Raw genomic sequence first — 144179 nt, 5'->3', positions numbered from 1 at the left:
TATTTCTCACTTCCACTGTATTATCATAAGGGATTTGATTTAGGTCATACCTGAATGGTCTAATAGTTTTCCCCACTTTCTTCAATTTAAGTCTGAATTTGGCAATAAGAAGTTCATGATCTGAGCCACAGTCAGCTCTCGGTCTTGTTTTTGCTGATTGTATAGAGCTTTTCCATCTTTGGCTGCAAAGAATACAATCAATCTGATTTTGGTGTTGACCATATGGTGATGTCCATGTGTAGAGTCTTCTCTTGTGTTGTTGGAAGAGGATGTTTGCTATGACCAGTGCATTCTCTTGGCAAAACTCTATTATCCTTTGTCCTACTTCATTCTGTACTCCAAGGCCAAATTTGCCTGTTACTCCAGGTGTTTCTTGACTTCCTACTTTTGCATTCCCGTCCCCTATAATGAAAAGGACATCTTTTTTGGATGTTATTTCTAAAAGGTCTTGTAGGTCTTCATAGAACCATTCAACTTCAGTTTCTTCATCATTACTGGTTGGGGCATAGACTTGGATTACCATGATATTGAATGGTTTGCCTTGGAAACGAACAGAGATCATTCTGTTGTTTTTGAGATTGCATCCGGAGTAGAAGGCAATGGCACCCCACTCCAGTACTCTTGCCTGGCAAATCCCATGGGTGGAGGAGCCTGGTGGGCTGCAGTCCATGGGGTCGCTAAGAGTCGGACTCGACTGAGCGACTTCCCTTTCACTTTTCACTTTCATGCATTGGAGAAGCAAATGGCAACCCACTCCAGTGTTCTTGCCTTGAGAATCCCAGGGACGGGGGAGCCTGGCGGGCTGCCGTCTATGGGGTCACACAGAGTCGGACATGACTGAAGTGACTTAGCAGCAGCAGCAACTGCATTCTGGACTCTTTTGTTGACCATGATGGCTACTTCATTTCTTCTAAGGGATTCCTGCCCACAGTAAGATATAATGGTCATCTGAGTTAAATTCACCCATTCCAGTCCATTTTAGTTCGTTGATTCCTAGAATGTCAACGTTCACTCTTGGCATCTCCTGTTTGACCACTTTCAATTTGCCTTGATTTGTGAACCTGACATTCCTGGTTCCTATGCAATATTGCTCTTTATATCATTGGACCTTGCTTCCATCACTGGTCACATCCACAGCTGGGTATTCTTTTTGCTTTGGCTCCATCCCTGCATTCTTTCTGGAGTTATTTCTCCACTGATCTCCAGTAGCATATTGGGCACCTATCGATCTGGGGAGTTCCCCTTTCAGTATCCTACCATTTTACCTTTTCATACTGTTCATGGGGTTCTCAAGGCAAGAATACTGAAGTGGTTTGCCATTCCCTTCTCCAGTGGACCACATTCTGTCAGACCGCTCCACCATAACCCTCCCGTCTTGGGTGGCTCTACATGGTATGTCTTAGTTTAATTGAGTTAGACAAGGCTGTGGTTTTAAGGGCTTAAGCTATCATTGTGTTAAGTGTGTTAGTCACTCAGTCATGCCCAACTCTTTGCAACCCCATGGACTGTAGCCCACCAGGCTCCTGTGTCCCTGAGATTTTCCAGGCAAGGATACTGGAGTGGGTTGCCATTTCCTTCTCAAGGGAATCTTCCCAAAGCAGGGATAGAACCCAGGTCTCCTATATGGCAGGCAGATTCTTTACCAACTGAGCTACAAGGAAAGCCCCTATCTCCACATGATTGTGTTAAACCTATGAATAATTAAGGGGGAAATTATATTTTTCTGTATTAATTCTTCACATCCAGAAATATAGTGTCTTCCCATTTATTCAAATGTGTTATACTGTCACCAAAATTAAATATTATCTTTATATGAATCCCATGTTTAAATTTAGGCTACTGTGAGTAGAATCTTTATATTTTTATCAAATGCAAATATGCTCATATTACCCCCTGCATTATCATTGAAAACATTCTGATATATTTTCTTATCGTTTTGTAGTCTTTTATTTGGTAATATATATTTATGTAGCTTTGGTTATTTCCAGTTTACCATTTTTATGAATAATGCTATGATAATATATTTTCTTTTTACTTCTAACAGTTTATTCATCTTAATATCTGTGACTGTTCTTTTCATTAGTGACCTATGACCTTTCTTTTCTCAATTTTTGTTCTGTGTTCTCTTTGTCTGAATTTAATATTATCAAACTTACTTTAAATTTCCTTGCATTTACCTGACAATCTTTGCCCTTTCTTTTATTTTAGCATTTATTCAAGTTTTTATATATAAATAGTAGCTATTGGAACATGTTGATTGAAAAATATAATAATGAATAACAAAATAAAATGCAATAAAAATGCACAGATCTATGTCAGTGCTGAGAAGAACAATTCAAGAAGTCTATCAAGATTTCTGGAATTGACGTGTTTGCCTATTTGGGAACTTCTCTCAGCATGTGACATAATTTCCATTTATAGAATTGAACATTGAAACTGCTAGCCAAAATTTTAGCATAGATTGTCCTCAAAGGTAAGATGTATTTGATGAACAAGTGCATTAGTTTAATCTGATTGAAATGGCAAACTGTATATTTATGATACTGTAGACAGGCAAGTATAGTTGATAACTTAAAAATCCAAATCATGTTATATGGAGTTCCAAGATTTCCCTCCTTTGATGTGACCTCAGTGGACTACAGTGAAGTTTGGTGACTCTATAGTAGCCAAAGCCAATCCCTCCTCATTTCCCCTCTATCCATGAGGGATGAGAGCAGACTACTAGGCCCCGTTGATCTTTTTGTTTTTTTTCAATTGAGCTGCCACTTTCTTGTGCCCTCAGGTTTCCCTGAGGAAAAATGTCAACAGCTTACTGACATTGTCCAGACTTTTGACCATCATGAGTTCTGTTATCTCTTCTTACCACCCAAGCTAAGGAATACTTCCCCTTTGGGTTTCCTTGTACCATTTCTCTTCTACTATTCAGGTCGTTCATTCTTCAGGTTCCCTTTCAGGCTCTTCTTTGTTATCTGTCAACTCTGAAATACTCAGCACTCTCCTCCTCTATCTACACTCTTAAGAGGATTTCAGGTACACCCATGACATCACATACACTTATACATAGATGACTCACAAATGAGAATAAAGAAAGGCAGGGGGAGATTAGTTCAGCAACATTTTTATAGTATCTTACAATGACATTCATTAAACAATCACATTGTGCCAGGCATGGAGCTAAGAGCCTTCCTGGCATCATCTTATTAAATCCTCATAAAAATTCTATAAGATGACATATTATGCTATACTACACAATGGCATCACCAACTCAATGGACATGAGTCTGAGCAAGCTCTGGGAGATGGTAAAGGACAGGGAACTCTGGAGTGCTGTAGTCCACGGGGTTGCAAAGAGTCGGACATGACTAGTGAATGAACAACAACACTATACTTCTCTTTTTCTCTGTTGCCCTTCCATTTATACTAGATCACAATTCCTTCTCAAATAGATTGTTTCAGCAATTCTCCCCACCAATTACATTACCAATTTGAATCCAATGGATTCTTTCTAATACTGGTATTAGAATACCAGATTCTTTCTAATACCAGTTTCTCTAATCTTGAGAGAAGAATCCTCTTTGCACACATCCTTCCTCCTGGCACCTCATATCTCTGCCTTTTCTCAGCAAAGCTCTTCCAAAGAGTATTTCCATTTGCTGTTTCCAATTCATTTCCCTTTTTCACTTGAACCCACACCAGTCAGGTTTTTACCCCCATTATTTTCCTGAAACTACTCTTTTCAAGATCAGGGATTAAATTAAAGCTGCTAAATCCAATGGTCAATTATTAGCTCTCATCTTATTTGAACTATAATTACTAGTGTATGAAGCTCATGGGCTTCCCTGGTGGCTCAGCAGTAAAGAATCCCCCTGCAATTCAGGAGCCACAGGAGATATGTGTTCGATCCCTGCTTGGGGAAGATCCCCTGGAAGAGGGCATGGCAGCCCACTCCAGCATTCTTATCTGGAGAATCCCATGGACAGAGGAGCTTGGCCGGCTACAGTCCATGGGGTTGCAAAGAGTCAGACATGGCTGAAGTGACTTAGCATGCACGCATACGAAGCTCATCCCTCTCTCCGTGCTTCACTTCCTTGGCTTCACTTTCAGTAGTTATCTTGTTAACTTATTATCTCCTTGGCTTCTCCTCAATCCCGTTTGCTGACTACTTTTCCTTTTCATGAACTCTAAAGGTGGTAGTAGCTAAGGGTCCAGTTCAGTTCTTGGATATCTTTCTCTTTCCACATTTGCTCATTAAGTTGATGTATTAGTTTGTTAGAGCTGCTGCCACAAAGTGTCACAGACTAGGTGACTTAAACTACAGAAATTTGTTGTCTCACAATCCTGGAGGTTAGAAATCCACCCTGTCAACAGGGTTGGTTCTTCCTAAGGGCTCTGAGGGCAAGATCTGTTCCAGGTCTCTCTCCTGGACTTGTAGATGGTACCTTCATGTTTACATGGTGTTCTCCACGTGCGTGCATATCTCTGTGTGTGTTCAAATTTCTCCTTTTTCTAAGGACAGCAGTCCTAATGGAATAGAGTCACCCTAACGACTTCATTTTAAATTAATTATCTCTGTAAATGCCCTATCTTCAAATAGGGTTACATTCTTAAGTACTGGAGGTTAGGATTTTAACATAAGAATTTGGTGGGGAGGGGACAGAATTCACCTGTTGCTTTCAATAAATAATTTGACTTTTAGTACCATCCTAGATTATGTCTCCACTCTGTCCCTGCCATGCATTCCATCTGCCTATTCTATCCTCTTGAATATCTAATAGACATCTCAGGTTTAATATGACTATATCAATCACTGTTCTCTATACCCCACTCTCTGATGAAAATGCCCTCTCCTCCCTAGCCTTCTCCACTTGTTCACTTTTCTCTCTTGATAGTCAACATCAAATCCCACAGCAAACACTGTCTGTCCCATAGTCAGAATGTATCCAGAGTCTGACCACTTCCTACTATATCTCCTGCTCCCACCCTTATCCAAGTCACCATCTGCTTCCATCTCAATGACTGAAGAGAGCCTCTTCATAGGTCTGTCCACTTCATCCCTCGCTCTCTGTGGTGGAGTCTAATCAACAAAGCCAAAGTTATTTATTTAGACATAAGTCGGATGATATCAGTTTCCTGGTTTCACGTCTCTGCTGCCTTCCCTTATAAGGGCCGACTATTTGCTCCATGATATTGGACCCCAGCTGCCCTTCTGACCTTATAACCTTATTTTATTCCCCCTACTTGCTCTCCTCCAGCTACACAGATATTTTTTTGTTCCTCAAACAGGCAAGCTCTCACATTAAGACCTTTGTACTAGTCCTTGCCTCTGCCTGGAATGTTTTTCTCCCATTTGACAGCATAGTTTGGTCTGATATCTCCCTCAAATCTTTGGTCAAATACCACATTCACAGTAAGACCTTTCCTGGTCTCCGTGTTTACAATTTCAAACCCTCTTCCACCTCCCTAGCACTTTCTATATCCTGCCCTGCTTTTTTTCCCCACCGCATGTACCATCATCTGATGAACAATATAATTTATTTTTATTGTCAGTTTCTATCTACAAAAACATCACTAAGTCCCTTTGCCTAGAGATTTATAGGTACAAATGTGCTTGATTTGAAGAAACCTAACTGGACTCACTTTTTCTTCAACCAACAGTCATTGCATATGTTGTTTTCTGTGCCAGACGTTGTGCTGAACAGTAGGGACACGAGGATGAGAACATCAAGAGCTTTATCCTTGTCCTTGAGGGAATCATAGTCTAATCAGGGAGAAAGGAGTCTTAGTTTTCCCAGAGGGAGTGACACATGGTGGTGTAAGTGGCAAATACCACTGCTCTGAAAAGGCTGTTCATAACAAACCAGGAGATGATCAGTCCACCAAGTCAAACCCAAATGTGCCCTTCCCTAAGGCTCCTCTGACTTTGGGATTTTTCTGTATCTATAAAAATAACAAATGTTCATCTTCACAACATCTCTGATTTATATGCTTGTGAAGTCATAACTATGATTATTTATGCAAATGAAATTAATTGCAAACTTCATCAGAGTCTTTATTTAGTGTTTGGGAGACTAGGCCTCTGAACTACTGAAAATGGGGCTCCTCATTTTCAGTAGAATTCACGTCTAATTTCAAATGCAAGAAGAGAGCTGCTATCTGAAGGAATCCTGCTGTGAGATTTTTTTTTTTCCTGAGCAAAGTCTTATTTCAAAGTGAATAATCTCTCCCAATGTAGCTTCTTTGTGTGGTTTGGGGAAAAAAAATCGGGTGCATGAACTTTTAATACATGGGATTTTGAATTTGTACATGGCATGTTTGAAGAATCCCTGGACTGAACCTTTGCCCGAGTATTGCAACTTACAGTTTTTTTTTTTTCCCCACTTGTATCTCAGTCTTCCCCTTTACTAAACAAAGAACTGCACTCCTTGTTTCCGAAGGATGTTTGCCATTCATAGAAACTGTGATTCTATTAGTCTTTGGTATCCTTGCTTTTTCCAAATACTTGATCGACCTCTGCCTACATCCTTGGTTAACAGTGAATTCTCACTGCATCCTGTGAATATAGAACCTAATTTCTTCCTTGTGGAAGCTACATACATTATGTCAAAGTACAGCCAAATTTTACTTCTATTTCTCTTATTTGTTACCTATTGCATGAGATTTTAGAATTTCTCCTTATGAACGGGACTTTGTTTCCCTTGCTATTATTTTTTAGAGTATTCATCAGGGATATAAAGGAATGGTAATATACAATTTTCTATATTTAATGCATTTGTTTCTTCCCGCATAAAACCCATGGGAAGTACGTAGCATTTGGTAAAAGTGATTTACCAAATCACTTTTCTGGGTGTTTAATTCTATTCCATTGATTTGTATGTCTGTTCTTCTGCCCATACCATGCTGTTTTGAGTACTATAGCTTAGAGAGGATTTTTTAAAATCCAGTTATAAATTTTTTAGAGAGGATTTTTTATAGGCACTTACTTATGCCCTAAACACATTATTTACAAACATTAACCCACTTTAATCCTCATTTATCCCCATGAGGAAACCAAAGCACCAAGGATTTAAGCAGTTTGTCCAAAGTCATGGAACTTTTAATGGGTAAAGCTAACACTGACTTAGGTAGTCTAGTTGGGATTGCTTTTACCCCATACAGTCAAGCAAGGAAGGTGCCTAAGTTCCCCAGCTACTCCACTGGGGAGCCTGGATTTCTATCTTTCCTTTACCTAAGTATCTGCCAATCTTCATAACTGAGTGTGTTCACGCCTACATGTTGCCAGACTCCAAAAACACTATACGTTTGTTCTTCTGTGTAACCAAATGTCATGATCTTTCTGCATTTTTCAGTTCATGATAGGAAGTTATATTCTATTTTTTAATCTGTTTATTTGAAGTAACATCAGTTTATAATATTATGCAAGCCATAGTACTCAAAACAGCATGGTATGGGCAGAAAAACAGACATACAGATCAATAGAATAGAGTTAAACACCTAGAAATAAACCCTCACATACATATTGACAATTAATATAAAACAAAGGAGCAAAGAACATACAATGGAGAAAGGATAGTATCTTCAATAAATGGTGTTGGGAAAAATGGAAAACCACACGCAAAAGAATGAAGCTAGACCATTATCTTACACCATTTACAAAAATCTAAATGGGTTAAAGGGTTGAATGTAGGACCTGAAACCATAAAACTCCTAGAAGAAAACATAGGATATGCACTCTTTGACATTGGTCTTAGCAAGATTTTCCTTCTATGTCTTCTCAGGGAGGAAAACAAAAGCAAAATAGACAAATGGGACTACATCAAATTAAGAAGCTTCTGTACAGCAACGGAACAAAATGAAAAGACAGCCTACCAAACAGGAGATTATATTTGCAAATGATCTATCTGATAAGGGGTTAATATCCAAAAAATACAAAGAACTCATACAACACAACGAAATAAAAAACAACTCGACTGAAAAATGAGTAAAGTATTTAAATGTCTTATTTGGAAAAATAATAATAGACGTGTTTTTTCCAAATAAGACATAGAAATGGCCAACCAGCACATGAAAAGATGTTTAATACTACTGTTAGGGAAATACAAATCAATTCTGTTTCTTAATGATAGCCTTGTGAGTTGATATTGTGTTGGTTAATGTTTTGTTAGAATTCTGCTAGTTCTGAAGGACTTTTAGTTTACCTTAGTTTTCTCATCCATAAAATAATGAGGTGGAACAAAATCCATTGGTAAACTGGGGGCTTCCCTGGTGACTCAGAGGTAAAGAATCTGCCTGCCAATGGAGGAGATGTAAGAGATGCGGGTTTGATCCCTGGGTCAGGGAGATCCCCTGGAGGAGGAAACGGCAACCCACTTCAGTATTCTTGTCTGAAAAATCCCATGGATAGAGGAACCTGGTGGGCTACAGTCCACAGGGTTGCAAGGAGTCAGACACGACTGAAGGACTGAGCATGTAATAAACTGTGAGTGTCTTTAGGAAACCTTTGAGTTTCTAGATAATACTTCTTTGTAGGTAAATAGGTATCCACCATTGGCGAAATTGATGGCAGATGTATACCATGAAATACTATACTATCATCACAAGAAATGAACTAAATGTATTATATATGGAAAAATGGATGGATATTACCCAGTATTAAAATGAAAATAGCAATAATGTCTGATTATAATAGTAATATCATTTATGTAGATAAAACACACAAATATAAAATATCAGATCATATATTTACAAATACATATCTAAGGATATATATAAAAATATTGAAGTGATGTGTTACCTAATGCAAGTTCCTGTGCCTGACCCACAGTGAAGCCAAACAAACCAAAACATTGGAGTTCGGAGCAGGGAAAGGTTTTTTGCAGGGCCATGCAAAGAGAATGGAGGCTTGTGTTCAAAAACCCTGAATTCTCCCATGTTTTGGGGGGAGAGGTTTTGAAAGGCCAGATTTGTGGTGAAAGCTTCAGGATGTGTGAATTGCTTCTGATTGATTGGTGGTGAGGTAACAGGGGGATGCTCCAGGAAACTTGTGATCAGCCTGAAGTTATCATCCTCCACCTGGCTGGAGGCCTTAGTTCAGGCAGATCAACTCAGAGATATTATTACATATATTCCTTGGAAAGGAAACAAGATGCTGCCCCAAGGCAGCACTATTGTTTGTTGATTCCTCCTTTGTTTCTGCATTCTTTCCCTTCCCTGATTCAGGTCAGTTGCTCAGTCATGTCTGACTCTTTGCGAACCCATGAAATGTGTCACACCAGGCTTCCCTGTCCATCAGCAACTCCCTGATGAGTTTGGGAGTTTGAGGAGCTTGCTCAAACTCACTGTCAATTGAGTCAGTGATGCTACCCAACCATCCAATCGTCTGTCATCCCCTTCTCCTCCCGCCTTCAATCTTTCCCAGCATCAGGGTCTTTTTCAAGGAGTTAGTTCTTCGCATCTGGTGGCCAAAGTATTGGAGTTTCAGCTTCAGCATCAGTCCTTCCAATGAATATTCAGGACTGATTTCCTTCAGGATAGACTGCTTAGATCTCCTTGTAGTCCAAGGGACTCTCAAGAGTCTTCTCCAACATCACAGTTCAAAAGCATCAATTCTTCAGTGCTCAGCTGTCTTTATAGTCCAACTATCACATCCATACATGACCACTGGAAAAACTATAGCTTTGACTAGGCAGACCTTTGTTGGCAAAGTAATGTCTCTGCTTTTTAACATGCTGTCTATGTTGGTCATTACTTTCCTTCCAAGGAGCAAGTGTCTTTTAATTTCATGGTTGCAGTCACCATCTTCAGTGACTTTGGAGCCCCCCAAAATAAAGTCCGCCACTGTTTCCACTGTTTTCTCATCTAATTGCCATGAAGTGATGGGACCAGATGCCATGATCTTTGTTTTCTGAATGTTGAGTTTTAAGCCAACTTTTTCACTCTCTTCTTTCACTTTCATCAAGAGGCTCTTATAGTTCTTCGCTTTCTGCCATAAGGGTGATGTCATCTGCATATCTGAGATTATTGATATTTCACCCAGCAATCTTGATTCCAGCTTGTGCTTCATCCAGTCCAGCATTTCTCTTGATGTACTCTGCATATAAGTTAAAAAAGCAGGGTGACAAAATACAGCCTTGACGTACTCCTTTCCCAATTTGGAACCAGTCTGTTGTTCCATGTCCAGTTCTAAATGTTGTTTCTTGACCTGCATACAGATTTCTCAGGAGGCAGGTCAGGTGGTCAGGTATTCCCATCTCTTCCAGAATTTTCCACAGTTTGTTGTGATCCACATAGTCAAAGGCTTTGGCATAGTCAACAAAGCAGAAGATGTTATTCTTGCTTTTTCAATGATCCAACGGATATTGTCAGTTTGATCTCTGGTTCCTCTGCCTTTTCTAAAACCAGCTTGAACGTCTGGAATTTCACGGTTCATGTGCTGTTGAAGCCTGGCTTGGAGAAGTTTGAGCATTACTTTGCTAGTGTGTGAGATGAGTGTAATTGTGCAATAGTTTGAACATTCTTTGGTATTGCCTTTCTTTGTGATTGGAATGAAAACTGACCTTTTCCAGTCCTGTGGCCACTGCTGAGTTTTCCAAATTTGCTGGCATATTGAGTGCAGCACTTTCACAGCATCATCTTTCAGGATTTGAAATAGCTCCACTGGAATTCCATCACCTCCACTAGCTTTGTTCATAGTGATGCTTTCTAAGGCCCACTTGACTTCACATTCCAGGATGTCTGGCTCTAGCTCAGTGTGTGATCACACCATTGTGATTATCTGGATCGTGAAGAGCTTTTTTGCATAGTTCTTCTGTGCATTCCTGCCACTTGTTCTTAATATCTTCTGCTTCTGTTAGGTCCATACCATTTCTGTCCTTTATCGAGCCCATCTTTGCATGAAATATTCCCTTGGTATCTCTAATTTTCTTGAAGAAATCTCTAGTCTTTCCCATTCTATTGTTTTCCTCTATTTCTTTGCATTGATCGCTGAGGAAGGCTTTCTTATCTCTCCTCTCTATTCTTTTGAACTCTGCATTCAAATGGGTATACCTTTCCTCTTCTCCTTTGCCTTTAGCTTCTCTTCTTTTCACAGCTATTTTTAAGGCCTCCTCAGAAAATCATTTTGCCTGTTTGTATTTCTTTTTCTTGCAGATGGTCTTGATCCCTGCCTCCTGTACAATGTCAGGAACCTCCGTCCATAGTTCTTCAGGCACTCTGTCTATCAGATCTAGTCCCTTAAATCTATTTCCCACTTCCAGTATATAATCATAAGGAACTTGATTTAGGTCATAGCTGAATGGTCTAGTGGTTTTCCCTACTTTCTTCAATTTAAGTCTGAATTTGGTAATAAGGATTTCATGATCTGAGCCAAAGTCAGCTCTCGGTCTTGTTTTTGCTGATTGTACAGAGCTTCTCCATCTTTGCCTGCAAAGAATATCATCAATTTGATTTCGGTGTTGACCATCTGGTGATGTCCATGTGTAGAGTCTTCTCTTGTGTTGTTGGAAGAGGGTGTTTGCTATGATCAGTGCATTCTCTTGGCAAAACTCTATTAGCCTTTGCCCTGCTTCATTCTATACTCCCTGATTAGCAACTGTTTGAATCTGCCCTGCGGACCCAAGGAATGTCTAGGAAGCTGAATGAAGCCTATTTCCTACAAAAAGTAATTGGGAATACAGATAGGATGTGTACCTAAGAGGGCCACAAGTGTCCTCCTCAGTTTCAAGGTTATTCTAGAAAGATAAACTAGTATTATGAATTTTGCTCATGACTGAAAATGCATGATTGTGAAATACAGATGACTTTTGCAGGGTGCTGAGGATATGTTGGAAATGACCACTTGTGTGGCTTCTTTGGAGCTTCTTTTTCCTCACCTGAAATGAGGAAGATGAACAAAATCATCCTGAGGAACTTTCTGACTCTAATGCTCTTTGGTTAGTCATATCTAGGAAAGTCAGAAAAGGGAGCTATTACTTTGCTATATTCCAAGGGAGTGATTATATGAAAGTGGCACTTGTTTTGGAATAATTTATGTTAGAAATGCACTCAGTTTGTACAATTCTATTAAAAGCTGCTAATGGAATTATTATTCTGATAATAAGCTGTTATTAGTTTTCAATATTAATGATATTCATTGCAACACAAGATTAATCCAGTACTAAAATTTAAGCTCTCACTTTGAATATAAGGGCCATTTTCAATGTGATAAGAATGCAATGATTAAGAATAACATTGTAAGAAAAGATGTCTTTTTAGAATGGAAGAAAATGTGCTTGTGTGTTTTTTTCACAACACTGCAGAAAAATAATTTTGCTCTGTCCTTGTAATCAGGAACTTTTAATAAGCAATCTTAACTTGCTCAATGAACTAGAATCTGAGCTTTTGTAATCAGTTCCTTGGTTAAACCAGCTGAATTATAATTGATTACTTCTATAACTTGTTTAAATTTTGTTGTTGTCTTTATTCATCACCGATTTATCATTTGCAGTCTAAGTACTGAGTTTGAAGTGTGATGTTCTTTTATTAAAATACTAATTTCTTACTTTTGTTAAAGACTCAAATGTTTTCTGGCACATCATATTTGTCCCTTCACTGTTGAACATGGCTGCTCTGGCAGTTCTTGGCAAGCCTGCTAAACCACATGTGACCTGTATTGAAGTGCTTTTCATGGAATGTATCATTCATTAATACCATTATCATTAGGGTGAGTTTGGTGAGGGTGGGGGAGTTAAAGAGAGTTGGTGGTATTTTACAGGCTGTACCATTGCTTCATCATCAGTTTGATTAGGATGTGAACATTTCATTTATTTTGGTACCTCAACAATTATATGTTAAGGTTTATAAATATCCATTGTGCTTTCAAAAAAACTGTACTAATAATACCAATTAACTACATTTCATAATTTTAATACAAATAGATTTCAAATATGTTATCTCATTGAATTACAAATACATTAGCTCACTGAATCTTCATAAGAGCCCTACAAATTGCTTGCTTTGCATTACAGCTGTAGACAGTAAGTCTCAGAACCAAGACTGCACTAGTAGAAAATGGCAGTCTCAGCTTGCTTAATACAAGACACACCTTTCATACCACATTGCCCCCACATGGGCAGAGGGCAGTGGTGAGTTTTAGGACTGTCCATTGATTAATCTCTTTCTTCTTGGTAATAAAATCAACTGACTCAAGACTTTTCTAAATAGGTTAACTTTGCATTTAGTGCTCTCTTTAAAAATATTCACAAGGTTATTTAACTTTTTAATGTTGCATGGCATTTTAGCTTCATAAAAATGGCTTCAATCTCATGTAATGACTCCTAAGCCAGTTCATAGACTAATTACCAATCATGGATGTTCTCTCTGAGCTACGGTCTTTCTAGTATGATGAATGCTCATCTCTACTAGGTTGAATGGATTCTAAATGAAGCGATTAATTTAAAAAATCAATTAGTATGTAGGGCAAATACTGTACTCACAACAACCTCTAGTTTAGAGTAGCCCCCCTTGTATAGAGGTGGTTGTGTGACAATCGAGGTGAACAGGGAGGAACCCAAGCCAAGGGAACAACCCCTAGAGCACGCTAACTGTTCTTTCTCTGGAGGCGGGCAGGGGGCAATTGGGAAGGGATTTTCTCAGAGCTAACAACTTTCTCTTCCCTTGCCCACTGAGGAATGACCGCCCTTGACTTGTTCGCTCAGTTGGCCAATGATCAGATTCTGTGAAGGAACATGTATTATACTGAGTACCTCCCTGTCTTGTTCTCCAATTGTAAGTTAGAGAATCAGAAAGTAAAAGATCCTCACTGGATATATACTAATCTCTGTATAGAAACTTGCCCAAAACTCTGAACTTAAGGTCTGTCAGCCTCAGGATATTTTGGAAATGAACAAGATGTCAAAGTCAATTACATGGAGATAATTAACTTGGGCTTATTTTCTTCTGATCTTAACTCATTAGTTTTGCAAGCTAATTGATAGCTGTAGTTAAATTAACTAGATTTCTCTAGTGGAACTAGTGAACCTTCTGATAGTGGACTTGGTTGATACAGTTCAGGGGTGGGTAACATCCTTGTTTTTCATGTTTAAAGACACCACAACTTCTGGTTTGTCCTTTTTTCATGCTTACTGATGATTGAGTCTATTTATGTGTGTTTTCATCCTCAAAATTACCCCAGCATGGGTGATAAATTATATAGTTATCCTATTTATTGTTTTTCTTTTACTGACTATAACTTGAAATAGACATGGGTACCCTGACCTTCCAGGTAGGCTATAATTATTTATATATACCCTATTTTCTGAGATCCTCAAGCAGTGGTGCTGACCAGAAAGAGATGTATATGTGCACTCAGCTTTATTATAAATGATTATTGGAATAGTTTGCTAGGGCTTCTCTTACAAAGGACCACAGTCTGGATGGCTTAACCAAAATTTATTGTGTTGCATTTCTGGAGGACAGAAGTGTGAAATCAAGGTGTGTCAGCAGGGTTGGTTCCTGCTGAGGGCCGTGAGTGAAGGATCTGCTCCAGGCCTCTCTCCTTGGCTTGCAGGTATGTTCACATGCTCTTCTTCCTGTCTGTGCACATGGTGTGCTCTCTGTATACATTCTCCTTGTCTCCATTTTAACCCTTATTTTATGGTCACCAATCATATTTTAACTTTTTACCTTTGTAAAGACCAAATAAAGTCTTTATGTCTCCAAATAAGGTCACAATCTGAAGTACTGGGGATTAAGATTTCAGTATGTGAACTGGTGGGACAATTGAAACCATAGCAATTATTATTTATAAAATATGTACCTGAAAATAGTTGATAAGGATCACTCCATTTAAATAAAGAAACATACTTATATATAGGTTCTATCTCAGGCTGATTTTACAGTTGAGGGACCTATGGCTCAATGAGGTTACTTACCCAAAAACATATAGCTACTAAGTTGGGGCACCTGAGGATAAACTCAGAGCTTTGAGCTTTAGTCATTGTGCTCTGCTGCTCCTGTCACTCACAGAGGCTGCTCTGTGATGGTGCAATGCTGGGGCTTGGGAAAGAATTTAGACTCCCCAATCTTTCCCTTATTCAGTTCAGTTCAGTTGCTCAGTCATGTCCGACTCTTTGCAATCCCATGGACTACAGCACACCAGGCTTCCCCGTCCATCACCAACTCCCAGGGTTTACCCAAACTCATGTCCACTGAGTCAGTGATGTCATCCAACCATCTCATCCTCTGTCATCCCCTTCCCCTCCTGCTCTCAATCTTTCCCAGCATCAGGGTCTTTTCCAATGAGTCAGCTCTTCACATCAGGTGGCCAAAGTTTCAGCTTCAACATCAGTCCTTCCAGTGAATATTCAGGACTGATTTCCTTTAGGATGGACTGGTTAGATCTCCTTGCAGTCCAAGGGACTCTCAAGAGTCTTCTTCAACACCACAATTCAAAAGCATCAATTCTTTGGCACTCAGCTTTCTTTATAGTCCAACTCTCACATCCATACATGACTACTGAAAAAACCACAGCCTTGACTAGACAGACCTTTGTTGGCAAAGTAATGTCTCTGCTTTTTAATATGCTATCTAGGTTGGTCATATCTTTCCTTCCAAGGAATAAGTGTCTTTCAATTTCATGGCTACAGTAACCATCTGCAGTGATTTTGGAGCCCAAAAAATCTGCAGTGATTTTGGAGCCCACTGTTTCCCCATCTATTTGTCATGAAGTGATGGGACCAGATGACATGATCTTAGTTTTCTGAATGTTGAGTTTTAAGCCAACTTTTTCACTCTCTTCTTTTATTTTCATCAAGAGGCTCTATAATTCTTCTGTACTTTCTATCATAAGGGTGGTGTCATCTGCATATCTGAGGTTGTTGATATTTCTCCCAGCAATCTTGATTCCAGCTTGTGCTTCATCCAGTCCAGCATTTCTCATGATGCACTCTGCATATAAGTTAAATAAGCAGGATGACAACATACAGCCTTGATGTACTCCTTTTCCTATTTGGAACCACTCTGTTGTTTCATGTCCAATTTTAACTGTTGCTTCCTGACCTACATACACATTTCTCAAGAGGCAGGTCAGGTGGTCTGGTATTCCCACCTCTTGAAGAATTTTCCACAGTTTGTTGTGATCCACACAGTCAAAGGCTTTGGCATAGTCAGTAAAGCAGAAATAGATGTTTTTTTCTGGAATTCTCTTGCCTTTTCCATGATCCAGCGGATGTTGGCAATTTGATCTCTGGTTCCTCTGCCTTTTCTAAAACCAGCTTGAACATCTGGAAGTTCACGGTTCATGTATTATTGAATTGGGAATGTTATGAAAAGGGGTTGAGGGAGAGGTCACACTGATTTAAATGTCCAGTAATGTTTAAGGGGAGAGTGGGCGGAAAGATTGAGGGCAGGATGAGATGGTTGGGTGGTTGGATGGCATCTCTGACTCAATGGACATGAATTTGAGTAAACTCTGGGAGATGGTGAAGGACAGGGAAGCCTGGCATGCTGCAGTCCATGGGGTCACAAAGAGTTGGACATGACTTTGCAGCTTAACAACAACAGAAGGAAACTGGGCTCCTGGAAGTTGGGAGGTGAATGGTAAAGAGAAAAGAATCCCTTGCATGATTAAATGACACAGAAAGCGGGCTATATATATGTGCACAGGTGTTTCCAGAATCTACTCCTTACTGTTGCTGCCTCCTTGTTTCCCTAGCAGCAATATTTCATATAGACTCTATACTATAAAGTGAGTAGGAGATTTAGGGACCAGAAGTCTTATTTTTGGCTTATGGAGTCAGGGTGAGAGTGAAGGGGAAGGACAGGATCAGACTAATATGTGTCATCAATGGTGTGGCCTTCCAATAGGACCCATAATACATAGTCACTTGTGAGGCCACTCGACAATGATTGAATCTGTCACTTTAATTTCTGTGTGGAATATGGCTGGGTAGAAATATGCGGTAATTGAAAATCACTTTCCCTTGTGATTTCGGGGAGTTCTATTCCTGTTTTCAGGGCACTATAAGGGAGCTGTTTTTTTTTTTTTTTTAATATGTATTTGCTTCATAATGCCTCTTATTCCTCTGGAAATAAGTCTCTTTTCTAGCACTGAGAGATGCTGTTCAGTAGAATGGTGAACATTCTTTCTTTGGGCTGGCAGACCTTAGCAATACAGTCAAGAAAGAGCTACTTGAAATATGGAAATTGTTCAGGTTTCACACTGACCATAGGACCTGAGGAAGATTTACAGGGTTCTAGCTGAGAGACAGATAATGTGACATCTGTCCCCATGTTGCCACAGTGCTCTCTGACTTAGGCGGCACTGATTTTCCTCTGCCTTTCCATTTGCCATGCAGACTTCATCAATTGGATGAGCGTGTATGCTGCTGCTGCTAAGTCACTTCAGTCGTGTCCGACTCTGTGTGACCCCAGAGATGGCAGCCCACCAGGCTCCCCCGTCCCTGGGATTCTCCAGGCAAGAACACTGGAGTGGGTTGCCATTTCCTTCTCCAGTGCATGAAAGTGAAAAGTGAAAGTGAAGTCGCTCAGTCGTGTCCGACTCTTAGCGACCCCATGGACTGTAGCCTACCAGGCTCCTCCGTCCATAGATAAAACTAGCCAAATGAACATTGCTGTTGTGACCTTTTGACCTTTGGCCTTTTGATTTTTCAGCTTTATTTCTCCTTGATAGGCAGAGCAGGCTGACATCATTAAATGAAGTCTGAGAAAACATGTTTACACAGTCTTTCATAAAACTCTGTTTCAGTCCTAAGGGGAAAAACATACAGAGAATTCAGTCTTTTCCAGAAAGATATTACGGATCAGATAGGTGCTAAAAAAAAGTGATAAAGTTCACAGTCATCTGAGCATACAGCTGGTCTCCGAAGGCTCTTGAGAGGAAAGTGCCTTTAACAACTATTTGTAAACAATAAGATGAAACGCTCACATTTGAATACATCTTTACAGGTTTTGCATCATTTTCATTTTTACTGTTCAGTTAATGCCTTTAACAGCTATGTGAGGCTGGCAGAGTGGATGTCATTATTTGGGTGCTTAGGGATGAGACATATTGGAACATTAGCATCATTGGGTGGTAAGGAAGTAGAGGAAGGTGTTATGAGTCGAGATATAGTCTGGGGAGAGTATGACCAATTCAGTTGCAGAGTTGCCCACAGGGCATGGCTTCCTTGGGCTTTTGTCAACATCTGAGCCTAGCAAGTTCCAGGAGTTGGTGATGGACAGGGAAGCCTGATGTGCTGCCATCCATGGGGTTGCAAAGAGTCAGACATGACTGAGCGACTGAACTGAACTGAGCCTAACACTGTTGCTTTTTATGGGAGCCCTATCTGGTGAATAAACCATTGGAGTGGGGGGATTTTAAGTGTTAATAAGAATCCAGTAGGAAGGAATATGGTCCTGACTTATCAGCAGTGGGCCTTAGAGAAGTACTGGGAAGAGGATTAGTGGAGGAGGGATGCTCAGCATTCAGTAGAGCAGCCAAATTCAGAGGACCAGCATCACAGTTTATTGCTTGGCAGAGAAAATGAGACAGAGTTCTGCTTGTAATGACTGAGGCATACAGATGTGAAGGCTCATCCCTGGCACACTGAGCCCTGAATTGACGAGATCACTTTCCAGGTTCCACCAGTGAACAGGCTTGAGGCTGTCACCACACATTGGCTTGGCTTAGATTGGACCAGGGATTAATGTAGGATTAAACCTGTAGGTAAGGTTCAATTGTAACTCTGCTTGAAAGGGATTGTGGAAAGCAAATAGCAGGAATTTGAGGCAGGAATTAACAACCACCATTCTTCCCATTGGAGAAGGAAATGGCAACCTACCAGTATTCTTGCCTGGAGAATTCCATGGACAGAGGAGCCTGGCAGGCTCTAGTCCATGGGGTTGCGAAGAGTTGGACATGACTTAGAGACTAAACCACCACTATTCTTCCCATTGTATGGAAACCCAAGCATGCCAGAGTTACGATCAGAGAACAGCGCGTAAGACAGGCCAAGCACACATTTTTGGTTTCTCCTGTTCTTTCTTCTATCTATATGCTATGGGAAGGCCTAAGGAAAAGCAGAGAGGCTTTACTGGTATTTTACATATTGTGGTGTTGGAGAATACTCTTGAGAGTCCCTTGGACTGCAAGGAGATCCAACCGGTCCATTCTGAAGGAGATCAGCCCTGGGATTTCTTTGGAAGGAATGATGCTAAAGCTGAAACTCCAGTACTTTGGCCATCTCATGCGAAGAGTTGACTCATTGGAAAAGACTCTGATGCTGGGAGGGATTGGGGGCAGGAGGAGAAGGGGATGACAGAGGATGAGATGGCTGGATGGCATCACTGACTCAATGGACGTGAGTCTGAGTGAACTCCGGGAGTTGGTGATGGACAGGGAGGCCTGGTGTGCTGTGATTCATGGGGTTGCAAAGAGTTGGACACGACTGAGCGACTGAACTGAACTGAACTGAACTGATAGTTCCAGCATTAGGACAGCAGGCTCAGTGGTGAGGTAGAAGATTGGAAGTGAAAGAGAAGAAAAGTAGGCTGTGCCACAGAAAGAGAGGACAACCGTGGGAAGCTGGGAGACCTGGGAAGCTTGGTATATACTTAAAAATCCTTGCAGCAATTGCTTGTTTCAGTAAAATCTGATATATTTATCTGTTTTAGATTTTCTAGGAGTTTCCCTTAGCTTAGCACCTTGCTACTAAGATAGATGGCATAACAATACCTTTGTTTTCTATATTCACTTATTCATTGTATATATTAGATCATTGTTATACATTTATTGTATACATAGAAATTATTTGGACAAATTAGAGAAGATCAAATATACACTCATCTAAATTCTCATAAGATAAGGTGAACTAAAGTGTCTACAGAAGAGGGAATCAGGCCATGAGGATAAGCCCTGGGAGTGTGCCCATTGTGCTCTCATGAGTAGAGATGTGCAGTCAGTGTTTTTCCAAATACCTGGAGATGGAAAACGTCGAGATTATTACAAGTGTCTAAAATCCACAGCCAAAGATTCCATGTGCTCAAGAATCAGTGAAGTGATGGACTCCAAGGCATGGAATACCCCTTGTCTGTGCTTCTACAGTGCTTGTTTGGTTCTACTTTACATTGGTTCTTAACATGTCTGCTTCCTTTACTAGAGGAAAAATTTCTCAAAGATAGGGATGAGGTCTTATTTCATTTCCTGTTTTTATAGCATATAGCAGCATTCTGAACATAGTAGAAGCTAAATAGCTTAATGGATTTAAAATTAAGGTAACCTGGAAAATGAAGATATCTATGATAGTACTTTTATTTCAAAGATGGTTCTATTCTAATCTGAAAAGAGTCAAGTATTTAGAATCATATCCCTGGAAAGAAGGAATATAAATGAATATGTGGTATACTAAAAATACAACCAAAGTAGCAGGCAAGAACACCTGGATTCTTGTTCTAACTCCATTGACCATTTACTATATGATTCTGGGTGAGAACCTTCTCCATGAGCCTCTCTTATCCTTGTCTTCAAAATGAGCCCATTTAGTTCATCATTCCTGTGTTCCCTTCCTATTTAACAATCGGAATCCAAAAAGTAAAGCAATGTGGAAAATGCACCAAGATGTTGAGTCTCCCTGTTCTTTGAGTCATATGATAGTGTTTTTCTGATTAGTGAGCCATACAAATTCATTTCAGAGAATAGAGAATTGTAGAAAACAAAGAAAATAAAAATAATCCTACTACCCATGGATAACCACAGTGGGCATTTTGGGGTATTTCCTTGTAGTTGTTACTGTGTTGGGGGCAGGGGCAGAAAGAAGAGGAAGAGGAGGAAAGGGAGGGGGAGGAGAGGGGAGAAGGAGACAAACAAGAATAAAGAAAGACAGATTTACGTTTATGCTTGGTATGCTTTAGTCACTTAGCATTACATTTTGAACATTTTTTATACCATTAAATATTACTAGCAAAGTGATTTTTAGTGGTTGAATTACATTTCATTAATAGGCATCATAATTTATTTCACCAGTTCCCTGTTATAATGTGATGCACTTCTTTTAACATAGATCTTTACAAATCTTAGCCTATTTTCTTATGATAAATTGATAGCATCTGAACATTTTGCCTGTTATATATGTGGCTAAGTTACTCTATAGGAAATTGTGCAGTTTATGCTGCCACCAGGAGCCCATGAGAGGGCCATCTCAATATACTGCCTGCATGGAGTTTATCCTTATGTTTTATAACTTTGAAGTTTTGATAGACGAACCTATCTCATTATTTTAATTTAATTATATTCCCAAAGTACTGATGAGATAGAATATTTTCTATGGTGTTTATTGGATAAGTACACGTTTTCTTGTGACTCGTCTATTTGATCACTTTGCCTGTATTTTGAGGGGTGGGGTGGGAGTTGTTATTTTTCTTTTCTTGATTTGTAAAAGCTTTTTGTCTACTAAAGATACTAACTCTTTATATACAATATTTTATAAATATTGACATTTTATCATTTATCATATTTTATCATTTGCCTTCTTTTTTTGAATGATTTTTGTCATGCATGAGCTTTATATTTTCAGATAGCTAAATCTATTAATCTTTTTCTTTAATTTTTTTTCTTTAGTGTTCTGCTTAGAAATGTCTTTCTTGCACCAAGATTTTATAAAAAAAAAATGTGGCTATTTCTTCTCCTTTGAAGGGGGGATGGTGGGAGGAAGAGAACAGATACCCATGCGTGCTTTGTGATTGTGGGTGTCTAATGTGAATGCATTTTTATTGTGCTTAATCAAATAATTGTTTCCTTTATTGTCTTTGTTTTGTAGACACAGTTGTAAGATGGGAAAATTTATAAGTGTTTCAATAAAATTGTGCAAGCCTAGTGCAAGATTCTAGTTCAGTGTAATCCCTCAGGTATTTTATTTTCTTCACCACTTCTATTTTATCTTATTTTTAATCAATATTTTAAAATATAGAACTTGTGTTGAACTTCTTTAAATCTAATTTTTCTTGTATTTTAAACACAGATCACTTTTTCTTTTACACTGATATTCCAAAACCTATAAACAAGGATTTGGGGGAATTGGGACCAAGCATTGAGCTCTCTATATTAAGTAGACCCTTGATGAGTGTGAGCTTTTTATCATATGAACCTCTTAAAATAATAAATGAACAGGTGAACCTAACCCTCTAGCCTAATCTTTTCTTGCTCCATGGCGCCACCCTGTGGCTTGAACCTGATCAGATTACTCCCCCTTTCCTCTCCCTCTTGTTTTCTTTCCAGTGCTTTTGTGATCCCTACCCAACACATCTCAAATGTCCTACCCTTGGCCTGGTGCTTTGATTTATCTTTCAGAGTCCAGATCATAGTCTGTAAATCCTCTGAGATAAGACTCATGTCTGATTTCCCATAATGCCAAACACATATCATTCCTTTAAAGAAGAAAAGTTTCAGTTCTTTGGATTTTCTCTGAACGTTAAAATATGGCTGCATCTTTAACTCAATATCAGAGATGATAAAGATCTTACTTCTAAGGCCTGGTGTAGTGTTATAGGCCAACGGTTCCTAAGCCACTGCAAGATATAGGTCCCAAATTAATTCCAAAAATTATGATGTCCCAGCTATAACCCAGACCAATATGAATCACTGGGAGTAGAATTCAGGCATCAGTTTTTTTTTTTTTTTTTAAAGAACTCCATACGTGATTCCAGTGTGTAGCCAAGTTAGAAAATCAGCGTTCCAAATACTTTGGAATTGGATGTTGAAGGTAGAAAAACATTCTAGAGAACATGCTTTGTTTCTTGTAGCTTTTGTATACTTTCCTGCTCCATTTATTTGCTTTTAAGACTCTTTGGAGTCCTGGACTAGCCAGCAACTCTGAGTCTTTTTGCTATCTAAAAAGTGAAGATAATGCTTGTTTTTCTTGTTTTATAGCATTCTGAGAATTAAATGAAATGGTGTAGACAAAAGTACTCTGTGAACTTTCAGTCAGTTCAGTTCAGGCACTCAGACTTGTCTGACTCTTTGAGACCCCATGGACTGCAGCAAGGCAGGCTTCTCTGTCCATCACCAACTCCTTTAAAGTACTATAAAAATACTTGCTCTTGCTCTTAGCTGACCCATATTTTGTTTCTGTACCTATTTTCTATCTTTCTTATGAATGAGTTGGCTTCCAAAGAGTGTGGGATTTATTTCCAGAATTATTTAAAACTGTCCTGCTTTTTCAATCAACTTTGTTTTCCTATTCTTCATCTTGAAACGGAGAAGGCAATGGCACCCCACTCCAGTATTCTTGCCTGGAAAATCCTATGGACGGAGGAGCCTGGTAGGCTGCAGTCCATGGGGTCGCTAAGAGTCGGACACGACTGAGCGACTTCACTTTCACTTTTCACTTTCAAGCATTGGAGAAGGAAATGGCAACCCACTCCAGTGTTCTTGCCTGGAGAATCCCAGGGACGGGGGAGCCTGGTGGGCTGCCGTCTATGGGGTCACACAGAGTTGGACATGACTGAAGTGACTTAGCAGCAGTAGCAGCAGCATCTTGAACATCTGTAGCTATGTCTTCTATTTTCTGTCTTCTTAAATGGTAATGATTTGCACTTCAATGGTGATAAGACAACTTTGCAATGATCCATGTATTAGTCAAGAGTTCTCCAGAGAAAGAAAACCAATAGGAGAGGTCAGACCCTGGCCTAAGGAAGCATCACTATGAACAAAGCTAGTGGAGGTGTTGGAATTCCAGTTGAGCTATTTCAAATCCTGAAAGAGGATGCTGTGAAAGTGCTGCACTCAATATGCCAGCAAATGTGGAAAACTCAGCAATGGCCACAGGACTGGAAAAGGTCAGTTTTCATTCCAATCCCAAAGAAATCAATGCCAAAGAATTTTCAAACTGCATCTCATAACACTAGCAAAGTAATGCTCAAAAATCTCCAAGCCAGGCTTCAACAGTACGTGAACTGTGAACTTCCAGATGTTCAAGCTGGATTTAGAAAAGGCAGAGGAACCAGAGATCAAATTGCCAACATCCGTTGGATCATAGAAAAAGCTAGAGAGTTCCAGAAAAACATCAACTTCTGCTTCACTGACTACACCAAAGCCTTTGACTGTGTGGATCACAACAAATTGTGGAAAATTCTTCAAGGGGTGGGAATACCAGACCACCTTACTTGCCTCCTGAGAAATCTGTATCCAGGTCAAAAAGCAACAGAACTGGACATGAAACAACAGACTGGTTCCAAATTGGGAAAGGAGTACTTCAAGGCTGTATATTGTCTCCTTGCTTATTGAACTTATATGCAGAGTACATCATGCAAAATGCCAGGCTGGATGAAACATAAGCTGGAATCAAGATTGCTGGGAGAAATATCAATAACCTCAGATATGCAGATGACACCACCCTTATGGCAGAAAGTGAAGAGGAACTGAAGAGCCTCCTGATGAAAGTGAAAGAGGAGAGTAAAAAAGCTGGCTTAAAACTCAGCATTCATCTGGGTCATGCACGGGGATGACCCAGAGGGATATTGTGGGGAGGGAGGTGGGAGGGGGGGTTCATGTTTGGGATCACATGTTCACCCGTGGTGGATTCATGTCAATGTATGGCAAAACCAATACAGTATTGTAAAGTAAAATAAAGTAAAAAATAAAAATTTAAAAACAAAAACAAACAAACAAAAAAAACACTCAGCATTCAAAAAATGAAGATCATGGCATCTGGTCCCATCACTTCATGGCAAATAAACATGAAACAATGGAAACAGTGACAGACTTTATTTCCATGGGCTCCAAAGTCACTGCAGATGGTGACTGCAGCTATGAAAAAAGACGGTTGCTCCATGGAAGCAACACTATGACCAACCTAGACAGCGTATTAAAAAGCAGAGACATTACTCAGAGGGAGAGGGAGAGGGTGGGATGATGTGGGAGAATTGCATTGTAACATGTATACTATCATGTAAGAATCGAATCGCCAGTCTATGTCCGACGCAGGATACAGCATGCTTGGGGCTGGTGCACGGTGATGACCCAGAGAGATGTTATGGGGAGGGAGGTGGGAGGGGGGGTTCATGTTTGGGAACACATGTACACCCGTGGTGGATTCATGTCAATGTATGGCAAAACCAATACAGTATTGTAAATTAAAATAAAGTAAAAAAAAAAAAAAAGCAGAGACATTACTTTGCCAAAAAAAGTGTGTCTAGTCAAAGCTATGGTTTTTTCTGTGTGTGTGTGTGTGTGTGTGTGTGTGTGTGTGAAGTTGCTCAGTCGTGTCCGACTCTTTGCGACCCTGTGGACTGTAGCCTGCCAGGCTCCTCTGTCCATGGGATTCTCCAGGCAAGAATACTGGAGGGGGCTGCCATTTCCTTCTCCAATGGTTTTTTCTGTAGTCATGTACAAATGTGAGAGTTGAACCATAAAGAAAGCTGAGTGATGAAGAATTGAGGCCTTTGAACTGTGGTGTTGGAGTAGACTCTTGAGAGTCCTTTGGACTGCAAGGAGATCAAAGCAGTCAATCCTAAAGGAAATCAACCCTGAACATTCACTGGAAGGACTGATATTGAAGCTTAACCTCCAATACTTTGGCCACCTGATGCGAAAAACTGACTCATTGGAAAATACCCTGATGCTGGGAAAGATCGAAGGCAGGAGGAGAAGGGGACGACAGAGGATAAGATGGTTGGATGGCATCACCGATTCGATGGACATGAGTTTGAGTAAGCTCCAGGAGTTGGTGATGGACAGGGAGGCCTGGCATGCTACAGTCCAAGGAGTCACAAGAGTCGGACCCAACTGAGTGACTGAACTGAACTGAGACTTTGGAGAGCCAATGGTATGGAGGGTATGATTCTAAAGGCCTATATCCAGCTTGGACACTGTAAGGTAGGCATAGAGAATCCTCTTTCACTTGAGTTTTCTTTTTTTTTTTTTTTTTTCTGTTCAGGCCCTTAATGTATTGGATGAGACCCACCCACACCAGGGAGGATAATCTGCTTTAGTCAGTCTACCAAATCAAATGTTAATCTCATCCAGAAACGCTATCAAAGACACAACCAAAAAAAATGTTTAAATATGTGGGCACCCTATGCTTAGTCAAGATGATATATAAAATTTACCATCACAGTGGGAAATAAAAGAATATTTAGAACCTCTTGCTACAAATTGCAAGCAAAATCTGTTCTAGATAGCGGGTTCATTCATATAACCTCAAAAGAACTTGCAGGGTTTTTTTATAGGTACATTTTTGTCTTTGAGAAAGTGTTGTGATGTCTGATGAGACATGAGATATCATCTTTGTTAAGTTCCCCATCAATTTGTGGCAGATACTTCTTAGAATAATTTCTGCCCAGTGCTGATGACTGAGTCATTGTCAGTTTGATTAGGTATATTTCTTTTGACATAAATGCACTTTGGTGACATTTAAAATGAAATGAACACTATTCTGGGCAAGAGAACCAAGCAATAAATTTCTCGTGCTTTGCAACTCTGAGCCTTTTCAAGGTAGTGTACCTTCAAATTCAAACATATGGGCAGTATAAGTTTATACTCTCCAACAATGCATTTTTCATACTTATTTTTTATTTCATTATTTTTTTGGCTTTCAAAAGAAGCAGAGTTATAGTATAGGGCTCTGTAGTCCTCTGAGCCACATCCACAGTTAAGTATTTCCACTTAGAGTCTTAAGCCAATTTTTTAAAAGCTAAAACTGGTTAAGCTTAAGTTGCCATCTGAGTGCAGTATCCTTTATGGCGTCAGCATGGTAGCTCCAGAAGGCATAGTATAACACTGCGATGATGCTTATAGCAAGATTCCCAAGGGTAAGAGAACAGGGTTAGAAAACAAATTCCATAATGTGTGCTTCACAGGTTGGGTTAAGTTAAAAGTCTCTGTGCCTTGAATTTTTTTTTTTAATCTATAAAAGGTATTACCAGATGTCCCAATCACACTGAATGGTTTTGAAAGAAAAACCAGTCTCTTGAAAAGCTGACCTCATTATATACAATTACATGATTGAGTAGAGCTCTTCGGGCTTTAGAGAGCCTTTCTCCAGATGCCTTTCTATCTTTGCAAGTCAGGGCTTGTAATAATATGAGCAGTTTGAGAGTCAGAAAGGTCATGTGATTAGTTACTGGCACAGCCAGGACCTGGGCCAACATCTGATCAAGACCCTTATTCTTTTCACTATACGTTTTTAGAGGAAAATATGTATGAGTGTATGTGTGAATATCTGTGCATGTCTGAGTATGTAAATATGTATGCATGTAACCATGTGTGTACATATTATAGATTTAGGTGTGTGTGTTCAGGTGCATGTATGTGTAAGTGTGCATGAGTACATGAGTGTTCAATGTACACATGTGTGCATCTTTTTGAAAGTGTGCATGTGCTTGTGGAATGTGTGTATATGGTTGTGTGCAAGAGTATGTGAATATATGCATATTTGTATAAATGTACATATGTGTGTGTTTGTGTGTGTGTGTGTTTTCTAGGAAAAGCTCTGGTGGTCCTGGACAGTTTATTGGATGCTTTCATGTTACTGCATTGATTGCATTTGGCTGAATGTAAGGAAAAACAAAACCAAACTCAAAACCCTCACACAGGTCATGCCACTTAAGGGCTTTATTTCCTCACATAATAAAGAATATGGAGGTAGTTCAGGCATGAGGCCTGGTACAACTGCTCCAGAAGCCATGTTGTTCCTGGTTTTTGTGCTCTGCTGTCCCTAGCAGATGGACATGGGAATGGTTCAGGAGGGAATAAGTTCTTGAATGTCAGGAAATATAGGATACTTGTACAGTTTTCAATCCAAGGTGATGGGTGGAGAGCATATGGGGCTTAGGAGGAACACAGTAAGCATCTGCAAATGAAAAGAGCACTGTGGCTTAGGATGTGGACCTTAGAGTAGGACATAAGCTTGAATCCTGCCTCGCAGTAACTAGCTGGCAAACTTTGGACAAGAGACGTAAGCACTTGTGACACTGATTTCCTAATTTTAAAAAGTAGAGATAATCATAGATGTCTCAGAAGATTGTTCTGGGTATCAAGTGAGGTAATGCATATGAAGCTCCAAGAAGGACATCTGACAGGGAGTAGGGCATTACCTATCACCATGGATTTTCCTATTTTACAAACTTGTGGTTTTAAATGGTTGCTCTGGCTCATGTAAGAAAGGTATAACATTCATTATTTTGCTTCTTAGGCAGTGTATCCTGAAAGCCTTCCATTCTGCTTTTAAAATAGCATAGAGCCACATTGATCTGACTCCAAGGGCAAGATGTATGCCACAGAAAGGTATTTCATGACTCCTCAGGGACAATTAGTTTACTGATTTGTTTAAAGATCCATCCATCAGTTTATAGAGATTTAAATTTCACAAAGGAAACCAACATGCCAATGAGGGCATTCAGGTATCACAATGTATGAAGAAGAGATTAAATGAACAATTTCTTGTTTGCTCTTTGATTCTGATGATGAGAGAAGTCAGGTGCCTTTATTTTCTGATAGCCACCTTCCCAGGCTGGACAGTAACAGTAGTGTGGTGAGCTCACTACTTTAAAAAAGCCCTGCAGAGGCCACAGGGTTGCAACTGCATGGCCAGAGACAGGGCTGGCAAACCACCACCACAGTCCTTTCTTGAGGCCACAATAACAAGTTCCCAGAAATCACAGAATATGGAGCTATGAAATAGACACACTGTGCTTTGTTTCACCTGTATTGGCCATTTTACCTTTCCTACATGCTCAGAGTTGTGTTAAACCAACAACCAGAGGTAGTAATTGTGGAGACTCTGGAAACTCTTCCATAAAGAGAAGTGAAAGTCACTTAATTGTATCTGACTCTTTGCAAACCCATGGACTATAGAGCTCATGGAATTCTCCAGGCCAGAATACTGGAGTGGGTAGCCTATCCCTTCTCCAGTGGATCTTCCTGACCTGGAAATTGACCTGTGGTCTCCTGCTTTGCAGGCAGGTTCTTTACCAACTGAGCTAATGGCCATCATTGATCTTAACTGAAAAAGTAACCTGCATGTTGACAGTGCCTAATCTGTATTTAATCTGGATAATTTGGTTGGTTGCTTGCAGTTTGAAAAGCTCCTTTAAATAGATGTTTTGTTACTATAAAGAAGACTAGATATTAAGTGAATATTGAAAATAAGTACTGGAAATGCATATATCTCTCCTAGTAGCTTTATCATTTAAAAGGATGACAAATATTTACAGTCCACATTGATAGGAATTTCTCAGAATTAAAATGCATAGAACAGAGAACCACTGGAATATAAATTGGTCAGATTATTTATTAGGTAAAATTCAGCTCTATGATGGCAGGGAATGAATCTGCTTTTTCAATACTCTATCCTTGTTGCCTGGCCCAGTGCCTGGCACATGGTACACAGGGTTCAATAAATATGTATTAGCTGCATGAATAAATAACTTAAGCTTGGTGGAGGAAAATGTCAGATCCTACTGTTGTGGTATTTTGATTTCTCTATAAAGAGAAAAATCACATTTATCATCAATAAACACCTGATTAGGTATAGCCATATAAATCTAATTTTTTTTTCCTTTGGATATTCAGTTCTTGACTCCAGTGTCTTGGCAGAGAAGAACTCTGATTAATTTCTCCTCCTTAGATATTCTGCAAGACAATCTAAGGCATTTTTCAATTCATTCTTCTTCTTCACCTCCTATATTTAATGTCACTAAGTTCTCCAATTCCACTTAAGAAATCTCTACTATGTAAAACCGTGTTTCTCTCCCATCTGCCATTGCCTTAGGTCAGGCAGTCATTTCTCACCTAAATATATGTTTTAAAATATACATAAATTAATGAAAAAATTTTAACCAGACTTTCTGCCTTCAGTCTCTCTTCCTTCTAAACTACCATCAATGCAGCAGATAATCATGTTAATATTTGACTAAATTATTTTTAAATAGATGCAGAATTCTACCAGCTAAGACTATATAACATGTTACCATTCAGTTCAGTTCAGTTCAGTCGCTCAGTCGTGTCCGACTCTTTGCGACCTCATGAACCGCAGCACGCCAGGCCCCCCTGTCCATCACCAACTCCCAGAGTTTACCCAAACTCATGTCCATTGAGTCAGTGATGCCATCTAACCATCTCATCCTCTGTCATCCCCTTCTCCTCCTGCCTTCAATCTTTCCCAGCATCAGGGTCTTTTCCAATGAGTCAGCTTTTCACATCAGGTGGCCAAAATATTGGAGTTTCAGCTTCAACATCAGTCCTTCCAATGAACACCCAGGACTGACTTGCTTTAGGATAGACTGGTTGGATCTCCTTGCAGTCCAAGGGACGCTCAAGAGTCTTCTCTAACACCACAGTTCAAAAGCATCAATTCTTCGGTGCTCAGCTTTCTTTATAGTCCAAATCTCACACCCATACATGACTGCTGGAAAAACCATAGCCTTGACTAGATGGACCTTTCTTGACAAAGTAATGTCTCTGCTTCTTAATACGCTGTCTAGGTTGGTCATAACTTTCCTTCCGAGGAGACGCTTACCATTAGTTAAAAGTTTTAAATAAATTGGCTCCAAGTTACCTTTTCAGTGGCAGTTTCTGGCATTTATTTCTAGTCTTTTTTTCCCAGTCTTTGAGCCTTTTCATACTCTTTGCCCCCTTAGGGTCCTAACACATGCTGATTTCTTATTATTGGATTCTTCCTCCTTCAGCTAGCTGATGGTTACTTACTACTAGGTGTTCAACTTAACTAAGCCCTCTATTCTAGATTAGACTCTCCTGTTATAGAATCCTGTAATGTTCTGAACTACTTTGTAACACTCAAAATGCTTCTACTAACTTATTTAGTATCTGTCGTCTTTGCTAAATTGTAAAGGGACCATATTTTTCTTGTTTATCCCTATGTTCCCTGTAAGATATATGGTATTGGCACATAGTGGGTACTCAAAATATATTTGTTGAATGAATGAATGTTAGCTGACATATGACCACATCATTCACTGCCATGACTTGGTGAGTTGTTGAAGTATAGTTGTGATTTTCAATGTTGTGTTTATTTCCACTGTATAGCAAAGTGATTCAGTTATCCATATATATTTACATTTTTAAAATATTCTTTGTGCACCAGCCCCAAGCATCCAGTATCATAACCACCAATTAAAATAAATAAATTTATTTTAAAAAATAAAAATAAAATATTCTTTGCCATTATGGTTTATCACAGAATATTAAATATAGTTCCATGTGCTATATAGTAGGACCTTGTTTTCTATCCATTCTATATATAATAGTTTGCATCCACTAATCCCAAACTCCATTCCATCCCTCCAACCCCACCCGCTTGGCAACCACAAGTTCATTATCTGTGTCTGTGAGTCTGTTTCTGTTTCATAGATAAGCTCATTTGTGTCATATTTTAGATTCCACATATAAGTGATATCATATGGTATTTATCTGTGGTTTTCTGACATACTACACCTAGTATGATAAACTCTAGTTCCATCGATGTTGCCGCAAATGGTATTATTTCATCCTTTTTATGACTGAGTAGTATTTCATTGTATATATGTACCATATCTTCTTTATCCATTCATCTGTCAATAGACATTTAGGTTACTTCCATTTCTTGGCTATCACAAATAGTGCTGCTGTGAACATTGGGGTGCATGTATGTTTTTAAATTTTGAATTATAGTTTTGTCTAGATATATGCTCAGGAATGGGGTTGCTGGATCATATGGCAAATCTATGTTTAGTTTGTTAAGGAACTTCCATACTGTTCTGCATAGTGACTGCACCAATTTACATTCCCACAGTGTAGGAGGGTTCCCTTTTCTCCATTCCTTCTCCAGCATTTGATATTTGTAGATTTTTTGATGATGGCCATTCTGACTGGTGTGAGGTAATCCCTCATTGTAGTGTTGATTTGCATTTCCCTAATTATTAGCAATGTTGAACATCTTTTCATGTGCCTGTTGGCCATGTGTATGTCTTCTTTGGAGAAATGTGTGTTTCGGTTTTTTGCCCATTATTCTATTGGGTTGTATTTTTGTTGTTGTCAAGTTGTATGAACTGTTCATATATTTTGGAGATTAAGCCCTTGTGGCATCATTTGAAAATATTTTGTCCCAGTCTGTAGGTTGTCTTTTCATTTTACCTATGGTTTCCTTTGCTGTGCAAAAGCTTGCAAGTTGATTAGGTACCATTTGTTTATTTTTGCTTTTATTTCTATTGTTTATTTTTGTTTTTATTTGTATTGCCTAGGAAGACTGACCTAAGAACACATTTGTATGATTTGTGTCAGAGAATGTTTTGCCTATGTTCTCTTCTAGGAGTTTCATGGTATCATGTCATATGTTTAAGTTTTTAAGCCATCTTGAGTTTGTATTTGTGTATGGTGTGAGGGTGTCTTCTGACTTCATTGATTTACATGTGGGTGTGGTGACTTTTTAAATACAATATCCACATAAAATCCATATCCAATCTACCTGAAATATTCTCTAATTTTTCACTGAAATATTATGAGTATTTATTCTGCCCTAATCACATGCCAGTAACTGTGCTAGATGATGGAGATATAAAGACAGGTATATAGAGCCTCACATGAAGGAGTACAGGTGTAATTAAGAGACACAGACAACTGAATGAATTGTATAATCATCTGTGATGAACACACTAATAGAATTTACTATAAAACATAGTAGTAGCACAAAAGAAGGATTATGTAATTATGAATACCAGTGGTGGGGTGGCAGTGAAGAAGGAAGTTCAAGGAAGGTGTCACTAAAAAAGTGATGCTTGATTTGATTCTTAAAGGCTCATTAGGTGTTCACTATGTGGATAAGTAGAGGAGCATGTTGTGCCAAAGAAGAAATAGCTCGTGGGATGGTGTCATAGCTTGGTTTTCCTGGGACTCAAACTCTGAGTTGGAGTTTAGTGTGCAGGCTATTTATTAAGGAATACCCTTGGGTTCAGTACTTATGAAAGGAAGGAGAAGAAGCAGGACTGATCAGAGGGAGAAGTCCATGCATGATATAGGTGTTGGAGGATACAAGGACCTCGGAAGCTGAGATGGTTTTACAGCATTGTGACTTGTCCCCTTTTGGCCAAAAAGTCCATGTTTTCTTGCTTTTGCATTGGTCATTAGATGTGAATTGCCCCTGGGAAAGGGTGTGACCTTGGGCAAACAAGGGTGTTACCTAGCTCTCTGCAGCTGAGGCAGTCCTTCAAAGATCTGCCCCTTGAGGGCTGTCCACTGATAGAATTCCCATCAGTTGAGGCAAGAAGTACTTCCTTGAAGAGGGATCTGGGTGTATCATCTATGGTACATCTTATGTAGCAAAAGGGAAATCTTATATACCATCTATATGCCATCTTCAGTTCAGTTCAGTCACTCAGTCGTGTCTAGCTTTTGAGACCCCATGGACTGCAGTATGCCAGGCTTCCCTGCCCATCACCAACTCCCAGAGCTTACTCAAACTCATGTCCATCGAGTTGGTGATGCCATCCAACCATCTCATCCTCTGTCGTTCCCTTCTCCTCCTGCCTTCAATCTTTCCCATCTTTCCCAGCATCAGGATTTTTTCCAGTAAGTCAGCTCTTTGCATCAGGTGGCCAAAGTATTGGAGTTTCAGCTTCAACATCAGTCCTTCCAATGAATATTCAGGACTGATTTCCTTTAGGATGGACTGATTGGATCTCCTTGCAGTCCACGGGACTCTCAAAAGTCTTCTCCAACATCACATTTTCCTTAGATGTATCTAAGGAAGAGTAAAAGAGCATTCCAAGTTTAGAAGCCAGAAAGTAATTGCATTTTTTTCTTATTATGGGGGCATAAGGTGATAATGTTAGACTGATGGCAAAAGATGATGTTGGTGAGATGAGTAGAAGCCAGATACTGATGATAAGTTATGCAGTTTCAACAAGCAGAGAGACAAGCAAATGTAAATTCCTGAAACAAGAATAAAATTTTCATATGTTAGGGAAAGAAAGAAGGTACATTTAGGCAAAGATTAGAGCATTAGAGCAGTGGCAGTGGGGATGGAGGAGAGATAATGGAATCAAGACATGGTAAGCAAGTAGAAACCAAAGAATATGTTGATTAATTGAATGCATATGTTTTGGGAGATTGATGAGGAGAAAGGAGTTCTTGAGAATGATGCATGATTTTTAACTGGAACATTATACAGTGAGTGGTTCTATTAACCAAGATAGGCAAAGGGGAAGAACAGATCTGAATAGGGGGTGAAGGAGGTACTGAGCCTAGGGGTAGGCAGGTAGATTTAAAGTTATCTGTTATAACTTGAGGTTACTCATGGGAGCTGTTCTGTAGGGAGATGGATATGAGGTCTAGAAACATAGTCGATAGAGCTGAAATTGTACCTTTGGGATCTTTAGCACATACATGATAACTGAAGCTATGGTACCATATAAGAAAGAAGATCTGAGGGTTGAGGATTGAAGGGAAGAACCCCAACTCATAGATGATGGTCAAGGAATAAACCTGTTACAACCCAAGAAGAGCTGAAAGTAGATAATGGGACTTAATGAATGAAAGCAAAACAGTTTGTTCTTACAGCTTAACAAACAACATAAACATCAGCATAGTTGTCCAGTTTCCCATGCTTCTGAGTCCCTCAGGGTAATGTGAGAGGCCCAGAGAGATGCTAGGTACATGGTAGGTTCCAATGCACCATAGCTGAGGAAATCACGGCCAAGGACTCATCACATTTTGAATAAGAAGTAAACATTGTAGCAAGCAGTAAACAAGCCAAGCTAGTAACACTTCCTCAGGGAGTGAGCGCTTACACGGTAGTCATGCTGTGGTCGCCTTGACCTACATAGTTGCACATGTGACTAGCCACAGAAACAACTTAGTATCAGGAGACCCATAGCCTTGCAGTTTGGCTGGTGGTGAGCTGCCTCTCCCTGAAGGGATGGATGTGATTTCGTTTGACCCTCACGGACACAAGCAGGTAGGCAGAATATGGATCTATGCCCCATATACAAAGGAGAAAATAGCTCCTTAGAAAGGAAACCTGGCTTTTCCTTCTCCAACATATGAAAAAGCCAGGACTGAAACCCAGGCCTTCTGACTTCTGTATAAACTTTTCTTGGTACTTAACATGATAAGCATGACTCACCATTGGGAATTCAAGGCTCTGCCCAAGTTTGGAGCCCTCTGAAGTGTGTCTGATAGAGATGGGAATGGCCTTGTGAGTGTTTTTTATAATTTGGAATTCAATTCACTCCAGTGCAGTTTCCCAGCAAGTGATATTCCCAAAGCCAACTCAGAATCCTGTGGGGACAATGCTCAAGGTTAACAAGAGGTGAATCCAAAAGGAATGAGCATTCCTATCTTGTATATACTTGCCCTTCCAATTTCCCAGAGCTTCCTCTACTGTGATTTCTGGTAATTGTATTAGAAAATAACACCACACAGTTTCTCACTGAAGGCAATTAACGGTTTAATTAAACTTGAATTCATTAACTTGTGTAGATTTTTACAAAATCACCTTGCTGAAGCCTGCGGAGTGTGCCCTAATGACCCATGAACATATAGTCTTAAAATTCTATGGTGAATTTTATAAACAAACTCTGCAGTAAATGCAGTGGCTGGGCTGAAATATGTCATCTTGTGCTCTTTTAAAAGGTGCTTAATTTTTTTTTAATGGAAAGTGCAATTTAGCTGACAGTCATCTCTTTGCTGCTGCATTGGAATGAAGTAGATTTAAAGGCATGGAGTAGAGTGTACTATAAAAAAGTGGGTCTTTATGCAGAAAGGAATAAAATAGAAAATGTAAGGAACCCACAGGAAACTGAAGATTTGACTGTGAATATTGATGAAGGTGTTTGATTATTGACTCCTTTCATTGTTGTGACAAAGTGTTGGTAACAGTGGACAGTGTGTTAAGCAGGAAAAGTAGTTCAGGTAGAATGGAAATATCTTGATTGAAAAAGAGGTCATAAGGGGATCTATAATGATCAAATGAAGTTACATTGATGTTGGAATTGATATCTGGTTGGCACTAGACGAATGGATGAAGACCCATCCTAAGTCCTGCAAACCAGACTGGTCCACTGATGCAGAATATGGGAAATCTATAAACTAGGCCATAGTAAAAGTATTGGAAAGTAGGTTGAATGTCAGAGAAGTCACATAAGAGAACTCAGGGAGATAAGAGTCAGCATCAGGCTGGTGCCATGGTAGGCAGGTGGAACTGGGTTTGGTTACAAGAAGACAAAAATCCATTAAAAGAGCCAACATTCAAGCTTGCAGGGGCTTGGGGTAGGGGTGGGAGGGCGGAATAATTAAGACTTCATGTTTAGCTGGTTAGCTATTGGATATATGCCGGAAGTAGGAATGGGTTGTGGGTGGGGATGAGTAATCCCATATCTGTGGATGGGAAGAATTCAACTAGATCCAATGTTCAATTCTAAGTCTCTTCTAATATGACCTCTCATTACCTCTTCCTTGATATGTACCTTTTACTGCACCATTTTTCTTGGTTGCCCCCTTACCTCTCCAGCTTCTCCTTCTCTGTCTCCTTTACTGGCTAATCTTGACTCTTGCTTCACTTGTAGATATTAATGGTTCTCAAAGCTCTGTCATAAGCTCTTTCTTGTTCTCTACTTATTCTCTGTGCTAGTCTCACGTTTTCAATTCAATCTATAGAGAGTTGATTCCCTTATATATGTCAGAGAAGGCAATGGCACCCCACTCCAGTATTCTTGCCTGGAAAATCCCATGGACGGAGGAGCCTGGTGGGCTGCAGTCCATGGAGTCGCTGAGGGTCGGACACGACTGAGCAACTTCACTTTCACTTTTCACTTTCATGCATTGGGGAAGGAAATGGCAACCCACTCCAGTGTTCTTGCCTGGAGAATCCCAGGGATGGGGGAGCCTGATGGGCTGCCATCTATGGGGTCGGCCAGAGTCGGACACGACTGAAGTGACTTAGCAGCAGCAGCAGCAACATATATATGTATCTATCTATCTATATCTATATCTATATCTGTATCTATATCTATAGCTGTATCTTCAATTCAAATATGTCTTGAGATTTAACCCAGTGTTTCTCACAGTTGCTTTGAAAACTTGAATAATATGTTTATTCTTTTAAAAGAAAGATAATTTGTACAGATGCCCAAGCACTGAGTTTGATTATTTTTCTTTGTTGAGTTTAATTATTTTTATATTTTTCTTATAAGAATTCTTCAAAGATATAAATCCTATGTGTTTTCCTTATAACTAAATCTAAAATGACATTTCAAGTTAAATATAATAAAAACTATAAAATCACAGCTGAATGTGACAGATAATCTTGTTTTGTTAAAAATAAGTCACTTCCTTCATTGTGGATATGGTGTTGACTGCTAAAGGACAGATTTTTTTGTTTCTAATTCAACATGCCTATGCCTACACTATGTGCTCTGGGATGACTCAATTATGTCACAATACTTCTTTTTTTAAATGAGGGTGAAACTTTAAAAATTATATGTAATAGAATACCATGACATCAGTTGGCCTTCCCTTGGCTTGAATGAACCATTTATTGTTAATTCCATTCCACTAGTTGATTACAAATGCTTATTTATTTTTATAACCTTTTACAGAAAATCTTAACCATCACAGTGAAAACAGAATAAAAAATAATATTAAATAAACGATCCTTGAGAATATGTCTATGGACCCCCACCTTGATATTGAGTACCTCACTTTCAAGTTTCATGGGAAAATTAAAGTCTAAACTAACCTCATCATTTTCTTCTACTTCAATCATGTCCTTACCCTACATAAGCATATCTCATAATTATCTCAGCAGTAGATACCACCTAATTTATCTAGTCATAGAAGTGAGAAAACAGATTCATCCTTGACCCCATCCTTCTCTCTGCCATCTACAGAGAATAAAATATCAGGTTTTGCTGGGCATACCTTCAAAACATCTCTAGAATTTACCTGACTACTGTTGCTCTATTTCATGGCATCAATATAGCTAACCCTATATTCTGTCTGGTTTCCTTGTTTGTAAAAACCTAGATGGTAAATTGGATCTTTAACCAAGTCTTACTCAAAATTGGTAGGCTGGGTGTTTGGGCAATTACTTTTTAGGATTTTTATTGACTAACTCATGGAAAGTACACTGACTTTGTAAGCCAATGAACTTCTTGGTTGATTTGCTACTGTTTTTTAGTTTATGAGCAATTGGCTTTACTCCAATGACTGAGCTACAGAGGAAACTACCATTTATTATCTCAGAGTAATATTTAAGTCACTTATTTCACAGTCGAAAAGGTTTGGGCAAATGAACTTGTTTAAGCAGAAGAGGTTACTCCTGTAATGAAAACAATTATGATCCTAAACCATTAGGTCTTAAGGTACCTAAAGGTTTTCCATTTCATTCTGTATGTTTAGATGCAGTCTGCTTTTATTGGGGGAGATGGGGATGGGTAGAGTGAGAATGGAAGAAGGCTTGAGAGAATGGCTTAGGAAATCCATAATTTGCTCTGAGAAGCTCTATGCTTTTTTACATGTTGTTTACCCACTCTTTCATAGTACCTGGAATATAGAAGATACTCAAATATTTGTTGAATGAATGAATTCTCAACTCATCATTGTCCATATATTACCCCACTGGCCCTGGAATCTAGTGAAAGACAAAATCAGAAAGGAATAGAATGTTAGGGATGGCATAGACTTTCAGGAGCATCTAGTGCAAGAGTTTTTATACTGTGTTCTATGGACTTAATGATATTCTCTTGCTCTCTCTTCAACCAGAGCAGAAACTCCTCAATTGGTTTTACATACTAGGGTTCCTCACAAGATTATTATTATTTTTTTTGGGCGGGGATATTTTTGACTTTAAAAAAACTAAAAGTGGAGCTTTTTCTTTTAAGATCAGTTTGGTCCAAGCCCATCATTTGGCAGATGAGGAAACTGAGGCCTAAATGGAAGAACATATATTTTCAAAGTACATAAACTGGAGTTCAGTTCTAACCTTCCACATCCAAAAAACAGAGGAGGAAGTTGGAAAATTTGTTGCATACATTTCTTTACACTACCTTTGCTGAAAGTTTCAGAGTGATAATAATATCAAATCCTAGAATGGCTGAATTGGAAGAGATGAAGTAATCTAATTCAAAAGTTTTTATACTTTTCTCCACTCCCAAGAGTAAAGAAAATAAAACAAAAATAAAGAAATGGGACCTAATTAAACTTAAAAGCTTTTGCCCAGCAAAGGAAACCATAAACAAGGAGAAAAGACAATCTTCAGGATGGGGAAAAAATATTTGCAAATGAAGCAACTACAAGGGATTAATCTCTAAAATAAACAGATAGTTTATGCAGCTCAATATAAAAAAAATTAACCCAATCAAAAAATGGGTGGAAGACCTAAATAGATATTTCTCCAAAGAAGACACACAGATAGCCAACAAACACATGAAAATATGCTCAATATCACTAATTGTTAGAGAAATGCAAATCAAAACTACAATGAGGTATCACCTCACACCAGCCAGAATGGCTATCATCAAAAAAAAAAAAAAATCTACAACAATAAATTCTGGAGAGGGTGTAGAGAAAAGGAAAACCTCTTACACAGTTGGTGGTGATATAAATTGAAGCACCACTATGGAGAACAGTATGGAGATCCCTTAAAAAACTAAAAATAGAGCTATCATATGACCCAGCAATCCTACTCCTGGGCAAATATCCAGAGAAAACCATAATCTGAAAAGATACATGCACCCCAATGTTCATTGCAGCACTATTTACAATAGCCAGGACATGGAAGCAACCTAAATGTCCATCAACATAGGGATAGATAAAAAGATCAGGTACATATATACATTGGAATATTACTCAACTATAAAAAGGAAAAATTGTGCCATTTGTAGAAACATGGATGGATCTAGAGACTGTCATACAGACTGAAGTAAGTCAGAAAGAGAAGAACAAACATTGTATAATATTACTTATATGTGAAATCTAGAAAAATGATACAGACGAACTTATTTGCAAAGCAGAAATGGAGATACATATATAGAGAACAAAAGTATGGTTACCAAAATGTTAAGAGGGGGTGGGATGAATTGGGAGATTGGAATTGACATATATACACTACTAATATACCATTATGTATAAAATAGGCTTCCCTGGTGGCTCAGTGATAAAGAATCTGCCTCCAAGGCAGAAGACCTGGGTTTGATCCCTGGGTTGGGAAGATCCCCTGGAGAAGGGAATGGCAACCCACTCCAGTATTCTTGCCTGGAGAATTCCATAGACGGAGGAGCCTGGAGGGCAATAGTCTATGGTCGCAAAGAGTCTGGCATGACTGAGTGACTAACACTTTCACTTTCATAAAATAGGTAACTAATGAGAACCGGCTGCATAGCACAGGAATGTCTACTTGGTATTCTGTGGTGACCTAAATGGGAAGGAAACCCAAGAGAGGAGATATATGTATATGTGTAACTGATTTGCCTTGTTGTACACTAAGAAGTACGTCAAGGCTGTATATTGTCACCCTGCTTATTTAACTTCTATGCAGAGTACATCATGAGAAATGCTGGACTGGAAGAAACACAAGCTGGAATCAAGATTGCCGGGAGAAATATCAATAACCTCAGATATGCAGATGACAAAACCGTTATGGCAGAAAGTGAAGAGGAACTAAAGAGCCTCTTGATGAAAGTGAAAGAGGAGAGTGAAAAAGTTGGCTTAAAGCTCAACATTCAGAAAATGAAGATCATGGCATCTGGTCCCATGACTTCATGGGAAATAGATGGGGAAACAGTAGAAACACTGTCAGACTTTATTTTTGGGGGGCTCCAAAATCACTGCAGATGGTGACTGCAGCCATGAAATTAAAAGACGCTAAAAAAAAAAAAAAAAAAAAAGACGCTTACTCCTTGGAAGAAAAGTTATGACCAACCTAGATAGTATATTCAAAAGCAGAGACATTACTTTGCTGACTAAGGTCTGTCTAGTCAAGGCTATGGTTTTTCCAGTGGTCATGTATGGATGTGAGAGTTGGACTGTGAAGAAGGCTGAGTGCCGAAGAATTGATGCGTTTGAACTATGGTGTTGGAGAAGACTCTTGAGAGTCCCTTGGACTGCAAGGAGATCCAACCAATCCATTCTGAAGGAGATCAACCCTGGGATTTCTTTGGAAGGAATGATGCTAAAGCTGAAACTTCAGTACTTTGGCCACCTCATGCGAAGAGTTGACTCATTGGAAAAGACTCTGATGCTGGGAGGGATTGGGGGCAGGAGGGGAAGGGGACGACAGAGGATGAGATGGCTGGATGGCATCACTGACTCGATGGACGTGAGTCTGAGTGAACTCTGGGAGATGGTGATGGACAGGGAGGCCTGGCGTGCTGCAATTCATGGGGCCGCAAAGAGTCCAACACGACTAAGCGACTGAACTGAATAGTAGAAACTGAAACAACATTGTAAAGCAACTATACTGGAATAGAAATTGATAAATAAAACATGTTTTTTACTTTTAGGCAGAAAAAAGTCTTCATTTACATGAAATATTACATAGAAGCCTATTGTTTTAACATTCTTTTGATATTCAAGAAACATTTGTTGAATGCTGTTCTAAGGTCTGCAGATATAGTATTAAAAAGACATGGTCTTTACTTTCATGAAGGTGACATTCTGTGAGTAGAGGAGAAAGCTATTAAATAACTAAACTGATAAACAAAAAGTGTAATCTGACAGAGGAAATCGAGGTAGACTTTAGTAATAAACCAAGTATTGGAAATAAATCAAGAATCAAAGTCAGATACTGTGAAAGTAGTATGTGGTTTCCAAATTATTTTACTACTTCTATATTTCATCATGTTAACAATGAAATACCAGAGATCCAAATTGTATGCTGATAAATGGTGATAAGAACTTCCCTAGTGGATCAGACCTTAAAGAATCTGCCTGCAATGGAGGAAACCTGGGTTCAATCCTTGGGTTGGGAAGATCCCCTGGAGGAGGCCATGGCAACCCACTGCAGTATTCTTGCCTGGAGAATCCCCATGGACAGAGGAGCATAGTGGGCTACAGTCCATAGGGTTGCAAAGAGTCAGAGATTGAAGTGACATAGCATGCAAATGGTGATAAAGAGGAATGTTTGGGTAAAGTACTGGTTTCTTTCTTATGAGGAAAAATAAGCTAATTTTAAAAAGTATACATAGCTTTTTCAGTTAGCTTAAATCTGTAATTACAATTGTGATACGTGATACAAAGGAAACAAAGAAGGTGCCATGATAGAGGATACCTGAGGCTGTGGCTATGGATAAAGGCTGGTGAGGGACAGTACCCCATGTACACTTGTGTGGACTGGCACTATACACAGGTGCTCAGCTGAAAGGGAAAGTGAGAGCTGACACTGAGTTTAAACTCTGCTTGCCAGCTTAGTGCCTTGTGTCAGGTGGCATTTGCTTTGAGTTAGGGTCACCTTTTGCTTCCTCCAAAGGTACTGCCTGTTCTCCAAGGCCTGGGCCTGCAGGGATGAACCCATCCAAGAGGGGACTTTGCTATGATTTATAGAAACAAGCTACATAAGGGAGCTACAGCACTGATTAGGAAAGATCTCTCTGAAGAGGTAGCATTTGAGATTTGACTTAGAAAGATAAGAAGAAGTCCATATGAAGATCTGTACTTGAGGTAGAAGGAACAGCAAGAGTTGTCAGGTTGCTGTTGAGTGGGCATTTGCCTGGTCTATTGAGAAACAGTAAATAGACTAATGTGGCTAGAAGAAGCAATGATGAAATTAGAGAAGTGGTGAAGGGCAGCATTCCAAGCCATTGCATTTTGAGTTGGATGGGATATTATTGGAGGTTTATAATCAGAGCTGCTGTGGTTAAAGTGTTTAACCCCAATGGTGTGCTGCTCAGTGTTTAACAAACCACAATCTAGTTGCTTATTTTTTTGATGTAAATACCCATATCATGGCTGTTTTCACATCACTAAATGTAGAGATGAGAAGACATGGTAACAATTGGCATGGAGTGGTCTGGGCCAGTTGGAGCACCTCAATTTGCAGATGTAAATACTGTGGAGATCAGTATGGTCAGATCAGAGAGGACGTAGCTTCCCAAGATAAGGGGTATAGATGTCATCCCATAGAAAGCCCAGGAATGGCCCAGGAAGCCATTGGTGAATCTTAAGCACAGATAGCATGGCTAAATTTGTGCTTTGCAAAGTCTAGGGGTATAAATCAAGGGTGGTACATGTGTTATATTCATCTTATAAATGAGAAATATATAGAGAGATATTAAATATCTTATAGCAATGGGTTTTGAAGAGAATATTGGCAAAACCAAAACCCATGAGTCAGTGACAAAACTGAAATCTGAAGCTAGCTTTGCCAAATATTCCTTTTGATAAAGCATCAATAAGTGGAAAATAGGGGAAATCTTGATTTTCTTTCTTGATCTGAGATGTTTAATAGAACAACAGTAAAAGGACATGTGGGAGAGTGGTGCTGACAACACAAAAGTATGCCTCTTGTTGATAGTCCAATAAAAATGTCACTATTGAAAATGGGTGACTCTCGAAGGCTGAATCATCTCCAAGAATTTTGAAACAGTGGAGAAGTTGGAATTAAAACAGAATTACTAATTGTACCTCTGTGTCCCTCTAGAAGGATAAACAAATGTCTAAGGATTGCCACTCATAGTCCCATTAATAAACTATTTAACTTCACTAAAATATGCCTTAATTGCACAAGACAATAGTGTATAATCAATCAACCTGACAGTGGAAATAGAGGCAGACTTTAGTAACAAAGTAATTATTTGAAATACATCAAGGATGAAAGTTAGACTCTAGTTAATTTATTGAAAATAGTACATGATCTCCAAATTATTTTACAACTTCTTTATTTCATTATGCTAACAGTTAAATACCAGAATTCCAAGTTGTGTGTTGCTAAGTGGTATTAAGGAGTGAAAAGTGTTTGGATAAAATGTTGGGTTCTTTGTCATGAGAAAAAATATGTGAGTTTAAAATTTATACACGGTTTCTTCAGTTGGCTTAAACCAGTCTCAGGAGGCTTCTTAAACAAGGTGAAATTTGTCATTTCTTTTGGAATACAACCAAGAAGAACTAATTAGCAGGAAAAGTTTTCCCCTGCAGGCTGCAAAATTAGTCTTGAGGTCAAAATAAATGATAATGAGAAAGTTGGGTTATTAAGTCTAAGCATAGTTTCCAAAGGATAAATATAAAAGGTCACTGAATAGAATATTATCATAGAGAGGCTTTCAGCTTGCAGATTGAGATTTATTTAATATAGGTTGCTGAATTTTTAACAAATTTGCATCATATATATTTCCTTCATCTCTACTGAATCATTAAATTAGAAAATATAAACTCCCAAGACATTTTAATATGAGTGTTGAATTCAAAATGTGTTGGTGACTTAATTTTTCAATAGCAAACTGTGGGCTTATTTTCTCAAGAAATCATATTCTGGTTTAAATACTGAAGTACTTCCTGTAATTTTTATTCAGTGAGAAGGAAGCATAATTCTTTCTGCCTTCTGTTTGACTTTCATTTATATATTCCACAAATATTTATTGAGCATCAATTTTGTGCACAATAGTGTGGCAGGCACTATGTTAAATGCATCAATGTATCCATTAAGAATGTAGCTTGGTTGGGGAAATAAAATACATTCTTCAATTTGCATATCACAAGATGAAATGTTACAAGTATCATGTGAGAAGTACAAATACCGTACTCTGTGACCCCAAAGGACGAAGATACTACTAACTGGGACAAAAGTGAAGGCTTCTAAATTAAGATTGGAACACATGAAAATGAATGGTGGGAATGCATGCCAGGTAGAAGGAGTAAGTTTAAACAAAACTTGGAGCTGAGGAAATACAGAACGCATATAAGGAGAATGTAATTCAATGAAGCTGAGATGTGTATCAAGAAGAGTGATGGGAAATGAGGTAAAAATAGCTTTGTTAGTTAATTCATTCATCAACAAGTGTTTGTTGAGAACCACCTATGTGCCAGGGACTGGTCTGGACAGTGGTGATGGAAGAGTGGATAAGGCAGTCTTTAATCTCATGTAATGTTGCAAAATTCCTTGGATGCTAAATATAGAATTTTGATAGCCTGCAGGCAAGGGGATTATCAAAAGTAGTATGGCAGCAACATGATCATAACTTTTCAGGAAAAAAAAAGTATTTTACAAAGCTACTAGAAATGTGTTTTCACTAGTGGAAACTTCTAGAAAACCTGTGCTATTCCCAGTTAATGCTTAAAAAAGTAAAACAACTAGAATAATAACCTTTGTATGGAATATTACATTTTAAAGAATATATTTTACATCTATTATCTCACTTGTTCCTTCTGTCAACCCCATGACCTCAGATGTCTTCATTATTTCCAGTTTATAGATGAGGCCTAGAGACAAAGTGACTTTCTGATAAGCATACAGCTTTAATTAAGTGTCTGAGAAGGATATGAAAACAAATATTCTGTCATTCCAAATCCCCTACTATTTTTTAGTCTTCAGCCTCAATAGACTCAAAGGCCCCCAAAACAATCTTCCCATGCATATTTTTTCCTTTCTCATTTCCTATCACATTATTCTCACATTGGATGCAATGAAACACTAAAAAGATTATTATGGGCATAAATTTCTGAAAATCTTTTCAACTGTCAGTTTGGATTTAAATGAAAAACAGTATTGTGGGAATCATATGAGCGCATCACAAGGCTAGGTCCCAACTGCCTTATTAATGCTGATTCCTGACTTCTAGTGGGGTGGTGTGTATGCTGTTTTACAACGTTTCTGGATTGGTGTGGGTGAATCTACCAAGATCCCTTGTTGGCCTTCTTTTTCTCCCCTCTGAAATCCTCCATATAGATTTCATAGATCTTTCAAAAAGGTGAGTTCTTTCAAGGGTAAAGCAACATTTATCTTTCATGGAGTGCAGGAATGGCATTTCCCTTGAGAAGAGCTATATTGATTATTTATTAGGGTTTTATCCCAGTGGTGCTGAGGTGGAGGGAGACTACAAAGGAGAAGCAGGGTTCACACAGCCATTTGGAAAGTTAAAAGGCAGCAACAACCTGTTCATAAATTTTTCTTGCTGATATAACAGCTGTATTAAATGACACAGGTATCTAGTCAATTGTATAACAGCTCCATCAAAGAGGTCTTTTGGCAGCACAAAGGTAAATCCATCTGTAACAAATATTCTTTCTGCATGGCTCCATCGGTAACTATGGGGAGCCACTCCATATCACTGGGATGCCTGATCTTGCTGAATTCTCATAACTGCTTTATGAAAGAACTGGCATTATCCCCTGTATTGTTGGTGTGTGATTCTTGCTAAACACACCCTCTGCCTTTCCACAAGCTGCTTACTATTCTGGAAATAACCTACTCCACCTTGTCTGTCTACTGAACTCTCTCTAAATGTTGGTGTGTTCCCCACCCTGTGACTCTTTCCCTTGTCATATACTCTAGTCATTCTTTTCATAATCTTGTGCCTGGCTCTGGGCTAGGCATTTGGGATACAATAGAGCATAAAGCAGACAAAAAGTGATTACTGAGATGTTTTATAGTGAGGAGAGACAATATACCAAATGAAAATGTAAGACCTGCAGAATGATCAGTTTCAGTGCCCTGAAGAAAAGAATGCATGGTAATGTAATACACGAGAAGGATGGGGGTGGTGACTGTGTGGTCAGGGAAGCTTCCCCCTGCCTCTGTCTCACTATCTTTCACTTGTTTTCTTCACTGTTCTTGACTCCACCTGTCAGTTTTCTTGTCTTCTCTCCTTAAGAGCCTGTAGACTTCTGGGCCACGTGGTTGATTCCCATTTGCAAAGTTTCCCATCTTTGAATCCACTGGTACAGCAGAGCACTTCAGAAATACTTGTCAAAGTGACTTGAGGACACTTAGGCCATGAGCAGTCAAGTAAGTTGCCTAAAGTTACACCACTACAAATGTAGACATCACAGTCTGAACCTGGTGCTGCTGACTCCAGATGCAGTATTCTTTCCCCCACATTACAGCCTCTTTATGTCTTTTCCCTGACCTCTAAGGCCCTACATGATCTATACCACTACCACACTCAACCCTCAGCTGTGACTTTGTCTCCTACTCTTCCCTCACTCTGCGCAAACCCACCGGCTGCCTTGTTCTGTGAGTAGGCCATGCACGCTCCCACCTCTGGTGGTCTACCTGTCTTCCTTGCCTGCAAAGCCCTTTCTCCAGTGTTCTTTTCCTATACAGGACCTTGGCCAACCTCCTTGCCTCCTTCATGTCCTCACCCAAATACCAACTTCCCACTGAGGGGTCATCCTCTGTTACCCCCTTCTCCTCCTGCCCTCAATCTTTCTCAGCATCAGGATCTTTTCGAGATGGTTGGATGGCATCACTTTCTCAATGGACATAAGTTTGAGCAAGGTCTGGGAAATGGTGAAGGACGGGGGAGCCTGGCCTCCTGCAGTCCATGGGGTCACAAAGAGTTGGACATGACTGAGCGACTGAACAACAAATGGAAGGATAGGATCTTGTTATGTTTTACTTAACATTGTATCTTAAGGTCCTAGAACATAATAGTCTTCTAGTAACTGTTGAATGAACTTTGAACAAGTTTATGTTTAATCAGATATGGCTTATACATTCAAAAGCAATCCCTTCCTGTAGAAACTCAATAAAGAGCAAGCAAAGGTCATGCTGTATTACCACTGGTCCTTTGATGCTATAGCACCTATGCTAAGCATAGCATAGTTCTGGGGCTTGAGTGAGTAACAGGAAACGTGGTACATTCTTCAGAGTAAGTGGGTGAAAGTCGCTTAGTTGTGCCCGACTCTTTGCGAGTGTATAGTCGCATGGACTATATAGTCCATGAGATTCTCTAGGCCAGAATACTGGAGTGGGTAGCCTTTTCCTTCTCCAGGGGATCTTCCCAACCCAGGGATCAAACCCAAGTCTCCCACACTGCAGGTGGATTCTTTACCAACTGAGCCACAAGGGAAGCCCAGGGTAAAATGCTGCCTTATTTATATTTGCTGGATCTCTCTCCACTTGAGCATCAGGATAAAGTTTGTATGTCTGGCCAACTTCTACCTACTCTTCTGTTAGCACTTTGCTAGGCACACTGAACAGATGTGTTCATGAACTGTTCAGTGAACAGGTTCATAAACAATTAGCACTTGGGCATTTGCTGGGTTCTCTTGTAATACATATCAGAGTCTTTCCTCTAAAAGAATATCAGTACTTGATTCTCCAACTGGTCATGAATTTGATCTGGACTTCCTTCCATTAGACATGCAGTAATAATGGGAGTGATGGGCTCTCTTTAAAATGACCCTTCTCTGCCTATTAATTTTACTTTTCTATGTATCCATGGAAGTTCTGCATCCTACAGCAAAATAGCGACCAAGATAGGCTCTCTTCAACTTGGCAAGCAAAGGATCTTCCACAGCCAAATTATATTTAAATAAATAGATCCTGACTTCTTAGCTCTTTGCTCATAATACTTCATTTGTTTTTCTGAGTGTTTTTAGAGGTCATCCAAATTTTATTTAAGTGCTATGGCAGCATAGAAATTACTTCAAAATGAAATTTTGAAACAGTCAGTTCAGTTCAGTCGCTCAGTCGTGTCCGACTCTTTGTGACCCCATGGATTGCAGCACGCCAGGCATTTTCAAATATGATGTTTTGGTGGTGTGCTTTGTAATCTTCATTTATTTTCAGAATTTGTACTAGAACAAAGGGCTTTGAGGACATGGTCACTAAATTCAAATTAGGTAGAATGAAATCTGACTTCTCTGGAAGTTTAGAAGCCGAAGCTTTGCCTGCTCATTTTTATCATACAGTCCAGTTGTATCCAGCCCCTCCTGCCATTTCCACACAGTTAGCTCATGCCAGCCTAGTTCCCTGTCTTGCATAATTCTACAGAAGTCTAGTTCCCTTGCACAAGACACACAACCTCACAGATCACACAGCCATACTAAATCTCATTCCTTCAGATATATATTGTGGCAACAGGCTCTTCGTCACATGACTGAGCACACACACTCCCCTGTACTGTCATACTCAGGCCCCCCACATGGCAATCTAGCCCAGTTTTCCCCACAGACACACAAATACACACTGTCCCTAGGGCTTGAAACTTTCTTCTTTCCCTCATAAGAGTCTTATCTATGACAGAAGGTACAAGCCCTTCTTCAGATCGATAGTGTAGAAAATGATGGACAGAAGAGAAATGAGTGAAGCACATTAGAGAAACACTAGAAAAAAAAGGTGGGGGATAATTGTTCATTTATTAGTTAGTATCTACAGCATAGCAATGACCATTAAAATGCACAGAATCTGAGTGGTTAAGTAAGCACTTACTTTGTTTACTAAATATCTCTTAGATTGTGGTATTTTTTTTAAAATGGAAATGAATTTCTTTGAGGTAATGATCAAAACTTCCTTCAGCAGCAAGTGTCTTTAAGTCATAGACCACATTTAAATATATGTAAAGAAAACACAGTAAGACTGAATTATTCTGAGAGCTACGCAGAGAAAGAATTGTGAAGTTTTGTGGAGAGTTTTCCATGATTAATCAATATAGTACTGATACACACTTGTGTGGAATTACCTAGGGCTGGGGAAAGAACTAGCCAATAGCATCAGAGATTTATAGGCTGCCATGTTTCTGACAAATACACTCATTTTTTCTGTTTTTTTAAAATCTATCTCGGGAATGCTGTGAAAAAGATATTTTGGTGAGTGTTTTTATATATTTCTGAGAAAACAATAGAAATGGGAGTGGGAGCAGAGGAAATTGTACTGTTTAGAATGTATTACAATTTAGAATCTCATTTTTTCCACCTTTATTGACCTATAATTGACATATAACATTGTGTAGGTTTAAGGTGTAACGTAGGTTTAACGTGATGCTTGATACGTATATATTACAAAATGATGACCACAGTAAGATTAGTTAATACATCCAGCACTTCACATAGTTACCCTTTGTGTGTGTGTGTGTGTGTGTTTGGTGAGAGCATTTAAGATCTATTCTCATCAGTTCAGTTCAGTAACTCAGTCATGTCCGACTCTTTGTGACCCCATGAACTGCAGCACACCAGGCCTCCCTGTCCATCACAAACTCTCGGAGTCTATCCAAACTCGTGTTCATTGAGTTGGTGATGCCATCCAACCATCTCATCCTCTGTCGTTCCCTTCTCCTCCTGCCTTCAATCTTTCCCAGCATCAGGGTCTTTTCAAATGAGTCAGCTCTTCGCATCAGATGGCCAAAGTACTGGAGTTTCAGCTTCAACATCAGTCCTTCCAATGAACACTCAGGACTGATCTCCTTTAGGATGGACTGGTTGGATCTCCTTGCAGTCCAAGGGACTCTCAAGACTCTTCTCCAACACCACAGTTCAAAAGCATCAGTTCTTCGGTCTTCAGCTTTCTTTATAGTCCAACTCTGGGGACTACATATAGTCTACATCCATACATGACTACTGGAAAAACCATAGCTTTGACTAGATGGACCTTTGTTGGCAAAGTAATGTCTCTGCTTTTTAGTATGCTATCTAGGTTGGTCATAACTTTCCTTCCAAGGAGTGAGTGTCTTTTAATTTCATGGCTGCAGTCACCATCTGCAGTGATTTTGGAGCCTCAAAAAATAAAACCAGCCACTGTTTCCACTGTTTTCTCATCTATTTGCCACTATCATACAGACTTTCAGTTATAGAATTCATATTGTTAATTATAGCCAGCATGCTGTACATTAGATCCTCCGTATTTATCCATTTGTAAGTGGAAGTCTGTATTCTTTGATCAAAATTTCCCCATTTCCCCCACCCCCAGCCCAGGGCAACCACTAATTTACTGTTTCTGTGAGTTTGGCTTCTTTAGGCTCCACATATAAGTGAGGTCAGATTTTCCTGGTGGCTCAGAGGGTAAAGAATCCGCCTGCAATGTGGGACACCTGGGTTCGATCCCTGGGTTGGGAAGATCCCTTGGAGGAGGGCATAGCAACCCACTCCAGTATTCTGGCCTGGATAATCCCATGGACAGAGGAGCCTGGAGGGCTAAAGTCCATAGGGTTGCAAAGAGTCAGACATGACTGAGCGACTGAGCACACAGAAGAGGACAAGAGGTTCCCAGAGGTTTGTGGGTGGGCTTCTTGATAGGATTGGTGATATACTTAGTAGGATCCACTTCCCTTTAGTGCTTTCTGAGAGAGTCTTATCTGCCTGTCTAGTAGCTTTTTTGCAACCCTGGTCTTCCAGCTCCGGACTCATCCTCTGGATGGGGCCAGAGGGAAAAGGGCCTCTGGCAGCATCCCATGCAGCTGGGAAGCCAGGCACTAACTCACAGGCCCCCACATTCCCCTTCATCACAGCTGAAAGCATTTCTGGGAATTAAGCTGTGCTGCCTTGATAGAGGGGTGGTGCGAGTCAGGTCAAGCTGCTCCTCTTACCCTCTTCCTTGCATGCCAACTCGGATAGTTTTTTTTCTTTTTTTTGCTCCAATGAGGTGCTGGAGCTTTTCCTCTGGGAACCTTGACTTCCACAAAGGCTCCCTCATCTGTGTGCAAGTGCCTGAGATCGTGCTCTCCAGCGGCTCTTGGACCATGACCAGAAGGGTCCGAAGGGTCTACAGCCAAGGCCAGGTCTGTATACCCGTTACCCTATGAGTGAGTTAGCAAGACTCCTCCCAGGGCCCTTGGCCTTCAGTGGTGGATCCCACAGCTCCCATAAAGGCACTTTCATCCAGGGATGGGGGCAAATTGTTGTCCAGGGGAAGACTCAGCCATGTTGCTGGCAGCATTTTTAAATCTCCATTTGGAAGTTGAAAGGTAGCTTCAGGCCTTCCTTTTGGAGAAGGACGGGGCAGCTACAGATGCCCCGAGTCACTGCTCCAGTGTTTCCCTCAGCTTTAAAGAGCATTCTAATCAGAAAGCAAGTACCCAGCATGACTTGCTTTACCTGGGGATGTTTCTTACCGCACTGTGAAAACTAGTGTAGTTCCCCTGTGTCCATGCCAAGAATCCAGGCTGGTGGAAGAAAAAACAAGTTGGGCTAGAGAATCTTGATGGAGTTCTATGCCTGAGTGAAAGTCTTATTCTACCTTTTACTTCCATGCGCAATGAGAAGTAACTGGATACTCTTTGCTTTTTGTACCATTTCATTTTTGTTTTTAATTTTCTAAAATAATATATATATATACTGTTTATATATATGTATACAAAAGCTTTCATGCTTGATAAAGAGTTGAGAAAGAACAACAAAGAGATGGATAAATTGGAAAACCTAGACTAAATGAAATGGGAGCACTGAATAAAATAGAAAAAGTGAAACAAACTAGATAAAAGCAATTGTATATGTTCTTCCCAAACTCTACTACTTCTGGGTTGTTAACCTGATTGCTAAACTCAAAGCCTTCTTCTGGTAACTATGGATGGTTTCAAATAAGTAAAAATAATATGGAACAGGCAGGTTTGGAATTATTGGGGGGAAACTTTAGAGATCATGGAGAATGTTGAGAAGAATAGAAGAAGAAAGGGAAATATGCAAGTATATGTGTATACAATGTCTGCTTCTGAGAATGATGCAAGGCACTATACAGAGAAGTATACATTTTCTAAGAGGAGAGATCTGATCTTTGGCTAGAACACATAAACCAAGTGGTAGAAGGAATGGAGTATGTTAAAAAAACTGAGGATAGCTCTCATGAAACACAGATCTAAACTTCTTAAGACCTGTAACAAATTGGAAAACATGCATCATGTAGTTATCCTTATTTTCATATAAGAAGTATATGAGTGAATTAGGTAAAATGAATGTTTTAATTTCCACAAACTCTAGGACTTCAAGAGAGCTTTGGGGGATTGTTAGTAGTGATGCAATTGGGTATTCCCCTGTGCAGGGACTTGCATGCTGCCTAGGATAGCCAAGGGCAAAGACATTTTGCAGTTCGATAATGTTGACTTTTTTGGTGCCAGAGGGATGTGACCTAGGTATTGTTAAATATGCCAGCAAAAAAATTCATGTTTCTAAAAAAGATATGTACTTCTAAGAGTTTATATTTTTTCCAGTATAGCAGTCAACCAATAAGTAATCATTTCATCAATCAATAATTATGCTAAATAGGGCTGAGGTTAGGCTATCTCCTGCTGCTTATTGAATATATAGCCAAATGTATAATGGCCTGATTAAAATATAGATTTATTTCTTGCTCATTTAAAAAATGTAAAAGGATGTTTCTGGTTAGGGAAGTTGATTCTTCTACAATTGTTCCAGGCTGGCAAAGACTTTGCCATCATTATACTTGGCCACCTTCGTCTCCATGGTAATTTTCATTCAAATCAGCTGAAAGGGCTATGGAGCATGAATACACTTGAGATTCTAATGCGGCAGGAATTAATATAGCACCCTTATTTCCTCTCACAGTTTGTTGGCTAGATCTCATTCGTATAACCACAGTTGATAAAATGAGATTAGGAAATATAATCTATCATAGTGTAAATTGTTAACAGTTTCTATGATGTTTGCCATCCTGGTAGAAATATTCCTTTGGATCCTTCTCACACTTAGCACACATTGAGACCTCTTTAAGTGAGACACCCTGAAATCTCACAGTCACTAAATCTTGCTTAATCAGATCCTGACATAGTTACTTATGTTTTGTGTGTGTGTGTGTGCATGTTCAACTGCATCCAACTCGGTGACCCATGGAATGTAGCCTACCAGGCTCCTTTCTCAGATTTCCCAGGCAAGAATACTGGAGTGGGTTGCCATTCCCTTCTCCAGGGGATCTTCCCAACCCAGGAGTCGAACCCACGTCTCCTGTACCTCCTGCATTGACATGCAGATTTTTTTTTACCACTGTGCCACCTGGGAAGCCTCTATGTTGTACCTATGACTTAAAAAAAAACAAGCTAAATTATCAGTACCTCTACCTCATGGTACCCAATATAGAATGGTGGGATAGGGCAGCCCAATAAGAAATCCCGTTCAGACAGGGAAAATTGGGAAACATGCCACAATCCCTGATTTAGAGCAGTAACGGGATTCTACTGGGCAAATACTGTATCATTTCCCTGCCATGGTAGTGAAGAAACTTCTGTGATAAGCCCTTACTTCTGCTTTCTCAGAGGAATTCCTTCTTTCTGTTACTCTCAGTGGCCCCTGGTTATCTATACATTCTGCAGTGTTCTTTATTGCTCATTCTTCTTCACTGCCACATCTGAAGTGAGTGAGAAAGAAATGAACAGCCCTGACAGCTGACAGCTGGTAGCAGGCCTAGTAACTAAATTTAGGCCATGGTGTTTGCTGCTAAATAGCTAGGCCATGGTGTTCCCTGCTGAAATAAACAATTCCATACAATATCAACAATATTTGAAAAGAGGTCACTCTGTGACCTTGATGAGATAAGAGGAAAAAACAAGACCACTCAGTTATCAAGACTAAACACAGACAAAAAGCCAGAACACTACGTAACCACAAAAAATAGTTAAACTCTTCTCATTCCGGGTAATATAACTGCTTTACCAATGGCAAATCTAGCCCCAAATCATTCCTTCTACTTCCTGGATAAAGCTTATGATCCTAAATTACAGAATTGTCCTTATTACCTGATAGCACTCAATCCAGAACAGACCCCCATTTATTTAAATTCTCCCTAAAATTATGCAGTACAAGCCCAAGCGTTTCCATCTGCTAAATATTGAATTGACCCTCCATCCCCCAAATTTTGCAATCATAACCTCCCACACCTCAGAATGTAACCATAATTGGAGGTCCTATATTTGAAGAGGTGATTGATAACTAGTCAGATTAGATTAGGGCCTACTCTAAAGATCTCATTTCAACTGAGATCTGAGTTAAGTTTTCCCAGGCAAGAATACTGGAGTGGGTTGCCACTCCCTGAAATGAGATCTTTAAAGTGGGCCCTAAATCTGGTCTGACCAGTATCCTTAGGAAAGAGGAGATTAAGACTCAGACAGCAGACATGAGAGCACAGCCATGAGTAAGATAGGGCAAGAGGTGCTGGAAGAAACCAAACCTGCTGACACCTTGATCTCAGACTTCAAGCCTCCAGAACTATGAGAAATATATTTCTGTGAAGCTGTCCTGTCTGCGGTACTTGTTATGGTGGCTGTAACAAACATGACTCCTCCTTCCTGTGGCAGCCACTGATTGCTCTTGGTGTGTAGGCTTCCTTGTTGCAAGTTAGAAAACCTAATTTTGACTATAGGAATTTCCCTCGTGGTCTTTGGAACTGGACTTTATTGTGAGTGTGGAGGGGACATTCTGTCTGGGAAAGGTACAGGTTTTGCAATGTGCTTCTTTCTGGTACCAATTTGGGGGTCAGTTACTTTTTCAGACTATATGCACACTGTTGGAAATTTATTATATATATATGACAGTATCTGAACATATACTTTATCCTACAGGATAAAGGGAAAAAGTGAGTTGGCTCATGGGTAGATAGTTATAGAAAGTAACATTTAAGGAATCCCTCTGATTCTGGATCAGTGTCACAGGCAAGATAGATTTTTTTTTCCTCTGCCAGTAAAATAAACAAAAAACAAACAAAATTTTGTGTAATATCCTCGGATGCTGCGGTTCAGAGGGGTTCTCTTCCCCGACTCAGCTGAGGCCAGCAGAGTTGGTATTGACAATTGAGTGTAGCAGATGGAAGGCAGACGGTGGAGGGCAGTGGGAAAGAAGCTGGCTGATCATGTCTGCTTATCAGTGGTAGGATAGCCCTGGTGAGGGGTTTTACAGAGCAGCCAAGACCAGCGTTTTCACAGGACAGTGTCAGACTGAGGTGATACTGAGGCTGTTTTTGTGCCCAGCCTAAAAGATGGGAACCCAAGTCAAAGCTGGAGTTCATACTCAGGCAGGTCATGGCTTATAAGTAGTAGCCAGGCCCCAAGGGAGTGTACAGGAGCCAGTTTACTCTGGTAACCATTCATGGTGCATCTTGTGGCCAAGAGAAGATTTGAAGGCCTTGGCCTGGTTTCTGGGTCTTATCCTTCTGCTTCCTAAGACGATAAGACCTTGACTTAACCCTGAGTTAGTGCCAGATACTTTAGACCAAACCCACAAGAAGCTTGGTGTCTGTGGAAGAGGTTAGTCTCATTCCATTGTTAAAGTGCTGAAAAGGACAGATGCTGCCATTACATTTTCCTGGTGTTTTCTGGATGTTCAGAAATCACCCATGAGGACAGACATGAATTTCATTAGATACTATAAGTTCTAAGGATCTACTGTATAACATGGTAACTATAATTATACTATATCATATACTTGAAATTTGCTAAGAGGTAGATCTTAAACCTTATTATGACAAAAAGTTAACCATGTGAGGTGATACATGTGTTAATGAATTTGACTGTGGTAATTCTCTCACAATGTATACATGCTACTAAGTCCAGGCTTCTTCTGCTCCGCTAGAGAACTGTGTTACTGAGGTCTGGCTGCTTGTTTCTTTTTTTTTAAATTTAATTTTAAATTGAAAGATACTTAATTTACAATATTGTGATTGTTTCTGCCAGTTTCTTTTGTATCAATGGGACAAAGAAAGGGGGAGCTGAAGAGGTAAAGTAAAAAGGCCCTGAGTGATAAGTCTATTCAGTCATGTCTCACTCTCTGTGACCCCATGGACTGTAACCTGCCAGGTTCTTTTGGCCATGGGATTCTCCAGGCAAGAATAATATGTATACCTGTGGCTGATTCATGTTGAAGTTTGACACAGAACAACAAAATCTGTAAAGCAATTATTCCTCACTTAAAAAATAAATAAATATTAAAAAAAATTAAAAAAGAATACTAGAGTGAGTTGCTGTTTCCTTCTCCAGGGAATCTTCCCAACCTAGGGATTGAACCCTAGTTTCCTGTTTGGCAGATGGATTCTTTACCATTGACCACCTGGGAATTATGGTTATAAAATGAATTTCTGTGATAATTGATGGTTTTGAACATCTTTTCATGTGATTGTTGGCAATTTATTTCTGTTTGTGAAACAACAGTGGAAATATGTTCCTAATTTTTATGGAGGTGTTTATCTTCTCTTTTTTGAGTTATAAGAATGCTCTGTGTATTTTGAATATACTATAAATATTTCTTCCTAATCGGTTCTCATCTTGAAGAGATGTCTAGTCTTTCCCATTCTATTGTTTTCCTCTATGTCTTTGCATTGATCTCTGAGTAAGGCTTTCTTACCTCTCCTTGCTATTCTTCGGACCTGTGCATTCAAATGGGTATATATTTCCTTTTCTCCTTTGCCTTTCACTTCTCTTTTCTCAGCTATTTGTAAGGCCTCCTCAGACAACCATTTTGCCTTTTTGCATTTCTTTTTCTTGTGGAAGGTTTTGATCACTCCCTCCTGTACAATGTCATGAACCTCCATCCATAGATGTTCAGGCACTCTGTCTATCAGATCTAATCACTTGAATCTATTTGTCACTTCCATAGTATAATCATAAGGGATTTGATTTAGGTCATACCTGAATGATTTAGTGGTTCACAATGAAGGACAGAAATAGTATGGACCTAACAGAAGCAGAAGATATTAAGAAGAGGTGGAAAGAATACACAGAAGAACTATACAAAAAAACATCTTCATGACTCAGATAATCATGATGGTGTGATCACTCACCTAGAGCCAGGCATCCTGGAATGTGAAGTCAAGTAGGCCTTAGGAAGCATCACTACAAACAAAGCTAGTGGAGGTAATGGAATTCCAGTTGAGTTATTTAAAATCTAAAAAGATGATGTTGTGAAAGTGCTGCACTCAATATGCCAGCAAATTTGGAAAACTCAGCAGTGGCCACAGGACTGGAAAAGGTCAGTTTTCATTCCAATCCCAAAGAAAGGCAATGCCAAAGAATGCTCAAACTACCGCACAATTGCACTCATCTCATACTCTAGAAAAATAATGTTTAAAATTCTCCAAGCCAGGTTTCAACAGTACATGAACTGTGAACTTCCAGATGTTCAAGCTGGTTTTAGAAAAGGCAGAGGAACCAGAGATCAAATTGCCAACATCCGCTGGATCATCAAAAAAGCAGTAGAGTTCCAGAGAAACATCTACTTCTGCTTTATTGACTATGCCAAAGCCTTTGACTGTGTGCATCACAACAAACTGGAAAATTCTGCAAGAGATGGAAATACCAGACCACCTAACCTGCCTCTTGAGAAATCTGTATGCAGGTCAGGAAGCAACAGTTAAAACTGGACATGGAACAACAGACTGGTTCCAAATAGGAAAAGGAGTACGTCAAGGCTGTATATTGCTACCCTGCTTATTTAACTTATATGCAGAGTACATCATATGAAATGTACTGATGTACTTCATTTGGGCTGGATGAAGCATGCTGGGAGGAAATATCAATTACTGTAGATGACACCACACTTACAGCAGAAAGCAAAGAACTAAAGAGCCTCTTGATGAAGCTGAAAGAGGAGAGTGAAAAAGTTGGCTGAAAACTCAACATTCAGAAAATTAAGATCACGGCATCTAGTCCCATCACTTCAGGCAAATAGATGGGGAATCAGTGGAAACAGATACAGACTTTATTTTTTGGGCCTCCAAAGTCACTGCAGATGGTGACTGCAGCCATGAAATTAAAAGATACTTGCTCCTTGGAAGAAAAGTTATGACCAATCTAGACAGCATATTAAAAAGCAGAGACATTACTTTGCCAACAAAGGTCCATCTAGTCAAAGCTATGATTTTTCCAGTAGTCATGTATGGATGTGAGAGTTGGAATATAAAGAAAGCTGAGTGCCGAAGAATTGATGCTTTTGAACTGTGGTGTTGGAGAAGACTCGAGAGTCCCTTGTACTGCTAGGAGATCCAATCAGTCCATCCTGAAGGGTATCAGTCCTGAATATTGATTGGAAGGACTGGTGCTGAAGCTGAAACTTCAATAGTTGGGCCACCTGATGCAAAGAACCGACTCATTGGGAGAGAGCCTGATGCTGGGAAAGATTGAAGGCGGGAGGAGAACGGATGACAGAGGATGAGATGGTTGGATGGCATCACCGACTCAATGGACATGAGTCTGAGTAAACTCTAGGAGTTGGTGATGGACAAGGAGGCCTGGCATGCTGTAGTCCATGGGGTCTCAAAGAGTTGGACATGACTGAGCGACTGAAATGAATCTGTTGTCTAACCACCCAGGAATTGAACCACGTCTGCTGCATTTTTGGCAGATTTTTAACTGGCTGAGCCATCACAGAAGCCTCATAAGCTGTTGTTGCAAATATCTCTTGGTTTCAGGTGAGGGAAGTGATATGTTAATTTATAGCCTGTAGCCATTCACAAGTGGGCTGGCTCAGGATATTTCCTGTGAGTTGAACAAAAGTATTTTAACCTTTATGCATGGGGGCTTCCTTGGTGTTTCAGACTGTAAAGAAGGTGCCTACAATACAGGAGGCCTGGGTTTGATCCCTCCATCAGGAAGATGCCCTGGAGAAGGAAATGGCTCCAGTATTCTTGCCTAGAGAATTCCTTGGACAGAAGACTCTAGAAGGCCACAGTCAATAGGGTCAGAAGGAGTGACTAACACTCAGTCATGGGGGGCAGGGTTCCTGCAGATGGGGCATTATGCTATAGGTGGCTTTCCTTTAGCTATTAACTCAAATAGCAAAAACAATAGAGAACAAAGGGTAAACTAAAAGAAACAGATCTGCTTTACACAATATTGTTGTTTTCTGCCAAATATCAACATGAGTCAGCCATAGGTATGCATACGTCCCCTCCCTCTTGAACTTCCCTCCCATCTCCCTCCCCATCCCACCCCTCTAAATTGTTACAGAACCCGTTTGAGTTCCCTGAGTCATACTTCAAGTTCCCACTGGCTATTCACTTTACATTATCCTTCAATTAAAAAATAAATAAATTTAAAAATCAATAAAAATACATTAAAAATAATTAAAAGAAACAGATCTAATATGAAGTCAAATTTGTTTTTCCCTATTACATACATGTGGGCTTCACAGGTGGCGCTAGTGGTGAAGAAACCACCTGCCAAAGCAGGAGAATAAGAGATGTGGGTTTACCCTGGGTCTGGAAGATCCCCTGGAGGACAGCATAGCAACCCACTCCAGTATACTTGGCTAAAGAATTCCATGGACAGAGGAGATTGGCAGACAACAATCCATAGGGTCACAAAGAGTTGGAAATGACTGAAGCAACTTAGCATACATTACATACATATATCAAATCATAATGTTGTATACTTTAAATACATTCAGTTTTGTCAATTATATCTCAATAAAGCTGGAAAAATTTGTAATTATTTTGTCTATAAACTGGCAGTAATGGCCCTCTTTATTCTGTACCTAAGTGCTTCTTTTTTAGGTGATGATTCAGTTCAGTTCAGTTCAGTCGCTCAGTCGTGTCTGACTCTTTGCGACCCCATGAATCGCAGCACACCAGGCCTCCCTGTCCGTCACCAGCTCCCAGAGTTCACTCAAACTCATGTCCATCGAGTCAGTGATGCCATCCAGCCATCTCATCCTCTGTCATCCCCTTCTCCTCCTGCCCCCAATCCCTGCCAGCATCAGAGTCTTTTCCAATGAGTCAACTCTACGCATGAGGTGGCCAAAAAACACCCAGGACTGTTCTCCTTTAGAATGGACTGGTTGGATCTCCTTGCAGTCCAAGGGACTCTCAAGAATCTTCTCCAACACCACAGTTCAAAAGCATCAATTCTTTGGCACTCAGCTTTCTTTATAGTCCAACTCTCGCATCCATACATGACCACAGGAAAAACCATAGCCTTGACTAGATGGACATTTGTTGGCAAAGTAATGTCTCTGCTTTTGAATATGCTATCTCGGTTGGTCATAACTTTCCTTCCAAGGAGTAAGTGTCTTTTAGTTTCATGGCTGCAGTCACCATCTGCAGTGATTTTGGAGCCCAAAAAAAATAAAGTCAGCCACTCTTTCACCATCTATTTGCCATGAAGTGATGGGACCAGATGCCATGATCTTCGTTTTCTGAATGTTGAGTTTTAAGCCAACTTTTTCACTCTCCTCTTTCACTTTCATCAAGAGGCATTTTAGTTCCTCTTCACTTTCTGCCATAAGGTTGGTGTCATCTGCATATCTGAGGTTATTGATATTTCTCCCAGCAATCTTGATTCCAGCTTGTGTTTCTTCCAGTCCAGCGTTTCTCATGAGGTACTCTGCACAAAAGTTAAATAAGCAGGGTGACAATATACAGCCTTGACGTACTCCTTTTCCTATTTGGAACCAGTCTGTTGTTCCATGTCCAGTTCTAACTGTAGCTTCCTGACCTGCATATAGGTTTCTCAAGAGGCAAGTCAGGTGGGCTTCTATTCCCATCTTTTGAAGAATTTTCCACAATTTATTGTGATCCACATGGTCAAAGGCTTTGGCATAGTCAATAAAGCAGAAATAGATGTTTTTCTGGAACTCTCTTGCTTTTCCGATGATCCAGCAGATGTTGGCAGTTTGATCTCTGGTTCCTCTGCCTTTTCTAAAACCAGCTTGAACATCTGGAAGTTCATGGTTCACGTACTGCTAAAGCCTGGCTTGGAGAATTTTTAGCATTATTTTGCTAGTGTGTGAGATGAGTGCAATTGTGCAGTAGTTTGAACATTCTTTGGCATTGCCTTTCTTTGGGATTGGAATGAAAACTGACCTTTTCCAGTCCTGTGGCCATTGCTGGGTTTTCCAAATTTGCTGGCATGTTGAGTGCAGCACTTTCACAGCATCATCTTTCAGGATTTGAAATAGCTCCACTGGAATTCCATCACCTCCACTAGCTTTGTTTGTAGTGATGCTTTCTAAGGCCCACTTGACTTCACATTCCAGGACAGTGAGTGATCACACCATTGTGATTATCTGGGTCATGAAGCTCTTTTTTGTACAATTCTTCTGTGTATTCTTGCCACCTCTTCTTAATATCTTCTGCTTCTGTTAGGTCCCTACCATTTCTGTCCTTTATCGAGCCCGTCTTTGCATTAATGTTCCCTTGGTATCTCTAATTTTCTTGAAGAGATCTCTAGTCTTTCCCATTCTGTTGTTTTCCTCTATTTCTTTGCATTGATCACTGAGGAAGGCTTTCTTTTCTCTCCTTGCTATTCTTGGAAACTCTGCATTCAGATGCTTATATCTTTCCTTTTCTCCTTTGCTTTTTGCATAAAATATTAGGTTCATTTTTATAATTATCTTTGTATTTTCACATTAAAAGAAAAATGAAAACATTCTTCATAAAAACATTTATATTAATTTAGGTTTATGATTCATGCAATGGAAGCTTCTTTTTTAGTTGATGATTTTAATCACTGTTATTTTTATGGACTTACTATGTGCCATGCACTCTATAAATTTTATGTGTACGGTATTATTTAATCATTAAGAGTCAGACTAGCATACTTTGGGGAGTATAAAATTTAGTAAAAGTGCTTAGATCAACATCCTAGATTCACCACTTACAAACTGTGCAGACTCCGGGCCTATTTTTCAAGCACTGTAGATAGCACTGGGATTAACACGAGGCGTAGAACCTGATCACTGACCTTTTGGAGCTCACAGACTATTAGAGGCATTCAGTTTAGCACAGGGGTAGGTAAACTATGGTCCCATTCACGAAATCCAGCCAGATGCCTTTTGTTATAAATAAAGTTTTTATTTTTATTTTATTTATTTATTTATTATTATCTTTACTTTACAATACTGTATTGGTTTTGCCATACATTGACTTGAATCCGCCGGAACACAGTCATGCCCATTTGTATACATATTTATTGCCTATGCTTGTTTCGATGCTACAGTGGCAGAGCTGAGTAGTTGTTATAGACAGTTGTGTGGCTTGCAAAGCCTACAATATTCTGACCCTTTACAGAAAAAAAAAAATTGTCAAACCTTGCTCTGGTGCAGTTTCAGGTCATCATCGTTCTAATGCATACCAGTGAACAGCACAGGCTTAGTGTCAGACAGACATGAGTTTAAAAAAGAGCTTGGCAACTTTATGCAGCCATGTGACCTTGAACAAGTTCCTCTCTGTCCTTCAGTTACCTCATCTGAAAAATAAAGATAATAATAATACCTACCTTATTGGACAGTGTGAAGATGTGAGGGTGAAATGAGGTAGGCCATGTGAAGAATTTAGCACAATGTCTGGCAAGTAGTAAGAGCTCATTTATCTGGTGGTATTACTGTTGTTGATGTGAGCTCCTTACTGGAAGCTAGAGTGGTAAGTTGTGGGTGGGGAGGGATATCGGATAAAGTGATAATGGAATCTTGAATGTGAGACAGATTAACAGAAGCCACTGACAGGCTAAAAAGTTTCTATTGACATGTATGAGTAACAGGGAGGCATTGAAAGCTGATAAACAGTGCGAGAGAAGAGCATGGTAAAAAGTGCTGCTTGGGGAAAATTTTATGTATCTTCCTCTTTCTTTTTTCCCCACAGCATTTTCCTTATTCACACAGTATGATTTACTATTTATTATGCATAGATTTCATTGTCTAGCTCTTCAGTTCAGTTCAGTCGCTCAGTTGTGTCCGACTCTTTGCCACCCCATGGACTGCAGCATGCCAGGCCTCCTTGTCCATCACCAACTCCCCAAGCTTGCTCAAACCCATGTCTATCTCCTATGGCTAGATTTTTGATTCCATGGGACCAGGGATCATTTGTTTTGATTACTTATATATCCCAGGCACCTAGGCCAGTGCCTGACATGTACAAGGCTCTCAATAACTGTTGAATGTATTTGGCCAGCAATGTGTACAAGGAGCATGATGCAGGAATATCACTTAGGAGATCAGTGTGCTCACCAGTAAGTGCGAGAGCGTGGGTAGTAACTTAGGGTAGTGGCAATGATCATGGAAAGATAAGGGTAACAGTGTTTTGTTTCAAAATATTTTCGGGACTTAGTAACTAATGATCAAGAAATGTCAAAGAAAAGTTTGTCAAAGTAACACATTTTTCTCTCTGAAAAAATTATACATATATAAAGTGTTACACCTGGTTGGGTCCTCAGATCAGTTAACAGGTATAGTTTGGCAACAGGGAAATGCATATGTGAGGGGAAATACAATGGTGTCAAACGCCTCCATTTTTCTTTTTTTAATGAAATGAACCACCCAGTATCTTGTCCTGAAAGCATGTAGGGATGAACTAGTTCTAGCCTCTTACCTGTACCTGAATTGCTATGATTTCTATTACAACCTAGCCAGTTTTACTGCTTCAGTATAATTTTGTGTGTGTTGTAGTCCTGATGCCTTGTTTAGTTTTGGTATAACTCTTATTCCTGTTTCTCTAAAGACTTCATAAATATACATCAAACTGCTAGTGCATAAAGATGCTGCTGCTAAGTCACTTCAGTTGTGTCCGACTCTGTGTGACCCCGTAGACGGCAGCCCACCAGGCTCCCCCGTCCCTGGGATTTTCCAGGCAGGAGTACTGGAGTAGGGTGCCGTTGCCTTCTATAGCATAAAGATGCTACAGATATTTAATTGCTTAAAATTTTCTGATGAAAATGCTCTTTTTGAAGAACTCTCTCCTTTAGGACCTAGGTTGAAAATGTTGTCTAGAATGGTCTATTTCTGTATCAGTCATTGTCTTGTGCCTTCCTTCCATGGTTCCAATTTTCAATGGTAGATCAACAAGTCTGGCTGCTGCTTGTTATGGATACAAATCAGATTCCCCCTTTAGCTCATATTTTGTGACCCCCTTTATCATCTTATTCCCCTGAGGAGAGCAGTCCCATTCAATTCAGCATACCACAGGTTCCTGAATGAATGCACCCTTGTCATTATGAAAATGCCATTGTCATTTTGAAGCATCTCTCTGGTTTCTTTATTTTGCTACAGGACAAGGGATAAAAGTGATGATATAAAATGTAATTCATTGTTTCTAAAACTTAAACTGCAAACCAGGGCAGAAGCCATGAGAGGACAAGACAAAGAAGCAGAATGGTCAGCTGTTCTACAGTAAAAGGAAATATCTGCAAGATACTGTATTGCAAAAAATGGAAGATACTTGTTATTGAGAATTTTCAGACAGATTTTCAACTAGTACCATCATGCACTTACTAAACATGCACTTAGGTTAACTTGGTTGAGGAAGAAGCACATTGAAGATTTCCTTCATCTGGTGCCTTTCAGGCTCTGCAGCCTGGCATTGCTAGAGGAGAGATATGGAAGGATGGTTTACACTCTGGAATCAGACAGTCCTGGATCAGATCCTAGCTCTGCCACTTGTAATGTGACTCTGAAAAAGTCCTACATCTTTCTAAGGCTCAGTTTTTATATCTGTGAATTGAAGACCATACCAACTTCTCAAAGTTGCTGTGACGATTAGAATAGATAATCCATGTAGACGATTTTGCACCTTGTAAATCTATACTGTACTTATAATTACACAGAGTTTTTGCTTCTGCCCAAACCAGAAAGCTATTTTTTTTTTCCCTCCTCATATCATTGGGTTTCAAGGACAGCCACTCTCTCTGGCCACATAGTTTCCTATGCTTGGTGGAATTTTCACCATCTTTTCATTCAAGACCTATTTTTAGATCCAGTGACACTCCACTAAAAATTATGCCCACAATAAATTTTTGCTGGTAGTATTTAGGCCCTAGCTGATAGTATCTGTGTCATAAGCAACTCTCTTACATTAATTTCCTAGAACTGTAACTAAATTGTAAGGCCCTTGAGGGCAGAAACTACATCATATTTAATTTTGGAGCCCAAATTTCTAGCATGGTACAAATCTTTCCAGATGCTCTATAATGTTTTTATTTATTTATCTGCACTGGCTCTTAGTTGCAACATGTAGAAACTTCGATCTTCATTGTGACATGTGTGTGCACTCATGCTGCTGCTGCTAAGTCACTTCAGTCGTGTCCAACTCTGTGCGACCCCATAGATGGCAGCCCACCAGGATCCCCAGTCCCTGGGATTCTCCAGGCAAGAACACTGGAGTGGGTCGACATTTCCTTCTCCAGCACTCATGCTAAGTGGCTTCAATCATGTCTGACTCTTTGCGACTCTATGGACCATAGCTCGCCAGGTTCCTCTGTCCATGGAATTCGCCAGGGAAGAATGTTGGACTGGGTTGCCATGTCCTCCTCCAGGGGATCTTTCTGACCCAGGGATCGAACTCGCGTTTCTTATATCTCCTGCACTGACAGGAAGTTTCCTTACCATTAGCGCCATGTGGGAAACCCTCATGGTGGCATCAGTTCAGTTCAGTTGCTCAGTAGTGTCCAACTCTTTGCGACCGCATGAATCGCAGCACGCCAGGCCTCCCTGTCCATCACCATCTCCCGGAGTTCACTCAGACTCACGTCCATTGAGTCAGTGATGCCATCCAGCCATCTCATCCTTGGTCATCCCCTTCTCCTCCTGCCCCCAATCCCTCCCAGGATCAGGGTCTTTTCCAATGAGTCAGCTCATCTCATGAGGTGGCCAAAGTACTGAAGTTTCAGCTTCAGCATCATTCCTTCCAAAGAAATCCCAGGGTTGATCTCCTTCAGAATGGACTAGTTGGATCTCCTTGCAGTCCAAGGGACTCTCAAGAGTCTTCTCCAGCACCACAGTTCAAAAGCATCAATTCTTCGGCGCTCAGCCTTCTTCACAGTCCAACTCTCACATCCATACATGACCACAGGAAAAACCATAGCCTTGACTAGACGGACCTTAGTCGGCAAAGTAATGTCTCTGCTTTTGAATATGCTATCTCGGTTGGTCATAACTTTTCTTCCAAGGAGTAAGCGTCTTTTAATTTCCTGGCTGCAGTCACCATCTGCAGTGATTTTGGAGCCCAAAAAAATAAAGTCTGACACTGTTTCTACTGTTTCCCCATCTATTTCCCATGAAGTGATGGGACCAGATGCCATGATCTTCGTTTTCTGAATGTTGAGCTTTAAGCCATCTTTTTTGCTCTCCTCTTTTACTTTCATCAAGAGGCTTTTTAGTTCCTCTTCACTTTCTGCCATAAGGGTGGTGTCATCTGCATATCTGAGGTGATTGATATTTCTCCCGGCAATCTTGATTCCAGCTTGTGTTTCTTCCAGTCCAGCGTTTCTCATGATGTACTCTGCATATAAGTTAAATAAGCAAGGTGACAATATACAGCCTTGACGCACTCCTTTTCCTATTTGGAACCAGTCTGTTGTTCCATGTCCAGTTCTAATTGTTGCTTCCTGACCTGCACACAGATTTCTCAAGAGGCAGGTTGGGTGGTCTGGTATTCCCATCTCTTAAAGAATTTTCCACCGTTTATTGTGATCCACAAGGTCAAAGGCTTTGGCATAGTCAATAAAGCAGAAGTAGATGTTTTTCTGGAACTCTCTTGCTTATTCCATGGTGGCATGCAGGATCTTTAATTGTGGCATGTAGGATCTTTTAGTTGTGGCATGCAAACTCTTAGTTGCAGTGTGTAGTATCTAGTTCCCCAAGCAGGGATCAGACTTGATCCCCTGCATTGAGAGTGTGGAGTCTTAGCTCCTGGACCACCAGGGAAGTGGCTCTATAATGTTTTTTTTTAAATTATTTTTTATTTTATTTTTAATTTTTATTTGTACTTTATTTTACTTTACAATACTGTATTGGTTTTGCAAGTGAAGTCTCTCATTCGTGTCCAACTCTTTGTGATCCCATGGACTGTAGCCTACAAGGTTCCTCCATCCATGGAATCTTCCAGGCAAGAGTACTGGAGTGGGTTGCCATTTCCTTCTCCAGGGGATCTTCCCCACCCAGGGATCGAACCTGGGTCTCCTGCATTGCATAGATGTTTCTACCATCTGAACCACGAGGTAAGCTTTAGGTGGTAGCAATTGTGATGTTGGTGAAAGCTGAACATAGCATCACAAGTTGAGCATTAGCCTGTATATTCACAGTATTTGGGGGTAATTAGTATGTTTTCAGCAGACCTGGGTTAAATCCAGGATTCTCTACTTCCTATCTTTATGACTTTGGATAAGGCATTTCACTTCTATACATCTCCATAAGGATTAAATGAGTTAAAACGTTTAAAGTATTTAGTACAATACCCAAAACATAGGAATGACAAAGCAGTTTTTAAAATACAAATTTACTTATTTTAATTGGAGGTTAATTACTTTACAATATTGTATTGGTTTTGCCATACATCAACATGAATCCGCCACAGGTATACACGTGTTCCCCATCCTGAACCCCCCTCCCTCCTCCCTCCCCTTACCATCCCTCTGTGTCGTCCCAGTGCACCGGCCCAAAGCATCCAGTATCATGCATCAAACCTGGACTGGATTCGTTTCATATATGAAATTATACATGTTTCAGTGCCACTCTCCCAAATCATCCCACCCTTTCCCTTTCCCACAGAGTCCAAAAGACTGTTCTGTACATCTGTGTCTCTTTTGCTGTCTTGCATATAGGATTATTGTTACCATCTTTCTAAATTCCATATATATGTGTTAGTATACTGTATTGATGTTTTTCTTTCTGGCTTACTTCACTGTATAATAGGCTCTAGTTTCATCCACCTCATTAGAACTGATTAAAATGTATTGTTTTTAATGGCTGAGTAATATTCCGTTGGGTATATGTACCACAGCTTTCTTATCCATTCATCTGCTGACGGACATCTAGGTTGTTTCCATGTCCTGGCTATTATAAACAGTGCTGCGATGAACATTGGGGTACACGTGTCGCTTTCAGTTCTGGTTTCCTTGGTGTGTATGCCCAGCAGTGGGATTGCTGGGTCATAAGACAGTTCTGTTTCCAGTTTTTTAAGGAATCTCCATACTGTTCTCCATAGTGGCTGTACTAGTTTGCATTCCCACCAACAGTGTAAGAGGGTTCCCTTTTCTCCACACCCTCTCCAGCATTTATTGCTTGTAGACTTTTGGATTGCAGCCATTCTGACTGGTGTGAAATGGTACCTCATTGTGGTTTTGATTTGCCTTTCTCTGATAATGAGTGATGTTGAGCATCTTTTCATGTGTTTGTTAGCCATCTGTATGTCTTCTTTGGAGAAATGTCTATTTAGTTCTTTGGCCCATTTTTTCATTGGGTCATTTATTTTTCTGGAATTGACCTGCAGGAGTTGCTTGTATATTTTTGAGATTAGTTGTTTGTCAGTTGCTTCATTTGCTATTATTTTCTCCCATTCTGAAGGCTATCTTTTCACCTTGCTTATAGTTTCCTTTGTTGTGCAGAAGCTTTTAAGTTTAATTAGGTCCCATTTGTTTATTTTTGCTTTTATTTCCAATATTCTGGGAGGTGGGTCATAGAGGATCCTGCTGCGAATTATGTCGGAGAGTGTTTTGCCTGTGTTCTCCTCTTGGAGTTTCTGGTCTTATGTTTAGATCTTTAATACATTAAAAAAATTATTTTATACAGACATAGACATTCCTTTCGATATTCTTTTCCATTATGGTTTATCACAGGGTGTTAACCATGTTGAAGTTCCTTGTGCTATACAATAGGACCTTATTGTTTATCTATAGCTAATGGTTTACATCTGCCAACACCAAATGCCTAATCCAAAACCTCCCCCATCCTCCCTCTCCCTCAGCAACAACAAGCATGATCTCTATGACAGTGAGTCTGTTTCTATTTCACAGATAAGTTCTTTTGTGTCATATTTTAGATTCCACATCAGTTCAGTTCAGTTGGTCAGTTGTGTCCAACTCTTTGTGACCCCAGGGACAGCAGCATGCCAGGGTTCCCTGTCCATTACCAAGTCCTGGAACTTATTCAAATGCATATCCATTGAGTCAGTGATACCATCCAACCATCTCGCCATCTGTCACCCCCTTCTCCTCCTGCCTTCAATTTTTCCCAGCATCAGGGTCTTTTCAAATGAGTCAGTTCTTCGCATCAGGTGGCCAAAGTATTGGAGTTTCAACTTCAGCATCAGTCCTTCCAGTGAACACCCAGGACTGATTTCCTTTAGGATGGACTGGTTGGATCTCCTTGCAGTCCAAGGGACTCTCAAGAGTCTTCTCCAACACCACAGTTCAAAAGCATCAATTCTTCAGTGCTCAGCTTTCTTTATAGTCCACATCTCACATCCATACATGACTACTGGAAAAACCATAGCCTTGAGTACACAGACCTTTGTAGGCAAAGTAATGTCTCTGCTTTTTAATATGCTATCTAGGTTGGTCATAGGTTTTCTTTCAAGGAGCAAGCATCTTTCAATTTCATGGCTGCAGTCACCATCTGCAGTCATTTTGGAGCCCAAGAAAATAAAGTCTGTAACTGTTTTATTGTTTCCCCATCTATTTGCCATGGAGTGATGGACCGGATGCCATGATCTTAGTTTTCTGAATGTTGAGCTTTAAGCCAACTTTTTCAATCTCCTGTTTCACTTTTTTTATTCTTCTTCACTTTGTGCCATAAGGGTGATGTCATCTGCATATCTGAGGTTATTGATATTTCTCCCAGCAATCTTGATTCCAGCTTGTGCTTCATCCAGTCCAGCATTTCTCATGATATACATTGCATATAAGTTAAATAAGCAGGGTGACAATATGCAGCCTTTACGTACTCCTTTCCTGATTTGGAACCAGTTTGTTCCAGTTCTAACTGTTGCTTCTTGACCTTCATACATATTTCTCAGGAGGCAGGTCAGGTGGTCTGGTATTCCAATCTCTTGAAAAATTTTCCACAGTTTGTGGTGATCCACACAGTCAAAGGCTTTGGCATAGTCAATAAAACAGAAGTAGATATTTTTCTAGAACTCTCTTGCTTTTTTGCTGATCCAACAGATTTTGGCAATTTGATCTCTGGTTCCTTTGCCTTTTCTAAATTCAGCTTGAACATCTGGAAGTTCATGGTTCACATACTGTTGAACCACAGCTTGGAGAATTTTGAGCATTATTTTGCTAGTGTGTGTGATGAGTGTAATTGTTCAGTAGTTCAAACATTCTTTGGCATTGCCTTTCTTTGGGATTGGAATGAAAACTTATATTTTCCAGTCCTGTGGCCACTGCTGAGTTTTCTAAATTTGCTGGCATATTGAGTGCAGCCCTTTCACAGCATCATCTTTTAGGATTTGAAATAGCTCTACTGGAATTCCATCATCTCCACTAGCTTTGTTTGTAGTGATGCTTCCTAAAGCCTACTTGACTTTGCATTCCAGGATGTCTGGCTCTAGGTGAGTGATGACACTATCATGGTTATCTGGGTCATGAAAATCTTTTAAAATAATTATTCTGTGTATTCTTGCCACCTCTTCTCAATATCTTCTGCTTCTGTTAGGTCCATACCATTTCTGTCCTTCATTTTGCCCATCTTTGCATGAAATATTCCTTGGTATCTCTAATTTTCTTGAGATCTCTAGTCTTTTCCATGCTATTTTTTTCCTTGTATTTCTTTGCACTGATCACTGAGGAAGGCTTTCTTATCTCTTTTGCTATTCTTTGGAACTCTGCCTTCAAATGGGTATAGCTTTCCTTTTCTCCTTTGCCTTTCATGTCCTTTGTTTTCTCAGCTATTTGAAAGACCTCCTCAGACACCATTTTGCCTTTTTGCTTTTCTTTTTCTTAGGGATGGTCTTGATCAGTGCCTCCTATACAATGTCACGAACCTTAGTCCATAGTTCTTCAGGCACTCTATCAGTTCTAATCTTTTGAATCTGTCACTTTCACTGTATAATTGTAAGGGATATGATTTAGGTCATACCTGAATGGTCTAGTGGTTTTCCCTATTTCAATTTAAGTCTGAATTTGGCAATAAGAAGTTCATGATCTGAGCCACAGTCAGCTTCCATCTTATTTTTGCTTAGTGTATAGAGCTTAAAGTATATAACCAATCTGATTTTGGTATTGAGCATCTGGTGATGTCCATGTGTAGAGTCTTCTCTTGTGTTGCAGATATAAGCGATCTCATGTTATAGTTGTCTTTCTTTTTCTGACTATGTCACTTAGTATGATAATGCCTAGGTCCATCATGTTGCTTTAAATGGCATTATTTCATTCTTTTTATGGCTAAGTAATATTCCGTCATATATATTAATATATACTACATCTTCTCTACCCTTTCATTTGTAGATGGATGTTTAGATTACTTCCTTGTTTTGGCTTTGTAAATAGTGCTGTTATGAACATTGAGGTGCATGTATCTTTTAGTGCTTTCTTGGTATATACCCAGGAGTATAATTGCTAGGTCATATGGTGGCTCTATTTTTCAGTATTCTGAGGAAACTATGCTTTTCCATAGTGTCTGGACCAAATTTCCATTCCTACTAACAGTGTACAAGGGTTCCTTTTTATCCAGATTGTTGCCAACTTTTGTTGTTTGTAGATTTTTTTTGACAGGTGTAAGAAGATATCTGATTGTGGTTTTGATTTGCCTTTCTTAATAATTAGCAATGTCGAATATCTTTTCATGTGCCTGTTAGCAATATACATATATGCACACATACTTAGTGTGCTATTCATTCCTTCTAGTGCATTTCTTATTTTAGTTATTGATTTCTTCCTTTCTAGTTCTTATAAAATTCTCACTCTGTTCATCCATTCTTCTTCTTAGTTGAATGAATATCTTTATGATCATTACCTTGGACATTGGTACATTGTCCATGGTAATGGACATTGGGTACATTGCTTATCCATTTCATTTAGTTCTCTTTCTTAGGTTGGGTATTGCTCCTCTGTTTGGAACATATTCTTTTGTCTCCTCATTTTGCCTGATTATCTTCATTTATTTCTGTGTATAAAGTGTGTTGGTTATATTTCCTGATCTTGGAGAAGTGAGCTGGTGTAGGAGACATCCTGTGGGGCCCAGCAGCTTGTTACCTTGTGGTCATCAGAGTTAGATGTATCAGAGGTGTGTCCTATGTGGGATATGTGCACACTTTTGTTGTGCTTGGGCAGACAATTGTGGGTACACTTGTAGACAGTGCTGGCCCCTGATCCAGCTGGCTATGAAGGGTACCTTGTGCATTTTCTGCAGGCGCACTGATGGGCATGGTCAGTTCTCTGCACAGCTGGCTATGTGGCATGGTAGTACATGACTACTATGGCCCCTCTATGCAGGGTAGGCTTCCTGTGGGGCTAACTGTGTGACCTAGAAGCCTGTGAATACTATAGTCTACTGTTTTAGGGGTGGTAAGCCCTCTGTGCTAAAAATAATCTAGAGAAAGGATGCTAATATGGTGCTTGCCAGTGCTGGTGTCATTGTTTTAGAACAAGATTCTACAAATGGCTACCACCAATGTCTAAATCCCCAGGGGAGTCCCAGCTGTCTTTTCCCTCTTGAGGATACTCTTCATGATCAGCAAGTGTTTGTGACCCAGGAACCATTCAAACTCCTGAGCTGAGGCTTGAACCATGGGAGATCTTGTGTGTGCCCTTTTAGGGTGGAGTCTCTGTTTCCTATAGCCTTCCGCCTCTCCTGAATGTAAGCCTAGTTGGTTTCTAAAGACAGACACTCTGGGGGCTCATCTTCCCAGTGCAGGACCCCCAGGAGGGGGCTCAGACGTCTGGCTGTTGGAGAAGGACCTATACAGTTGTGTGATCCCTCTTGCTTTTGTGTCACCAACCTAGGGGTGTGAGTCCTCACTAGACTGCTTCTCTGCCCCTCCTACCCATCTTTTTGTGGCTTCCTCTTTATTTAGCTATAGAAAATACTTTCTTTAGTGTTAATGACATTCTCATTCATACATCTCTCTGTAAGTGATTGTAATTTTGGTGTGCCTATAGGAGAAAGTATACAAAGGATCTTTGTATCCTTACCATCTTGAGCCCCCTTTATTTTGTAGAAATTTTTTTAACTTGATACAGTTCCAGTAATTGATTTCTGCTTATGTTACTTATGCTTTTGGTTTCATATCCAGAAAATCATTGCCAAGACCAATGAGATTATCCCCTGTGTTTTCTTTTAGGAGTTTTATGGTTTTAAGTCTTACATATAAGTCCTTAATCCACTTTGAGTTAATTTTGTGAGTGGTGAAATAGAGGTCCAATTTCTCTCTCTCTCTCTCTCTCTGATTTGCATGTGAATATCTAGTTTTCCTAGTGATATTTATTGAAGAGACTATCCTTTCCTCACTGAGTATTCCTGGCTTCCTTGCTTAGTATCAGTTGTCTACATATGCATGGGTTTATTTCTTTGTTCTTGATTCCATTCAGTTTATCTATGTATTTGTTTTACCAGTACCATTAAGTTGTGTTTTTTTTTTTACAATAACAGAATTATCTGAAAAAGAAATAAAATCATCCCATTTACCATAGTATCAAAAACAATAAAATACTTAGGAATAAATTCACCAAGGAAGTGAAAGATCCATACTTCAAAAACTATAAGACATTGATTAAAGAAATTGAAGATACAAATAAATGGAAATGTGTTGGCATGTTCATGAACTGGAAGGGTTACTACTATTGAAAATGCTCATACTACCCAAAGGCTTCTACAGATTCAATGCAGTCCCTATCAAAATTTCAATGGAACCACAAAAGACCTTATAACCAAAGCAATTTCAAGAAAGATCAAAACTAGAGGCATCAACTTGTTAATTTTAAAGTATATTACAAAGTAATAATAAAAAAATATCAGTAGTATTTCTTTGTGTATATACACCACAATTTGTTTATCCATTCACCAGTTGGTTGGCACTTGGACTGTTCATAAATTGTGGATGTAATGAACAGTGGTGTTATGAGCATACTTGTACAAGTCATTATGTGAAAATATATTTTCATTTCTCTTGGATGGATACCAAGGAGTAGATTCCTGTTTCATATAAGAGTGTATGTTAGACTTTTAAATTAACTGCCAAACCATTTCCCAAATGTCTGAAACCATTCTACAGTCCCACCAGCAATGTGTGAGTGACTCTGTTTCTGTATATCCATACCAAATTTTGATTGTCTTTTCATTTTATTTATACTATTGGGCATGTTGTTGTATCACACAGTGTCGTTAATTTGTATTTCCCTATTGACTAATAATTTTGAGCATCTATACAAGTGCTTATTTGCCATTTTTATATCTTCCTTTCAAAAGTGCCCATTCAAGTGTTTTGTTTAGCATTGGGCTGTGTAGACTTATTAGTGAGTTGTAAGAGTCCTCTATATATCGTGGATACAAATCTCTTATCGGACATGTGTTTTGCAAATATTTTGCTATGGGCTTTCATTTTAAAAATTGTTTTTATTTTAAAAACACTATTTTGAAGAGCTGAAGTTTTCTTTTTGATAAGGTCCCATTTATCAATTTTCCTTTTGTTTATGCTTTTTGAGTCTTATTTAATTATATCACTCAAAATCACATTTTTCTTTTATGTTTCTTCTAGGAAATGTAAAGTTTCAGTTCCTACATTTAACTTTATTATCTTTTGTGGAAATTGATATGAGGAGCAGGTTGTGATTTATATTGATTTTCTATTTGTCTTTCAAGAGTTTGACTACTGTGTTTCTAGTTGTGATTCTCTTTGTGAATACTAGGCAGAGGGTTCATTGAACTCGGATCTTTTAAGTCAATGGATTTTTAAAAAGTAAAATGTAAGAATTTTTACCATTCTTTCTTCAGATATATTTATGCATCCCCCCCATTTTTCATTTTGAGACTTTTGTTACACGTAGGTGGCATACTTTACATTGTCTCATAGAACTCTGATGCTATGTTTACTTGTTCTTTGGCTTTTAAAGATCTTTTAAAAATGGAGTAATTTTCTTTATCTACCTTTAAGTTGGGGCTTCCCTGGTGATTCAATGGTAAAGAATCCGCCTGCCAATGCAGGAGACACTGGTTCAGTCCCTAATCCAGGAAAGATCCCTTGGAGAAGGAAATGACAATTCACTCCAGTATTCTTGCCTGGAGAATCCCATTGACAGAGGAGTTAGGCTATAGTCCATGGGGTCGCAAAGAGTTGGACACGCCTGAGCAACTAACCTCTTCACCTTCAAGTTTACTGTCTTTATTCTGCAAACTCAAATCTTCAATTGAATCCATGTAGTGATTCTTTCATGTAAGTTATTGTACTTTTAAATCTTGAATTTCCATTTTGCTCTTTTTTTAAAAAAAATTTAATTCCTCTGTTGTGGTTTCTGATTTTTAAACTCACTGTTACCACATTATCCTTTAGATAATTAAACATGTTTTCTTCAATCCTTTAAGCATATTTATAACAGCTGTTTTGAGGCTACTGCTAAACTCAACATCTAGGTGTGGTCGGCTGTTAACTGTTTCTCTCCTAAAGTCTGGGTCACACTTCTTGTGTGCTTGTTGAGTAATTTTTGGTTGAAATAGATTATTTTATATCATATAGCATCTCTGGTTTCTATTTTTTTTCTGTTTTTTAAAAATCATGTTTGTGTTTTTGTTTTTGTAACTTGCTTGGATTACTGTGGGATATGTCTCCTGCCCCTGTGTAGCCCCTAATATCTCAAGTAGGTTTTCATTTTTCCTGTTTAAAAATTCTATGTAAGAATTAAAGATTTTAAAATTAAAAAAAAAACTAAAAAAACAAAAAAAACAAAAAAATAAAAATAATTGGTTTGCATAATAAGATTAATTATATATAACCAAAAAAAAAATTCTTATGTATATATTTTTAGTCTGACTTCTTAGGAGTTGTGCCTATACATAAATATGGTAGTCATCAACCTTCAACTTGGGAAAAGTTTATCCTCAGATACTTTGAGCCCATTAGACCTCTATCTATTTGCATACAGAGCTGTGTCATTTCAGAAATGCAATTCAAAATTGCATTCAATTCCCAAGTTTCCCTTGGCTTTCATTTTTTTTTTTTAATGGTTTCTTCTGGATCTCCCCTGTTCATCTAGGGTTGTGTGAAAGCCAATCTCAGCCTCTCATGGCTCTTGAATTTTTAGGATCACCCCCTTAATGTTTTTTCTTATCTATTCACCCTGAATCATTTTAGCATGGCTGGGCTTACAAGGCCCTGGGCATTTCCTTTGTGTTTTGACGTGACTCTGTCACTTTAAGCCAACCAAGCCTTCAATTATCTGCATTACTCCCTCACCCCCCACAAAGCAATTTGAGTTCACCACCACTGTCTGCAAAGGTGCTATTTGTGTTGTCAATCTCAAATCACTGAACTACACTCAGATAGCTGAGTGGAGCGTGTATGGATGGGAGGAACTCAAAACAGGCAGTCTATAGATTCACAGTAGATTATTGCCATTTTCACCCTATGTTGTTTGGGTTTTCCAGAACATGTGCTTCTCAATGTGTTTGGCTGTGCTCAATTTCCTATGTCTCAAAGTAGTATGAAAAAATTTCAAAAATTTTATACTTGTTTTCTGCAAAAAGGGAACATTCTACTTTCTTGCCTTGGTACTAACATAAGTCCCACTCCTGTGGTTGAGTTTGATTGTAAATTTAGTTTGTTTTTAAAATATTATAGTTTTATATATCTATTTTTTCCCAATGAGCTCTGGAAGTATTGTATTTGTGTTTCAAAAACTTTATTTCATCTTGGTTGTCAAAATTATTGACATGGAGTTTTTTTATAATTTTCATCTTTTTTCATGCGACCATACTTATTTTTAATGGATTCATTGAGGTATAATTGACCCCCCAAATGGTACACATTTAAATACACAAACTGATAAATTTAGACATTTATTTACTTATGAAACTGTCAGTACAATACATCCATCCCTCTTACAGGTTTTCATGTGTCATTTGATAAATTGATCTCTGCTGTTGTCTCCAGGCCCCTCCATCCCCAGACAATGGCTGATCTGTATTCTGTGAAGTTTTTAGTTTAGATTGGTCTGAAATTTTTTAGAACTGTACATATATTGGATCATATAGCTCTACCCTTTTCTGTATGGCTCCTTTCAGAGAGAGTAATTTCAGATTCACTGGTGTTAATTCCCATGAGGCGAGGGTGGAATGATTTGAGAGGATAGCACTGACCAAGGTATATTACCATATGTAAAATAGATGACCAGTCCAAGTTCGATACATAAAGCAGGACACTCAAAGCTGGTGCTCTGGGACAACCTGGGGAGATGGGACGAGGAGGGAGGTGGGAAGGGGGTTCAGGATGGGGAACACATGTGCACCCATGGCTTATTCATGTCGATGTATGGCAAAAGCCACCACAATATTGTAAAGTAATTAGCCTCCAATTAAAATAAATTAATAATTTTTTAAAAAAGTGAAAGTATTAGTCATTTGGTCGTATCTAACTCTTTGCAACCCCAGGCTCCTCTGTCCATGGGATTCTCCAAGCAAGAATGCTGGAGTGGGTTGTCATTTTCTTCTCCAGGGAATCTTCCCGACCTGGGGATCGAGCCCTGTCTCCTGCACTGCAGGCACATTCTTTACCATCTGAGCCACCGGGGAAGCCTGTATTAATTCCCATATCAGATAGTAAATTCCTCTTAAATTCTGAGCAGTATTTTATTATATGGATATAATGCAGTGTGGTTACCAATTACTTGATGGACATTTGGGTTGGTTTCATTTTTTGATCCTTACAAACAAAGCTTCCATGAACATTTTTGTACAGGTTCTTGAATGGATGTTGCTGTTTGGTAAATACCCAGTAGAGGGTTGCCTAGATCATATGGTAGATGGATGTTTAAGAAACTGTTACACTCTTTTCCAAAGTGTTTGTACCTTTTAGTATACCTATCAGTTAAGTATTAGAATTTCAGTTCCTCCATATCCTTGCCAAAATCGGCAGTCTTTTTTTTTTTTTTTTTTCCTTTTTGGCCATGTCACAAGGCATGTGAGATCTTAGTTCTCAGACCAGGAATTGAACCCATGTCCCATGCAATGCAAGTGCAGAGTCTTAACCACTGAACTGCCAGGGAAGTCCCATGGTCAGTCTTTTAAATTTTAGCTCTTATAAATGTGTGTATCATTATCTCACTATGTTTTTAACTCGCATTCCTTAGACTAATGATGTTGAACATCTTTTATTTCTTATCCTTTTATGCATTTTTTTCTAACACGCCTTTTCAAATATTTTGTCCATTTTTTTTTTTAGTGGGTTGTCTTCTTATTGCTAAGTTTTGGGAGTTGTTTATGTATTTTGAAAACAAGTTCTTTATTAGATGTGTGCTTTACAGATATTTTTCTTCCAACTTGTTGATCTTTGAAGTCTTTCAAGAGTATCATTCAAAGAACACAAGTTTTAGTATTGAAGACGTTCAGTTGATGATTTTTTTTTCTTTTGAGTTGTGCTTCTGATGTTGTATTTAAGAAATATTTGCCTAACCTTGGCTTTCATCTTTTCTTCTAGAAGTTTTGTAGCTTTATAGTTTTGACTTCCATATATAGGTATGTGATCTATTTTGAGTTAATCTTTATCTATGATGTGAAATATGGATTTAAATGCTTTCTTTGTTGCTTATGGATATTCACTTGTTTCAGCACCATTTTCTAAAAATAAAGTTTCTTCTACTGAACTATTTTTGCACCTCTGTTAAAAGTCAGTTGGCCATAAATGTATTATCTATTTCTGAATTCTGTCTTCTGATATATTGATATTAGTATATCCCTACACCAGTAACAAAAAGTGTTCATTACTGTAGCTTTAAAATAAGCCTTGAAATCAAGTTCTCCAACTTTGTCCTTTTTCAAAGTTATTTTGAAGTAATTAAAGTTATTTTGCATTTTCATGTAGATGTTAGAATAAATTTATTAATTTCTACTGAAAAAAGCCTGGTATCATTTTTGACTGAGGTTACATTAGCCTTATAGATAAATTTGAGAGTAATTGACAGCTCAATAATACTGAGTCTTCTGAGTCATACCACTCCATTTACTTAGATCTTTAGTTTCTCTGAGCAAATTTTATAGGTTTCAGTGTCTAGGTCTTCTTGCACAGTTTTCAGTAGATTTATCTTCAAATTTCATATTTTTGATTATATAATAAAAAGTCATTTTAAATTAGTTTTTCAACTGTTGAATATTTCAATTGATTATTTAATTAAAATTTTTTCTTGTGTCATTGTACTATCTAGTACACCAGTTCAGTGATGAACGCTAATGGTGAGAACAGAAATCCTTGGCATATCCTGGATATTAGGAGCAAGCTGTTCAGTGTGTCACCTCTAAGTAATATATTAGTTGTAGTTTTTTCACAGATGCCCTTTATCAGGTTAGGTAGTCTCTTTCTATTTCTAATTTAATGGGAGATTTTTAACTGGAAAGGATGTTGGATTTTTTTCAAATGTGTGTTGTATATCAAGATGATCATGTGAGTTTTCTTCTTGGGTTTGTTAATATGTGAATTACATTGACTTTCTTTGCATTTCTAAGATAAACTCCTCTTGTTTATGACATTTAATCCTTTCCTGTATTGGATTTGTTAAAAGTTTGCTTCTTTTTTTTTTCTTTTTTGTACATGGGTCCATGAGGTGTACTTATTTGTATTTTTTTTTTCCCAAATTATCTTTGTCCAGTTTTGGTACCAAGGTACTGCAGGCCTTAGGCAATGTGTTTGGAACTACTCAATTTTCTGAGTTCATATAGAACTTCATGTAAAACTGCTACGGTTTATTCCTTTAATGTTGATATTCATCAGTATAGTTATCTGTGCCATCATGAGAAGGATTTTTACTACTACAGTTTTGATCCTTGAACAACATAGGTTTGAATTGTGCAGGTCCATTTATATGGGGATTGTTTTATGTGTGTGCTACAGTACTACATTTCTATGGCTGGTTGAATCCATGAATGTGGAGCCACAGATACAGGGAAGTAACTGTTAAGTTACATGTGGATTTTCAGCTGCACAGAGGGTTGGTGCCCCAGCTCTCTCATTGATCAAGGGTCAACTATGATTCAATATATTTGGTAGATGTAGATATGTTTCTTAAGTGATTTTTATTCACCTGTAGTTTTCAAGGAATTTGATAATTTCAACTAATTTGTGAAATTTCTTGTCATAAAGTTATTTATAACACTCTGTTTATAGTTTTAATATTTGTGGAATCTATACTTATGTCATCTTTCTCACTCCTGATGTAAGGTGATTAATTGTATCTTGCTGCTTTTTTCCTCGTCAGTCTCACTAGAGATTTATTGATTTTATTGCCTTTTCTTGAAGATTTAGCCTTTGGTTTCTTTTTTCTATTGTATTTTCTATTTTCTCTAATATTTATTTCCATAATAATGACTATTATTTCCTTTTTCCTGCTTACTTTGGGTTTAATTTACTCTTTTTTTTACATTCTAGTTTTTCCTCCCCACCCATTTTATTGAGATAAACTGCCATACAACATTAAGGTGTCTTTGTATTACTTAATGTGAAAATTCAGGTCATTGGTTTGGAACCTTTCTTTATTTTTAATATATGCATTTAGAATTAAGAATTTCCCCAAATGTTGCTTTAGCAAAATCCCACACATTTTGATGGACAGTATTTTAATTTTCATTTAATTTAAAGTAATTCATTTTTCCTTGACATCTTTGTTCCAGAGATTATTTAGGTTTTAATTATCTCTAAATATTTAATTTTCTAGAAATCTTTGTTATTGACTTTTTATTTTATTCCTTTGTGGTCACAGACCACATGTGTGTCTTGAATCCATTTAAGTCTGTTGAGGCTTGTTTTTTGGCCCAGTATGTGATTTATATTTATGAATGTATCCTATGTACTTGAAGAATATGACTTCTGCCATTATTGGGCTGGCTGTTCTATAGATGCCAGTTAAGCCACTTATATGACTTTGCCATTCAGATTTTCCATGCTCTCATTTCTCTTTCTGTTTACTTTCTGTCCAATGTGATCTTTTTCAAACTTCCTGGTGTGGAAGATTAAATCATTAATTTTAAAACTTTCTTCTTTTTTAATGAAGGACTTACTGCTTTGCATTTTCATTAAATACTGCTTTAGCTGCCTGCTACAAATTTTAGTTTATTTTTTTTTCATCTTCCTTTAGTTCAAAATAATTTCTGATTTACTATGTGATTTCTTATTTGGGCCATGAGTTATTTAGTGGTATATTGTTTATTAATATATACTTATTTTCTTGATTTCTTTCTGTTATTAAGTTCTAATTTAGTTTTGTTTTAGTCACAGAACAGCATATGATTTCTTTCCTATTTTATAAATAGAGTGTCATATAAATGCCAAATAGTTAGGTTGGTAACTTGTTCAATTTTTTTTTTCTCTAGTAAAGACCACAGTAATGGTATATTACTGGTATAATGGTAGTGAAATAAAATTATTTGTAAATCTTGACAAATAAGTCAGATTAAATTCTATAGATCCAGTTATGTTTATTCCCCATTATGATTGTGCTTCTAAGGAAATCATATCATATTTTTCTCTGCTTTTATTTATCTTCTTATTCTATGTTGAATGGGGAGGGAGAGAAGAAAGAAGGGAAGGGTTGGAAAAAGAACGAGAGAGTTTGAGGAGGGAGGGAAGGAGAAAGAGAGAGAAATGGGGAGAAAAAGGATTTTGCTCTGTTTTCATGTACCACCCACTTTCTGACTCCTAAATATCCTCCAGCTCAGATTTGTGTACCTACATCTCTACCTAACATCTCTACATTTATTATTTTTTAAAATTTTAATTGGAGGCTAATTACTTTACAATATTGTGGTGGTTTTTGCCATAAATTCACATGAATCAGCTATGGGTGTACATGTGTTCCCCATCCTGACCTTCCCTACCTCTTCCCTCCCCATCCCATCCCTCAGGGTCATCCAGCTGTGAGCACCCTGCCTCATGCATTGAACCTGGACTGGCGATCTATTTCACATATGATAATATACATGTTTCTTTTCTGTAATCATTGATTTGCTAGTTCCCAATTACTGTTCTTGGTAGTAGAGCTCATGAACACCAGTGCACAGCTGCCTTTTCTCTCAGCAATAATTCTCATTAGTTAAGAATGTTGCTCTTGCTGTTATATCTTATCTGGTACATCAGTGTTACCAATTCTGCTGGATCATTTTAATTATGACTACCTAAGGGCCTTTGAATTTACTCTTCCTTGTTATACCCTGCCGCTGTTCTTTGCATACAGTGTAGTGGTAGAGCACATAGGCTTTGGAATGAAAATACTTACATTTGAATCTTGTCTGTACTTCCTCATCTTGTCAAGTTACTTAATTTCTTGGTACTTCAGTTTCTTCATCTGTAAAATGAAAATAATGATAATACTTTCTTTGTAGGGATGCTATGACATATAAGTTAACGTTTGTGAAGTGCTTAGAAATATGCCTGACACTAGTAAGAAAAAATGTTAGCTTATAAGTAGCTCAAATGTCATCTCCATAGGCCTGATGCTCTGCTTAAACAGCCATCCAGTCATTCTAAAACACATTATTCTGCATATTTAAATCCAACTGTGTATTATAATCTATAATCATTTTGTTTATTGTCTATTTCCATACCATTATACCTCTTCCACAAACGCAGACAATAATTATCAACATGAAGACAGCTACTTAGTCTACTTTAATCATTTGTGTATTCCCAGTGTCTAGAAGCATCTGGCACATCAGTTCAATCACTCAGTCGTGTCCGACTCTTTGTGACCCCATGAATCTCAGCATGACAGGCCTCCCTGTCCATCACCAACTCCCAGAGTTTACTCAAACTCATGTCCATCGAGTCAGTGATGCCATCCAGCCATCTCATCCTCTGTTATCCCCTTCTCCTCCTGCCCCCAATCCCTGCCAGCATCAGAGTCTTTTCCAATGAGTCAACTCTTTGGATGAGGTGGCCAAAGTATTGGAGTTTCAGCTTTAGCATCAGTCCTTTCAATGAACACCCAGGACTGATCTCCTTTAGAATGGACTGGTTGGATCTCCTTGCAGTCCAAGCACATAGTAGGTGTTGAGTAAAATTTGCTCAACCAGTAAAAGATTTTAAATGAATCCATGGTATTTTTTAAAGATCAGCCCTCTGGTGGTGGCAAAAGTGATACATAGCCCTTTTACAATAAATTTATTAATTTCAATAGATTGTTTATATTTACCTACTTTCCAAAGTAAAGCTGGAATCAAGATTGCCAGGAGAAATATCAATAACCTCAGATATGCAGATGACACCACCCTTATGGCAGAAAGTGAAGAGGAACTAAAAAGCCTCTTGATAAAAGTGAAAGAGAGTGAAAAAGCTGGCTTAAAGCTCAACATTCAGAAAAGTAAGATCATGGCATCCAGTCCCATCACTTCATGGGAAATAGATGGGGAAACAGTGTCAGACTTTATTTTTCTGGGCTCCAAAATCACTGCAGATGGTGACTGCAGCCATGAAATTAAGACGCTTACTCCTTGGAAGAAAAGTTATGACCAACCTAGATAACATATTCAAAAACAGAGACATTACTTTGCCGACTAAGGTCCGTCTAGTCAAGGCTATGATTTTCCCTGTGGTCATGTATGGATGTGAGAGTTGGACTGTGAAGAAGGCTGAGCACCGAAGAATTGCTGCTTTTGAACTGTGGTGTTGGAGAAGACTCTTGAGAGTCCCTTGGACTGCAAGGAGATCCAACCAGTCCATTCTGAAGGAGATCAGCCCTGGGATTTCTTTGGAAGGAATGATGCTAAAGCTGAAATTCCAGTACTTTGGCCACCTCATGCGAAGAGTTGACTCATTGGAAAAGACTCTGATGCTGGGAGGGATTGGGGGCAGGAGGAGAAGGGATGACAGAGGATGAGATGGCTGGATGGCATCACTGACTCGATGGACGTGAATGTGAGTGAACTCTGGGAGTTGGTGATGGACAGGGAGGCCTGGCGTGCTGCGATTCATGGGGTCGCAAAGAGTCAGACATGACTGAGTGACTGAACTGAACTCAGGTACAAGGGCAAAGGTGGGGGAACCAAACAAACGTGATTTAATATAATTGAGGGCTGCATGTGGTTCTTAATGCAGAAAAGAGGTGAGGATGTAAAAGAACAACGACATTTTGTTAGCATTGTACTAGGTGTCATAATAGGTTTCTTGTATAAATTATACTATGCAATTTCCACAACAACCCTCTTAAGCAGACTCTTATCTCTACTTTACAGCTGAGGATAGTGACACTTAGGCAAAAAGAAGGGTATTTCATACCCATTACTGATGAAAAGTAACCATGCCAAGCTGTAGATGGTAAACTTTGGTTTCTCTTAGAGAAATTTGTCACATGAATGCTTATATGTAAAGAACAGTGAACAGTACATTGGGTAGTGTCTTCCATTGTAGTCTTACAGAACATTCTGAGATGTTATTCAAGTGATCGTTTCTTATATATTGGCCTTTGATAGCAACATAATAACGAGGGCAAATTGTTATTTGACAACAATAAAAATGAGGGAAAAGCAGTTATAAATAACAAGATGAAAGTGTTTCTGAAGGGAAGTAAAATATGGTACTCGAGGTACAGAACTTTTTGATTGTATGATTTCATGTAAGAATAGTTTGCTGAATCTCAACTAATATTACATTAGATTGGTAGCCTCAAATGTAGCCTCTCATTTTTTTTTCTTGTATACAAAAGTAACACAACTTTTACTTTTATGCAGAACATTTGCAAATAGAGACATTTTTAAGAAAAACATGTTCCCATATTCTTGCTTCCTATAAATTGTAGTTCTTTAACATTTTATGTTTCTTTCCAGACATTTTTCTTTTCTAATTGCATTTCTCTCTATGTGGATGCTTGTATTTATACACACTAAAAAATTGCACTCAGGATTCCTATTTATAGCTGAGTGGGAGACTAGATACTCTGAACTATCCTTCTGTGGCAAAACAACTAAAAATAGTAGATAAAGTATTTTTAAAAGCATATTTTAAGTTGCATCACTAAACTCACAAGAAAATTAAGCAAAATTCTTAAAGGACAGAAAGGAAATGAAATTGGGAACCCAAGAAGATAAATGAGCACTGAAACTATGTTTTTTTTTTCCCCAAGGGATATCTATCAAACCTTATGACTTTGAGCTTCTTTATAATGGCTACTCTCACGGGCAGGTAACCATGCATCTAGCGTGCCGATGGTACATGTGTGCATGCTCAGTCATATACGACTCTTTGCAACCCCATGGACTAGAGCCTGCCTTGCTACTCTGTCCATGAAAATTTCTAGGCAAGAATACTGGAGTGGGTTGCCATGCTCTTCTCCAGGGGATCTTCTGAACCCAGGGATTGAACTCATCTTCCACATCTCCTGCATTGGTAGGCTGATTCTTTTACCACTGAGCCACCTGGGAAGCTCCATGCTGAAGGTAGTCTTGGTTTATTCATATTGTTAGTACATAATTATAAATAGCATCCTTTTTCACTTATAAAAGTATCCTGGTCTGGGTAATAATTTATATTGTTGCCCTAGGCATGGGCTGCTGAGGAGAAAGATGCCTTCACAGACATGAAATCTTAACACTATCTCAGTGTAAGTCAGGATAGAAGTAGAGAAGGCACAAAGAAGAAGCCACCAAAGCTTATGAAGACCTTCTCTCTCCTAAGTCCAAATCCAAATGTCTCCAACAGCCAACCACTCAACCTGAATTGATGGACACATCAATTTATAACCATTTACAGCCACACCTATCTATCTATTCCCATTGCAAGCCACTAGCAGCCACAGATTTCATCTCCATTTCTAAACTTTTGTCTCAGATTTCATCTGCATTTCTAAACTTTTGTCAATTTTAGAATGTTCTATAAACTGAATCATATAAGTTGTAACCTTTTAAGATGGGTATTTTTCAGTCAGCATAATCCCTCTAAGATCCATGTAAGTTTTTGCACATACAAATAGTTCATTTCATTTTATCGCTGAGTGGTATTCCATGGTGGGGCTTCCCAGGTGGCACTAGTGGTAAAGAACCCACCTGCCAGTGCAGCAGATGTAAGACACACAGATTTGATCCCTGGGTCAGGAAGATCCCCTGGAGGAGGGCATGGCAACCCACTCCAATTATTCTTGCCTGGAGAACCTCATGGACAGAGGAGCCTGGCAGGCTACAGTCCATAGGGTCACAAAGAATCAGACATGACTGAAGCGACTTAGCATACATTCCATGGTATGGATATAACAGTTTGTTTAACTAGTCATCTATTGAGGAGTGTTTTAGTTCCAGGTTTTGACTATTACAAATACAGCTGCTATGAACATTCTTGCACACAATTTTATGTGGACATGAATTTTGATTTCTCTAGGGTAGAGGCCCAAAAGCACAATTGCTAAGTCGTAAGGTTAACTCATGTTTAGTTTTGTGAGAAAGAGTTTCCAGAGTGACTGTAACATTTTACATTCCCAGCATCGATGTATGAATAATCCAGTATCTCTGCATCTTCATCAGTACTTGGTGTTCTCATTGTTTTTTCTTTTAGCCATTCAAATAGGTCTGTTTTAGGGTTGTTTATTTTTATTACATGAATTTCATTCTATTTTGTGCCTGTTGTTCTATTAGAGGATAGATTTTTAAAAATTTATTAAGAGCACTTTCTTTATGAAGGATATTAACACATCACCTGTTTTTGGAAAGTTTTTATAAATTAGTTATTTTCCTTAAAATTTTTTTGGCATACTAAAATATTAAACTTTCAGGTAATCCAATTTTTCCTTTGCCTTGCAAATTATTTTATTACTTTTATGTTTAGGAAGTTGTTGTCTACTGAGAGATTAGTCACCTTTATATTCACTTTTAAGGTTTTTTTTTTACATTTGAATTTTTGACTTATCTAGAATTTATATATTTCATATATAGATTAAAGAACTATCATGCATCATTTGCTGTGTAAACAGTTATTTCAAAACTTGTTGAATAGTTGTTTTCTCATTGGTGTATGCTATTTTCTTTATCACTTGCTCCATTTTTATTTAGACTTGATTTTGTTTTGATTATGTCTATGAAATTCTATCAATCTGCCCATCAATTCTTGTGCCAGTACCATTTTAGCTGGGATTTTGGCAATAACTTGCTAGCAGTCAAATTAAGACTGGGATCCTGGAGCTTAGATATTCTATGTAAATCACTGGAAGTGGGGCCATATGCTTTAGTAACCAAATGCCAAATGTAAGCATTTTCTTGTTATGAAAATGTAGAGACCTGACTTACTCATATTATGTAGGAAACTCTGATCATGCTTCTAAGAGGTTCTGTTCTGGAATTGTGTACTTTCATCAGGTATCCATGATACTTGGCAGTAATTCCCACCTCTTCCTTCAGCTAGATCCAAATAGCTCAGAGTTATTCAGGCCTCTTGGAATAGCCTTGGATGTCCAGTAATTCCCCTTGACAGATCTTAACTTTAATATTAACTCTCATTTATACTTTCACAGTGTTTTAACATTTGTAGAGGAGTCTTTTAAGGAAATGAATGGAGTATACTCAGGTCAGTGCATTATAAGCAATGGAATCTATCTCAGGTTCCCAGAATTGCACTCTGTAAAAGAGTGAAGATCTATCACTAACCAATAGTTTAAGAAATAATTCACAGAGGGTAGAAAAAGGACTTCAGTTCCGTCTGAAGGTATAATAAGGTTTCAGAGTCTATTCCATGGATTTACAAGTGTTTAGGTAGAACCTTTATCATTTTATTTATTTTCTTTCTTTTCAAGAAGACACTCTGGTTGTATTGCTCTGAAAGTAAATCTTAGACTAAGTACCAGTTTCAGTTTCATTTCCCAAGTACCACAGTATAAACAGGGATATTTTTGGAAGTGAATAACATACAACCCAACTCAAAATTGGTTATATAATGAGAGGAATTTGTAGATTCAAATAACTGGAAAATTCAGAGAAACTATGAGCTTTGGATAGTGTAATTCAATGACCAAACAGAATCACCAGCCCCTAGTTTATTTCAGTTTTCCATAGTGTTAATATCATGCTAAGGCCAGTTACTCCTGATGTCACAGGAGGTTGTGAGCAATCCCCTAGGAATATGTTTCCTTATTCAGGAGAGAGAATGAATGTGTCTTACCATTCCCAGTGATATTGTGTTCAGATATTTGGAAAATACTAATGCATTTAAGCCATTCAGAATTCATCTCCGGAAGTTGGGAGTAAGGTTAATCCTGTACAAAATCACCTGGTGGAGCAAGTTCAGGATCCTGTTTCCATGAAGGAGGGGAGATGGATGCTGGGCAGCAAACCAAAGCTGTCTGCTACACCCATTATTCAGCACTTTAGAGACAGTTTGTAAAAAGAGCCTCTGAAGGATGATTTGTATTAATACAGCTGGCTGTTCTAGTTGAGCCCTATAGAGACTCTGAATACTCAGTTAATAGTTAGTTATATACTAACAGTATTGTTAATACTCAGTTAACAACAAATACATATTTATTGACTCTGTACTACCTGCCAAGCAGTTTCCTGTCATTGCACATATCCTGGGAAGAATAAAAGGGATTGTTTCTCATCAGAATACTGGGTTTACAGGGGTAAAATTTGCAAAATTTGTGCAAAATCCACTCTGTATAGATGAATCCTTTATTGGATAACTTGGTATGTGGTCAGCACAAAGGCAGCTGGGCTGCTCCAACTGCCCCTTCTCCTCAAGCCATAGTTGTTTATTGAGTGGTGCTGCTAACAAAAAATAAATACAGAGGGAAAATATTAAAAGCTGCAAGGGAAAAGCAACAAATAACATACAGAGGGATCCCCATAAGGTTATCAGCCTATTTTTCAGCAGAAACTCTGCGGGACAGAAAAAAAATGGCAAGATATATTTAAAGTGATGAAAGGGAAAAACCTAAAACCAGGATTACTCTACCCAGCAAGGTTCTCATTCAGATTTGATGGAGAAGCTAAAAGCTTTGCTGCTGCTGCTGCTAAGTCGCTTCAGTCGTGTCCAACTCTGTGAGACTCCATAGATGGCAGCCCACCTGGCTTCCCTGTCCCTGGGACTCTCCAGGCAAGAACACTGGAGTGAGTTGCCATTTCCTTCTCTGATGCATGAAAGTGAAAAGTGAAAGTGAAGTTGCTCAGTCGTGTCCGACTCTTTGTGACCCCATGGACTGCAGCCTACCAGGCTCCTCTGTCCATGGGATTTTCCAGGCAAGAGTACTGGAGTGGGTTGCCATTGCCTTCTCCGCCTAAAACCTTTACAGACAAGCAAAAACTAAGATAATTCAGCACCACCAAACCAGGTTTACAACAAATGCTAAAGGAACTTCTTTATGTGGGAAACGCAAGAGAAGAAAAAGGCCTAAAAAACAAACATCAAACAGTTAAGAAAATGGTAATAGGAACATATACATATTGATAATTATCTTAAATGTAAATGGATTAAATGCTTCAACCAAAAGATACAGAATTGCTGGCTGGATACAGAAATAATACCCATATATATAAGACCATATATATATGTGTGTGTGTGTGTGTATATATGTATATATATATATAAAAGAACCTAAAAGAGCCCACTTCAAACCTAGGAACACATACAGACTGAAAGTGAAGGGATGGAAAAAGATATTCCCTGAAGTAGAAATACTCATATCAGAAAAAATAGACTTTAAGGAGTATTAGACAAGACAAGGGAGGATACTACACAGTGAAAAGTGAAAGTTGCTCAGTTGTGTCCGACTCTTTATGACCCCATGAACTGTAGCCTGCCAGGCTTCTCTGTCCATGCAATTCCTCAGACAAGAATACTGGAGTGGGTAGTCATTCCCTTCTCCAGGGGATTGTCCCAACTCAGGGATCAAACCCAGGTCTCCCACATTGCAGGCAAATACTTCACTATCTAAGCCACCAGGGAAACCCACTACACAGTGATCAAGGGATCAATCCAAGAAGAAAATATAACAATTGTAAATATTTATGCACCCAACATAGGAGCGCCTCAATACATAAAGCAAATGCTAACAGCCATAAAAGGGGAAATCAACAGTAACACAATAATAGCAGGGGACTTTAACACTTCAATTATACCAATGGACAGGTCATCCAGACATAAAACTAAGGAAACAAGCTTCAAATGATACATTAGACCAGGTGGAACTAATGGATATCTGCAGGTCATTCCATCCAAAAGCAGAGTACACTGTTTTCTCAAGTGCATATGGAACATTCTCCAAGATGGATCACATCTTGGGTCACAAAGGCTAATCACATTTTTAACATCGGGAGATTTTACTTTCCAGATGCACTGTTTATCTGACTAAACATGCTATTAATTCCCATCAAGCCCTATCAGTTTCACATCTTTGAGAACCTTTGTCTTTTTTAAGCAGACTGGACATTTTAAGAGATATAGAAAAAAAAAAAGGTTTAAGTACAAAGACTTAAACAGATGATTTTCTCCAGGGATTTTTGTTTTCTTTCATATACTTAACAGGTTTATTGAATATTATTAAAAGAAAAACAAGTTGCTTGTATATTTTTGAGATTAGTTGTTTGTCAGTTGCTTCATTTGCTATTATTTTCTCCCATTCAGAAGGCTGTCTTTTCACCTTGCTGATATTTTCCTTTGTTGTGCAGAAGCTTTTAATTTTAATTAGATCCCATTTGTTTATTTTTGCTTTTATTTCCAGAATTCTGGGAGGTGGATCATAGAGGATCCTGCTGTGATTTATGTCGGAGAGTGTTTTGCCTATGTTCTCCTTTAGGAGTTTTATAGTTTCTGGTCTTACATTTAGATCTTTAATCCATTTTGAGTTTATTTTTGTGTGCGGTGTTAGAAAGTGATCTAGTTTCATTCTTTTACAAGTGGTTGACCAGTTTTCCCAGCACCACTTGTTAAAGAGATTGTCTTTACTCCATTGTATATTCTTGCCTCCTTTGTCAAAGATAAGGTGTCCATATGTGTGTGGATTTATCTCTGGGCTTTCTATTTTGTTCCATTGATCTATATGTCTGCTTATGCAGCTCAATTCCAGAAAAATAAACGACCCAATCAAAAAATGGGCCAAAGAACTAAATAGACATTTCTCCAAAGAAGACATACGGATGGCTAACACACACATGAAAAGATGCTCAACATCACTCATTATCAGAGAAATGCAAATCAAAACCACAATGAGGTATCACTTCACACCAGTCAGAATGGCTGCGATCCAAAAATCTGCAAGCAATAAATGCTGGAGAGGGTGTGGAGAAAAGGGAACCCTCCTACACTGTTGGTGGGAATGCAAACTAGTACAGCCACTATGGAGAACAGTGTGGAGATTCCTTAAAAAATTGCAAATAGAACTCCCTTATGACCCAGCAATCCCACTGCTGGGCATACACACCGAGGAAACCAGAATTGAAAGAGACACATGTACCCCAATATTCATCGCAGCACTGTTTATAATAGCCAGGACATGGAAACAACCTAGATGTCCATCAGCAGATGAATGGATAAGAAAGCTGTGGTACATATACACAATGGAGTATTACTCAGCCGTTAAAAAGAATTCATTTGAATCAGTTCTGATGAGATGGATGAAACTGGAGCCGATTATACAGAGTGAAGTAAGCCAGAAAGAAAAACACCAATACAGTATACTAACACATATATATGGAATTTAGAAAGATGGCAATGACGACCCTGTATGCAAGACAGGAAAAAAGACGCAGCTGTCTATAACGGACTTTTGGACTCAGAGGGAGAGGGAGAGGGTGGGATGATATGGGAGAATGGCATTCTATCATGTATACTATCATGTAAGAATTGAATCGCTAGTCTATGTCTGACGCAGGATACAGCATGCTTGGGGCTGGTGCATGGGGATGACCCACAGAGATGTTATGGGGAGGGAGGTGGGAGGGGGGTTCATGTTTGGGAACACATGTAAGAATTAAAGATTTTAAAATTAAAATAAATAAATAAATAAAACCTAAAAAAGAAAAAGAAAAACAAGAAGAAAAGATAAGGATATGATCCATCCAAATCTTGGGAAAAATTAAATGAAAAATCAAATCCAGGGTGTTTTGTTTTTGTTTTTTTTTTTTGTAATTTTAGTACAAGAGCATAGTGTTGATGTCCATCAGTCTGTCTGTCACTCTTTATAATATGTGGGTATCCATAATGTAGTTGGGGGCTTCCCAGGTAGCTCGGTGGTAAAGAATCTGCCTACCACTGAAGGAGGCTACCAGTGAAGGAGGCTTAGGAGACAAGGGTTCAATTGTCCACAGGGTCGCAAAGAGTCATACATGACTAAGCACACAGCGCAATAATGTAGTTGGACATGCAAGAGTAATCTGTGAGACATTTGAAGTGACTGAATTAGTTTGACTTTTCAAAATAAGCCCTGTGAGGCTTATTTCTTCCAGGTAACTTGTAGTCTTGAAGTAGCTTTGGCTCAAAATGTAAATTCACCCGCAGTGGTGTTGCAAACTCTCTAATGGTAGATCATGTTTGCCCACACTTCAGTAAGCATTTTCTATCAATTTTTTTTTCAGATAGAAGATGTATTCAATATTATCAACTTGGAAACATAAAAAATCTAAGGAAATTTATGACCTTTAAATTTCTTTATTAGGTAAATAATCAACAAAAATGCACACATATGATCACTAAATGACATGTGCAAGAAAGTTCATAGCAATTCTATGAACTTTTGGAAACAATCCAAAAGTCCTTCAAGAGTAGACTGGATAAACACATAGTCAGACTATACCAGAAAACATTGAGAAGGAATAATCTACAGATTTTTAGAGCAATGTGGAGAAATTCCAAAGCATAATTTTGAGCAAAAGAAACATCAAGAAGAAAGCATATAGTGTCTGATTACATTTATACAGAGTACACAGCAGAAACTTACCTATGCTGTTAAAAATTCAGGAAGGTAGTGATCTTTGGAAGAGTTGTAACCAACAGGGCATGAAGGGAGCTACCAGAGGCTAGTATGTTATATTCCTTCATCTATGTGATGGTTGTGGGTGTATTTGGTTAATGAAGAGTCATTGACTACTTAATATTTGTGTAACTTATGTGTGTACATGCATTTTAATAAAAAATAATGACAAATGGAAAAAGCCTCAAAGGAAAGTAATTTAAATTAATAACTTTAAAAATGATCATACTTTGGAATGATTCCTTGTACCTGACTGAGGTTATAATGAATCCACCATGAAGTCATCCTTGTAACATAAAGTTTTCTTTGATATATGCATTTCATTAGGTTTATCTCTTTTTAGGGTGAATTTGGTATGACTGTCTACTGGTGTCCAGGCTTGCCTTTGGGGCCTTAAAAGGAATTCACTGGTGATCTTTGGTTGATAATTGGGAATCTTCTCTGTTGTTTTAAAGATATCACTAACAATTGAAGGGCTTTTTGGTTAGAAGTTTTCCATCTCAGGCATAACTGGATGCAACTTAATTGTCAAGGACTTCCTGTAGAGAACTTCATTATTAGGAGGGCCTTTATACAGGGTGCCTTCTAGGGCCTGCAGCGTCTCTCCCAAAAGCTCTCCCTCCCTGTTAATCCTTGGATTCTGCTCTTGCAGTCAGAATATGTTACCCCAGCTCACAGTAGGATGGGGGCACAAACATGAACATAGTAGACATTACAAAGAGTATATTTCTGGCTCTTTTCTCAGCCAATCTGTAGGACCTTCAAACTCCTCAAATTCATCCTACAGTGTTTTATCCTCATGGGGAAGAAGGTCTCATGTACATTCATTTATCACTTCCTTCAACTTCTACATGGCATTTGTCACTTCCCTCTGATGCTAAAGATGCCTCTGTTGGGTGTCTATTTCTTGCCTCTCCATATCTCCATATTATTACTGGCCAGTCTGATTAGCTGCTTAGTTCACTGTGTGTCATGTTCTAAATGGCTGCATCCCACCTGTGTTATTTCTGTTACCTAAGCTAATAATAGCAAGAAGAACATGTGTGTCACTTATTGAGCTCATGCTAATGCGTGGCCATCTAAACTAAGCTCTTTAAATGGATTATCTCATTTGATTTTTATGACTACCTTCTGAGGAAGACACTCCTCATATCCCTGTTTTATAGATGAGTAAATGGACACACAAAGGCATTATATAACTTGTCCCAATTCATGCAGCTTGTATGGAGTAGAACCAGAATATGAACCCAGTTCTGTCTCTCACAAGAGCCCAAATTCAACCCTTAATCTGAGGAATTTCTGTCAAAAAAAAAAAAAAGGAGGAACTTGAATTGCCACGGTTTTATTACAGCTAAGAGACATAGTATGCATTGTATTCAGAAGTGTTCCTTCAGTGACTGGACCATCACCTTTTGGCTAGATATTGCCTCTGTTTTTCCCTTGTAGTATGGCGTTTTCTAAGAGTGCCTCAGTCCTCTATGAAAAGCAACTCTTTGCCCAGACATGTTTGATCCTAAGCTTATTTATATATATATTTACAGTATGTAGTTTTGTCACAAGTTCTTTATTTTAAGCTATTTCATTTTACTAGGTGATACTGTTAGTATATCATTTTAGCTAATGATGCATTTTACTTGTTTGCTCTCTGACTTTCTAGGTTTTGATTTATTTGCATATAATAGTGTTTGTTTTATAGCATATTTAAACTTTTTTCTCTTCTGGTGTGGCCTCTAATGTCTTGGTAGGCACTATGTTATTGCTCATTCATGTCCGATTCTTTGTGACCCCATGGACTGCAGCATGCCAGGCCTCCCTGTTCATCACTATCTCCCAGAGCTTGCTCAAACTCGGGTCCTTTGAGTTGGTGATGGCATCCAATGATCATGTCATTTGCTGTCCTCTTTTCCTCCTGCCTTCAATCTTTCCCAGCATCAGGGTCTTTTCCAATGAATCAGTTCTTTGCATCAGATGGCCAAAGTATTGGAGCTTCACCTTCAGCATCAGTCTTTCCAATGAATAGTCAGGGTTGATTTCCTTTAGGATTGACTGGTTTGATCTCCTTGTAGTCCAAGGGACTCTTAAGAGTCTTATCCAACACCACAGTTCAAAAGCATCAATTCTTTGGCACTCAGCCTTCTTTATGGTCCAACTCTCACATTTGCACATGACTACTGGAAAAACTATAGCTTTGACTAGCCTTTTGTTGGCAAATTTATATCTCAGCTTTTTAATATGCTGTCTAGGTTTGTCATAGCTTTTCTTCCAAGGAGCAAGCATCTTTTAATTTCATGACTGCAGTCACCATCTGCAGTGATTTTGGAGCTCAAGAAAATAAAGTCTGTCCCTGTCAATTGTTTCCCCATCTATTTGCCGTGAAGTGATAGGACTGGATGCCATGATCTTCATTTTTTAAATGTTGAGTTTTAAGCCAGCTTTCTCACTGTCGTCTTTCACTTTCATCAAGAGTCTCTTTAGTTCTTCTTCACTTTCTGCCATAACCGTGCTGTCATCTGCATAGCTGAGGTTATTGATATTTCTCCTGGCAATCTTGTTTCCAGATTGATTCATCCAGTCTGGCATTTCACATGATGTACTGTGCATATAAATTAAGTAAGCAGGGTAACAATATACAGCTTTGATGTATTCTTTTCCCAATGTCGAACCAGTACATTGTTCCATGTCTGGTTTAACTGTGGCTTCTTGATCTGCCTATAGGTTTCTCAGGAGGCAGGTAAGGTGGTTTGGTATTCCCACCTCTTGAAGAATTTTCCACATTTTTTTGGGATATACACACTTGAAGGCTTTAGCATAGTTAATGAAGCAGAATTAGATGTTTTTCTGGAATTCTCTTGCTTTTTCTTTGATCTAGCAGACGTTGCCAATTTGATCTCTGGTTCCTCTGCCTTTTCTGAATCCAGATTTTACATCTGGAATTTCTTGGTTCACATACTGTTGAAGCCTAGCTTGAAGGATTTTGAGCATAACCTTGTTAGCCCGGGAAATGAGCATAATTGTATGGTAGTTTGAACATTCTTTGTCACTGCCCTTCTTTGGAATTGGAATGAAAACTTTTCCACTGCTGAGTTTTCCAAATTTGCTGGCATTTTGAGTGCAGCACTTTAGCAGCCTCACCTTTGAGGATTTGAAATAGCTCAGGTGAAATTCCATCACCTCCACTAGCTTTATTCGTAGGGATGCTTCCTAAGGCCCTTCATAGTGGTAGGTCCTATAAAGTCTCTTCAAAACCATTATTTCCACTTAGCATTTCATGTTTGAGCATTGGTTTTAAATACTTGTATTTCTTTTAGTTTTTATCTTGTTATCTTTGTTGTCTTCTGTTATAAAAGCGTATTTTAATCTCACTAATAGCACAGCCTCTCTATCTTTCATACTTGAGGGGGTGGGAGCTGGCCACGGAGGTCTGTGTGGGATGGGAGTACAATGGAGGTTTGTGTGTGTGCTTGTGCTCAGTCCAGTCTTTTCCCTGATATTAGAGATCCAGCTCCATAAGCTCACTTTGTCATGATTCTCCTTTTACAAAGGGACTTTTTAAATTTCAGAGTAGTTGTGATAGTCCAATAGTAATAGTAGTTGTAGTAATAGTAACAGTAGCATCAACTATAATTTACAAAGCATCAGTACACTAGGCATGGATCTAGGTGCTTTACTTCCACATCTTATTTCATTTCCCTATAAACTGACAAGTAGGCATTTTATTCATAAGAAGTTGCACTCCAAGAGATTAAGTCATTTGTAGAGCCTAGATTTGAATCTGATAGTGGTGGTTTAGTCACTAAGTCATGTCCGACTCTTGTAAGCCCAGGGGCTGTAGCCAGCCAGGCTCCCCTACCCATGGGATTTTTCAGGCAAGAATACTGGAGTGGTTGCCATTTCCTTCTCTAGGGATCTTCCCGACCCATGTCTCCTGCATTGCAGGTGGATTCTTTACCACTGAGCTACCAAAGAAGCCCATCTAGATCTATCTAAATTCTAAAACCTTCACTTCTTCTGTTCTGGTCTCCTGCACACAGATGCCTTGGGGAAAACAGAATGCCTAAAAACAGAGGAGATGGAGGACTTCCCAGGGTGCTTTAGTTCTTCCTGCAAAGGGAACCCTCCCCATCCTAACCAGGCAGCTGGTTATGTTGTGCAGGACCAAAGACCTTTCCAGACTGAGCTGACACAAGGATCTGGTCTTCATGGGGACAAAGCAGCCTCTGGATGAAAGTCTGTCACCTTGGCTTGCTTCCCTACTTCCAGTCTGGCTCATATCAGCTGCTGCTGGGTATTCAAAAGCCCCTGTAGGCAGGCTTTCATCCCGGCTGTTTTATCAAGGCAGTGTATCAGTTTTGCCTCTCTGCTAATGAGCACTAGAAGTAGCTTTCCTCAGCAAATTCTGTTTCTTTCTGCAGACAGACCTGCTGAAGCCCTGAATGTTATCCTCTGTTTTCTCTCCTGGTTATTTAAACACTTTAAAATAGCTATAGGAATAACACAGTGGCAAATATCCAACATCACCTCCTATTCACCTCTCAGGATCAACTTTACTTTTGCAACCAGAGTAACCAGTACCAGCTGCTATGCAACTCATTCTTTTTTTAAAAATTTTTATTTTTACTTTATTTTACTTTGCAATACTGTATTGGTTTTGCCATACATTGACATGGATCCACCATGGGTGTACATGCGTTCCCAAATATGAATCCCCCTCCCCCTTCCCTCCCCATAACATCTTTCTGGGTCATCCCCGTGCACCAGCCCCAAGCATCCTTTATCCTATGCAACTCATTCTTAAAATTCTTTTTACATGAGCCATTTAAGATTACTTAATCAAGCTATCAACCCTCATCTGCCTAGCTAAGACTTCATTTAAAAATATAAACTTTGTTTATTTTTCTTTTCCAAAGTTTAAAAATCTATTTGGATATAACACAATAACAGCTTTTCTTTGCAGCTATTGGAAATTTCTCCAAAAGGTTTGCAAATGTGTTTTGTACTTGTTTGTAAAATTTAGATTTGCTGTCCTAAGTAGATGACTGGGAAAAGTACTAATATTGACAAGAGAGCATAAACATACAAGGTGGTGTTTTAAAAATGTTGACTTACTAGTGGAGGTAGAAAGGATCATTTGGAAAACCACAGTTCTGGAGATCAGAAAATCTGCTGTCCTAAATGATCAAGCATGAGATATTGGGCATGTCACCTTACCTAAATATCAGTCTTCCCCTTACTTAAATGAAGGTGGGGGGAATGAGACTAGATGGTCCTTTCATTTCTAAAAGTCTTTACATATCATCTGGCAGAGGGAGACACCAGCCCCAACTCCTAAATGGCAGAAGAGTGGATTGGAACGGAGAGACAGTTGCTTAATGTGATAGTTATCAATTTATTTTCTCTCATATCTGAATCCACACTTCTTTGCCTTCCTTTGTGTTACTGAAATTGGACTCAGTTCAGTTCAGTTCATTTGCTCAGTCATGTCCAACTCTTTGCGATCCCGTGGACAACAGCACGCCAGGCTTCCCTGTCCTTCATCAACTCCCGGAGCCTGCTCAAACTCGTGTCCATCGAGTCGGTGATGCCCTCCAACCATCTTATCCTCTGTCATCCCATTTTCCTCCTGCCTTCAATCTTTCCTGGCATCAGGGTCTTTTCAAATGAGTCAGTTCTTCGCATCAGGTGGCCAAAGTATTGGAGTTTCAGTTTTAGCATCAGTCCTTTCAATGAATATTCAGGACTGATTTCCTTTAGGATGGACTGGTTGGATCTCCTTGCAGTCCAAGGGACTCTCAAGAGTCTTCTCCATCACCACAGTTCAAAAGCATCAATCCTTCGGCGCTCAGCTTTATAGTCCAACTCTCACATGGAATTGGACTATGCAGATGTTTTTCCTGTGCCAGCTGACTTGTTGCTAGGTTATACCAATAGAGGGCACTAGAGGAACACCGCTGGACTAGAGAAAGAGGAAGCCTTTCTGAGTGCTGTTTACCATTGGGATTAGTGTCAGCGTGCTGATAGTGTTAACTTTAGTAGACTTCACTGTTGAGCAGTGGCCCAGTTCTTCTGGTATGGTTCTTTGCCATCACAGTTCAGCTGTGGCCCATGCTTTCCAGCTGGTTTCTACTCCATCCAGTGATGGATTGCCCCGAGACTGAGATGTAGCTTTTGGCCTCTGGCAAATGTTCCTGCACTGGCATACTGTGTGTTTCTGGAGAAGTCATATCCCTCCCGTCAGATGTCTGAATCTAGCCTTGGGGAAGACCTCTTTTAAATTTCTCAGTTCCTTCTTGCTCCGTCTCCCTCAACCCTAGAGTCTCTTATATCTCTTCTGGAAGTTAACCATGTTTAACTACTTAACAATTCTTTATAATTCTCTTAATGGAAGTACTGGTATGGTTTCTGTGTGTCATCTGAATGGACCCTGACTGATACATTTAATAATTGGCACAGCAAACAGTACACACACACACACACACACACACACACACACACACACACACACACACGCACACACACGGCTTAGGACAGGGGTCAAAATAAACTGACCAATAAGACCTTTGGAGGAGGGAATAGAAAAAAAAAGATATCAGAGAAGAACATGAAAAATGTTACTTTCATACATAGAATCTGCCCTATTTACAGCTGGGCTGGCTCTGTTAGCAAAGGGGATGTGACTGAGTATGGAAGAGAGCTTAGGAAAATGAAACTAATAAAAACATGTTTATTGAGTTCCAAAACACTGACTTCAAAACAATTAAATTAATAAGGTAGTTTCACTGTTTTTTTAACTCAATGAAAGTCTTTAAAAATTAAATTGTTTTTAACTCATGATTTGTTAACTCAATAAATGTAGTTTTCAATTTAATTGCTTTTGAAGTTACTGTTTTTGAATGTAATAAAAGTTAATTTTTCCCTTTTATTATCTTGTTTTAAAGGCTCTCACTCAAGCTTTTCTCTCTACTTAACCCCGAAGAACAATTTGCAAAGTATCAGTGCCCTGCAGGGAACCAGGGATGCTGCCTGTAAGGAGTAAGCCCACAAAGCTGTGAAATAACAGTGAGGAGACTAAATGTCATCTATAGGCAGATATTTCAAGCTTCCAGGTACTCTCTTGGCCATTCTCATGTATAGTACTTTTCCCACTATCATTCTTGAGTGATGACATTGTATCAGATTTTGTTGGAAAAGTAAAACCATCAAAGGTATAGCTCATTTTCCTACTATCAGGCCTATAAAAATACTTACCATCTGTAGCTATGTCCCTTTTTTCCTTCGTTCTGCTACAACAGAAAAAGATGGCTTTCTCATATCAGAGGCCAACTTCGCTCCTTGCCCTCTGAATCCCATCCTCATTTGCTTTCTCAAGGCCTTATTGAGTCAATTATCAACCCATGTTTCTTTGCTTTATTATTTTCATTATTATAAATATTATGTTTTTATGATCAAAATTATACACAAAAGAGACACATTTTTTGTCTCTGATTTCACCTCACATGCAATATTGAACCTCATCTTTTTGCCCCTATCCCCACTAAAATTGTTGAGTCAAAATCACAAACACATTCCTTGTCATAAACCCACAGGACACATCTCAGTCCCATTTTACTCAGTCTTTGAAATCATTTATCAGGTTGACCAGTCTTTACTTGAAACATGATTCATTCTTGACTTCTTTAAAACAATACTCTCCTGATTATCTCACTGATTATGTAATCTCAGTCCCTTTGCTGCCAGTTTCTCGTCTAAATATTGGGGTTCTTCAGGGTTCAGTTCTAGGATTTTTTTTTCTTTAGATTCTTTCCTGAAGTGGTTTCATCAATTACAATGGATATGTATAAAACGCTTCTTATGGCTGAACTGTGACCCCCAAGAGTCCTATGTTAAAGTCTTAATTATCAATATGTGACTGTAGTTGGAGGTAGGCCTTTTAAGAGGTGTTGAACAAAACATATAAAATTTATGTATTATTAATATATCTCCAGGATGAATTTTTTTTTTCTACACTATTTCCCTGAGTTTGATCAAAGTAATGTCCATTGTGTTGGTGATGCTATCTAACCATCTCACCCTCTGTCTCCCCCTTTCTCCTCCTGCCTTCGATCTTTTGCAGCATTAGGGTGTTTTCCAATGAGTCAGCTATTCGCATCAGGTAGCCAAAGTATTGCAGCTTCAACATCAGTCCTTCAAGTGAGTATTCAAAGTTCATTTCCTTTAGGATTGGCCGGGTTGTTCTCCTTACGGTCCGAGGGATTCTAAAGGGTCATCTCTCTAGCACCACAATTCAAAAGCATCACTCAGCCTTCTTCTTTTTTAAAAAAAATTTTTTATTTTTACTTTATTTTACTTTACAATACTGTATTGGTTTTGCCATACATTGACATGAATCCACCACGGGTGTACATGCGATCCCAAACATGAACCCCCCTCCCACCTCCCTCCCCACAACATCCCTCTGGGTCATCCCCGTGCACCAGCCCCAAGCATGCTGTATCCTGCATTGGACATAGACTGGTGATTCGATTCTTACATGATAGTATACATGTTTCAATGTATATCCTCTTTTTCTCCATTTCCATCGTCAATATTCTTAACGGAAAGGTATTTTACTTGTAATATTATATTAGCTCTGTACTTGGTCTTCCTCTTTCCATTCTTGCCTGCCTTCCAGTCATTATCCATGCCATAGCCAGAGTGTTATATATGGAATATTTGTCTCCACTCAAAATTGCTATGTTGAATTCTAACCCCTAAGGTGATGGTATTAAGAGGTGGGGTCTTTGGGAGGTGATTAAGTAATGAGGGATGTCCTCATGAGTGTGATCAGTTCAGTTCAGTCACTCAGTCATGTCCAACTCTGCGACCCCATGAACCACAGCATGACAGGCCTCCCTGTCCATCACCAACTCCTGGAGTCCACCCAAATTTCCATGTCCATTAAGTCGGTGATGTCATCTACCATCTCATCCTCTGTCGTCCCCTTCTCCTCCTGCCCTCAATCTTTCCCAACATCAGGGTCTTTTCAAATGAGTAAGCACTGCACATCAGGTGGTCAAAGTATTGGATCTTCAGCTTCAACATCAGACCTTCCAATGAACACCAGAACTGATCTCCTTTAGGATGGACTGGTTGGATCTCCTTGCAGTCCAAGGGACTCTCAAGAGTCTTCTCCAACACCACAGTTCAAAAACATCAATTCTTCGGTGCTCAGCTGTCTTTATAGTCCAGCTCTCACATCCATACATGACCACTGGAAAAACCATAGCCTTGACTAGACGGACCTTTGTAGGCAAAGTAATGTCTCTGCTTTTTAATATGCTGCCTAGCTTGCGCATAACTTTCCTTCCAAGGAGTAAGCGTCTTTTAATTTCATGGCTGCAGTCACCATCTGCAGTGATTTTGGAGCCCAGAAAAATAAAGTAAGCCACTGTTTCCAATGTTTCCCCATCTTTTTGCCATAAAGTGATGGGACCAGATGCCATGATCTTATGAATGTTGAGCTTTAAGCCAACTCTTTCACTCTCCTCTTTCACTTTGATCAAGAGGCTCTTTAGTTCCTCTTCACTTTCTGCCATAAGGGTGGTGTCATCTGCATATCTGAGGTTATTGATATTTCTCCCGGCAATCTTGATTCCAACTTGTGCTTCTTCCAGTCCAGCATTTCTCATGATGTTCTCTGCATGTAAGTTAAATAAGAAGGGTGACAATATACAGCCTTGACATACTCCTTTTCCTATTTGGAACCAGTCTGTTGTTCCATGTCCAGTTCTAACTGTTGCTTCCTGACCTGCATGTAGGTTTCTCAAGAGGCAGGTCAGGTGGTCTTGTATTCCCATCTCTTTCAGAATTTTCCACCGTTTATTGTGATCCACACAAAGGCTTTGGCATAGTCAATAAAGCAGAAATAGATGTCTTTCTGGAACTCTCTTGCTTTTTCGATGAGCTAGCAAATGTTGGCAACTTGATCTCTGATTCCTCTGCCTTTTCTAAAACCAGCTTGAATATCTGGAAGTTCATGGTCCATGTATTGCTGAAACCTTGCTTGGAGAAATTTAAGCATTACTTTAGCGTATGAGGTGAGTGCAATTGTGCAGTAGTTTGAGCCTTTTTTGGCATTGCCTTTCTTTGGGGTTGGAATGAAAACTGACCTTTTCCAGTCCTATGACCACTGCTGAGTTTTCCAAATTTGCTAGCATATTGAGTGCAGCACTTTCACAGCCTCATCTTTCAGGATTTGAAATAGCTCAACTGGGATTCCATCACCTCCACTAGGTTTGTTCGTAGTGATGCTTCCTAAGGCCCACTTAACTTCACATTCCAGGATGTCTGGCTCTAGCTGAGTGTGAGTGATCACACCATCATGATTATCTGGGTCGTGAAGCTCTTTTTTGTACAGTTCTGTGTATTCTTCCACCTCTTCTTAATATCTTCTGCTTCTGTTAGGTTCCTACCATTTCTGTCCTTTATTGAGCCCATCTTTGCATGTGACATGTTCCCTTGATATCTCCACTTTTCTTGAAGAGATCTCTAGTCTTTCCCGTTCTATTGTTTTCCTCTATTTCTTTGCATTGATCACTGAGGAATGCTTTCTTATCTCTCCTTGCTATTCTTTGAAATTCTGCATTCAGATGCTTATATCTTTCCTTTTCTCCTTTGCTTTTTGCTTCCCTTCTTTTCACAGCTATTCGTAAGGCCTCCTCAGACAGCCATTTTGCTTTTTTGCATTTCTTTTTCTTGGGGATGGTCTTGATTCCTATCTCCTGTACAGTGTCACAAACCTCTATCAGGCACTCTGTCTATCAGATCTAGTCCCTTAAATCTATTTCTCACTTCCACTGTATAATCATAAGGGATTTGATTTAAGTCATACCTGAATGGTCTAGTGGTTTTCTCCACTTTCTTCAATTTCAGTCTGAATTTAGCAATAAGGAGTTCATGATCTGAGACACAGTCAGCTCCTGGTCTTGTTTTTGTTGACTGTATAGAGCTTCTCCATTTTTGCTGCAAAGAATATAGTCAATATTATTTTGGTGTTGACCATCTGGTGATGTCCATGTGTAGAGTCTTCTCTTGTGTTGTTGGAAGAGGGTGTTTGCTATGACCAGTGCATTCTCTTGGCTGAACTCTATTAGCATTTGCTCTGCTTCATTCTGTGCTCCAAGGCCAAATTTGCCTGTTACTCCATATGTTTCTTGACTTCCTACTTTTGCATTCCAGCCCCCTGTAATGAAAAGCACATCTTTTTTGGGTGTTAGTTCTAGAAGTTCTTGTAGGTCTTCATAGAACTGTTCAACTTCACCTTCTTCAGTGTTACTGGTTGGGGCATAGACTTGGATTACCGTGATATTAAATGGTTTGCCTTGGAAACAAACAGATCATTCTGTCGTTTTTGAGTTTGCATCCAAGTACTGCATTTCAGACTCTCTTGTTGACTATGATGGCTACTCCATTTCTTCTGAGGGATTCCTGCCCACAGTAGTAGATACAATGGTCATCTGAGTTAAATTCACCCATTCCAGTCCATCTTAGTTTGCCAATTCCTAGAATGTCAATGTTCATTCTTGTCATCTCTTGTTTGACCACTTGCAATTTGCCTTGATTCATGGACCTAACATTCCAGGTTCCTATGCAATATTGCTCTTTACAGCATCAAACTTTGCTTCTATCACCAGTCCCATCCACTCCCTTCATTCTTTCTGGAGTTATTTCTCCACTGATCTCCAGTAGCATATTGGGCACCTACCTATCTGGGGAGTTCCTCTTTCAGTGTTCTGTCTTTTTGCCTTTTCATACTTTTTCTGGGGTTCTCAAGGCAAGAATACTGAAGTGGTTTGCCATTCCCTTCTCCAGTGGACCACATTCTGTCAGACTTCTCCACCATGACCCATCTGTCTTGGATGTCCCCACCCAGCATGGGTTAGTTTCATTGAGTTAGACAAGGCTGTAGTCCATGTGATCAGATTGGCTAGTTGTCTGTGACTGTAGTTTCAGTCTGGCTGCCCTCTGATGCCCTCTATTCATGCCTACCATCTTACTTGGGTTTCTCTTACCTTGAATGTGGGTTATCTCTTCATGGCTGCTCCAGCAAAGTGCAGCTGCTGCTCCTTACCTCGGACATGGTGTAGGTCCTCTCAACCACTGCCCCTGACCTCGGACATGGGGTACCTTCTCTTGGCCGCACTTGTGCACCACCGCAACGTGTGTGAGTGTGATTAGTGCCCTTATAATGAGGCCCCTCCTGCCATGTGAGGTTGTAGTAAAAAGATAGCAGTCTGGAATCCTGAAGAGCTTTCTCACCAGGCACCAAATCAGCCAGTGCCCTGGTCTTGGATGTCCCAGCCCCCAGAACTGTGAGCAATAAATGTTTGCTGTTTATAATCCACTACTCTGTGGTATTTTTGTATATTATAGAAGCCTGAACAGACTAAAATAAAGTCATCTTTAGAAATATAAATATGATCATGGTACTAAACTTCATAAAGTTCTCTAATGGTTTCTATTGAACTTGGAGTACAATTCCTACTTTTAATCTGGCTCCTTGCCCCTCTTTCTTTCTTTCTTTTTTTTAAACCAGTCTCCCTTTTACCTACAGAGCTCTAGCTAGCCTGGTCTATCTTCAGTTTCTTGGATATGCTAAACTCTTTTTTGCTTCAAGACTTATCATGTTTCATCTCCTTGAAATGCTCTTTCTGCCATTTCTTGCATGGCTTGTTTCTTTTTTTAATGATAATCTCTTCAAAGAGGCTATTCATGATTGTAATATCTAAATAGACGTTGCTCTGTTATTATTCTTATAAATACCCTTATTTACTTCCTTCGTAGCATGTCTTCAGTCTTACAATTATTTTAATTGTCAACATACTTGGTTATTGTCTGATATCTCAACTAGAATGTAATTATGAGGTCAGGATTCATGCCTCTATTATATTCTTCTTTGTCTCCAAAATCAAGAAATATTAACAATATTTGATGAAGGAATGAATGCCTTTCTTTTTTGCCTCTTTGGCTTGACTATTTTCTAAATTGTGAGCCTTGATCCTTGATGTCTCCTCAACTGCACTTAACTCTGTCTACTCCCTTTACTGTACTTTCTTTTCTGCTCCATATATACTTCTCAGAGTCCAATTTGCAGCCATTTGAGTTCAGCCTGTTAACTTCAATCTGGGCCATAGGCAGCCTACTTGTTAGATGATTGTCCTTTGTTATGTTTGATCCTCCACTGGTAAAATAAGCCTTACTCCCATAAAAGGAGGTGGAAATAGTGATTAACCCAAGACTAGAATTCTATTTTTCTTGAACTTTGAGAGAAAAGATTTATGCTGATCTGGGATACTCTCATTTTGAAACATCTTCATTCTTGATTCTGAGAATACTAGGAGTCAACCAAGGGACCACATTGAGAGAGGAGAGTTTATACTAGTGACCCAGTAATGTCCTTCAAATTTGCATAAGACTGTGGAGGAACATTCAGGATATTTTAACATTCTCTCATACAAAGAGTGTAAGAAATAATGAATATTAACAATAAAACAAAACAGGGTTCAAAAACTCTTGATTCAGTTTTTATTTTCCTATGAAGGACAACTACAGTATCTAATTAGTTTACAATTGTGTTACATTATCTACTTTGACGTTAGCAAAGGAGTTGAAGGGGCCAAAAGAATAATTACTCCACCCCTTTTCCTATTTGCTACTTCAGAAATATTTACTGTTTCATTAATAATAAAGAAATGCCAATGGAAATAGCTAAGATTCAGTAATTAATTAATTCATTTCACAAATGTTTATTAAATGCCAATTACACATCAGATTATAGGGGTATAACAGTGAGTAAGACCCTATTCCTGTCCTAAAGGAATTTACATTCTACTGGGAGAGATAGGTAGGTATCACCACATGCCTACTGAATTAACAAAAGGTAAAACTCATGCAACTCTACAGTGAGGCCCAACAAATCAAATATGCAAATTTTTCTGATAGTTTAGAAGTTGTCACAATCTTGTCAAGGTACAATGTTTGGTAATATGCAGTTCAAAGGACATGAATAGATAGATATTCTCAGACCCAGAAATCCCATTTTTGAAAATGTCACTCAAGAAAGTGACTCAAAAGGGGAAAAACAAGATTCTTATGTACAAAGATATTTATAGCTGCTCAATGTACAACAAATTGGAAATAAAATTGCTATGTTGGGGGAATTGTTAAAAGAGTGATAATGTCTTAGCTTTAATTTTCATAGTAAACATATCTGGAGACTAGGATCGAAGCAAAATTAGTTTACCTGGGAGGTGAAAGGGATACCAGAAGGAAACTAGCGAAGTGAGACAGGGAAGGAAGGAAGGTCAGTAAAGGGTTCATTATCAAGGCATCCACAACTGAGAGTGAGACGGCTCCATGGGAAAAATATGAAAATGAGATCATATACTTTAGAATCATACTGTTTGTGGTATGCTGATTCCCAAGAATCGTAGCTTGGGGCCTGTTCCAAGATGGTGATAATTCTTCATCACTTCCCATTGGCCCTGAGCATGGCCAGAATGGCTTTTAGTGGATGGGGATGGGGTGGAGGACATCCCTCAGTCACAGATGCAGATACAGGCACTTATCCATAGTCTGGAGCACACTGAAAGATCGGCAAGTATAACAGTGCAGTGATATAATATATTGCCATTAAATGAGAAAAATGAGTAAGCCATGTGCATATTTAGGAACAGAAAAAGTTGTCAGACAGAACAATACTATCATGCAGTGTCTATAACCATGCAAAAACTAGTTATGTCATTAGAATACACAGAATCTTATAAAACAGTACTGTTAAACTGAGGCCATTTTTTTTTATATTGTAAAGATATCTACAGATTTTATTTTTTTGGGCTCCAAAATCACTGCAGATGGTGACTGCAGCCATGAAATGAAAAGATGCTGGCTCCTTGGAAGAAAAGTTATGACCAACCTAGACAGCATATTAAAAAGTAGAGACATTTCTCCAAAGAAAACATACAGATGGCTAACAAACATATGAAAAGATGCTCTACATCACTCATTATCAGAGAAATGCAAATCAAAACCACAGTGAGGTACCATTTCACACCAGTTAGAATGGCTGCAATCCAAAAGTCTACAAGCAATCAATGCTGGAGAGGGTGTGGATAATAGGGAACCCTCCTACACTGTTGGTGGAAATGCAAACTAGTACAGCCACTAGGGAGAACAGTGTGGAGATTCTTTAAAAAACTGGAAATAGAACTGTCATATGAACCAGAAATGCCACTGCTGGGCATACACACCAAGGAAACCAGAATTGAAAGAGACATGTGTACCTCAATGTTCATTGCAGCACCGTTTATAATAGACAGGACATGGAAGCACCCTAAATGTCCATCAGCAGACGAATGGATAAGAAAGCTGTGCTACACATACACAATGGAGTATTACTCAGCCATTAAAAAGAATACATTTAAATCAGTTCTAATGAGGTGGAGGAGCCTGGTGGGCTGCCATCTATGGGGTCGCACAGAATTGGACATGACTGAAGCGACTTAGCAGCAGCAGCAGCAATGAGGTGGATGAAACTGGAGCCTATTATACATAGTGAAGTAAGCCAGAAAGAAAAACACCAGTACTAATGCATATATGCGGAATTTAGAAAGATGGTAATAATAACCCTGTATGCGAGACAGCAAGAGACACAGATGTATAGAACAGTCTTTTGGACTCTGTGGGAGAAGGTGAGGGCGGGGTGATATGGGAGAATGGCATTGAAACATGTATATTATCATATGTGAAATGAATCACCAGTCCAGGTTCGATGCATGAGACAGGGTGCTCAGGGCTGGTGCACTGGGATGACTCAGAGGGATGGGATGGGGAGGGATGTGGGAGGGGGTTTCAGGATGGGGAACACATGTACACCCATGGTGGATTCATGTCAATGTATGGCAAAACCAATACAATATTGTAAATAAAACTGAAAAAAAATAAAAATAAAAAGTAGAGACATTACTTTGCCAACAAAGGTCCATCTAGTCAAAGCTATGGTTTTTCCAGTAGTCATGTATGGATGTGAGAGTTGGACTATAAAGAAAGCTGAGTGCTGAAGAATTGATGCTTTTGAACTGTGGTGTTGGAGAAGACTCTTGAGAGTCCCTTGGACTGCAAGGAGATCCAACCAGTCCATCCTAAAGGAAATCAGTCCTGAATATTCATTGGAAGGACTGATACTGAATTTGAAACTCCAATACTTTGGCCACCTGATGCGAAGAGCTGACTCATTTGAAAAGACCCTGATCTGGGAAAGATTGAAGGCAGGAGGAGAGGGGACGACAGATGATGAGATGATTGGATAGCATCACAGACTCAACAGACATGAGTTTGAGTAAACTCTGTGAGTTGGTGATGGATAGGGAGGCCTGGCGTGCTGCAGTCCATGGGGTTGCAAAGAGTCGGACATGAATGAGTGACTGAACTGAACTGAAAGATAGCTAGTGAATAAAAATGATCTAATGTTAACAGAATGACTCTTTGATTAGAATCAATAAATTGGTGCCATTTAAATGCTAGCCATAGTGATGGCAAGGTACAGATACAATAGATCTAACACAAGTGGAATCAGTGGAACTTTGTGACACCTTGGATTTGGTAAGGGAAGGAGAAAAAGTCATCAGAGATGATCTGAATATTTGTGACTAATCAAATGGAAGGATGATGGCAACTTAAATAGTGCTGGAAAAGTCAGGAGGAAGATCTCATATAAAGGTAGAAGACTGGAGAAGGTGAAAGTCTATGACGTTCTTTGGAGTATTTCTAAATATTGCATTAAGGTTGGGAGGCTTGAGATATTCACTGTGGATATCATTTTTGAAATGTAGAGAAAATTGAAAAAAATTTCCAAATAAAACACACAACCCCCCAAACGTCCTGAAATGGTACATGAGGAGGGAAAATGGTCCCTTTCAAAGGGAGTGGTTTTCTCCGTAATCATTCTAAACATTTTTTCTTAACTTTCTTCTCTCCAATGGAGATTAGGAAGACAATCTTTGCTAATTAATTTTAACAATACATGTTTTAATGAAAGGAGATAAAACACTCGAGGAGGCATATAATTAGTGGATACTGTTAACTTATAAATTTTATACTTATCGGAACATGAACATTTATTGCCTGACTCCTTGGCTGGCATTAATCTCATCTTGTATCTCTGGACTTTTGCCATGTCTTAGTTTTAACAGAGCCAGAATATCTGCTCCTTGATTGTCTCTGATAAAAGGATGAAAGCAGAGATAATTATGCAAGGAACCACTTTGTCACTACTTCCACAGTTTGACTTAAGATGCTCTAGACATTGACATAAGTAGGCCACAGTGTTTTATTGACCTCAATTAACAAGAAAGAAACATTTCTTTTATTTGTGTCATTAATATGGGCAAGGGATAAGAAAAGTGTAATAAATTTCTAATTTAAATTTGGAACCAATAAAGGGAAAAAGTTTGACTTGTGCATGTTTGCAGTTCTGTAAGTCATGGCCAATTTTTTAAACATAAGCCATCTGCCAGCATAATACTTTTAATGATACATTTACTTGAAATTCTTTTCACATGCTCCCCAGAGTTCCTATACTCAAACAGATCAGAAAGAATATTTGGCTCAGGCATTGGGGCTTCTATGATCTACTGTCTCCATTGATTTGAGTTGACAATAACTTTCATCACTCAGTGTGTCTCCTCGGGGGCTAATATTCCATTTATCTTATCTCTCTTTTTTAAGGATCTTTGATATTATCTAACATTAGTTCCAAAGCTTTGTTGGCCACTGTATTTGTGTTTTGCTGAAAAGTTTTATTTTTTACAGGAGGTAATAAGTGACCATCTGATGTTTTCAATCTTATCAACAGTAATATTTTGGTGGCAGTCTAAATAGAATGAAAACTTGATTTTCACAGAAGGGTTTACAGAGCTTCAGCTAGTAGGTAGGCTATTTCTAAGAGTCACCTAGTGATTTCCCTTTGCTGTCATTTTTGTTTATTTTTCTGTCTGGATTTATTTTCCCCTAATTACTTCTGGAATCAGAATATCTACAATATGTTTCATTTCTTTGCTTGGTTCTTACCAGTTCTTTATTTATAAACTTCACTTTGTCTCCAGTATTTGGAGAATAATATACCTCTTGTATTTTTCTTTTAAAGTTTTCAGTGTTTTCAATACTTAGCATGAAACTTGTTCAATACCTCTCTTCAGACGCCTTTTGAAGTTCCAGATGACTGTTTCAATATAGGTTCATTTAGTTATTCAGCAAATATTCAGTAAGGGCCTACTCTTTACTAGATTCAGTAGTATTAACAGTCACTAGAAATAGAAATGGATGACCAAGGCACATTCTCAATCCCCTGGGAGCAGCAAAATATAGTGGTTAAGGGCAGAGATCTCTGAGTTTGGGTTTCAGTTCCAACTATGATGGTTAATATTATGTGTCAACATGGCTCCGTTGCCATGGTGCCCAGTCCTTTGGTCAAACACCAGTCTATATGTTACTGTGAAGGTTTGTTTTTAAAAGATGTAGTTAATGTTGAAATAAGTTGACTTTGAGTAAAACAAATTATCTTGCATAAAGTAGTTGAGCACCATCCAGTAGTTGAAAGACTCAAGAGTAAAGTGTAGTGTTCCCCAAAGAACAAGTTGTTCTGCCCCAGGAATAAAGAAGTTCTGCCTGAATTTTCAGACTGCTGCTCTGTGGAATTCAGATTCAAGACTGTGTCACCAACTCTGACCTGAATTTCCAGTCTGCTGGCTCACGCTATAGGTTTTGGACTTGCTAACTCCCACAATCACGTCAGCCAATTCCTTAAATCTCTCTCTCTCGATACATAGATATACATAAATATGTTATATCGCTATCTATATAAATATTTTACAACTGTATCCATATTCTATTGGTTCTGTTTCTCTGGAGAATTCTATTGTAACAGCTCTTCTATTTACTGATTAGACTGGTGACTTTGCCTGTCTGAGCCTCAGTTTCTTCTTTGCTCAGTTCAGTTCAGTCATTCAGTCGTGTCTGACTCTTTGCGACCCCATGAATCACAGAACGCCAGGCCTCCCTGTCCATCACCAACTCCCGGAGTTCACTCAGATTCACGTCCATCGAGTCCGTGATGCCATCCAGCCATCTCATCCTCGGTTGTCCCCTTCTCCTCCTGCCCCCAATCCCTCCCAGCATCAGAGTCTTTTCCAATGAGTCAACTCTTCGCATGAGGTGGCCAAAGTACTGGAGCTTCAGCTTTAGCATCATTCCTTCCAAAGAAATCCCAGGGCTGATCTCCTTCAGAATGGACTGGTTGGATCTCCTTGCAGTCCAAGGGACTCTCAAGAGTCTTCTCCAACACCACAGTTTAAAAGCATCAATTCTTCGGCGCTCAGCCTTCTTCACAGTCCAACTCTCACATCCATACATGACCACAGGAAAAACCATAGCCTTGACTAGACGGACCTTAGTCACCAAAGTAATGTCTCTGCTTTTGAATATGCTGTCTAGGTTGGTCATAACTTTTCTTCCAAGGAGTAAGCGTCTTTTAATTTCATGGCTGCAGTCACCATCTGCAGTGATTTTGGAGCCCCAAAAAAAATAGTCTGGCACTGTTTCCACTGTTTCCCCATCTATTTCCCATGAAGTGATGGGATCGGATGCCATGATCTTCGTTTTCTGAATGTTGAGCCCTAAGCCAACTTTTTCACTCTCCTGTTTCACTTTCATCAAGAGGCTCTTTAGTTCCTCTTCACTTTCTGCCATAAGGGTGGTGTCATCTGCATATCTGAGGTTATTGATATTTCTCCCAGCAATCTTGATTCCAGCTTGTGTTTCTTCCAGTCCAGCATTTCTCATGATGTACTCTGCATATAAGTTAAATAAGAAGGGTGTACTCCTTTCCCAATTTGGAACCAGTCTGTTGTTCCATGTCTAGTTCTAACTGTTGCTTTAATGAGGATTAAATGAGTCAATATATGTGAAAGCATATATTACCATAGTGAAAGTACCCGCTCAGTTGTCTCTGACTCTTTGAGACCCCATGGACTATAGCCTGCCGGGCTCCTCTGTCCATGGAATTCTTCAGGCGAGAATCCTGGAGTGGGTTGCCATTTCCTCCTCTTGGGACATCTTCCTGTTCCAGGGATTGAAGTTGGTTCTTCTGTATTTCAGGCAGATTCTTTACTATGTGAGCCACCAGGGAAGCCTATATGTTACCATACCTGGAACATACAGTAAATGCTGAACAAAAGGTAACTCTAACTTCATAAGTTGCTTAATGTGTGAAGGGTCAGATGTGATACACAGTGCTAAGAGATGCAAAGGAGTACTAGGAGTTAACAGAGGATAAATATCTAAGGCTGGGACGAGCCTGATTAGGAAAGGGTTTCTGGAGGAATTAATACTTGAGGTGAGTCTTAAAGATTGAATAGAAAGACTCATTCATGTAATTGAATTATTTTGGAGAAGACAGAGTGCATTTATTTTAGGTTTAACTCAATGACAGGCAGAGAAGGCAATGGCAACCCACTCCAGTACTCTTGCTTGGAAAATCCCATGGGCAGAGGAGCCTGGTAGGCTGCAGTCCATGCGATCGCAAAGAGTTGGACATAACTGAGAGGCTTCACTTTCACTTTTCACTTTCCTGTATTGGAGAAGAACATGGCAACCACTCCAGTGTTCTTGCCTGGAGAATCCCATGGAAAGAGGAGCCTGGTGGGCTGCCGTCAGTGGGGTCTCACAGAGTCAGACACGACTGAAGCGACTTAGCAGCAGTAGCAGCAATGACAGGCATCAAGACATTAAAGGTAAATGATATACAGACATTAGGTTCAGAATGACAAAAATGAAGAAGTTCTGCTGTGCTTAATCACTCAGTTGTGTCCGACTCTTTGCGACCCTGTGGACTGTAGCCCGCCAGGCTCCTCTGTCCATGGGGATCCTTCAGGCAAGAATACTGGAGTGGGTTGTCATTCCCTCCTCCAGGGGATTTTCCCAACCCAGGGATCGAATCCAGGTCTCCCACATTGCAGGCAGATTCCTTACCCAGTTAGCCACTAGGGAAGCCCAAGCTTAGAATAAATAGAGATCCAATCACTCTGGCAGAACCAAGACTTGTGGAGAGAAATCCAGTTACTGTAACTGACTTTGGACATGGCATATGGCTTTTTAGCTGCCACACATTAGAAATATCACTGTCCTTGTAGTTATGCCTGAGTCATAGAATCTGAGTCTAAATGATTTAATTCCAATTACAGAGCAAGGAAAGAGGTAAGAGTGGAGGGAAGGTGTGCATTGCATAAGCTTATCTTATGCAATAATATAATAATCACAAAGCAACTTGATTTTTCATTTTTACCTTCTACTGAATCTTTAATAGGTGAATTCTTTTTCTACCTGGAGGAAAAGTCAATGCCACTATTTTTCTGATCATTCTTAGATAAATTAAAAAAAAACCTATTACTTTTATATATCAAGTTCACTTCAGTCACTCAGTCATGTCCAACTCTTTGTGGCCCCATGGGCTGCAGCACTCCAGGCTTCCCTGTCCATCACCAACTCCCGGAGCATGTGCATCGAGTTGGTGATGTCATCCAACCATCTCATCCTCTGTCATCCCCTTCTCCTCCTGCCTTCAATATTTCCCAGAATCAGGGTCTTTTCCAGTGAGGCAATTCTTTGCATCAGGTGGCCAAAATATTGGAGCTTCAGCTTCGTCATCAGTCCTTCCAATGAATAGTCAGGACTGATTTCCTTTAGAATTGACTGGTTTGATCTCCTTTCAGTCCAAGAGACTCTAAAAAGTCTTCTCCAACACCACAGTTCAAAAGCATCAATTCTTCGGTGCTCAGCTTTCTTTATAGTCCAATTCTCACATCCATACGTGATTACTGGAAAAACCATAGTGTTGGCTAGACGAACTTTTGTAGTGCTTTTTAATGTGCTATCTAGGTTGGCCACAGCTTTTCTTCCAAGGAGCAAGCATCTTTTAATTTCATGGCTGCAATCACCATCTGCAGTGATTTGGAGCCCCCAAAATAAAATTTCTCACTGTTTCCATTGTTTCCCTATCTATTTGCCATGAAGTGATGGGACTGGATGCCATGATCTTAGTTTTCTGAATGTTGAGTTTTAATCCAACTTTTCCACTCTCCCTTTTCACTTTCATCAAGAGGCTCTTTAGTTCTTATTTGCTTTCTGCCATAAGGGTGGTATCATCTGCATATCTGAGGTTATTGATATTTCTCTCAGCAATCTTGATTCCAGCTTGTGCTTCATCCAGCCATGCATTTCACATGATGTACACTGCATACATGTTAAATAAGCCTTGATGTACTCCTTTCCCAATTTGGAACCAGTCTGTTGTTCCATGTCCAGTTCTAAATGTTGCTTCTTGACCAGCATACAGATTTCTCAGGAGGCAGGTACAGTGGTCTGGTATTCCAATCTCTAAGAATTCTCCAAAGTTTGTTGTGATCCACAGTCAAATGCTGTGTCGCTCACTTGTTTATATACCAAACACTGTATCAATTCAGAAATTAGAATAAACCAACATTTCAATGTTTAAATCTAGGGCTTTTTCAACTCCCTTTGCTAGGGTTTTGTAGTGGAAAGTCTACAGTCATGGAAAGAGGGTGTAGTAAGCTTCATTTCTTTTTTTTTTCACCTCCTTCCTTGAGGTTGGGGGTACATTGAGGAGAGCAATGAGGGGAAAAGACAAGTTCTTACTTGATGGACTTGATATGTTATCTAAACATAGGGTATGTGGGACCTTGGTTTATATCAGAGGTGACATTACAAATAGCTCAGGGTAAACTATATTTTACTTAATACATGGAGAAAAAACATTTGGTCTTTCATGTGAAAAAGAATTAGGTTCCTTCATTACACCAAAATTTCAGACAGATTAAAGAATTAATGTGAAAGAAACAAGGAAAATATGTGAGAATATCTTAATGTAAATTTGTATATTATCTATTAATTTCTTATAACACGTTGCCCCAAACTGAAATACTTAAAGCAGTAATATTTATTATCTCCATCTGCTGTTAGGTCAGGAATTATGGGCATGCCTTAGCTGAGTTCTCTGTTTCAGGATCTCTCATAGGCTGTTGGCTGGGACTACAGTAATCTGAAGTTACCTCTAGATAGTTCCAATTCCTAGCCATTTACATGATTTTTGGCAGGATTGAGTTCCTCACATGTCGTTGGACTGAGGCTTCTGTTATTCTTCAGCTGTTACTTGAAGGCTGCTTTCAGTCCTTTGCCACATGGGCCTCTCGAGTACAACATCTTGTTTCATCAAAGCAAGCAAATCAATAAAGCAGGAGATAGAATGCCAGAGAGAGAGGGAGAGAGAGAGAATGTATACTCTTGAGCAAATGAGCAAGTGAGAGAATGCTATCAAATAGCCATTTTTTTTTAACAAATATTTATGGAAGTGATGGGCCTCCCTGGTGGCTCAGACAGTAAACAATCTACATGCAATGCAGGAGATAGCAGGAATTTTGGGGAGAGAGACCATATATCTTGCAGGCTGGATGGAAGACTGGAGAACTAAATGGAAATAAAACAAAACCCAGGATAAGCTATAGGAAAACCTTAGGCACTGAGACAGCAGGAATTAATTGATTCTTTCATCCATATGACTTTGAAATAAGTAAATTCCATCATTTTTTTTCCCCTGGGTGCATCTGTGTTAGAGTCAATGTGGTTTGATCCATGGGTCACGAAAATCCCCTGGAGGAGGAAATGTCAACCCACTACAGTAAATTCTGGGGACAGAGGAACTTGATGGGCTACACTCGATGGGGTTGCAAAGAGTTGGACATGACTGAGTGACTAATGCTTTCACTTTCGCCATGGAAGTGACATCCAAAGCTTGAAATAACAAAGGAAAAGAGTGATATATTTGACTACATCAGAATTATAAATGAAAGGAATACATGCCATAAAATGGAGAAGATATTTTCCACAAATTATAAGAAAAAGGAAACTAATCAAAATATAAACAAATGGGCAATACACATGAATGAAAATTTACAGAACATAGACTAGCCAACAAACATAGTATGGCATTGTCAACTTCACCAGTAATTGGAAAAATACAAATTAAAACAGCAATGAGATGCCAGTTACACCATGAAATCAGCAAAAAAAAAAAAAATAAATAAAATAAAAAAATAAAAATAACAGATATATGATACTACATGATGGTGTAGGGAACCAGGCACCTTGATACACTGCTGATGTACAATTAAACTGTTAAAACCACTTTGCAGAACAGTTTGTAATATGTAATAGAATTGAAGGTGATAGTCTGTAGTCCACAAATTTCACTTTTATATATTTGTTATTGAAAAACTCTAAACTGAAGTAAAATGTTAAGTAATCAAAAGTATCAATAGCATCATTAATAAGGAAACAAATAAGTTCTGATAGATTCATAGTGCACAGAAGTTAAAAGAATGAACTAGATATTATATGTGATAAATCTGGATTTTGAATGAAATAAGTTGCAGAACACCATTCACACAGATTAAAAATAAACCTGAACATATACATATACTGGTTGTTGGTGCAAACATATTGCAAAAGTGTGAAAAACAAATGAGTACACAACAAATCAAGATAGTGATTGCATCTGAGGAGGAAGTAGGTGTTTAATCAGTAGTAGTATGATACAAAATGTTTCAGTGTTTGTTTCAAATGTTAATTCCTTAAAAGATCTATAGCAAATATTCCAAGATATTGGGCAAAGTCGCAAAGAGTCAGACACAACTGAGCAACTGAACAACAACAACGTTGGTCAAATAGGTTACTTTATGTTGCATTAACAGATATTGAAGACATTTCATTGGTTTAATCCATGGAAGACTCCACCATTACCCCCCCGCCCCCCGCCCCATACCTGACACCAGTCTTCTGCAGGTTGGCAGCTCTCTGAGCCTGGTGCTCTTCAGAGGCTCGGGGACTCCAGCTGCTTCCACATTGGAGGTACTCCATATCAAACTTGGGATATGAAACATCACTACCGAGGGATGAGTAGGCACAAGCAGCATACCAGCTCTTAATGACCTTCTTTAAAATGGGTACCTGGAGCTTCCATTGGAGAAGGCAATGGCACCCCACTCTAGTACTCTTGCCTGGAAAATCCCATGGATGGAGGAGTCTGGAAGGCTGCAGTCCAAGCGGTCGCTGAGGGTTGGACACGACTGAGCAACTTCACTTTCACCTTTCATTTTCATGTGTTGGAGAAGGAAATGGCAACCCACTCCAGTGTTCTTGCCTGGAGAATCTCAGGGATGGGGGAGCCTGGTGGGCTGCTGTCTATGGGGTTGCACAGAGTCGGACACGACTGAAGTGACTTAGCAGCAGCAGCAGCAGCAGGCACTTCCATTAGCATTTTATTTGGTAGGACTGGTCAAATGGCCTTAGCAGATCTATAAGGAAAGCTTTTAGCTATTGAAAATATTGAAAAATATTTTTTTACAAACACAAAGATATTTGAGGAACACTAATAGTCTCTCTGTCATGACTGTTCATTTGGGGTGATAGGAACATAGATTTGTTCTGCATTTTTATTTATTTCAGTTTTGTTAAGGTAGAGTTGACAAATAAAATTGTAAGATAATTTAAAGCATCGGTTCAGTTCAGTCTCTGTGTCCGACTCTTTGTGACCCTATGAATAGCAGCACGCAAGGCCTCCCTGTCCATCACCAACTCCCGGAGTTCACTCAGACTCGCGTCCATTGAGTCAGTGATGCCATCCCTCCATCTCATCCTCTGTCGTCCCCTTCTCCTCCCAGCATCAGAGTCTTTTCCAATGAGTTAACTCTTCGCATGAGATGGCCAAAGTACTGGAGTTTCAGCTTTAGCATCATTCCCTCCAAAGAACACCCAGGGCTGATCTTTAGAATGGACTGGTTGGATCTCCTTGCAGTTCAAGGGACTCTCAAGAGTCTTCTCTGACACCACAGTTCAAACGCATCAATTCTTCAGTGCTCAGCTTTCTTCACAGTCCAACTCACATCCATACATGACCACTGGAAAAACCATAGCCGTGACTAGATGGACTTCTGTTGGCAAAGTAATATCTCTGCTTTTCAACATGCTATCTAGGTTGGTCATAACTTTCCTTCCAAGGAGTAACTGTCTTTCAATTTCATGGCTGCAGTCACCATCTGCTGTGATTTTGGAGCCCCCCAAAATAAAGTCTGACACTGTTCCCACTGTTTCCCTATCTATTTCCCATGAAGTGATGGAACCAGATGCCATGATCTTAGTTTTCTGAATGTTGAGCTTGAAGCCAACCTTTTCACTCCCCTCTTTCACTTTCATCAAGAGGCTTTTTAGTTCCTCTTCACTTTCTGCCATAAGGGTGGTGTCATCTGCGTATCTGAGGTTATTGATATTTCTCCCAGCAATCTTGATTACAGCTTGTGTTTCTTCCAGTCCAGCATTTCTCATGATGTACTCTGCACAGAAGTTAAATAAGCAGGGTGACAATATACAGCCTTGACATACTCCTTTTCCTATTTGGAACCAGTCTGTTGTTCCATGTCCAGTTCTAACTGTTGCTTCCTGACCTGCATATAGGTTTCTCAAGAGGCAGGTCAGGTGGTCTGGTGTGCCCATCTCTTTCAGAATTTTCCACCGTTTATTGTGATCCACATAGTCAAAGGCTTTGGCATAGTCAATAAAGCAGAAATAGATGTTTTTCTGGAACTCTCTTCCTTTTCGATGATCCAGCGGATGTTGGCAATTTGATCTCTGGTTGCTCTGCCTTTTCTAAAACCAGCTTGAACATCAGGGAGTTCATGGTTCATGTACTGTTGAAGCTTGGCTTGGAGAATTTTAAGCATTACTTTATTAGCATGTGAGATAAGTGCAATTGTGTGGTAGTTTGAGCATTCTTTGGCATTGCCTTTCTTTGGGATTGGAATGAAAACTGACCTTTTCCAGTCCTGTGGCCACTGCTGAATTTTCCAAATTTGCTGGCGTGTTGAGTGCAGCACTTTCACAGCATCATCTTTCAGGATTCGAAATATCTCCACTGGAATTCCATTACCTCCACTCGCTTTGTTCATAGTGATGCTTTCTAAGGCCCGCTTGACTTCACATTCCAGGATGTCTGGCTCTAGGTGAGTGATCACACCATCATGATTATCTGGGTCGTGAAGTTCTTTTTAGTACAGTTCTGTATATTCTTGCCACCTGTTCTAAATATCTTCTGCTTCTGTTAGGTCCATACCATTTCTGTCCTTTATGAAGCCCATCTTTGCATGAAATGTTCCCTTGGTATCTCTAATTTTCTTGAAGAAATCTCTAGTCTTTCCCATTCTGTTGTTTTCCTCTATTTGTTTGCATTGATCGCTGAGGAAGGCTTTCTTATCTCTTCTTGCTATTCTTTGGAACACTGCATTCAGATGCTTATCTTTCCTTTTCTCCTTTGTTTTTTTCTTCTCTTCATTCACAGCTATTTGTAAGTACATTGTGATAATTTGATGTATGTAAACATCAAGAGAGGATTCCTTCCATTTAGTTAATTAAACAATACATCCATCACTGCACGTATTTCTTTTTTTGATGACAACATTTAAGTTCTACTCATTTTACAAATTTAAATTATATATATGGTGTTATCAGTCATATTCACCATGTTGTTCACTAAACCCTCAGACCTTATTTAGCATATAGCTTGCATTTTAAAACATTTTCTTTGTTTTGTTTTTCAGTGTTTTAAAAAATCCTGACCTAGACAAAAAATGAGAGCATATGAATACTCTGTACCATTGTTCAACAATAGATCCCCACATGTTAACATTACTTGTATATAAGTGGATTTTGAGTCAAATAAGTTTGAGGAATGCTGGGCAAAATAGGGCAGGCTTTTTTTCTATAGGACTTCCCAGAGCTTTTAATGAATTCTGCTGAGCATTAGCTATGTGATTTTATTTTTTGTTTGGCTTGCCTTTTTTCTTCCCTGCAAAAGTTTTAGTGTGTGTGTTTTATAGAAGTCTACCTTTAAAATATTGCTTACATTAAAATGCAATTCACATTGAATGCTGACAGAAGCCCAGGAATCAGAAGATACAGGTTTGAGACCTGGCTCAGTTCTATCAGTGGAACACTGAATGTAGGAAGAACTTTAGAGCCGGAAAGCATCTTATTATATCTGACTTATTTTTTATATTACTGTAAGGGAAGAATGTAAAAGTCTATATAAACATCATATATAAAGGGTCAGTTTCTTCCTATAGTTTGTTAACAACAGCAATAAGAACCTGATATGAGCTTTGTGAGGTAGATCACCTTCTAAAACAGTTTTCTTTAATGTATATCATTGTTTCAATACAAGATAATGTTAATTAATTTGAAGCTAAAGTATAAGACTCTTAAGTGTGTATTGGAGTATGCATACAAAGAAACAAGTTTGATGAAAGTATGCCATAGCAGAAACAGAATTGATTAGAAAAAGAAAACACAAACAAAATTGGGTATTATCCTGCTGCTATCACAGAAATCTGATGTAAACATACACAAATCACTTCCTGTCACTTGGCTGAAGGTTCTCTGTAAAACTATTTCAGACTCATCTGAATCTAATGTATTCATAGTCTCTACCTGCACAGGATTTAGTTAAGTCATTAAAAAACCTTGTATGTGAATATTAATCACTATCTAGCACTGACCTTGACATACTGTTAGTTTCTTTCTCTCTCTCTGAGAGGATATAAATGAAATTGAAGAAGAGATTTGGAAACTGCATAGAGAAAGCATTTGGGTTAAGGGAAGAAAGCGACTTCTCATATTCCATTTCTCTTGTCTGCAAAGGCAAAATAAAATTTCCAGCTCAGTAATTCTGTTTAGTATTGATAGACTATGAAATTAGTCCCACAGAACTATATTCCACAATCCAAGCTACCCAAACTTTATGTACAATAATAAATTGGTGATGGGATCTCAAAGGAATACTATAGAGTCGATAATTTCAGTGATGTAGCTTTATTCTTAAATCCCTGAGCTAGTCATGAAATTAAAATATTTATTTGAATATATTTTGAGTCACATAAGTACAGTGCTCTTTTTTAGACCATCCAATCCATACATAAGGGAGGTTGGGTAACATTAAAATAACTCATATCATCTTTTATCATCTTAATTTCATCCTGAAGTGTTAAATCATTTGGCATTCATTCTTGGCTTTTAAAGGACTTGAAATATTGTGACCAGCAGAATCTACTGCAATTTATATTTTAATTTTGGATACATGCTATTATATATGAAAAAAATCAATGAGGTGAGTATTTGCTTAAGACAAAGTGTAACTACAGGGTATATACGTATGATATATGCACTTTAGTAGGGCTTCTTTCTAAAATTCCTAATAAATCTATCAACATGTAAATGGTGAGCTCATGTAAAATATGTCTCAGACATCTCTGCACCCTCAGCAAAGGGTGGAGTTTCAGTGAAAGAGTTCCATGTTGTTCCGAGTGTTTTTCAAAAGCACAACATTATGCTGCCTATCCTGTAAACTGCGTAGTCAGTAAATTCAAAGGTACCAGTTTCAAAAAGCACACCACAATATAGTTGGAGATAAAAGAGCTCTTAAACATTGCTTTATTGAGCACTTAATATCTGCTAGTGAAACTTATGATGATAAGCAAATGTAAAACTATGAGGTGGACAGTAGAGCATTGAAAAGACTAGAGCTTACCTACAGAAGGGTGGATTCATAGCAAGTGCATACCATTGTGTCACATAAAATTATTCCACTTCATAATATTTGTGTAAATTGATCATTGCACATTGATCATTGACATTATTATTTTATCATTAAACATCATTTGAATAGCTGTTATATTCAACATAATGTTAATGCCAAGTGTATTTATGCCATTTAAATATTTGGAAAAAAATTACTAATCTGTGTATTATATAGAACCTTCTTTATTTAGAAGGTTCAATTATCCAGAATAATAGATATTCTAAGTATTCAAATAGTTTCATATAGACACAGTCATAAGATTCTGTGATGTATATTTCATTTATTTTTATTCATTTTTTCAGTATTTATTTATAGTTTTCCCATAAAAGTCATTGAATTTAGCAATATGTTAGCTGCAAGCAACAGCTATTGAGCAGATACTGTGAGATCCATTCCAGGAGGGCATGGCAACCCACTCCAGCATTCTTGGCCATGGGCAAAGGGGCCTGGTGGGCCACAGTCCATGGGGTCGCAAAGAGCTGGACACGACTGAAGCGACTTAGCTCACACACATGCACACATGTGTTAAATCTGCTCCTGGTCTAATGCAGAGAATTTATAGACATCAGTATATACACAGTGCCAGTCAACTGATTGAACTTACTGATGGAACAGAATGTGATGGCCGAATGGAACCTTAGAATCTCTGAATCTGAGATGAATCTGAATCTCTTACATATTCCAGTTTTACAGATGATGAACCTGAGGCCCACAGAGAAGTAACTGAGCCAAGATCATGTAGTAAGATAGGATCTTAGCTAGGTCTCTGATTTCCTGACTTCCAGGCCACTGTGATTTTTTTTTTTTCCTTTTTATATACCAGGCTGTTTCTGAAGTTATATTTTTCCTCTCAGTCTTCTTCATTAGCCTTTCTTTAACATTGTATCCATACAATCCAAGAAAAAGCTAAAATGCAGGGATACGATTTTGACCTTGAACATTCGAATTCTCTTTGTCTAATACAGTGGATGGGTAGAAAGACGGGTTGGGAAACGGTTCTTTGTAACTGTTTCATGACTCTGAATGGTTGCTGTCCTCTGATCCTTTGCAGTCCAGTTAAGAATGTTTGTATAAGGAGAAATTGTAGGATAGGAAAGCTTAGCGACCACTCCCTCCCAGGAGACAGTGGAGGGTAATAAAGATAAAGACTTCTTCCTTTTCCCAGATATGTGCTTGCCCAGGATTAAGATGAGGTTGCATTCTTTCCAGAAAGAAAGGCTCAGCAGCGACCCTCTATAAGACCAGGGTCTCCTTAGTTGGCGCTTCCTCTCCTTTGATGCAACTTGCTGCACATGCCAGTGCCGTCTGACCCTCACTTTGTTACCCCAGGAGGATGTGGGCTCAGGAAACTGGTGCTAAGGCACTACTCTGACTGCGTCTGGTGTGAGTAATAAATGATCTTTGTCTCTGATCCAGAGGTCTTCTTTCAAATATATAGGCTAATTTGTTAGTTTGCAAGTAAGATAAAAGTTTCAATCTTCCAAGTTTCTAACTTGACAGGCAAGAGGATGGTGACTTGTCTGAGTACTCAAATTAGTTCATGTCGTGATGAAATACACTATAATTACCCATGAGAACATAAGTGTTTCTGGGTTGTAGAGCTGTCAGATATTTCCCCATTAATCACTAACAAATATTTTGAATTGCAGTATGTAGTTGTCTGTATTCAACTGCATAGTTTAGACACCAAAGTGTTCCTTGGGGACAAACGAAATAAAGTGGTGCTCTTTGAATTTATGTCTCTGGCATTCTAATGTAAGCATGGAGTCATTTAATTTTTACCAGTGGCAAAATTAGTTTCTGTACAAATGGACCTTAGAGATCAGTAGTCCAACCTACTTATATTTAAACTTTCAAATTTGTAATTGATGGAAGTCTAAATTTTCCAACTTTTGTTGGGACCAGATGGTTGGAATGAAACACATTTAGAGCACATCTAGTGTACAAATTAAAATCTATGAAAGTATTTCTAGAATCACTATTGTAGTTTGAGTTAATGTCAACCACACAATTAACCAGGATGAGCACTATTTATTCTCAAAACTACCCTGTGCTGTAAGTGGCATTCTCACCATTTCACAAATGAGAAAATCCAGAATCAGAGTGGTTAGCAAGGACAGAAAATGTTAGTAAATAGAAAAGCTGGATTCAAGCACAGGTCTTCTGGGTCCACATTCTCTTAATTTGAACACTCCCCTTTCTTATCAACTTATGAAGAAGAGATGAAAACTTTATTGGCATTATGGTATAATGGAAATAACTCATTATTGCAGTCTGAAGGCCCACTTTTGAGTACTGATTTTTCCATATAATATTTTTTCTTAATGTGCAGAAGTCATTTGAAGAATGTGGAGGGTAAAGAGTTTATGGCACTAGTAGTAAATGACAGTCTTGGAACTAGTGTCTGGGTCCTGACTCCTAGTTCAATGTACTTACTATACCATGTTACTTACATTTACAACAGTTCAGATATGGTGTGTGGTATTTTGTGTCTTCAAATTCCACCTACTTGCATTTCTAATAGCACAGAAAGTAGAAGGGAAATTCCAATCTAAGAGAAGAATTCTCCCAATACAGCTGGTAAAAGAACATAAAATTTTAGTCAAAGAAGGCCTGATATTTATTATTCGCAGAGGATAGTGATATTTTATTTTTGCGAATGATCTCTGCATCCTTGAACTTATCATTTGATTTGGGGACAATTGGCTAGATTGTATTACATATACATATTTGAGTAATTTTTCAAATTCATTCCAAATTATTTTTCATACCTTTTTGTAGATCATTTAATTTACAGATAATTTCTTTTCTGTGATATTTTCCAATAACTTAATTTAAAGATAATTGTTTCCCATTTAGAACAAATGTACTTTGATCTCAGGAGAATAGGATATTGGCTTCATAAAACGTATTTCCATTTGAATTTGAAATGCAAGCATCCTGAAGTTATAAATATTCAGATATGAGTTGGATACATGCCTTATTTAAAACTCAAAATGTAATAGATATAATCACACATAAGGATGTTCAATTCCTTTCCACGGAGATTTTCATTGCAGACAGTAACAATGATTTTATGTATATATATATATACAATTTTATATGTTTACACACACACACACACACACACACACACACACACAAAAGGTAAAGTCCTGGGTAGGTACAAGCAGGTGGTTTAGGACCAAGGGAAATATAGGTTAAAAATAGGAGTAAGATCCATTTGCTGCCTCATAGAAATCACAGATAGCCAGGGAGAGAGGCCTGTAAATAATTCAAATACAAAATTAAAAGTGTGAAGATCCTTGAAGGCCAATGAGCAATTAGTATCAACCCAAGGTTTGTAAGCAGTAAAATAACATATCAGGTTTATATTAAAAAAAAAAAATTCTTTGGTGGCTGATTGTGAGGTAGAGAGAAATGGCATTCAAGACACTGAATTAGCATGACAGTGCCAAAGTCCAGGTAAGAGAGAGCCTATAGGTGTGCCCATGTATCTGAATGTGGTATCCAGGACAAGGACAGGTTTTTTATAAATTTATTTCTTTATTTAAGTATAGTTCATTTATAATGTATTAATTTCTAATGTACAGCAAAGTCACTCAGTTTTATACAAATATATACATTCTTTTTTATATTCTTTTACACTACAGGTTATTACAAGATATTGAATATGGTTTCCTGTGCTGTACAGTAGGTCCTTGTTGTTTATCCATTTTCTATATAATATTTTGCTTCTGCTAATTCCAAACTCTCAATCCTTCCTTCCCCCTTTGCAACCACAACTCTGTTTTCTATGTCTGTGAGTCTGTTTCTGTTTTGCAGATGGGTTCATTTGTGTCATATTTTAGATTCCACATATTAGTGATATAATGTGGTGTTTGTCTTTCTCAAGGAAAGGGATTCTTTTTCCTGCTGGACAGATTACATCTGGAGCTTACATCATATATCTGGGTATGACAATTTAAGAAATACAGACACTGGAAGTGTGCCTAAAGCATGGGTAACAATGAGCATATGCTTTTAGGGGTTGGACAAGTAACACGGACAGGCATCTGATAAGGATGCTGTAGAGATGATTCATTCTAGAGCCCTGTTCAAGAAAAATAGTTTTGTGATAACTTTCTATTCTGAATGTCTCTGACTCTTTTGTAAACTTTTCGCTTAGCATGAAGAAGCAGTTTTAAAAAACTGTCAAAAGTATAAGGAGAAATGGAGACTCCACTGATAGAGATTATTACCTAGCAGTATTGAGTTATTCGAAATAGTCTTAAAATAGGGATTAGGAGCTTGAGCCCTGGTCTGCCAATAACTTAGTTGTGTGACCTTGGGTGAGTCACTAAGATTCTCTAGGTCTCAAGTTCATTATTAATAGAATGGGCAGTTTTGACAAGGCTAGCATTCTTATATTTTAATGTACCTTTGCATCATCTGGGGACTTTGTTAAAAATGCAGATTCACTGACCTTGTTGCCAGAGATTCTAATACAGTGAACATGTTACAAACATATAAATCTGTTACAAAAGGATATGTGGATTTCTCTGCATTTGGATGGTTGGATTTAAAAAATTAGCTCTGATTCTTCAATCAGTAATTAACTTTTCATTTGCAACAGAACTACACCTTGTCTTTCAGGCACAGTTTTGAATGATCTATCTCTAGCTTTCCAGTTTTGCTCTTCTGTTCATTTTTTCTTTTACTTCATCCTGGGAACAATGGAATGGGAAGACTCTAAGAGTAAAAATCAGGGGAAAATGGTATTTTCTTACTGACTGTGACCACATTGCTTTTCCCTTCCCCACCTCCTAACACAGAGAATTTTAGAAAATTAAACAATGGAGAGAACTTCTCTACCCGAGTTATGCAACTGGTTTGGTCTGCTTTCAGTTTGGTCGCTCAGTCATGTCCGACTCTTTGCGACCCCATGACACAGCACGCCAAGCCTCCCTGTCCGTCACCAACTCCTGGAGTTCACTCAAACTCACGTCCGTTGAGTCGGTGATGCCATCCAGCCATCTCATCCTCGGTCGTCCCCTTTTCCTCCTGCCCCCAATCCCTCCCAGCATCAGAGTCTTTTCCAATGAGTCAGCACTTTGCATGAGGTGGCCAAAGTACTGGAGTTTCAGCTTTAGCATCAGTCCTTCCAATGAACACCCAGGGCTGATCTCCTTTAGAATGGACTGGTTGGATCTCCTTGCAGTCCAAGGGACTCTCAAGAGTCTTCTCCAACATCATGGTTCAAAAGCATCAATTCTTTGGCACTCAGCTTTCTTCACAGTCCAACTTTCACATCCATACATGACCACAGGAAAAACCATAGCCTTGACTAGATGGATCTTTGTTGGCAAAGTAATGTCTCTGCTTTTGAATATGCTGTCTAGGTTGGTCATAACTTTTCTTCCAAGGAGTAAGCATCTTTTAATTTCATGGCTGCAGTCACCATCTGCAGTGATACCAATTGCAAACATATATTTATCACTCATAAAAGAGTCCGCCTGCAGTGCGGGAGACCCAGGTTTGATCCCTGGGTTGGGAAGATCCCCTGGAGAAAGAAATGGCAACTCAATCCAGTATCCTTGCCTGGAGAATCCCATGGACAGAGGAGCCTGTCAGACTGCAGTCCATGGGGTTGCAAAGAGTCGGACACGACTGAGTAACTTCACTTTCACTTTCTTTCATGGAAATACAGGCCAGTCCTCAGCTCACTCAGCAATACAAGGGCAAAGGAATGACGTCAGAGTGACAGAGAAGTTTAGGATCCTCCCAGAAACCGCCTACAGATCTGCCTTTGTGTAGTGGCAAGAGAGTATCTGTGTTTTCAACTATGAAATATTGGTCAGTGAGAATTTGATTCAAGTTAAGAGATTGTTTTGGTGCAGGTAATTATGTCAATTTCATCACAATCATATTTACATTAGTATTGGCACTTTCATTTCCTACTTTATGACATGATAAAGGCACACACAGGCAAAACATTGAGAAATAGCATCAAGAGGCATTCCTGTATAATATATAAAACATCCCTAGCTTCTGAAGCATCATTTTATTCAACTAAAGCATTCTCTATATTTCTTTGTCATATCAGGCACTGTTCAATAGAAGCATAATCTGAGCCACACTTGCAAACCATATATGTAAATTTAACTTTTCTGGTACTGGTGCTACCTTAAATTGGTACTACATTAAACAAGTAAAAAGAAATATGAATTTTGAAAATGTATTTTATTTGCTGCAGTTTATTTGAAATGTTTCAAGTGTTGAAACTACATGTGGCTAGTGGCTGCAGCACTGGGTGGCACGGTTCTAATCAATTACCTGTGATTTTTTAATCCTTTGTCACCAGCTCACTGTATTCCTTTCCATCCCTAGTTTGATCATGGTCCTAGCAGACTTCACTATCCATGAGTCTCTTGGTCTATCTCTTCATCCTTAATAATGTGTTGTTCTTCCCCTCCGTCTCAGTCCACCATCATTTATGTGGACTCACCATGGTCCTGTTATCACTGATAACTTCTAGTGTGGGTGTTGTTTTGATATGTGTATACTGCGAAATGATCATCACAGTCAAGCTAATTTGCATATCTATCACCACACAATATTTACCTTTTATCCTTTTTTTTATAGTGAAAACACTTAATATCTACCCTCTTAGCAAATTTCAAGTCAAGCACACAGTATTGTTAACTGTAGTCACCATGCTGTACCTTAGGTCTCCAGAACTTCTTCATCCTGTGTAACTGAAACTTTGTACTCTTTAACTAGTATCTCCTCATTCCCCCATTTTCTCAATCATCTTTTAAACTGTATTAAATTTTGTTCAGTTTTTTAAACACACTAGGCTCTCTCTGGCCTCACAGCCTTCACCATACAATTTCTCTATCTAGAACATTCCTTTCCCTCTTCGCACCTGTTTGTGGTTAAACATCACTATGAGAAGCTTCCTTTCCTCATCCCCAATCTCTGAATGAGTAAGTGAGTAATAGTCGCTTAATCGTGTCTGACTCTTTGCAACCCCATAGACTGGAGCCCACCAGGCTTCTCTGTCCTTGGAATTATCCAGGCAAGGATACTGGAGTGGGTTGCCATTTCCTTCTCCACCCCACTCCCCAGCCTCTCTCTAGACTGGGCCAGTTTCTCCTGTCTTCTGTCACAAGCACTTTATACAGCTCCTGTTATAGCACTTATCACAAGGTATTTATTGTAGCTGCTTTTTGAGCTGATGTATTCTCTGCTAGACCATTGGCACTATGAAGACAAGGATTGTGTCAATAATATTATCCATGCAGCTTTCCTTCATAGCAGCTTCCACTATTACTATAAATTTATCTGTGACTTTTCCTTTAGGAAATGGTTCTTATAGATTGTAAGTTCCCTACAGGCAGGAACCATGTTTTTTTGTTGACTGTTGTATTCCCAATGCATAGAATGGCACCAGGTATATTATAGATGCCACATACAGGTCTTTTAAAGGGATGGATGGATAGACTATATAAAACCAAACTGCATTGGTTGGTTTGCAGATGTACTGCCATGTGATAGATTGAAATACTTGCTTGCTAGCTACTATAGGGAAGTGGGAATAAGGATCTGAATGTATACTGGTTGAAAGTTCAATTTATATGGAGTTGTAACATATAAAGACTGACATCTAACTGTAGTACTGCAGTATTCAGTTTTTGAGTGCTTGTCATGCACCCAACACTGTGAGGGCCTTTCCTGCATTATTTCCATTCTTGAATCAGCCTAAAAAATAATTATCATTTACTGCTTTTTGTAGCTGAAGGTACTTAGAGAATCATAGATGTTCATGTTTTTTCTCCTTGTACAGCTCGGAGAGGTTAACAACTTTTTGCAATTAGTAAGGGCTAGAGGTGGGACTGAGAAGGCAATGGCAATCAATTCCAGTACTCTTGCCTGGAAACTCCCATTGACGGAGGAGCCTGGTAGGCTGCAGTCCATGTGGTCATGAAGAGTCATACACGACTGAACGACTCACTTTCACTTCCCACTTTCATGCACTGGAGAAGGAAATGGCAACCCACTCCAGTGTTCTTGCCTGGAGAATCCCAGGGACGGGGGAGCCTGGTGGGCTGCCATCAGTGGAGTCGCACAGAGTCAGACACGACTGAAGCAACTTAACAGCAGCAGCAGCAGCAGCAGAGGTGGGACTGGAACTTAAGTCGATTTGCCTCCAAAGCCTAGGTGTTCATAGTGCAGCCCAGACCTACCCTCAGTGAGGTCTGCAACGATCCCTACTATGATGACTTCTTTGATCACATAGTAACCTCTGTGCACCAGAGAGGAGAAAAGGTAATTTGTGGTATAAAGGTCTCTTAGGACAACTCTGTGGACTAGAATTCTGTCTCAGTGAGTTTTCCTATGGTAACACGTAGTCATGTGTTCATGGTGCTGACCTAATACTCCTTGACTCTTGCATCATTACTACTTATTGTCTTAGACTTGGAGAATATGATTTCTTAGATCAAATGGACAGTGGAAAATTTCTTACCTTCTTGTATGTTAAATTGGCTAAAATAATACTAGTAACTATTCCAGAGATTTTGATGACTGTTTAAATGGAATAATGCATTTAATGTCCACAATGTTTTTGACACTTAACAAATATTCAGTTCAGTTCAGTCACTCAGTCATGTCTGACCCTGTGACCCATGGATTGCAGCATGCCAAGCTTCCCTGTCTATCACCAACTCCTGGAGCTTACTCAAACTCATGTCCATAGAGTCAGTGATGCCATCCAACCATCTCATCCTCTGCCATCCCCTTCTACTCTTTCCTTCAGTCTTTCCCAGCATCAGGGTCTTTTCCAGTGAGTCAGCTCTTTACATCAGGTGGCCAAAGTATTGGAGCTTCAGCTTCAGTATCCGTCCTTCCAGTGAATATTCAGGACTGATTTCCTTTAGGATGGATTGGTTGGATCTCCTTGCATTCCAAGGGACTGTCGAGAGTCTTCTATAATACCACAGTACAAAAGCATTAGTTCTTTGGCACTCAGCTTTCTTTATGGTCCAACTCTCACATCCATACATGACTACTGGAAAAACCATTGCTTTGACTAGATAGACTTTTGTTGCCAAAGTAATGTCTCTGCTTTTTAATATGCTGTCTAGGTTGGTCATAGCTTTTCTTCCCAGGAGCAAGCATATTTTAATTTCATGGTTTCAGTCACCATCTGCAGTGATATTGGAGCCCAAGGAAATAAAGTCTCTCACTCTTTCCTTTGTTTTCCCATCTATTTGCCATGAAGTGATGGGACCAGATGCCATCATCTTAGCTTTCTGAATGTTGAATTTTAAGCCAGCCTTTTCACTCTCTTCTTTCACTTTCATCAAAAGGCTCTTTAGTTCTTCTTCACTTTCTGCCATAGGGGTGGTGTCATCTGCATATCTGAGATTATTGATATTTCTCCCAGCAATCTTGATCCCAGCTTGTGCTTCATCCAGTCCAGCATTTCTCATGATGTACTCTGCATATAAGTTAAATAAGCAGGGTGACAATATACAGCTTTGATGTACTCCTTTCCCAATTTGGAACCAATCTGTTGTTCCATGTCCAGTTCTAACTGTTGCTTCTTGACCAGCATACATATTTCTCAGGAGGCAGGCCAGGTGGTCTGGAATTCCCATCTGTTTAAGAATTTTCCAGAGTTTGTTGTGATCCACACAGTCTAAGGATTTGGCCTAGACAATAAAGCAGAAGTAGATGGGCACAGTAAAGTAAAGAAATGATATGGACCTAACAGAAGCAGAAGATATTAAGAAGAGCTGGCAAGAATACACAGAAGAACTATACAAAAAAGATCTTCATGACCCAGATTACCATGATGGTGTGACCACTCACCTAGAACAAGACATCCTGGAATGCAGAGTCAAGTGGGCCTTAGGAAGCATCACTATGAACAAAGCTAGTGGAGGTGATGGAATTCAAATTGAGCTATTTCAAATCCAGAAGATGATGCTGTAAAAGTGCTGCACTAAATATGCCAGCAAATTTGAAAAACTCAGCAGTGGCCATAGGACTGGAGAAGTTCTATTTTTTATTCCAATCCCAAAGAAAGGCAATGCCAAAGAATGCTCAAACTACTGCACAATTGCACTCATCTCACACGCTATTAAAGTAATGCTTAAAATTCTCCAAGCCAGGCTTCAGCAATTTGTGAACCGTGAACTTCCAGATACTTGAGCTGGTTTTAGAAAAGGCAGAGGAACCAGAGGTCAAATTGCCAACATCTGCTGGATCATGGAAAAAGCAAGAGAGTTCCAGAAAAACATCTATTTCTGCTTTATTGACTATACCAAACCCTTTGACTGTGTGGATCACAATAAACTTGGAAAATTCTGAAAGAGATGGGCATACCAGACCACCTGACCTGCCTCTTGATAAACCTGTATGCAGGTCAGGAATCAACAGCTAGAACTGGACATGGAACAACAGACTGGTTCCAAATAGGAAAAGGAGTACATCAAGGCTGTATATTGTCACCCTGCTTATTTAACTTATGTGCAGAGTACATCATGAGAAACGCTGGGCTGAAGGAAGCACAAGCAGAATCAAGATTGCCAGGAGAAATATCAATAACCTCAGATATGCAGATGACACCACCATTATGTCAGAAAGTGAAGAACTAAAGAGCCTCTTGATGAAAGTGAAAGAGGAGAGTGAAAAAGTGGGCTTAAAACTCAACATTCAGAAAACTAAGATCATGGCATCCGTTTCCATCACTTCATGGGAAATAGATTGGGAAACAGTGGAAACAATGGCTGACTTTATTTTGGAGGGTTCCAAAATCACTGCAGATGGTGATTGCAGCCTTAAAATTAAAAGACGCTAACTCCTTGGAAGTAAAGTTATGACCAACCTAGACAGCATATTAAAAGCAGTGACATTACTTTGCCAACAAAGGTCCGTCTAGTCAAGGCTATGGTTTTTCCAGTGGTCATGTATGGATGTGAGAGCTGGACTATAAAGAAAGCTGAACACTGAGGAATTGATGCTTTTGAACTGTGGTGTTGGAGAAGACTCTTGAGAGTCCGTTGGACTGCGAGGAGATCCAATCAGTCCATCCTAAAGGAGATCAGTCCTGGGCGTTCATTGGAAGGACTGATGTTGAAGCTGAAACTCCAGTACTTTGGCCACCTGGTGTGAAGAGCTGACTCATTTGAAAAGACCCTGATGCTGGGAAAGATTGAGGGCAGGAGGAGAAGTGGACGACAGAGGATAGATGGTTGGATGGCATCACCAACTTGATGGATGTGGGTTTGGGTGAACTCCGGGAGTTGGTCATGGACAGGGAGGCCTGGTGTGCTGCAGTTCATGAGGTTGCAAAGAGTTGGACATGACTGAGCAATTGAACTGATACTGTATTATGGGCTTCATTTTATTTTTACAAACAAAATTTATAACATGGAAGGAGCTGGTTCAAGTCATATATATAATCACTAATCATTTATTTTAAATAAAATTAAAAGAAAAATGACAGATTTTGAACTTGTATAAAAATAGTTCAGGAGCAATCTATGAACAAAAAGAATTGTTTAAAAGGAATCTTCAATCATACAGGAATGATATATTTAATTAAAAAAATCAGTAAAATGTATTCCCAAATTTTGGAGAGATGAATAAAATATGAGAATACATTTATTTATCCCTCATCAGTCATGTGAACTTTTCTCTCCCCCAAACTGCCATTTTATCTTTATATACTTGCTGTAATAGCACTTATCATAGTCAGCCCTATATCAGAATTATTTAGGTTCATGTCTGTCATGTCCTTGAATATAGAATGTCATAAAAGCATTATCTCTTATATATTACTACCAGATACTGCAGCTGCACTTTCACACAAGAGCATAGGAGAAGAGGTAGTTAAAAATAAATAGGGAAGGAAAAAAATATATATGCTTTAAAACTGATTGGTATACTGCTAAATTATAGCGTTAGCAAAGTAGAGACATAAATATCATCATGAGCATGTACCAGTGGTATAAAGTGAGGCCAAATTCTGTGACTCATCTCCTCAGCTTTGTGTTTATAGGCTTTACATTGAGCTTTCCCTAAAACCTGACGTCCTCCACCAAGGTGGTATAACTCAGTTACGAGTTCTTGTTAGCAAGTAAGATTGAGATTATCAAAAATTTTAGAATGAATTCTACTTCGGTCAGATTGATGGACTTGATATTCTTAAGAATTCTTCCAATAAAATAAAAATAGGTTATGGATAAATTAAAACAAACTATCTGTTAAAGCACCACCATGTTTTATGAAAGCAATGAAAGCCTCTAAGGGTTCAGAAAGGTAGACTAATGAAACAGAACATCAGTGAACCAAAACTTCTAAAGGTGAGTGGTAAACAAATATGAAAGTTAGAGTTGCTCTGTGAGCAAAAGTCAATTGTAGTTTTGGATCTGAGACTGCCCCATCTTCTCCTTGCCTCTGCAGTATGCAAGAGATGAAAGATTTCTGCATTCATTCTACAGCACTGAAGAAGTCTAAGTGTCATAGTGTCATAGGTGCCTAAGTGTTCCTTGTCTTCTGATTAAAGGAGATACCAGTTCTCTTCGGAGGAAAGCAACCCCCGTTTAGATCTTTAGTGTTCTGACCAGTTAAATTCAGTCAAAATAAAGCAGCACCCAAAACATGAATTAATTAATTGGTCATGAGTGAGAATTTTTTTAAAAATACAATTAAAAATCCCAAAAAGTTTTAGACTTTGTATATATAAGGACTCCTGATATATAATGTAAAGTCATGATTTAAGCAATGTTTAAAGACATAAAAACTGAATGCAGTAAAATTAACAATCAATGAGAGTATACAAGATGACTAGCAGATCTGAAAAAGAACAGAGAGAATTCTTAGTAATAAAATGTCTTTGCAAAATGTTTGGAGATTGGCTTCTAACAGCTCTACTTGTTTATGGTGATGCTGTGTGAGGCTGAGGAGGTGGTTATTAGATGCATTGTTTCCAGGAATTTCTGGATAATGGATAAAGCAGGAGTACCCAGCTAGAGTGTGATTCACCCCACTTTTCTGAGGAAGGTGAATGGATATTCTGCACTTACCTAACTTCTTTACAACTCACTATTTGATATTTTATGACCCACTTAACCTCTGTTTCCCTGTTTCCTTTTTAAAGATTGAGGGTTAATCAACAGCACATATATAACAATAAATAAAATGCATTAAAATAAAGTGTAGTACGTTTTTATATACAGATTAATCTTTTAAAAAATTGGCAACATCTATAGAATGGTGTAATTTTGTGATCAGTGAATAAAATACATTCACAATCATAATTTTGCAATTTATATTTATAAATTTGGCTTTGTCATTTAACCTTGTGAAATTAGTTATGGAATTCTTATGAATTTGAAAAATGCTATCTGGACTTTTTTTTTTTTTTTAACATAACAGCCATAGCACAACCAAAGATTTACTTAACTGCTGAAGTATGAAAGAAAATGCTTCCTTTGAGTCTCCTCTAAACTCCAACATTTCCAGTTGTCTTTCCCCTAGAAAAGTAAATACTGATGGCTGGCAGTAAAACTTCCTTATTAAATTATAGTGATTAGTTTATGTTTTGTCAGATTTAACAATACCCAGTGAGAGAACATGAACCTAATTTACAGAAAGACTGAGAGATTTATGGACCATAGAGGCAAACTGGAATTAATATGATTCACACATAAATTAAAATTTGATCTACTTCTCCATAGCTTATTGTCTTCTGAAACCCTATATACCTAATCAGAGTAAGAATTGGGACCAGTGTATTTTAATCATGTGCTAAGTGTGGTGTTGGAGAAGACTCTTGAGAGTCCCTTGGACTGCAAGGAGATCCAACCAGTCCATTCTGAAGGAGATCAGCCCTGGGATTTCTTTGGAGGGAATGATGCTGAAGCTGAAACTTCAGTACTTTGGCCACCTCATGCGAAGTGTTGACTCATTGGAAAAGACTCTGATGCTGGGAGGGATTGGGGGTAGGAGGAGAAGGGGATGACCGAGGATGAGGTGGCTGGATGGCATCACTGACTCGATGGACGTGCGTCTGAGTGAACTCTGGGAGTTGGTGATGGACAGGGAGGCCTGGTGTGCTGCAATTCATGGGGTTGCAAAGAGTCGGACACGACTGAGCGACTGAAATGAACTGAGCTGAGCTGAAGTTAGCTAAGGATATTTAGTAGAAGATAATTAAGGCTGTAAGAGCCTGACTTTCTGCCATTCTCATCCTCACATTTAGTAAAGCTCTAAATTTTGCATATCTTCTTCCTATGGTATCTTTTATGTTTATCTCTTCCTTCCCATCTCCACCTTTGTATAGATCCTTATCCCCTCACATCATGTGTTTTGCAGTTGTCTTTTGAATCACCTCCTTGCTTCTGAGATCCAAAGTACTGTTTCTGACCCTGTTCCTTACTTATTCCTGTTGAAATCAATGGTCGCCTTTCACAATATACAGTCCTTCATCTGCTTCTGGTGTCTTCTATACTCCCTATCCTTCCAAGTTCAGTATTAGAATATTTCTGCTGCCCTCTCAGGTATTTAGATATCTCTCTTTGTCTGTAGGTAGACATTTTCCCCAAAAGCCATGTAATTTTCTTCCTCCCAGAATAGTAATATGGTACCACCCAACTTAAGGGTTTATTTTTCATTCACGATATTTTACATGACTTACGGTGCCCTTTCTCCAGATTCTGGACTCATGTTACATGAGAAGAACTTTTGTTTCTCAGTCACTAAGTCATGTCTGAGACTCTTTGCAACTCCATAGACTGCAGCACGCCCGGCTCCTCCTCCACTATGTCCTGGAGTTTGCTCAAATTCATGTCCTTTGAGACCTTGTGGACTGTAGCCCACCAGGCTCCTCTGTTCATGGGATTTCCCAGGCAAGAACACCGGAGTGGGTCACCATTGCCTTCAGAGGATTTTCCCAACCCAGGGATCGAACTTGTGTTTCTTGCATTGGCAGGTGGATTCTTTACTGCTGAGCCACCAGGAAAGCCATGAGAAAAACTTTATACCTGTTTTATAATTCTTTTGGTGCATAATTTTCTCTTCTTGTTTTCTGGGTGGCTTTCATACATAATATTACCAACCACATAATATTGGCTTTTATAACTCTTTCTCCCATCTAGATAGTTTTCTTCCTTTATTCCTAGATCCATTTTATTTCTGCAGACACTTCTTGTTCTCTACTGTATTTGAGAAGTATTTATTCTCCTCGTTTGTTTTGTTTCTGCTCTAGTGTCCTGTTTCCTTTGTTGAAGTCATAGTATCCATTTGGGTAAACATGCACAGAGCATATAGTATGTCCATTATTATAGAGTGTTCAGCATCCTTGCAGCATGTATATATAGATTTCTTTTTCTGTACTTACTATTTCCTGAAAGCACCATATAAGGATATATTAATCTTTTCATGTGAACTAAATTGCCAGCCTCTTCGTCAGCCTTATCAGTTCATACAATGTAAGCCATTTTTCTAATATTCATTACACTTATTTTCAATGGGAAAGTATTAACGTGAGAATATGCTACATTAAAAGACTACTCAATTAATTACAGCTATGTCTTCCAGTGCTATACTGGCCTTACGTATAATAGGCATTCAAATATTTTCTGAATGAAAGTGATATTTATATGTTTTTATTTTCTCAAAAAAAAAAAAAAAAAGAACAAAGACTGTTATCATGGGTTATACTCAGTGTTGTCCTAATGTTTTAGAGTCTTTCTTTGGAGATACTAAGCTCTCCATCTTTGAGATATTCAAACTTACATTTGGTTGATCACATGGTAAAGACTTTAGAAAATCCAAGGGTGGTTACTCTAGAGCAGAGGTTAATAAGCCATGTTGCACAGATCAACTCTGACCTGCTACTTGCTATCATAAATAAAATTCTGTCAGAATACAGTCATGTTCAATTGTTTTGGAATTATCTATGTCTGCTTCCATGTTATATTAGTACAAGTTAAATAGTATGAACAGAAAAACCTAAAATATCTGCCATTTAGCCCTTTACAGAAAAAAGTTTGCTGACCCTTTTTCTAGACTAATATTGAGATGCTGTTGATACTGGTGTTTAATGTAAAATAATGTCTGAAGAAAGTAAGTCCCTTAATATATAAACTTTTTTGGCCATAAAAATGTATATGTCCCACAGTGCTTTGTCCTTTATAGTCTAGGCAATAGTTCTTAATTGAGGGTATGCTAATATCTTGAAATTTTATTCACATTTTTTCTTTGTATATGTATATATGCATTCCTGTGGAGGGGGCCCACAATTATCATTATCAAATTACCCATGCAATCTGTGTGTGATAAAAAATGTCACTACTGCATATATTTCTTTTTATGATTATTATAAGATCTCATGTTAAAATTTTGACAATGCCTGTGATGACTTTCCTCCCATGTTTGGCACCTCTAACTTCTACATTGTTTAACCTAAATGCTTTGTTTCTACCAGGCTATCAAACTGCCATAAGAAAATACAGACATAGCATGGCATTGTCAGATTCTAAATGTTGCATTCCTGTTGTCAACTTTTCTTCTTGAAGAAGAGTAAGTGTGAATACTGAAGAGAGCTCAGGGAGAAGTTCTTTTTGCAGAAACCATTTTATTGAGGTATGATTGACATGTAAAAAGCTATGCATATTTAATGTATACGACTTGATACATTGGGGCTTTCCTTGTGGCTCAGCTGGTACAGAGTCTGCCCGCAATGTGGGAGACCTGGGTTCAGTCCCTGGGTTGGGTAGATCCCCTGGGGAAGGGAAAGGCTACCCACTCCAGTATTCTGGCCTGGCGAATTCTGTGGACTGTATAGTCCATGGGGATGCGAAGTCATACATGACTGAGTGACTTTGACTTTGACTTTTGATGTACTCCTAAAACCATCACCACCACCAAGACTCTAGACATATCCATCACCTCCCAACGTTACCTCCTGCTCCCTGATGATAATGATGTGTGTAAAGGACACTTAAAATCTACCTTCTCAACCAATTTTAAGTAAACAACTCAGTTTTGATAGCTATAGGAACTGTGCTGCTTAATAGTACTCTAAAACTTCCTTCTAGTTTCCTAAAAACCTGTCCTGAAAGCAAAGCAATTACTGGAAAGGGATTTTATAAGGAAAAATGACTGTGTGTCAACAAATTCTGTTTCCTTTTCCTTATGGACTCACAACTATACTACATTTCCCATCCTCGCCATAATCAGTTGGAAAAATTTGATTGAATTCTGAAAGATGGAGTGTAGACTGAAGTGATGGACCTCATGCTGAGGGCTGGCTCCAGAACACTTCTATGTGATCTTCTGTGCACTATTCCATTTTTAAACTGGCTAAATGGGATTTTTCTTAGGCCTTAAGGGACAGTGGAGTCACTCTTTGGAAGACACCTTGATTCTTTATTGACTGTGTGGAGCATACCACCATAGTTACTTTTGAAACTGTTTATTACAACCATGAATCTAGACTGACTACTTCAGGGACAGACTAATACACCAATCAGACTGTGAAGAATTGTGTCCAAGTTTTTCTTAAAAAAGAAAAGATCTATAGTACTTTAGAGGGGCCAGGAAGGCATTCAGTTGTTAAAAGGGCTGAATCACCCCCCTCTTTTTAACTAATTGATTATGATATTGACAGATTTTAAAATAGCCTTTACTAATACAATCATTAGCATATTTTTTTCTAAGCCAGAGACCATCTTTTCTTTAGGATATATTGAACTTGTTGTGTTTCCTCTGGCTAATATCCAGGTCATTAAAACATTATGAAATTTTATTTGTAAACAACTGAGGGTAGGTACAGAGTTTCCCAGGTGGCATAGTGGTTAAGAATCCACCTGCCAATGTAGGAGATGCGAGAGATGTGGGTTCAATCCCTGGGTCAGGAAGATCCCCTGGAGGAGGAAATGGCAACCCACTCAAGCATGCTTGCCTTGAAAATTCCATGGACAGAGGAGCCTGACAGGCCACAGTCCATGGGGTCACAAAGAGTCAGATATGACTGAGTACACAGGGAGGGTAGATTGACATCAAGGTAAACTCACATATGAATCTTTCTAGGCCAATGAAAATAGCAAAATAAAAAGAAAGTTAAATTAGAAACAATTGAATGAAAAACAAAAACCTAAAACTCAGCTTATGATCCCATAGGCAGACCTGAGTTCATTTTCTCTAAGGAAGAACTCCTGCTGACCATCCATAACTCTATGAGAATAGAGTTTTTAATAACGCTTTCCGTCTTACATAACCGTGGCAATTCCTTCACTAGGCTGAAGAGGAAGTATCTAGGGTCAAATTAGAGATCTCTTATAAAATGGCAAACTTCACGTTTCTTCACAGTAAACTTCACAGTAAACCCAAAGTTTGGGGTCAGTTTCAGCTTACCTTCCATTTCTGAAGAAAATATCTTTATGTGTATGTCCACATGTACATATAAGAGGACATGCATAGGCGTTCATGTGTTGTCTCAATCCTACCAAATCCTACAGGAAGAAAAGAGCTATTCAGAAGAGTTTGGAGCTAAGAATTGTAGGATTTTCACTTGCTAACCTGAATAGATGGACTATCATATAAACTGTAAACACAGCAAGCGTCTTTTTAGCCTGTGAAATCATAACTTACTCTAACTGCAGTGGAGCTTTCCCTTATTTCTCTCTTTAAGTATTCTTTTCTGGGCAGCACAGGCTGCTGCTGATTGTCTGCTCAGTTCAGTTCAGTCTCTCAGTCATGTCCGATTCTTTGTGACCCCATGAACTGCAACACTCCAGGCCTCCCTGTCCATCACCAACTCCCGGAGTCCACCCAAACCAATGTCCATTCAGTTGGTGATGCCATCCAACCATCTATCCTCTGTTGTCCACTTCTCCTCCTGCCCTCAATCTTTCCCAGCATCAGGGTCTTTTCAAATGAGTCAGATTTTCACATCAGGTGGCCTAAGTATTGGAGTTTCAGCTTCAACATCAGTCCTTCCAATGAACGCCCAGGACTGATCTCCTTTAGAATGGACTGGTTGGATCTCCTTGTAGTCCAAGGGACTCTCAAGAGTCTTCTCCAACACCACAGTTCAAAAACATCAATTCTTCAGTGCTCAGCTTTCTTTATAGTCCACTGTCACATCCACATTTTTACATAACTACTGGAAAAACCATAGCCTTGACGAGACGGACCTTTGTTTGTTTGTTTTTTTAATTTTTATTTTTACTTTATTTTGCTTTACAATACTGTATTGGTTTTGCCATACATTGACATGAATCAGCCAGACTAATGTCTCTGCTTTTTAATATGCTGTCTAGGTTGGTCATAACTGTCCTTCCAAGGAGTGTCTTTTAATTTCATGGCTGCAATCACCATCTGCAGTGATTTTGGAGCCCAGAAAAATAAAGTAAGCCACTGTTTCCCCATCTATTTGCCATGAAGTGATGGAACCAGATGCCATGATCTTAGTTTTCTAAATGTTGAGCTTTCAGCCAACTTTTTCACTCTCCTCTTTTACTGTCATCAAGAGAATCTTTGGTTATTCTTCACTTTCTGCTGTAAGGGTGGTGTCATCTGCATATCTGAGGTTATTGATATTTCTCCCAGCAAGCTTGATTCCACTTGTGCTTCCTTCAGTCCAGCGTTTCTCATGATGTACTCTGCATATAAGTTAAATAAGCAGGGTGACAATATACAGCCTTGATGTACTCCTTTAACTATTAGGAACCAGTCTGTTGTTCCATGTCCAGTTCTAACTGTTGCTTCCTGACCTGCATACAGGTTTATCAACAGGCAGGTCAGGTGGTCTTGTATTCCCATCTCTTTCGGAATTTTCCACAGTTTATTGTGATCCACACAATCAAAGGCTTTGGCATAGTCAATAAAGCAGAAATAGATGTTTTTCTAAAACTTTTGCTTTTTCGATGATCCAGCGGATGTTGGCAACCTGATCTCTGGTTCCTCTGCCTTTTCTAACACCAGCTTGAACATCTGGAAGTTTGCGGTCCATGTATTACTGAAGCCTGGCTTGGAGAATTTTGAGCATTACTTTACTAGCATGTGAGATGAGTGCAATTGTGTAGTAGTTTGAGCATTCTTTGGCATTGCCTCTCTTTGGGATTGGAATAAAAATAGGACTTCTCCAGTCCTGTGGCCACTGCTGCATTTTTCAAATTTGTTGGTATATTGAGTACACAGCATCATCTTTCGGGATTTGAAATAGCTCAACTGGAATTCCATCACCTCCACTCGCTTTGTTCATAGTGATGCTTCCTAAGCCCCGCTTGACTTCACATTCCAGGATGTCTGGCTCTAACTGAGTGTGAGTGATCACACCATTGTGATTATCTGGGTCTTGAAGATCTTTTTTGTACAGTTCTTCTGTGTATTCTTGCCACCTCTAAATATCTTCTGATTCTGTTAGGTCCATACCATTTCTGTCCTTTATCGAGCCCATCTTTGCATGACATTTTCCCTTGGTATCTCTAATTTTCTTGAAGAGATCTCTAGTCTTTGCCATTCTGTTGTTTTCCTCTATTTCTTTGCATTGATTGCTGAGGAAGGCTTTCTTATCTCTTCTTGCTATTCTTTGGAACTCTGCCTTCAAATGGGTATATTTTTCCTTTTCTCCTTTGCTTTTCACTTCTCTTCTTTTCACAGCTATTTGTAAGTCCTCCTCAGACAGCTATTTCGCTTTTTTGCATTTCTTTTTCTTGGGGATGGTCTTGATTCCTGTCTCCTGTACAGTGTCACAAACCTCCATCCATAGTTCATCAGGCACTCTATCAGATCTA

Source organism: Budorcas taxicolor, chromosome X (genome assembly GCF_023091745.1).
Source record: "Budorcas taxicolor isolate Tak-1 chromosome X, Takin1.1, whole genome shotgun sequence".
Taxonomy (NCBI): Eukaryota; Metazoa; Chordata; class Mammalia; order Artiodactyla; family Bovidae; genus Budorcas; species Budorcas taxicolor.
This window is presented reverse-complemented; position numbering follows the sequence as displayed.